This window comes from Gouania willdenowi, chromosome 22, assembly GCF_900634775.1.
Source record: "Gouania willdenowi chromosome 22, fGouWil2.1, whole genome shotgun sequence".
Lineage (NCBI taxonomy): Eukaryota > Metazoa > Chordata > Actinopteri > Blenniiformes > Gobiesocidae > Gouania > Gouania willdenowi.
The window spans coordinates 1,179,450-1,323,628 of NC_041065.1; the positions used below are offsets into that span (position 1 = coordinate 1,179,450).

At 39.6% G+C, this 144,179-nt stretch overlaps 5 protein-coding genes and 1 long non-coding RNA gene across 8 annotated transcripts; 3 read left to right on the forward strand and 3 right to left on the reverse strand.

Moving 5' to 3' along the window:
- The first annotated feature begins 427 nt into the window (after window positions 1-427).
- Window positions 428-4,072, forward strand: LOC114456671 (potassium voltage-gated channel subfamily S member 3-like). Its single transcript, XM_028438601.1, has 2 exons — window positions 428-451; window positions 2,692-4,072. Exon 2 carries the CDS (start codon window positions 2,737-2,739, stop codon window positions 4,030-4,032), a length of 1,296 nt encoding a protein of 431 aa, XP_028294402.1. The 5' UTR covers window positions 428-451; window positions 2,692-2,736; the 3' UTR covers window positions 4,033-4,072.
- A 6,703-nt stretch (window positions 4,073-10,775) lies between these two features.
- Window positions 10,776-20,374, reverse strand: LOC114456680 (uncharacterized). The gene is made up of 3 exons (XR_003672869.1): window positions 20,169-20,374; window positions 12,068-12,072; window positions 10,776-10,786 (listed from the first exon to the last, which is right to left on the reverse strand). It is a non-coding gene; the product is annotated as an uncharacterized LOC114456680 (long non-coding RNA).
- Window positions 20,375-29,686: 9,312 nt separating this feature from the next.
- gabrg1 (gamma-aminobutyric acid type A receptor subunit gamma1) lies at window positions 29,687-44,836 on the forward strand. 2 transcript variants are annotated; one of them, XM_028438598.1, is made up of 9 exons: window positions 29,687-29,835; window positions 32,337-32,497; window positions 33,149-33,216; window positions 38,894-39,114; window positions 39,279-39,361; window positions 42,011-42,148; window positions 42,213-42,365; window positions 42,528-42,733; window positions 44,094-44,836. In XM_028438598.1, the coding sequence occupies exons 1-9, from the start codon at window positions 29,789-29,791 to the stop codon at window positions 44,382-44,384; spliced, it is 1,368 nt and encodes a 455-aa protein (XP_028294399.1). In that variant the 5' UTR covers window positions 29,687-29,788; the 3' UTR covers window positions 44,385-44,836. The 2 variants fall into 2 exon arrangements, with proteins under 2 accessions (XP_028294399.1, XP_028294400.1); XM_028438599.1 differs by having other exon boundaries at window positions 44,097-44,836.
- A 4,594-nt stretch (window positions 44,837-49,430) lies between these two features.
- LOC114456251 (cytochrome c oxidase subunit 8A, mitochondrial-like) lies at window positions 49,431-51,974 on the reverse strand. Its single transcript, XM_028437896.1, is given in 2 exon segments — window positions 49,431-49,580; window positions 51,750-51,974. Coding segments are annotated over 2 exon segments (276 nt in total). The 5' UTR covers window positions 51,876-51,974.
- A 4,515-nt stretch (window positions 51,975-56,489) lies between these two features.
- On the reverse strand, window positions 56,490-87,219 carry metap1 (methionyl aminopeptidase 1). Its single transcript, XM_028438603.1, has 11 exons — window positions 87,060-87,219; window positions 80,128-80,179; window positions 79,933-80,042; window positions 79,751-79,811; window positions 71,073-71,164; window positions 70,899-70,982; window positions 67,336-67,474; window positions 63,362-63,493; window positions 59,664-59,807; window positions 59,520-59,585; window positions 56,490-56,776 (listed from the first exon to the last, which is right to left on the reverse strand). The coding sequence occupies exons 1-11, from the start codon at window positions 87,174-87,176 to the stop codon at window positions 56,610-56,612; spliced, it is 1,164 nt and encodes a 387-aa protein (XP_028294404.1). The 5' UTR covers window positions 87,177-87,219; the 3' UTR covers window positions 56,490-56,609.
- On the forward strand, window positions 87,196-104,739 carry eif4eb (eukaryotic translation initiation factor 4eb). Of its 2 annotated transcripts, none has more exons than XM_028438611.1 (7): window positions 87,196-87,365; window positions 89,001-89,104; window positions 98,719-98,814; window positions 98,932-98,995; window positions 102,951-103,064; window positions 103,906-104,045; window positions 104,120-104,739. In XM_028438611.1, the coding sequence occupies exons 1-7, from the start codon at window positions 87,237-87,239 to the stop codon at window positions 104,232-104,234; spliced, it is 762 nt and encodes a 253-aa protein (XP_028294412.1). In that variant the 5' UTR covers window positions 87,196-87,236; the 3' UTR covers window positions 104,235-104,739. The 2 variants fall into 2 exon arrangements, with proteins under 2 accessions (XP_028294412.1, XP_028294413.1); XM_028438612.1 differs by having other exon boundaries at window positions 87,222-87,332; window positions 104,120-104,590.
- The last annotated feature ends 39,440 nt before the right edge of the window (window positions 104,740-144,179 follow it).

The window sequence follows — 144,179 nt, forward strand, 5'->3', positions numbered from 1 at the left end:
ACTTAGTCAACGGGTTCCAAATACCCCGAGTGTGTGTATCTGTTATTTTGGAGTAATTTGGTCATTTAAAAATGTTTATTTTAATTTTATTTCACTTCTGGACGGTCCTGAAATGAAACCTATTCATCTTTTGACCTCAGAATGTGAGGGGGCGCTAGCGCACCATCTATATCTATTTCACTGCACAGCTCCTCACCCGAGCAAGAGTCACGTGTGCAGCCAGAGCCAATCACTGCGCACACAGCCAAGCAGACACGGACTGTAAGCACACAGAGAAGAAGGTAGTTTAGACCTAAACATAGAGCTCTCTGAATAGATCATTTGAAACCATCAGCCACTGGTGAGTCTTTTACAGACACGTTTCCCAACCTGTTCAATTCTCCATCTGGAAAACTGCAGATTCTCTGTGGTGCCGTACATGGAAGCTAAGCTCTGACCACTCGGTTCAAAGGTAAAAAATGATCTTTGTTTTTTTTAAAAAAGACAGCCGAATTGTAGATAATACTTTAATTTACTTACTCACTCATATAGTTTGGAGCTTTACGTTTTGTTTTGTGCAGTTTTGTTACTTTTCTGATTGGTGCTACAATGTCTATGGAGTTTGGTTATCAGCGTCTCAAACATTCACTGGAACACACACACACGGTATTTATTTATTTATAATAAAAATATACTAAATGAGTAAAATAAAACAAAAAAAAAAACAAAACAATATTTATACAAAAAAATACACAAATTGACTCCAGAATCACTATATAATGGCAACCAAAAACACTTACACAAAAAATGTACAAAAAGAAAAACACACAAAATGACTCCTAAAAACATACATTGCAGAAAAATGCACCAAACAACAAAAACATAAAAATGACTCAATAGACAACACTAAATATTTATACAAAAATACACAAAATGCCAACAGAATCACACTCCAATGGCAACAAAAAACTATAATTATACAAAAATACACATAATGACAAAAAACATACATTACAGAAAAATACATCAAACAAAAAAATATAAAAGTGAGTAAAAAAAGCAAAACAACAAACACATTTATCATGTTCATGTCTCGTAGAATTAAACCAGGGAAATCACACACACTATTTTACTTTGCACCCACAAATAAACCCCTTTATAACACTACAGAGTACAGAGTATGTACACCTCTTTGTACATCCAACCTTCAAACACATACTCATTTGGCCATAATTAACTCTAGTTAAGCTCCCACATGAATGCATACTTCCAACGAGCACTGTACTCGTCTATACTATAATTCAAGGATGGTCTGTGTGTGTGTGTGTGTGTGGAGTGAATATCTCCTCGACGCGGTAAGAGTTCGACCTGAAACTTAGTCGATGGCTTCCAAATACCCCTAGTGTGTGTATCTGTTATTTTGGAGTAATTTGGTGTAGTAAAACGGTCAAAACGTTAATTTTATGATTACGACTCCCTCGTACTTCTGGTTCCGTGTTCATGACGTCACAGTGTCTCAGTTTGTTTGGGTTAAAAAAAAAAAAAAAGGTTCATATTAAAAAAGTTTTTGTACCGCTTAAAGTCATTTAAGTTAATATTTCATGGTTATTTAATATTATTACCGTGAGTCCAAACTTCTTTTAAATCCCCGGTCACGGACTTCACTTCCTCCTTGGTCTCCATGACTGTGGGCGGTGCCTGTGCTGACGGTCATTAGTCGACCTTATCACAAACATTCAGGTTATTCAGACAGAGGAATGTAACATTATTGTGAGCGGATGGTCCACTGGCTCTATTTTGATTGTTGTTTGTTCTGCGCAAGGGTAAGTGTTTCTTTTCATATTCTTCTATGTGCTAAGAAAGATGCTAGCAGCTACAATGTAAACACACACACGCACACACGGCTGATGTGGATCACACAGAGCCGTTTAGAGAGAGTTTGATGTTGCAAAACATTTATTTTTCATGGTACTTCCGTGTCTCTCTTAGCAAGATACGCACGTGTGTGTGTGAAGATAACGCACGGAGGAGATGGATGTAGACACACACACACACACACACACACACACACACACCCAGTATTTATAATAATAATATACTAAATTAGTAAAATAAAACAAATAACTAGACAATATTTATACAAAAAATTACTCCAGAATTACACTACAATGGCAACAAAAAACAATAATTATACAAAAAATGCACAAAAAGACAACTGAAAGATACAAAATACACATAATGATGACTTCAAAAACATACATTACAAAAAATACAACAAAAATATGAAAATACACAAAACTAAATATTTACACAAAAAATACACAAAATGACTCCTGAATCACACTACTATGGCAACAAAAACAATAATTATACAAAAAATGCACAAAAACACAACAGAAAGATACAAAAATACACATGACTCCAAAAAACGTACATTACAGAAAAATACACCAAACCAAAAAAATATAAAAGTGAGTAAAAAAAAAACACAACAAACCCATTAATCATGCACATGTCCCATAGAATTAAACCAGGAAAATTGCACCCACATTTTGCACCCGCAATTACACCCCTTATGCTCCCACATGAATGCATACTTTCGACGGGCACTGTACTAGTCATGTAGTAAATCAAATGTGTTGTGCTTTGTGTAAACATTGTAAATCCATTTTTCTCAGTAAGTGATGCTGGGTTTTCCTTCTTCTGTTACAGAAAGCTACGTTAGCAGATACCTGATACCTGGCTGGTTTCCTCACCATGGTGTATGGTCAGATGTTTCCTCAGTCCCACGGCCGCTACATGAACGTCAACGTTGGGGGATTCAAACAGCGACTGGACCACACCGTCCTCCAACGCTTCCCTCACACACGCCTGGGTCGTCTCCTCTGCTGCAGCTCCACAGAATCCATCCTGGAGCTGTGTGATGACTTCACATCTGCTGAGACTGAGTACTACTTCGACCGCAACCCACAGTTTTTCTGCTACGTCCTCAACTTTTACCTGACGGGTAGGATGCACCTGGTGGAGGGCCTGTGCGTGGTCTCATATTTTCAGGAGATTGAGTACTGGGGAATCAAGGAAGGTCAGCTGGACTCGTGCTGCAACAACAAGTTCCTGGAGCTGCTGGAGAAGGTAGAGGAGAAGCAGTGGGATCAGAGGAGCGATGAAGACCCTCTTCAGAGTGGAGCCTCTTCCTTTGAGGACCTGTCCACTCTGGATGATGGGTCAGCACTATTCCAAGGCTCTTGGTGTGCAGATACTCGTAGGCAGGTGTGGGTTCGGCTGGAGAACCCTGGGTTCTCGGCGTCGGCCAAGGTCATGGCCATAGCTTCTCTGAGTGTGGTCTTGTTCTCCATCGTGGCCATGTGTGTCCACAGCATGCCAGAGTTCCACCAGCTGGACCAGGATGAGAAGGACGTAGAGAATCCCGCTCTAACTTTCTTTGAGTACTTCTGCATCTTCTTCTTCTCCGTAGAGTTTGTGCTTCGTCTGGCGGTGGCGCCGTCAGCGAAGAGCTTCATGTGCAGCCCCCTCAACCTCATCGACCTGTTAGCAATAGTTCCCTTTTATGTGACGGCTGTCTGTGATTGGACCAGTAAGCAGGAGAACCCTGAGCTGGAGAACGTCGGTAAGGTGGTGCAGATCCTGCGGTTGATGCGAGTGTTTCGGATCTTCAAACTGGCCCGTCACTCGGCCGGCCTCCGCTCTCTGGGAGCCACGCTGAGGCACAGCTCCAGGGACGTGGGCCAGCTGGTTCTCTTCCTGTCCGTGGGCATTTCCATGTTCTCTGCTCTCATTTTCTTTGCTGAGAACGAGTCTAAAGAGTCGGAGCTGGAAACAATTCCCATTGGCTGGTGGTGGGCGACCATCAGCATGACCACAGTCGGCTATGGAGACACGTTCCCTGTGACTGTAGCTGGGAAGCTGATAGCGACCGTGTGCATCCTGTGTGGGCTGCTCATCGTGGCTCTACCGATAACAAACATCTTCAACAAGTTCTCCAAGTTCTACCAGAGGCAAAAACTACTGGACCAAAAAAGAAACAATCAGTAGCTTTAATAACCTAGCCAGGCACGCCATTAGCATAGCTGCGTTAGCATAGCTGCGTTAGCAACACGCTCACACCATGTTTGCACCTTCTCGTGTACACCATTGATTCTCAACCTTGGGGTCAGGAGACTATTTGGAAGGGGTCACCAGATGCCTTCAAGAAGCTAAGAATGTTATGTCAACAATTTGAGCCCATTTTTTCCTTATTTTTCTCCTTTTTCTGCCACTACAGTACACCTACACCATATTTTAATGCATTTCTGCTCCATTACTCTCATTTTTGACACTTTATCACATTTCTACACATTATTTCACTTTCCAAACATGTTCAGCACTTATAAACCCTTTCCACCACTTTTCCACCTAATGTCACATATATTGACCCAATATTGTCACTTTTAACCTCTTTTCACCATATTTCATGATTATTTTTTTGCCAGTTTAACCACATTCACCATTTGTCATGCACATTATTTGCCAGTTTAAACTTATTGTTCTAACATTTTAAATTACATTATACCAACACCCCATTTCTGCCACTTTTAAGCCAATATAAACACTTTTAATCCTTTTTACCATTTTTTCTGTCTGTTTTTGTCCACTGTAATTTGCAACTTTTAACCAATTTCTATGGTTTTTATAATTTCTTTTCACCACCTTTTACTGGACTTTTATTTTTGATTAAAACAAGGATTAAAATCTTTTAGATGATATATACTATGGTCCAAATAATAGTAAACTTAGATAAAGAAAAATAAATCACAATAATTGTTATTATCAAATTGCAAAACTTGTTTAAAATCGCAAAGTACATCTAATTACTTTTTCTGTCTGTTTTTATCCACTCTAATTTGCAACTTTTAATTAATTTTTGTGATTTTTAAAATCCCATTTCACCTCCTTTTCCACCATTTTTGGTCACTTTGAACCATTTTATTAGTGATTAAAACCATGATTTCCATCTTTAAGATGACTATAATAATAATAATAAACGTTCCTGGATAACAGTGGATATTATTCAGATGAATAAATAAATGTGGTTATCACAGATTCATAGAACAATGGACCATCATTTTACTGACTTTATGGATGGACCCCAAAAATCTCTCCTTTATTCCCCCTTATAGATGGTCCTGTCTCCACATGACTGTTCTTCAATGTTCATGTATGTGTTCAACCACCTTCAGCTACAGTGGGGGTCCCTGCTCTATGGAACCTTTATTTTGGAGGGTCCCCGCTCTCTGGGACCTTTATTTTGGAGGGTCCCTGCTCTCTGGGACCTTTATTTTGGAGGTCACGGACTGTAAAGGTTGAGAACCACTTCTTTAATAAAAGCCTTTCTGAGATTTTCTAAAATGTGTCTAAAGTGTTAATATCTGATTCCTTTGGTTCACATAGAGATTTCTATTACTACTAATATTATAATTACTAGTGTAGACCATAATAAATTTCACTACATCCTAAATAAAAACCCTAAATGTTGTGTCTAATACACAAGTTTCATAAAGTAGAATAAAATCCAGTCTCAGATGTACACATAGTGTCAAATATTGATGATTCTCTTTCTAAAAAGCTTTTTAGCTCAGTAAGTACAGTAATCAAAGGCTTGTAACTGGTTTGAGGCTATGCTATGCTATGCTATGCTATGCTATGCTATGCTATGCTATGCTAGCTTGTACGCTAATGTGCTAAATGTTAAGCCAAACTCAGCTTTTCAGTGGCTGACAGACCACAGCACGACTCATAAAAGCTGCCCTTTCTAATTTAGCAGATGCTACGTGAGCCAAATGAAATATTTAACATCCACTTCAGAAACATTTCTTAAAATAGTATCTGTTAATTATTCAACACTTAGTTATTGAAAGGTGGACTTTGTTGACTTTATTGAGACATTTGTTGCTATGCAAACATAATTAAAAAATCACCCAGATTGATTGCAGAATATTCATTTTTTAAAAAAAAAAAGCTACAACATATATTGTTGTAGCTTTTCTAACGCATTTGTTGGATGTTTTTGGTATTTGATGAATTAAAGTCCCTCTGTGTTGTACTTTATAATGTTAAACAAAAGACACGGGTAACTAGTGGCCCTCAATCTAATTTTGATTGGCCCCTAAATAAATACACAAAATGACAAGAAAAACAAACTCATCCAAAACCACAGAAAATGACAAAGAACACAACATTATAACAAAATACACTAAATTACCCCAAAAACACACAAAATTATGAAATACACAATATACGCCAATATTTTTTGTGTGTGTCTTTGTTGTTTTTTGTGTTGGAGTCATGTTGTGTATTTTTAATTGTGTCGTGTATTTTGGAGTCTTTTTGTGTATTTTTTTTTTTTTTTTTTACTTTGTGCATTTTTGTTGTTTTGTGGTTATTGTTGTATTTTTACTTTTTTGTGTATTTTTGTTGTTTTGTCTTGTTTGAGTCATATTGTGTGTTTTTATTGTGTCATGTATTTTGTGTATATTTTTTTTTTTTTACTTTTTATGTTTATGCTATGCTATGCTATGCTATGCTATGCTATGCTATGCTATGCTATGCTATGCTATGCTATGCTATGCTATGCACACATGTCTTTCAGGTTTAGGGCTCCTGAATCCTGATTGGCTGTTGACACATCAAAGAACCCAACAGCCATTCCTGTGTGAGGATGTTTTCATGTCTTAATTGTTAGAATCAGACTTCATTTGCAAAAATAAAAAAATAAAAACGTAGAACAATAGTGAGAATGTTATGATAAACCTGATTATTATTCATTCTTTTGTACCTGACTTTTTTAGAAACAAAACGAGTAACGTTAAATCACTTCTGTGAAGCTTCAAAATAAAACAAGTTTTAAAACTTTTCACACATTTTTCCTGCTGATAAATCTCTTATTGATCACCACATCCTGGTGTATTTTCTTAATCCCAGCAGATTCACTCTAATGACTTCTATCAATGAAAGCCAATAAAAAACAGTACAGTTACACAAAGATTTGGGCTGCACAGTTATTCACATTTTAATCATGATCATGATTTTGCTTGTTACAATTAAATTAACCTGTTTGTCAGCAATATTAACTATAATTATTTTAAATTCTTTGGTTATTTTTTTCCAATGATTTTTATTGGTATAATTCTTATTTAATTCTTTATTTTGCACTGTAAACTGTACACATATTGTTTGTCTAAAAGTAGTGCAATAAAAACGCAGTAGTTTTTTTCCTAACATGATAAATAGTTAATAGTGATTATAATCAAAGTTACAATATTGATCATAATATTGGTGATTATTATTTTGGCCATAATCGTGCCCTAACTTTAATGTGTGTGTGTTTGTGTCAGGGTTGGGATCAATTCTAATTGTGTAATTGATAATTCATTACAATTATGATCAGTGGCGTACAAAGACATTTTGGGGGCTCAGTAAAAAACAAGGGCACTTTGTGCAGCATGTAGAACTGATGACTGCCTTATTATAGCAGTGTGAGCTTTAAAAAATAAATAATTACAGGCACATGCTGAATGTAATTGCATAATTATGTCAATATCTTAATAAAATGACTTGACCTTTGAACTGGTCCAGTTTCACACTATAGCACTGATTAATGTAGTATTTTTCCTTCTGATTCTGTAACTGTACATAGACCTGATGCTGCTATAGACTCTGTTTAATCTGTAGAGGAAGCTGGAGATTCATTCATCTCATCTTCTTTGTTGGTCGATGGCCTCCTGCTGTAGCTGTCTAGAATAGAATAAAGTCAGTTTTAGTAATAACCTATTTTAAGGTTGAATATACTGTAGCCTATTAAGGTAAATACAAGATTACTGCAAGTCTTGTAACACAGAAATAAGTTGTTTGTACAAAATAATATAATTAGCTAAAATAGCTTAATGCTTAATTTAATACAGCCAAACCACTTTGTTAAGTACAGGAAACTTTGCACAGTCTGCAGCCAAAATGTGACAAGGTCAGAGGATTCACATTGCTCTCTTAACACTACATCAGCCTGTAAATCTAATAGCTCCATTTGAAGGGCCTGTGCATTAGCCCATTTGTACACATGTATTGCCTCCTTTGAGAAAGAGACAACGTTCTTTTAAAAAATGGACTCCGTACAAAGAGCATCAGCTGATCTCCCAATGTATAGCCATCAAAACGAGCCCTAAAGTTTTCAATCAACTTTTGGATGAAGTCAGAATGAGCAGTGACATTACTGTCCTGTATCTCCTTCAGTGAAGGAAAATGTGTACAGTCCTGCTCAAGATCCATTTTCAGAATGTCCAGTTTCCTCTGAAAAGACTGATCAGCAGCCACCAAGTCACACGCAGAATTGTCTTTCCCTTGAAGCTTCAGATTGAGGTCATTTAAGTGTCCTGTGATGTCAACCAGAAAGGCCAGTGTGTCCCTGTTACGTTCCTCTTCTAAAAAGTGCAAAAACATCTGAGCCTTGTGACTCTTTTGTTGTGCAAGGAAATCTTTAGTTTCATTTCTTATCTTCCAAAAGCGTTCCAGCACTTTTCCTTTACTCAACCATCTGATATTGGAGTGCCAGAGCAGGTCATTGGCAGGAGCATCTACTTCTGCTAAGAACTCCCTGAGCAGACGATGCTGGTGAGCTGATGAAGCCCTGAGAAAGTTAACTAGTTTGGTGATGGTGTTCATAGCTTCTACATGATGCTCTGAAAATGTGGAGCAGAGAACAGACGTGTGGATAATGCAGTGATATGACAAGAGCTCTGGGTTGTCCTCTTTCACCCTTTTCTCTTCCCATCATAGACGGTGCCCAGTCAGTGGTGATGGAGACAACATCTTTTACATCGATTCTCCTCTGTGTTAGCATTTCCTTTATGGCCAAATATATGTCCTCTCCCCTGGTGTGCGTTTTCAAAGCTGTGACGCCTAAAATGTCCTCTACAAATGTTTTAGTCTCTTGATGATAGAATCGGACATACACCAGTTGATTCATCAGCAGCTAACGCAATGCACGGGGCACTTTGGATGGCGCTGTCAAGCTGGGACTGCACATCCTCTGACAGTAGCTCAGCTCTTCTAGTTGTTGTTGTGGATGATAAGGGAATCTGACAAACCTTTTGTTTTAGCTGCTGTCCTTCTTTGCCCTCAAACACCGTGTCTGCCAATGCCTCCATACACTCTTTCACCATTCCGGAGTCAGTAAAAGGCTTTTTATGTTTGCCCAAAATCCATTGTACATGAAGTGAGCACTCGTAGGCTCGTTGCTGTGCTGTAAGGGACTGCACTATCACCCGTGTTGAACGCTCATACTGTCCTTTTAGCTCACCAATTTTCCTCGTCCTCGCTGGTGATCCTGGCGGGTAATTTTTGTTGAAAGTTTTGTGTCTTGTCTCGAAATGCCGCTTGATGTTTCCACTTTTAACAACAGCAACAGACTCTGAACAAATAAGACACACGGGCCTTGTAGAACTCGATGAAGGCAAAATGAAAGCATACGCCTCAGTCCACTCATCTCGAAAGATGCGGTTTTCAGAGTCCACTTTTCTAATTTTTGACAATGCCATCATCCATTCACGTATCTCATAGTAATGTGTGTACAAGCCAAAGTTTGTGATCTCTCCGGACCCCGGCTCTTCCAAAAGACCTGACACAGACATAGCTGCCCTCGCGCACGCCTGTTCAAAAATAACTTTCGGTAAAAAAAAGTTTTTATTATTATTTCAGTACTTTTAAACAAAAATGTTTGGAGGTCCGGATAAAAAGGTCTTGGGGTCCGGACCTGGACCCCGGTCCACCAGTTGGGGACCCCTGCTGTAGACCCTTGTGTCGACAAGATAGGCCCAGGAAGATCTGATGGGGGTGGGGCCTCAATATGTTGTAGAACCTCCCTGGGGCTTCCCAAAGATGCCCCAAAGAAGTCTCTGTGACTTAGGGTACTCGAGTTAGAACCCCTCAAAAAGTGGATTTTCCTAGGTTTTGGTGAGCTCTAGTGGTCAAACACAGGCACTAACAGTAACCATTCTAACTGATCTGTATTGGCATGACGAGACCTTTCCGATGAGGTGGGTGCCATTTGTGCGAATCGGACAAAAACTGCCCGATTTGTTAACGTGGAGCCCGAGATCCAAGATCCTCTCAACGGCTGAGGACCTGATGTGGTATTTTTGGTTAATTTCGATGTGAAGAACTTAAGCAAGGAACCTGAATTTACATGTATCGTAAACCTCTTCGAGGCCTTTCCAACGGTACCTTTCATGTGTCTCAACAACCTTCCATTTGGGCGCTATGACCGTCTTTCAGTTGGAGAACCCCCAACATTTGGAGGGTTCTAGCTCCCCAGGGGAGGGCGCCAGGGTGTCGTTCTACCACAGCTGCACTTGGCTTGGCGAGACCTTTCTGTGGATCTCTCATTTGATGGGATCAGAGCAAGGATTAGCAAGTTCATCTTGGAAGGCCTAGGCCTCAGGCCTGTGACGTGGGAAACGGCCTCTGGGGGCGGGAAGGGAATTGGCGAGAGGTCCAGTTCTCTATTATGTTAAGGGGCCCGTTAAGCCGATACAGGAACCATTGCCCCCATCTCGATAGCACCTTGCGATCCTGAGTTAAAGATAAAATGGCTTTTCCAAGACAAAAGTGGTGGAGGGAAATCAAATGTAGCTCCTCCCCAACCATTGGAGGGTTCTAGCTCCAAAGTTAATGAGTGAAGTATTTGGCCCTGTTACAACCCAGGCAACACAATGAGACCCCAGAACCCAAAAGTCAAACAAATGACCCAAAACCTAATCTTGTAATGAAATCTAAATCATTTTTGTGATTACGTTTATAAAAAAAAAGAAAAGGTAATATCACATAATGAACAGTTAGTCAAATCAATATTAAATATTTGATGTGAGCAATCATCAGACAGGTAGATATTATTTAAAATATGCAATATCTCAAACACAAATATCTTGTCTGAATAATATGAACATTTTTTTCAATTGTTTGTTAATACTGTTGCTGCAAGGGTTCTATTGTTTTTGTATATTATTGTATATTTGTATTATTTTTGTGTGTATATATATATATATATATGTTCTGCCTCTGTTATTCAGATTACCTGATTTAGTGTGTGTTTGTTTCTGAGTTAATTCAGTTGGTTCTGATAAGAAACCTGTACCTTTAAATGCACGCAGAGTAGGTCACGTGACTTAGACTCAGGAAGTAATGCAGTCTGGTGAACACTGCTTAGTTTCATTCCTCGCGTGTTCTTGGCAAAACAACTCCCATATCTTGTGCTGTTCGTGGCATCGTTGGTATGTCTTCTTATTTGATGTTTAAAGTGCTCATAGCATCACATGTAGTTGTGAAATGTGTATGTTTTATGATGTTAGACGATCTCTGATTACATCTTCAGTTCATGCCATCAAGCCGTTCCTTTGTGGTCATCTGCCGCCATCTAGTGGCTGTTTTGTGTAATTTTTGCTGTGCCGTTAAATAAGGCCATTTCAGATACAAAAGGCTGACTTGTTAATAATATAAATAATAAATTACAGTGGCATGTGACAGTGAATTAGACTGTTATAGGTAATTAATATTTCATACTTGATAATGAAACCTATTTCTGTTTAGTGATATAACATTATTAGGTTCGTTTAATAAGTTTAAATTCATGCAGCTAAATTTACAAATGTCTTGTGTCTCTCAGTTTCACCCTTTCACCTGTCAATAAACCTGGGCTCAGTCGGTCAACCTGGTGTCCAGAGTCTTGATGTGCGGAAAGTGTTGAGCTTACTGCCTTCGTGTACAGTGTGCATAAGGAAGGCAGGATAATATATATTGTAGCGGGGGGCTAACTAGCCAAATGACGAGGACACAGAGTGGCTGCCGTTTAACTGGAGGTACCGGGTTTTATTACCCTCAAGAACAGGCTAATACTGGGTTGAAGGAGTGCCGGAAAAAACAACAAAAACGGATAGCTAACTCAACTAGCAACTCGTCGAGGTGTCTCTTTTTCTCTTTCCCCTTTTTTTAGTTCCTCTTACGTCTTCTTCCCCCACACTACCCTGATCCTTCCGCTCCCAACATAAGCTGGCCTATCCGGCTAACTAGGGCAACTCCTTCCCCCGCAACTTCCCATCAATCCCCCCCAAAGTCCTGCAGGGTCGCTACAACGCCCCCCCCCCCCCCCCCCCCCCCCGCCTCTAATTCCTTGTCCCAGAGGAAGAAGAAAGTCTTGGAAGTGACCCGGAGGGCGCCGTTCCCTCTGCGACCTTCTGACTCCACCATCCAACAGCAGTGTCCCAATCGTTGTGACATTGTCCTTAGGCACCAGGGCTCCATGCGGTGTCACAGCCTCTCCTGGCGGCACATCCTGACGCTGCCTCGGTGGGGCTCTACTGCGATGTGACGATCTCACCCGTGCCCTAGGGGTTGTCACTGGGAAGGCGGGTTGCTGCTTTCCCCAGTATGGTGCCATCCTATCCCTGTGCAGCACAACCGTGCGACCTCTGGGAGCCAGTTTGACTCGATACACAACTTCTCCAACTCTCTCCACCACATAACAGGGCCCAACCCAGTTGCTGTCCAGTTTGGGGCAGCGGCCTTTCACTCTCTTGGGTCCATACACCCAGGCGAGGTCCCCAGCCTGGAAGACCTGCCCCTTGGCTCGCATGTCATAGCATCTTTTCTGGCGGACCCCTGCCTGTTCAGCCTGACGTCGGGCAAATCCGTGGGCCGCCTCTAAGCGGTCCTGTAACTGCCGGGCATACTCGGGCCCAGCCATGGCATCCGGTGCATCGGGTGGTCGTCCATAGGCCAGCTCTGGTGGTGTTCTAAGCTCCCTGCCCAACATCAGCAGAGCAGGAGTACAGCCAGTGGATTCTTGGACCGCACTGCGGCAGGCCATGAGAATGAGGAGTAGCTGCAGGTCCCAGTCACTCTGATCTGGAGCGGTGGTGAGGGCTAGCTGAGCGCCCAAGGTCCGCATGAAACACTCCACCAGCCCGTCACTTTGTGGGTGCAGGGGAGTGGTCCTCGTCTTCCGGATGCCAAGCTGGTTACACATAGTGGTGAACACCTCCGATTCAAAATTCCGACCCTGATCGGAGTGGAGCACCGAGGGGGTCCCGAAGCGGCTGAACATTCCTTGGACCAAGGCTTCGGCCACGGTTGTCGCCTCCTGGTCTGGAATGGGGTACGCCTCCATCCACTTTGTAAAGTAGTTGATGGCGACCAAAACAAACCGGTTACCTCGGCTGGTACGGGGAAGGGGTCCCAACACGTCGACTGCCACCCGGTCCATAGGCGCCCCAACCCGGTGCTGCTGTAAAGGTGCACGTGACTGACCTTGGGGACCCTTACGGGCAGTACAGGAATCGCAGCGGCGGCAGTAGTCCTCAACATCCCTCCGACTCCTGCCCCAATAGAATGCTTGTCTCAGCCGTCTCAAAGTCTTTGTCACTCCAAAGTGACCCAATCCAGGAAGTCCATGATGTGCCTCCAACACTTTGTCTCGGTGGTCCTTTGGCACAACCACCTGCCAACGTGGCTCTCCGGTGGCTGGTTCAAGCCAGCATCTCTTCAGGACTCCTCCTTGCAGCTCCAACCCAGGCCACTGGGACCACAGGCCTCTGACAGTAGCTGACTGAGCCACAACATTGTCCCAGGGTGGCCAGTTGTCCGCCTCCAGCCACTCTATGACCATTTTGAGGTCAGGGTCTGCGGTCTGCAGCTCACCCCAACCCCTTACATCTTCAGGTAACAGGGCCCGGCAGATCGCATCTCCAGTCGGTCGGTTAGTTGCTTCCCGCTCGTCCACCCTGTTGCAGTGTTGACATCCTGGTGCACATGGTCGGCGGGAGAGGCTGTCCGCATTTGTATGACTCTCTCCGGCTCTGTGTTGTATGGTGAACTGAAAAGCCTGAAGTTGTTCAATCCACCTGGCAACCTGCCCTTCCGGTTCCTTAAAAGACATGAGCCACTTCAAAGCAGCGTGATCCGTGCGGATGGTGAACGGAAGGCCGCAGAGGATGTGCTTGAAGTGATTCACTGCGTCGATCACTGCTAATAGTTCTCTGCGGGTGACACAGTAGTTCTTTTCTGACTTATCCAGGGTACGGCTGTGGTAGGCAACCACCCGTTCGCCACCAGGGGTCAGTTGCGAGAGTACAGCCCCAAGACCTGTGTTGCTAGCGTCTGTATCCAGGATGAACGGCAATGCTGCGTTTGGTGCGACCAGCACTGGGTCCTTACACAAGGCTTGCTTCAGCTCTCGGAAGGCGGCATCCTGTTGGGGTCCCCACACGTAAGGTCTGTCTTTCCGCAGTAAGTCAAACATGGGGGCCCCATAGTAGAGAACCTTTCCACGAAACGCCGGTAATAGGAGGCGAGCCCTAAGAATGATCTCAGCTGGTGAATGTCCGTGGGGGTTGGCCAATCCCTGACAGCAGCTACCTTGTCTGGTTCTGTCATGATCCCCGCTCTACTGACTCTGTGACCCAAGAAGGAGATCTCCTGCCGCAGAAACCTGCACTTCCCCGGGTGAAGTTTAAGGCCGGCCCGGTTAATCCGCTCTAGTACCTCCCCCAGGGCCTCGAATGCTGAGTCAAAAGATGGTCCGTGGACAAGGAGATCATCGAGGTAGACGAGGCAGCGTTCAGGCGGCATCCCCAAAAGGACTTTTTTCATCAGCCTCTCAAATGTGGCCGGGGCATTACATAATCCGAATGGCATGGTGGTGAGCTGCCATAAGCCACGTCCCGTGGTGAAGGCGGTCTTGGGTTTGTCCTCTGGGGCCATGGCCACCTGCCAGTACCCACTCTGGAGGTCCAATGAGGAGAACCATGCTGAACCGGCCACATAATCAAGGGACTCATCTATCCGTGGCAGTGGATAGGAGTCCTTCACAGTCCTGTCATTCAGCGGTCGGTAGTCGATGCAGAACCTAGAGCCACCATCTTTCTTAGGGACCATTACGACTGGTGACACCCATGGGCTCTCCGATGGTTCGATTATGCCAGCGTCACTCATCTCTTGTATCATCTGATCAGCCGCAGCTTGCCGGGCTTTGGGTCGTCTTGTAGGTCTCTGGCGGATAGGCTGTGCATCCCCTGTTTTGATAAAGTGCTGAACCAAATGCGTTTGACCAACATCACTCAGGCCAGTGGCAAAACTGTGTCGGTAATCAAACAGGAGGTTCCATAGCCTACCTTGCTGCTCAGGGTTCAAGCTCTCCTGGTTCCTCTCCCAGATGTCTTGGACCGCTTTACTGTCTGCTGACTCTGCTTCAGGAATGGAGGCCACACGCACAGTCTCTACGGCCGCAGGGAGAGGTGTGTGAACATGTGCATCTGGTTCTGGGGTTACGAGGTGGTCATCTATCGGTGGAAGGGGGACGTCCGCAAACGGGGCCTCCCATTGTGGTGGGCTCGGGGAAGAGGGCGGGTCTTTCTCCCCACTATGGTTCTCACACAACTTTATGTCCAGTCTCAATGTGTGGTTATCGTCCAGGAATGGAACGGAAGCCCCGTCTTTGAACGTCACAGTACGTGCCCCGAGGTCTAATGTCACCCCTGCCGCACACAGAAAATCCATTCCGAGTAAGCAGTCCTCTTTTATTTTGGCGACCCAAACTGGCTGGCAGGCCGAGTAGGGCCCTATTTCGATGTGAACAGTGCTTCTTCCGAGCATGGGAGCCTTCTCTCCGGTGACTGTGATGAGTGGAATATCAGCGGTCTGAGTTCTGATACCTGTCGGCATTAGGTCAGGGTGAAGGAGTGACACAGTGGAGCCTGTATCCAGTAGCCCTTTGGTCCATTGGCCATTAACTAACAGAGCTACCCTACAGCAGTTGGTGAAAGCTGCGTTCAGATTGTGGAGAGCATGGTTGACAGGGGGGCAGAGCGCTTTCACAGCAGGTTGTGTCTCGTTTTCTGTGGGGAGCGAAGGGCGGCTCGGGTCTCCCCCTCTACACCGAGCCTCTGGAGTTTCCCTGTTCCGGTACTTGCAGGGCAGAATCAGGCACCGGGCAAACACGCCATGTGTGGCCTCTCCCATGGCATCTCCAGCAAACTTGGCTCTGTCGGTCGGCCGGAGACATCGTTTTGCGTTCTGAGCCTGCCTGGATAGTGACAGGTCCAGGAGACTGAAGGCTATGGCCACTAGGCGGCATGGAGACCTGTCTTGGTTGGTAGTCCCAGCCTTCCGTGATAATGTCCTCCACAACCAACGCTTTCTCTAGTGCTGCCTCCAAAGTCTGTGGGTCGGAGAGTCGGACTTGCTGGCGTAATGGCGGGGGTAAGAGACCACGGATGAAAGCTTCTTTAGTTAACACCAATGTCCAATAGTGCTGTGGCTAAATTTAAAGAGGCCATTCCTGCTGCCTTAAAACTCAGTGCACCATCCAATAAATAACTATGATATTAATTATAACCCCTCTCAACTGGATCTGCTTGTCGATAGCTCTGCTAGTCTACTAAAATCCACCTTGGACTCAATTGCCCCATTGAGGGAAAAAACTATTAAACGTCAGAGGAAAGCTCCGTGGTTTAGCTCTGAAACTCACACACTCAAACAAACAACCCGTAAATTAGAGAGAATGTGGCGCTCCAATAAAACAGAGGAGTCACAAATACTCTGGCAAGAAAGCCATAGTAAATACATGACAGCCTTATGACATAGTCGATCTACATACTATTCCTCACTAATTGAAGAAAATAAAAATAATCCGAGGTACCTTTTCAGCACTGTAGCCAGGCTAACACAAAGTCAGAGCTCTATTGAGCCCATGATTCCTCTAGCCCTCAGCTGTGAGGACTTTATGACATTTTTTTAACCATAAAATTCATAAGATTAGAGATAAAATTAGCCACTCCCTGCCTTCACCTGGGCCTGCTGTACCATTAAATGTAAATAGGCCTAACCTAAACTGTTTCACACATATAGGACTTCAGGAACTTAACTCTATTATTTCATCCTCCAAACCATCGACCTGCCTTTCAGATCCGATTCCAACTAAGCTGTTTAAAGAAGTTATTCCCCTAGTCTGCCCATCTTTGTTGGAGACAATAAATATATCCCTATCAATAGGCTACGTGCCACAGTCCTTTAAAGTAGCTGTAATCAAACCCCTTCTCAAAAAACCTACTCTTGATTCCAGCACTTTAGCAAACTATAGGCCTATATCTAATCTTCCTTTTATTTCAAAGATTCTTGAGAAAGTTGTGGCGGCTCAGCTCTGTGAATTTCTTCAAAACAACAGCCTGTTCGAGGACTTCCAGTCAGGTTTTAGAGCTCAACACAGCACAGAGACTGCTTTAGTTAAAGTAACTAATGATCTACTCTGGGCTTCAGATGAAGGACGACTCTCAGTGCTGGTTTTATTAGATCTTAGTGCAGCTTTTGACACTATAGATCACTATATTCTACTAGAGAGATTAGAGAAATTACTTGGAATCACAGGGACTGCCCTAAACTGGTTTAAGTCCTACCTATCTGATAGGTACCAGTTTGTACACGTGAATAATAGGTCTTTTGTGTACACTAAAGTAAGCTACGGGGTTCCTCAGGGCTCTGTGCTAGGTCCAATCCTCTTCTGTATCTATATGCTCCCCCTTGGTAATGTTATGAGAAAATACTCGGTTAACTTTCACTGCTATGCTGATGATACCCAACTGTATGTATCAATGAAGCCAGGTGAGACAAATCAGCTATCTAAACTTGAGGTCTGTCTAAAGGACATTAGGGCCTGGATGGACCAAAATTTTCTTCTTCTCAACTCAGACAAGACTGAGGTCATTGTACTGGGCCCACGACACCTTAGAGAAACCTATGCTAGCCTAACTGCCCTAGATGGCATTACTCTGGCACGAAGCACAACTGTTAGAAATCTTGGGGTTCTATTTGATCAGGATTTATCCTTCAACTCTCACATAAAACAAACTTCAAGAACTGCCTTCTTTCATCTCCGTAACATTGCTAAAATCAGATCTATCCTGTCTCAGGGCGACGCCGAAAAGCTAGTCCATGCTTTTGTTACCTCTAGACTAGATTATTGTAATTCTCTTTTAGCAGGCTGCCCGAGCAAGTCGCTTAAGACACTTCAGCTGGTTCAAAATGCTGCAGCACGTGTACTGACTAAAACTAGAAGAAGAGATCACATTACTCCTGTATTAGCCTCTCTGCATTGGCTTCCCATAAAATATAGAATAGAATTCAAGATTCTTCTTCTCACTTATAAAGCCCTAAATGGACAGGCACCAGTCTATCTCAAGGAGCTTGTAGTGCCATACAATCCCCCCAGAACACTACGCTCTCAAAATGCTGGACTACTCGTTGTTCCATTTGTCTCTAAAAGTAGTATAGGAGGAAGAGCTTTCAGTTATCAGGCCCCACTTCTCTGGAACCATCTACCAACCACGGTTCGGGGGGCAGACACCCTCTCTACCTTTAAGGTTAGGCTCAAAACATTCCTCTTTGGTAAAGCTTTTAGTTAGGAACCAGCTCATAGCTCATAATTAAGATGCAATAGGCATAGACTGCCGGGGGGGGGTCTGGCATGCTCGGTTGGAGAGAGGTTGGAGAGGGCGTTAAGAGAGAGGTCATTTAGGCTAGAGAGGGACCGGAGAGGGTCCCATTCCTCTCTCAAACACTCCCTCTATGTCTGCTTCTTCCCTTGTGTGTTTGCTCCTGTACTCCTTCTGGCTTTTGTCTTGCAGGTCCGTGGGATCCTCAGTGTGGAGTTACAGAGTCTCAGCGGCTCTGTCTCCACCCTCTTCTCTGCACACACCCAACACAGCATAACGTGGATGGCTGTTCATCATAGGAATGGGATCCACACAAGGTTCCTGCTGCTTAACAGAAGGTTTTCCTTGCCGCCATGATGAATTCATGTTGGGTGTGGGATACATATGTATGTGTATATACGTATATATGCATATGTGTGTATCCATAAAATGAAGAGTCCGTCCTTAAGACTGCTCTACTGTAAAGTGCCTTGAGATACCATTGGTTATGATTTGGCGCTATACAAATAAAAGATTGATTGATTGATTGATTGATTGAACACCAACCGCATGGTTTCATCAAAGTCAGGAAATCCCCTTTGTGCAAGGTAGCGCAGCTCCGCCGCAAACACACCTAATTTTTCTCCAGGTTCCCGTATGCGCTCGTTGAACCTCTGTCGCATAACGACCGCAGGGGTAGTGCTCCCAAAACGTCTCTGCAGGGCCATGGATATAGCTTGTGGATTTCTCAGGTCGGCAGCGGTGATGTCCACGAGTACTCTTCTTGCCTCCCCCTCTAACGCGGAGACCAATTGAACAGCCTTTTCCGCCGGGGACCAGCCGTTGGCCGTGGCTAGCAACTCAAACTGGGCACAATAGGTTTCCCAAGAGGTGAGGCCATCATAGCGTCCCATTTTTATGCTGCCGCTCCGGGAAACGGGTTCTGGGGCTGGTTTCTGAAGAGCAGCCACGGCTGTAGTGAGGGCAGTAGTAAGAGCGGGGACCAGGTCACTCTGACAGTGAACAGCAGCCATGGAGCTAACAGGGGTTACAGCCGCCGGAACATTAGCATGGTTGACTGGGGTGCTGTTGGTGTCATTATCATCAGTATGGCTCTCATTTTCGTCCAGTTTAAAAACAGAGTCTTGTGTTTCCCCCATAGTGGATGCTGCGTTACGTTTAGAGCTATTCAGGACACGTTCGAAAGCACGCTCCATTGCAATACTCATTCTGTGCAAAAAGTCATCTTCTATTTTGGCTGTAATGTGTTTTTGCAACTCTGGGATAGTGCTTTGTTGGCCCACCACTTTACCTTGAGACACAGCGGTGACTCCATTGTTACTGTGGCTGAGGCAGGACGTGCGCGCCGACAGACCGTCCACATCTGTCTCATCTGCGCGCTGTCGGTGTGTCGCCGTAAATTGAAAAGGATTTTTTTTCATCACATCGGGGACTTCAGTCAGCAATGTGGCCATCGGTGAGTTAAGCTTCGTTTCTTTCCTTTTCACCGCTTGGCTGGCATCAGCTGGTACTCCCGTAGGTGTTTCTGGCGGGGTGTATGGGTTGAAGTGGTCGGACTTTCCGATACGTTCGGCCATCTCGGTCCTGCAGTAGGCTAGTAGCTCGCTGTTGTAGCCCGCGTATGTGAGGGGAATGGAGGCTTGGCAATCCCACTTCTGACACCAGTGTAGCGTTTGCGGCCCGACACTACGGGGCTAACTAGCCGAATGACGAGGACACAGAGTGGCTGCCGTTTAACCGGAGAAACCGGGTTTTATTACCCTCAAGAACAGGCTAATACTGGGTTGGAGGAGTGCCGGAAAAAACAACAAAAACGGATAGCTAACTCAGCTAGCAACTCGTCGAGGTGTCTCTTTTTCTCTTTCCCCTTTTTTAGTTCCTCTTCCGCCTTCTTCCCCCACACTACCCTGATCCTTCCGCTCCCAACATAAACTGGCCTATCCGGCTAACTAGGGCAACTCCTTCCCCCGCAACTTCCCGTCAATCCCCCCCAAAGTCCTGCAGGGTCGCTACAATATATATAAATATATATATATATATATATATATATGACTTTGACATTTATTTAATGAATTTATCTTGGTACATAAGTGCATAGTAAAACATCTAATGTCTATTTTTAAATATGTAAGAACATAATAAATATGTTTTAATGTGTCCTGTCTGGATGTGGTGTTTTTTAATGACTCGTTTTTTATGAAAATTAAAGTAAATTCAAAGCAATACATCCTGTATACAATACATATTAACACATTTTTAACCAAATTAATGTTGGCTGTAACTATGTAAAAAAAGCAGGTAAGTTGTTTACACTAATCATTAATACGAATTTACATTAGGAAAAAAAAAACTATTTGTGGAACTACATAAACATATTCTGTATATACACATACATATGACAGTGTACAGTAGTGTTGTGGTGGTCAAGACCGGTCTTGGTCTTGAGACCAAATTTTAAAGGTCTTGGTCTCGTCTCGGACTCTGAAGGATTTTGATGGGATTTTCCGTCAAGACCAGCACTAATTCCTGCTATTTTTAAACTTTTTTATAATGTGATAATAACACGGAGAAGAACGGGATAAAACAATCCTTTATTCATTATTTAATCCACCCTGTATAATGACCACAACCTTCCTTAATGTGACTGAGTGACGTGTGTGACACTCATACGTGTGTGGCTACGGTGTCAGTTTGGACCGTGGAGCGCAAGGGAGATTTGAACTAATCACCAGTAAAAATCCCAGTAAAACTCCTGAAAACAATCACCAGTAATAAATATTATCTCCCTGGTAAAGACAGTAGCTCTAATAACTGGTAAAATGATAAACTGATGATATTACAGTCTGTGAATGCTGGATAGGGGACGCACTTACTCTGCTTCTGGGTCCTAGTGCCAGCCGAGCGGTGAAACCTGTTCCGTTTACCGTGTGTACTGAGGTCCGTGTGTGTTTAATAAGTCCGTGTGTGTTTAATAAGTCTGTGTGTGTTTAATAAGTCTGTGTGTGTTTAATAAGTCTGTGTGTGTTTAATAAGTCTGTGTGTGTTTAATAAGTCTGTGTGTGTGTTAAAGTCTACATGTTTATGTCTCTGTCCATCCACTCTTTTCATTATATTCATGTCTTTTAAGGGTTTATTACATAATATCAGCTGTAGTCCAGGCCGCCGCCATCTTGGATTATGTCGTCACCAGCGCGTCATCAACACAAGTTTCACTAACACAGAATGAGTCAAATAACTGTAAAGAGGTTTAATATTAGTCTAATATCTTTTTAAAGTGGTGTTTTTTGTGTCTTTAGACTCCAGTTACATTTATGTATATAATATGTTCCCTACAATATAAAAAGGTTCACAATATAATTATTTTTTATAGTTTCTGTTTCCACTGTATCCAGAATAATAATAATAATTCTCAACAAGAACTATTGATTGATTTGTCACATGACTGTTCCAGGGTTTGAGTTTATTTTATTTAGTTTCACATCTACCTGTAGATCTATGTTTTTTACACTGATGACAACTAGTTTGTAGTTTTATTTCAGAAAGTTTCACTTTTACAGTTACAGTTGGAAACCTTTATAATAGAATATTCTAGTTACATTACAGTTGCAACTACACCAAACTTTCCATACTACATCTACAATGTTAGAAAGAAAACTACCGTTTGTACAAAAAAACCATAAATCAACACAACATTAGTAATGATGTGAACACGTCTGTGGTGTGTGATGTTACTAATGTGTTTCAGAGAAAAGTGTTAAGGTTCATCAAAGTGTTCAGGTGGGCGGAGCCAGATAGAAACCCAGGGTTTCTTTGATAAAACCTGTCAGTGACCAGGTTTAGTTCACGGACAATGTTGCCATGGTAACATACTCAGAGAAGATCATACCTCACGTTTAGGACTGAGATACTCAGAGTTTCCCTCATTTGAGCCTGAACATACTCAGAGTTTGAACATAACCTGCTTTATGGAATAAACCTCTGGTCTTTATTATTAGTCCTATTTTGTACATTAAAGTCATATCGTATGCAATAAATAAAATACAGGAAAAATAGAAAATGATTTGAAATGTAATAAATGTGATACTTTTACTTTTATTTCATAATTACTGACCATTAACTTTAATTATTGAACTGAAAACTTCATATCAGATGTATAATAAGCTATATCTTGTCACACCAAAGGCTTCTCATCACACAAGTCTCATTATTTAGGAACTATCATAGTTATAAGAAACAAGGATACATTATGATTCTAAACTTGTATGGGTCACTTCAATGAATGCGTGTTAAATCCTTCACTGCTTTGTTTTTTTACAAATGTGTCCTAAAACCTTCTAAACGTCCTTATTAGTAGATCTATGTCTAACAAAACACATTATTATGCACCATATTTATTTAATGGCCTTTTAAAAATGGGACGACTTTACAGTTTTAGAGCCTGTGTTCCTTCATCTTTTTTTTTCTCCTTTGTCTGCACATGAAGTCAAAGGTCAACACTACAAGAAGTGCAATCTTTCCAACACAGCAATGCATGTTCTGTTATTGCAATTAAATAAATAAATGTATTTTATTGCATAATTGTGACCATTATGCAATAGAGCATCCCTAAGAAATACTTTATTAAAGGGAGGATATAAAAAGAGAGGGCAGTGTTACACCAGGGTGAGGCGGTGGTGGGGGAGGGGGAGGGGGAAGGGAGGAGAGACTCAAGGTGGCAGATGGAAAGGGGGGAATAGTTTATTATTTTGTAGTGAGAGTGAGATATGAAGTTGTAGTTGTGTATATTGTGCTTATGTGTATGTAAGCTTAGGTATAATGGTGTGGACAGTGGGAATGAGTGAGTGGTAGTACCTAAAACAGGTATTTGGGATCAACGTGTCTAGAGTTAAGCCCAGTACGAGTTTTATCCCACAGCCCAAGGCCAGTGCATCTACGACCAATGTATGTGTAAGAAACCCAAACGCTGCCCTGGAACCAAGATGCAGCCAGGCCAGCAGAGAGAGCGGAGGCCAAGGAGCCCCAGGCTACCAACTCACAGCCGAGCAACCCCCCAGACCCAAGATCCCAAGCCGAGAGGCAGGCACCGCCCCCATATACACAGCCAAGAAAGCCCCAAGGAGCCGAGGACCCAGCACACCCCGCCACCGACCCTAACCCAAGGCCCCCTGCCAATAAACACAACCCTAGCCAGAGCCTGCAGGGACCGGACCCCAGGCCAAAAGGACCTGGAATAGAAGCAGCATCGGGAGCAGCCCATCCAGGAACAACGACCACATCCCCAGCCACCTAGGGTCGTAACCTCCGGGGGGTGGTATGTTGAAGTTTGATTAAAATTAGAGGGATTGGTAGGGCAACTTGAGGTGGGAGTGCCGCCCCCATGCCAATACTTATTAGCGCAGGCGGCGGCCCTCTCTACCCCCAGCCCCACCATCCAGTCCCCCAAGGGTTGGGTATTGGTGTGTGGTACATCAAGTAACACATCATCTTTAAATCATGTGATTGATGATGTCACACGGCCCCACTGCCTGTAAACATCCCATAGTTTTCTACTGGAGTGAAATATTCAGCCTGATTCATAGATTATTTAACATCTTTTTAAAATAGCTTTTTAGAACATTTATTAGCTTTTTAGATCATTTAGTAGTGTTGCATCTGGTGGTGTCAATAGTGGTGACAAAAAAGGTGGTGTTGAAGAAATCTTCAGGACAACTGAATTGCAAATATTAAGACTTTTACTGTACAATCAGAGTCCAAACAGGGTGTCAAAACCTGCTGAGAGCTGTTTTCCAGATCATTGCAAACTCTGCAAACTCTAAAGCATTTTCCAGCAAGCTAGTGCCTATATAGACAAGGGTAAGGTCATCCTACAGGGCCATATCTCTAACCTTAGCTCATCACCATATATGGAATCACCTTGTTCTAGAAATAGATGGAGAAAAAACAACCAATCAATCATTGAAACAGGGAGCTTGATGTCTGGACCCCTCAAGTTTAAATATATCTCAATGGTATACTGACTCAAAAATGAAGGTCTCTACGAAACAGTCAACTTTTGTTCAAAAGAGTATAAACCTTTTAATAATCAAGATATTAAATACATTGATAAACAGTCGCTTTTTCAGTCACAATGACAAATTGCACTGCTTTTGGTTGCTCTAAATAACCAGAAAAAATTAAAGATGTCGATGAAAACTTCTTTTGTTTACTGAAAGAGGATAAAAACAGTTGAACAGGTGACAGTTTCAACTCTGAGGTTTGGTAGTAGACATTGAAGCAGAGAAGAAGAGCTCTCGCAGTGCGCTGACACGCTCTGGTGGCTGAAGTTAGAGAGTAAATCACGGACTGTTGAAAACACACAAACCATGAGGATTGAAGGACTTTTGGGTGGGAGTCATTTTAACATTTAAATGAATATGGTTCATAACAATGTGTATTAGACATAGAGCTACTAATAAGGACGTTTCAAAGATTTTAGGACAAACTTGTACAGTCAGTGGAAGGATTCCTTTAAACACGTACCCTGGTTAAACTTGTTTGCATATTTTTTTTATTCAATACTCTATTACTTCATTTCAGAATCAGAATCAAATTATTTACTTTCAGAGGCTCAAAAAATTTACAGATGAAACAAAGAAACACTAAACAAAGAAAAAAATAAAACAAACATACTTAGTCTGTTAATTAAATAACGATTAAATACAATTGCACACATGCTAGTAAAATATAATATAACATATATAGCTTCTAGTTTATAGCGCTGGCATGAAGATGGCTTCTACACATTGTTACTGAAGCAGAACACCTGGACACATGACATGTTTAATGGTGTGCACTGAATAAAAATGTTCATTTCATTATTGTGTTGTTTACAGTGAATAGCAATAGAATAGAATGAAATAGAAAAATGTTATTAAGATCGTATTAATTAAAATCACATTATTCTTTATATTTTGAAATGCCTTTAAAGAGTGTAATGTTGGGTGTTGTTCATGGTTTTGGAGAACCAATAATTTGAACCAATTAGAACAGGGGCGTCAAACTCATTTAGTTCAGGGGGCCAAATACTGACCAGTTTGATTTCAAGTGGGCCTCAGATTTTAGGCAAACAAACATTAATTCAGCATGAATTTAACATTTAAGCATGTAAAGCATCTACAATGTGACAGATATCAGTCCCTGCAGGATCTTCACTTTACATTTCTATTTAATTTGGGGAATTTCTTTTGAAGAATTTGATGAAAACTTCTGAATTTTGGAAAAACTAAGAAAATTTGCTATTAAAAAGGACAGCCATCATGTGATAAAAGCAACAGGAAAAGTGAGAGCCCCTGTAAATACTCTAAAGCAGGGGTTCTCATCCCAAAATAAAGGTTCCAGAGACCGGTGGTGGTGAAATGGGATTTAAAAAACCACAGAAAATGGTTAAAAGTGGCAAATTGCTCTTTCTTTCAAGACTACAGCGGAGCTTATATCTATCTGTAATGTAATCGTTCTGATACTCCTTAAAACATGTAAATAATGACTGTTAGTTTCATGTCACAGATGTTAGTTCTACCTCAGGTGTGTAGTATAAGGCTGCGTCTGAATAGTCCCTCCTATCTCCTTTCCTATTCACTTTTCCTTAACCATGTGGATGATGTCACAGGGGTTAAAGAAAGGTGTTAGGAGATTTCCTAAAGGAGTTATGAAAAGGCCATCACGTTTGTTTTGACAATCAGACGCACTTCCTCTAGGTGACGTAATAATCCGACGGCTGTGATCCGACGTCCCTTTTCAGTCTTTTGTGAGTTTCCGTGAACACTCTGATGAGCGTGTCCCTTAAATGATGTTGCCACAATTAATTGTGTGTCAGCATTATCTCGTCTCCTTTAGTAAAGGATGCATCAATGTTTCCTAGGCTAAAGGATATTATAAAGGAAGCATTGAGCCACTTTTCCTTAGCTTTTAGAGAATTGGAACGCTCTTTATCATGGCCGCAGCTTAAACACTTCCATGAGTGAAGGAACAGTGGATAGGAAAGGATATTGTCCTGAACCCTGACAACATCAACTCCTGCCATCTCCTGCCAAAGAAAAATGATAACAGAGCTGTAAAAATAACCTTCACGAATATGAAATTCAAAGGAGAACTACTGAAGCAAGGAAGAAAGCTGAAGGAAACGAAGGTTTTTATTAATGAAAGCCTGACAAAAAAAAATGCAAGCATGCAGGAGGAAAGATTTTAAAGACGTGGACAAGGAACTGCAGAATTTACATCACACCACTGGGAGAAGAGAACGGAAAACCAATCCTCATCAAAACGATGGAAGACTTGGGAAAATACGAAGGATCCACCTAAACAACAACATTACTGATGGTTAGGGATGTAACGATTCACTCAACTCCCGATACGATTCGATTCATGATACTGGGTTCACGATACGATTCTCTCACGATTTATTTTACAAAATGGGAATGTAGACAAATTTTTTTAGAAAATACTGTATTATTTTCCTTTTATATTTCATTGTCAAAAGAATCCCTTGAAAAACTATTCAAAACAATGTAATTTAACTAAAAATAAATCTTGAATGAAATAAATAAAGGAATAATACGAATGAAAATGAAGCCTATTAATTTAAATTCTGGTTCTATAATAAACAATGCAAAACTGCATAATAGTTCTTTTTCTTTTTAAAAGTGCAACTGAAAATGTATTTTGTGCCTTAACAATTGGACTTTAAAAAAAAAAAAAACCGTGATTACACTGATTTACGTCATATTTGTTTGGACACTTGCCTTCTGCTGGTTAAAAAAAGTACTGCGATTCAATTTTCAGAAAATCGATATCAACCGTGATACTTATGAATCGATTTTTAACTGCCTTATGATTAATTGTTACATCCCTACTGATGGTAATAATGGATATGGACCCAGATCTATATAAACACTGGAAACAAAACTCAGACTGTGATTATTTTACGGAGACTGAATTAAATGTGGAAACCAAGAGTAAAAAAGGTCTGTCATTTATTCATTTCAATTGCTAGGTGGTGGGGTGATTAAGGATTACATTAAATTTAAATTCAAAGTGTTTATTGTTATATGTGCAGTTAGAAACACGTTTACCTGTACAATGAAATTACTACCTTGCTTATAAACTAAGATATAATAATGTGTTTATACAAGTTAAATCTAACAGTGGAAAATACAACACTGCTAATAGAACTAACAGCTGGATTAACCTTGATGTAGAGACAAAACAAGCTGCAAACTTGTGTGTCCAAAAGAGACATTCCCGAGTGGTGACATTATGGATGAAAAGGGAAAAAAACTTCCAAACACCTTCGAAAGAGGAACTATTCTTGAACTGGAGGAATGCTAACAATGTCTGGCAGGGAACAAGGCCAACACGAACAACGATAGAGAGGACGAGGAAAAAAACAAAAAACAAAAAAGACAACACTGACTACAGATGAGAATACACAAAAAAGGACTGTTCAGAACAACTCAAGAATGTTTGACCAGAGAGACATGTAAACCCATGTAAATTTGCGATGGTGAAACGGGACGGGACCCAGATAAGCAAACTGCTTCTTTCGTCTCCTTTTTCGGCATGTACAAAAAAAAAAAAAAGTGAATGTAACCATGTCGGAAATAAACTGAATAAATAAAAAAATAAAAAAATAGATAGGAGGGAATATTCGGACGCAGCCGAAGTTTTCAGTGTCCAAACTTTTGAGACTTTAGGTTGGTTCTTCTTCTATTGTGCAATTTTTCTTCACAATGTGAAACAACACTGCTCTTTTATGTTCTAAACAATGTTTTAATTTATTTTTTCATTTGGAGGTTTAGACTTTTTCAAAATTTCTTTTGAGGCTCCTTTTTTTTTTTTTTTTTTAGAAACAATTACATTTACCACTTTATGAATACCATTCATATTTATTTTGTTGCAATGAGTGATTTTATTTAATCTATTCATGTTTAACTTGTTTTTTGTTTTAATGAAAAATGTCTTTTTGCAGTTATTACCTAGTTCATTGTGTTTCTGCTCAGTAGAAAAGTGTATTTAATGGAATCTCTTATGCAAATACATTATTATTGGCTTATTGAAAATGATCAAAATCAGGCAATATTTTCATGCATCGGATCCTTTCAGATCTTTTCAATGCGCACAACGCGTCTCTATTTTTTCAGAAATTAATGTTTTGATTGAATTACAATTTATTTTGGTTTTTATGTTGTGTATTGTGTTTTTATATGTTTTCTTTTAAATATATAAACAATTAAGAAAAAACACAAAACAGTCACATATTTAAATATATTTTTATATATTTTGGAGCCAGAAAAACAGCAGTGTCCACATTTATGTATTATTATTTTCAAAATAACAACTTCTGGTCTCACCATAATAAAAGTTTTTTTTTTTTTTTTTTGTCCTCTGGTATTTCTGTTTTTTGGTTTTAGAAATAAAAATTGAAAATCAACCGATTTTTAAATGTTTGTTTATCCCTTCTTGACCCTGATGAAGAAATATGCCTTGAATTAAAATTGTAGTTTTTCAGTTGGAAAATGAAAATGAAAATAACCAATAGTTATTTTGTTTTTCAATTTCTTTATCTGAACGAAACATTCAAAGACCAAAACATACCTGGTGTCACCGTACATCTGTACTGAGATTATAACCCTAACTCTAACATGATCCAATAAACAAATAAAACACGAGTCCGCTCACTTTGAAAACAAAAATTAACAAAAATGAATAAATCATTTTTTAGCAAAAAATGATTTTTTGCTAGTGCGCATGTGCGCACATGGGCATAAGTGCGCATATACTGTACAATCTCAGTACGATGCGAACTCAGTACATGACATTGGTCTGCATTTTAATTTTCAAATTTTCCATTTCAAATTGAATGTTAGTAATTATTTGCTGGGGCATCTTTTGAAAATTAAAACTTAAATGTAATTTCCTTTACATTTTATTTAAATTACAAAAGGAGCAACTTTAAGAAGAAAATGAAAACGCAGTTTGGATTATTTATTATTTATTTTATTTAGGAGTTAAAAATGCAGCTTTATGTTTATCCATTTTAAACTGAACTATGTTCCAGATGTTTCTAAATCAGAAACAGAATGAGTGCTGAGCACGCAGCTATTGTTGCGCAGTACCCCGCCCCCTCCCCCTCCCCCTCTCCACTATTGGCTGTATTTAGACGCATCCTGAGGAGAACAGGCTGTGGTTCCTCTGGTTCCTCTGGTTCCTCTGGTTCCCATGGTTCCAGGCTCTCTACAGTGACTGTGATGAAGGCTGACATGGATCTGTGGATGTTCTCTCTCATCGCTCTCTGGTGAGTCACTGAACACACACATAAACACACATAAACACACAACAATGAGCATGTTTGGTTCTCCTGGAGACAACATTGATCCTGATCCACCGTCATATCACGCACGCACACGCACACGCACAGCAGGAGCAGGGCTGATAAAAAGCCTCCTTTGGAACGAGAAGTGATGAATAATCATAATCAGTCATGATGTGAATGAACACGTGTTCTATAGCTAAAGGACAAGGACACCGCGTTGGTACCATGGACAGTGTCACGTGGTTTATGTCATATTATGAAAATAAAGAAAAGCCTGTAAATAAATAATGGAATATACAGTTAATAATATCATTTTATTTTTTATTTAAAATAATAATAATAACTTTTATGCATTACTGAAGGTCATTTGATACTTTAAATGTATAGATAGATAGATATATAGATGTATAGATAGATAGATAGATAGATGTATAGATAGATAGATAGATAGATGTATAGATGTATAGATAGATAGATAGATAGATAGATAGATAGATAGATAATCTTGTGCGTAGTAGTTGTGGAACTTCAATATGTTGTCAAACAAACAGATATAATGTGGGGAGGATAGAGTACGTGATGACATGGTTAAAGCCCCCACTCATCAGAATAAATAAATAAATAAATAAATAAATAAATAAATAAATAAATGCAGTGGGGTACACATTTACTAACTAGACCTGGGCAATGTAACAAGATTCAAGATAAAAAAATAAATAAATAAATAAATACTGTATTGGATCAATTAACAAACAAAATGTCACTTTCACAGACAGTTGTCATCAAACGTTCACTAAATAACACTCAACAGAATAAAACAGAACAGAACTAACAAATAAAACAAAAAAAACAGATATAAAATGAAATTATGGATACATAAAAAGTGTAAGTGCCTTTTTGTCACACATCTTTTGAGGAAATTATGTAATTGTGAAGTATACTTAGTCTATTGTCAGAGTTTTCTATAACAATATCACGTATATCAATATATTTTGACTTTAATCTGATCACTGCTTTCACTACGTCTCAGAAGAACATATAAAGCTGAGTTAGAGGATCACTGAATATGTTCTAACACAGACACACTATATTCACTCACACGTGCTGTCCCTTAGAGGAGAAAAAGCAACACATATTGATCAGCTGTTTATTAATAAATGTGTCTGTGTGGCATTTTTCATCAGCAAATTTAACCCAGAATTGTCTTTCTGCTGGTCAGACTTTAATGAGTTACAAGTTATCAAGATTTTTATTGTATGTAGCCATTTTAAGAAAAAATATCGAGATATGACTTTGGTCCGTATCGTTCAGCCCTATTATAAATGCTATAAGTCCTTCTCACCTCGTCTGGTCCTGATGTTGGTAAAGACACGTCCTGTTTGTGGACGTCAGAGTGCAGACATGGTTATTACCAGAGGCTTGTTGCCCAAACTGATGGTGTGTTTTTAGCCTCGCAACCATCGTCCATAATTCCAGAGACAGGAAGTCAACTCACCACCATCAGCTCTTCATTCCCCGTGCTGTGCATGGCCCTCAGTTACAAAACTAAGCAACAGGAGAACCACAAAACTAAAAAAACTTGTCTTGTTGCTGTTCAGCCCACGACCTCCAAAATAAAGGTCCCAGACAGTGGGGACCCTCCAAAATAAAGGTCCCAAAGAGTGGGGACCCTCCAAAATAAAGGTCCCAGAGAGCAGGGACCCCCACTGTAGCTGAAGGTGGTTGAACACAGACATGAACATTGAAGAACAGTCATGTGGAGACAGGACCATCTATAAGGGGGAATAAAGGGGAGATTTTTGGGGTCCATCCATAAAGTCAGTAAAATGATGGTTTATTGTTCTATGAATCTGTGATAACCACATTTATTTATTCATCTGAATAATATCCACTGTTATCCAGGAACGTTTATTATTATTATTATAGTCATCTTAAAGATGGAAATCATGGTTTTAATCACTAATAAAATGGTTCAAAGTGACCAAAAATGGTGGAAAATGTGGTGAAATGAGATTTTAAAAACCACAGAAATTGGTTGAAATTTGTATCTTGAAAAGTAGGAACAATTGGTTTAAACTAGCAAATAATGGGCATGAAATATGGTATATAGTCAATATTTGTGACATTAGGTGGAAAAGTGGTGGAAAGGGTTCATAAGTGCTGAAAATGTTTTGAAAGTAGAAAAAATGTGCAGAAAAGTCATTGAAATGTGATGTAGAAGTGTCAGAAATGGGAGAAATGTAGCAAAAATGTATTAAAGAAGCAAAAATATGGCAAGTAAAAGTGATAAAAATAGGTTAAAATATGGAAAGTTTGGTGTCGTTGCAGAAAAACGGTAAAAATATCCAAAAACGTTATTTTCTTTAAGGCATCTTGTGACCCCCTCCCAGTGTCTTGCGAACCCAAATGGGGTCCTGATCACTGTTGTTAACAATGTACGGTATAATAAGTTGTTTGGTTTTATTTTATTGTGTTTCCTACAGTTCAGCATTGGGGCCCAGTAAACAAGAAGAAGAGGAATATGAAGACGTTCCAATTAATAAAACCTGGGTTTTATCACCAAAGGTTTATGAGAGCGACGTGACTTTGATCCTCAATAAACTATTGCTAGGTTACGACAACAAACTACGGCCTGATATAGGAGGTGAGAGAGTGAGTGAGTGAGTGAGTGAGTGAGTTAATGAGAGCGTGTCTTTGTTTTGTATTTTTTTTACCTGGTTTGGTGCACATTTGTGTTGTTTTGTGTATTTTACTGTCCTTTTGTGCATTATTATTCTGTAATTATTTGTGTTGTTCGAGTCATTTTTGTTTTGTGGATTTTTTTCCTCATTTGGTGCCTCCGTACAAAATTATCCTTCTGTTCTCTAGTTGATGCACTTGTTAATTATTAACATATTTTAGAGCTCAGCAATGACTGGTTGCTCTTACAGTTGCACCTAATTCACCCCAACACCCCAAAATCAGGTACTTTACATCAACTGGAATCTTTAAATAGTCTCTAGAGTGAATATCTTCAGGATAGATCAGATTGCTGCCAGCTCCAATCAACAGCATCCTTGCTACCATGATTTAATTCATGTAAATATCCTCAACATTTTCCATGGAGAGTAAAGACAGGCACATGACCTTCCAGTTGTCCCAGGAATCCATCATGTACCCGGCTGCGTACGTTCCGTCCAGACATGCAGGCTCACCACGGCTTGGTCTGCTCATTAAGAAAATGTGTTAATAGCATTTAGCGACCAGCTAACTAATTCCATAATTTTGATTTAACGAACCTTCTTCTACGTTTCAGTGAAACCAACAGTGATTGAGACAGCAGTTTATATCAACAGCATTGGACCAGTGGATCCCATCAACATGGTGAGAGTACCTACCTATCCTCTCCTACTGTAGCTACAAAAGAGCCCGTAGTGGATTTACCAAGACTTAAAGAAGCTCAACACCATTCTATAACAACTTCAAACATTCACTAGATGCACTTTGATAATGCAGAACAAATTTGAATAAAAAAAATGGATTAAAAACAACCTTTAACCTCTTCAATACCAACGGACCCGCCGGTGGGGGCAGCTTCAGCTTCTGTGGCTCTCTTAGGTCTAAATATTTTAAAGAATTAATAAAATCACACATTCTATATCACTCCGTAATCTTAAGAAACTATAGAAGCTAAAACTGTAGCCAACCCACATTTAGAACTAAAGACCAGGACATTATGTGTTCAAAGAGGGAAAAGTGTCTTTTTCCACAGAGTCACAAAATAAACACAGATCTCTATAACAAGAGACTACGTGAAACTACAGGCTGAGCTGAATCCACTGATGTACAGGTCAGAAACCTTTAGCACAGTTGTGGCTTGTGGTAAAGTTGGCTTTAGCTTAAACTTTTGTATAAAAATGTTTATTTTTGGCATAATCTTTATTATTATCACCAAACTTGCTGCAGTTGATGTTCATACATTAGTTCAATTATTTCTGCTTTTGCAGCCTTCAATAATGAGAATTTACTTTATATTTGATTTAAATCTCTAGTTTTTATGAGCAAACATGATTTATTGTCACTCAGTATCATATATTTCCAAAATGTCACATTATCTGTAACCACTAAGGGTCCTACTTCAATCTGAACCATGTAGGTCATGTAGAAACAAATGTTATGTGTTATGTGTTATGTGGCTGGGGCTTAAGAGGTTCAAATAAATAAAATAATTCCAGCAAGTTCATTTTTTCTATTTTTTTTTTTTTTTTTTTTTTTTTAATAATATATTAACTCATTCAGTACCAGCCGTTTTTGAGCATTTGGACTGATTTTTAAAGACCCCCATAATATTTTCTACTATGACTATCTGAAATCTGACACCAGATTTTGAAAGATTGAAGCCTCTGCTTTCATCAGAAAAAAAAAAAAAAAACAGTTTCTGGCCTGTTTTGTTCTCCAGTAATAAAGTTTTACACAAATCACCAGTTTCAGAGCAAAAAACTGAGAATTCAGGCTTTTTCTTAAAAAAAATCTGTCAGTGACTTTAAAGCATTTTTTTTTTTTTTGCTTCATTGAAAACTATAACATCTGAACATTGATTTCCTTCTAAAAAAACACTGAGACCAGGCTTTTGATGGCAAAATGATGATTATTTTATGATCTGACTCACAGCTGAATGTTCTTCTTACTGTATTTTGTAAAGTTTTCACTGAGTGAGTTAAGGTTTCATTTATTCAGACAACTTTTTTTTTCAGGAAATTTGCTTTGATCTCCTGGCATGGGTTAGGGTTCAATCAAATTTCACCAAAAATAAATGTCAAATACATACATTTTAAAGGGACTATATGTAGAATTATTGTGAATTTTCAACTTTTCAATATATCTGAAATACCTAAAATCAAAATTTGAGTGTTAAAAATCATGTCCTTAGTGTATAAATATGGATTTAATTAAACTTTTAAGACTGTATCAAGTGCAGCACAAAGGACATGTTGATGCCATCACATTTAACAGTAACCATGGGAACAGCAACAGCTCAGATTAGCCTAAACCCTCCGATTGTCCTCAAATATTACTAAAACATTTTATTTTTGCCTCCAGAAAATGATTTACAGAAAAGTTTTTTTTTTGTCAGACACTTTTTTTGTTGAATACATAAATATATTGATAATGAAAGCTGTTCTCTAGCGCCACCATCAGGACAAACCTTTATATTAAAATGAATTCATCTTGAATAGTTTTCATCCAAATCTTCTCAAATTTACTGACAACAGTAACGAGCACGAAGTAAGAAAGTCATTTATTTATGAAGCGCTTTTCACAGATAAAATCACAAAGTGCTGTACAGAGCTGTGGGGAAATTAATACAAGTGCAACATCATGAAAAGATAAAAAATCATTTAAAATCCAGTAACTAAAAGCTTTTCTGAAAAGTAAAGTCTTCAACAGTTTTTTAAAAGTAACCACACAGTTGAGCTCCCTGAGAGACTGGTGCAGGTTATTCCAGAGTCTGGAACACCAGGTCTCCTCTGGTTTTACATTTAGTTATTGGGGTCTTTAGGAGACCCTGGTCTGAAGTGTAGGGGTACAATAAATCTGTAATATATTGAGGGGTCTGACCATGTAACGCTCATGTAATGTAATAATTAATATTTATAGTTTATTCTAAACTTCACTAGAACCAGTGCAGAGTAGAAAGAATGGTGGTGATGTAGGATGTTCTAGAAGCACCAGTTAAAAGTCTGACAGCAGCGTCTGTACGATCTGGAGTCTGTTTAGGGTCGACTTATTAAAACATTAAAATTACAATAGTTAATGTGTGATGATATAAATGTGTGTATGACCAGTTCTAGATCTGATTTTAATAATAAATGTCTGACTTTAGAGATATTTGTCAGATGATAAAAACAGTTTTTAGTCAGTAGATGACAGTGACCCTCCAAAGACATGAACTGATCAAACACAACCACAAGGTTTCTTATCAGGAGCAATGATCAGAGTTTATGATTTATTAGAATTTATCTGGAGATCATTTGATCACAACCAGTTTTTGATACAGGATATACAGTCTAAGATCTCTGATAAAAAGTGAAACGCTGAGTCATTAAAGGAACAGTACAACTGGATGTCATCAGCATAAAAATGATTAGATATATTTTTAAAACCATGGATCAACGACCAAGAGGCATCAGATACAATAAAAACTAAACAGGAACCAGAACAGAGCCCTGGGCTACTCCACATGACAGGTTGGACATATTAGACATTACATCATTAATAGTAATATTAAAAGTTATTTCATTAATATAAGAGGTAAACCATTGGAGAACAGTACCAGAAAACACATCTCAGATGTAAGTGGATCAACCAGTATACAATGATCTACTGTATCAAAGGCAGCATCAGATCAAGTCAAACTAAAACTGTGTAACGACCAGAGTCAGTGACATCATCACGTCACTAGAAACTTTCAGATTAGTTTCAGTGGATTGATCTAAAACCAGATTAATATTTATCATAAATATCATGAATGATGTTAGCTGCTTAGCAACCATTTTCTCCATGATTTTAGACATGAAGAGAAGCTTAGATATGGGTCAGTAGTTTATAGGTTCCTCTGGTTCAAGATTAGGTTTTTTTAAGAATGAGGTTTATTATCACATGTTTAAACAAGCTGGAGACAGAGCCAGAGAGAAGTGAAAGGTTTATCAGTTTTACCTCCCAAGGACCAACAACGTCAAAAACATTTAAGAGCAGTGGAGTGGGAACAATGTCTACAGAGCTCGATTCCTACTAAAACCTGAACATCCTGTAGGTTGACAGGTACAGTCCTCCTGTGTGTGTACAGGCACATGGGACGGTGAAGGGGCAACAAGATTTTCAATAGTGTTGAACAAGACCTTGGGGTTTCTCTTATTACGCAAAACAAGATGAGTGAAATAAGTACTAAAATAGTGGTTTTCCACAACCGTTCCACTTTCCGACAGCTTCTCCTAAAGCTAAAAAAAAAGCTTCATTCATCCACGGACAAGGTTTCTTATTAGAGCCTGGAGTATTTTTGGCTGGTGCTACTGTGTCCAAAATAAAATAACACAACTAGCAAATGTAGTTGGGTCAAAAGAGGCAGAAAACCCACTGATTGCTGCTTCATTAAGAATGCGTCTCTGTTTTTTCACATTAGAAGTAGTCTGTACCAGTGTGATTGACAGATTAAATATGATACAGCAATGGTCGCTTATTTGTAAGTCTTCAATACCTAGATGGTCAATCATTAAACCAAAAGAAATGACCAAATCTAAAGTATGACCTTTAGTTCCTTGCCGCCATGATGAGTTCATGTTGGGTGTGGGATACATATGTATGTGTATATACGTATATATGCATATGTGTGTATCCATAAAATGAAGAGTCCGTCCTTAAGACTGCTCTACTGTAAAGTGCCTTGAGATACCATTGGTTATGATTTGGCGCTATACAAATAAAGATTGATTGATTGATTGATTGATAGTGTGTGTTGGACCTGACACATGTTGCACAAAGTGAAAAGAGTCCATTAGAGACATCAGCTCAGCTGCCATAGGACAGGAGGAATTATCAACATGTAGATTAAAATCACCAAGGATTAATACACAGTTTAACAATAGATGACATAAACTCAGAGAATTCATCTAGGAATAAACGAGCAGGACCAGGAGGTTGGTAGATTAAAACACAGTAAAAAGAGTGTTCATTTCCAACCTTACACATCTGGAGCTCGAAGGAGTTGAACGTGTTCATGTCCAACAGTCTGAAGCTGAAAGCGTCTCTGTATACGAGCGCTAATCCTCCTCCACGTCGTGTAAGCCGTGGAGTTCCAAACACGGAGCAGTCCGTAGGGCACAGCTCATTAAGATGAATGTAGTCATCCTCCCGTTGCCATGTTTCTGTAAGGTACATCAGATCCAACCTGCAGGACATGAAATGGTCCTTCAGGAGGTGAGATTTGTTGGATAGAGATCTAGAATTCTGCAAATCGAGGAGTAGAGTCACTTTCTCGTCGGCCTGTGGAGAGCCGCGGCGCAGCGTACGTGATCCGCGCCGGGGAAGGCGTCTGTGGAGCAGCGCTTCAAGCAGCAGGTGACACAAGCCAGAAACCAGACGCACGGGAGCCACGGGCTGAATCCACCATAATCCATATGTTAACTGGCATCCAGGATCAGACCCAGGATTTGACCTGCAGAACGCCTTTATCCTCAACAGGACTCCACCACGTTTAGCCTGTTTCATGGCACGCTTCCTCCGGGGAACAGGTGAGCACAGCAGGAAGTCAGGTACTGAGGCCAAATGAGGAGGAAGTCTGGAAGTTTGATCCTCAGAGTTGAAGCCCATGTAAACGATTTAGGTCAATAAGTGGCTGACGGTCGTACGCTACTAGTGCAGTGATGTTTTGGCACAGAATACCGATCAGTGCGGCTACAAACAAAAGTTCCAGCAGAGCGGGCAGACGGCAGCTGGTACATGCTGGCGCCATCTCGTCCATTCACGTGACTCTAGCTCAGTATAAACCCTATTGATTGTGGCGATGATATGACCTTTGACCTTTCCTGCAGCGCCATCATCAGGTGAAACTTTCAGTTTTAGAGTTAAATCTTTCATCCAAATCTTTTCTAATTTGGGGTGCACATTCATGACTCTTGATGTTGGTCTTTCCATTTTTGTAAGGGATTGTTTCTGCCGGAGGGTCAACACTATAATTCTCATCAGATCATCACTTTCACTGTGAAAGAGCTGTTCCAAAACCTACGCCTGCAGCTTTACACAGCTGAAACAGCTTGGGGTCAAATTGACCCCAGAGGAACAACAATGGATACAATATATGTTCAGCACATTGAAAAAATATCATCATGATAAACTCACGCTTAAACAATTGACTAAAAGTCATGAAAAAACATGACTTTATAAATATACATTTTTGAATGAGAAACATTGAATGGAGTCAAGTTGACTTCAAGGATAATAGGAGGGTTAAGACAATGTGAATGTACTGTTTTTAACGGACAAAGACGTTCCCACTGTTTTGCAGGAATACACCATTGATATATTCTTTGCCCAGACGTGGTATGACAGTCGTCTGAAGTTCAACAGCTCAATGAAGCAGCTCATGCTCAACAGTAACATGGTAGGAAAAATTTGGATTCCTGACACGTTCTTCAGAAACTCCAGGAAATCCGACGCCCACTGGATCACGACTCCTAACCGCCTCCTCAGGCTGTGGAGCAATGGCCGAGTCATGTACACGCTCAGGTGAGCCCAGTTTTAGGAACCCCCCCCCCTTTCCAAGCATGGTTACATAGTTGTATTTGTTCTTTCTAAGAAAACCTGAAGTGCTTTTCATGTTGTCCTTCACACCACACGGTGGGTGGTCTTCATACACGTGTCCACACTTGATTTCTCTTTGTCACAAACAGGTTGACTATTAATGCGGAGTGTTACCTTAAGCTGCATAACTTTCCAATGGATGAGCACTCGTGTCCGCTGGAGTTTTCGAGCTGTAGGTGGTCAAATATATTTCCCTCATAAACCGATCGTCACATTTTAACTTCAAGCTTCAGGCACTCCCAGAAAGTGACCTTCTTTATGGGTTTGCTTGTTGGCTCCTCCCACCAGAGGCCAAAGTGCTTGAGGTTTCCATCATAAGCTCCTCCCATCACATGACACAGGAGATCACATTGTGCTTACGTATGTTCATATAGTTCTACAGTGTCTCCATTAAACTCATGCTTTGTGTCTGTTTGACGTCATGCTTTATCCAGTAAGAAAGATATACGCCTCCATCCCTTTAAGACACAAAGACATGGGACAAAACTGCAGTGTTACTAAATGTCCTCAAATGAGCAAACATTTATCATAAAAACATGAAGCTCAATGATCCTGGCTTTGACCTCCAGGAACAACAATGACTTTTCTTTCTTTCTTTGGATAGGATTTGTTTTTTTTTCTCTACCTAATGAACCATTAGAACAAAACTTCTAATGAAATACTTCTTTATTCCCAACATGATACCAATCATATATTTTATTGGTTCTGGGGAAATGAATTAAATATGCATCTTAAATGAAGACAAATTAGGATTTTATCTTTGTTGACGCTCTTATTGTTGGGCTCATAAAGCAGAGGTAGGCAACTACAACTAATACAGGAAAGAACAAAGAGTTCTTACAGTCATTTTGTGTGTTTTTTTCTCATTCTGTGTATGTTTGTTGTCGTCTTGCTCGTTGTGAAGCATTTTGTGTATTCATGTAGTCCTTTTGTGTGTTGTTCCTGTAAAATATATGTTTTTGGAGTCATATTGTGTTGCATTTTTCTGAGTAATTGTGTGTCGTTTTGTTCATTTTTGTAGTTTGTGTGTTTTTGGAGTATGTTCTATGTTTTTATCTTGTCTTTTACTGTATTTTTCTGCAGTGTTGTAATTCTTTGTATTTTTTTATGTATTCTTATTTTTCTGTTATTTTGTACATTTACTTTGGGGGCCGCTTGAAATTAGAGCGAGGGCCGTATGTGGCCCTCGGGCCGGCAGTTGCCTATGTCTGTCACAGAGTTTATAACTGCTGCTATTGTGCGTTCTTTTAGATAGCGCTGCATTAAATCATCTTGTTACTACAGTGTGATTATGGGTGGTATATGATTATATCACTGGAGTTACTGTATGTCGTCTCTTTTACTGGTGGCTGGGTTGTGGTCAATTATAATTGTAATCGTATAATTGATCATTAATTTCATTTATGGCGTAACTATAATTGTAATTGTAAATTTAAAAAAATCTGTTGCTGTCAAAATTATAATTAGATTGTAACTGAGTTTAGATAATTTACTTTGTAATTGTCATGAAACTACACCTAAGTAGTTAACAATTATTAAAATATGTTCCATATCAAGCTTTCACACATTTTACCATTTAAAATATAAATCTCGGGGTACACTGACACATAAAAGGCTAGATATTAGTTTTTAGTGTATTTTACAGCTGATTTAAGACCTGTTAGCATTAGCGATGCTAACAGAAAGCTAACACAAGAGGAAGGTTCACTTTTATTAGGCTCATTGATTGTGATTAATTGTAATTGAAATTTTAGCAATTGAGAATGTAATTGTAATTGACTTTGTGAGAATAAAAAAATATTGTAATTTAATTGTAATTGGGAAAATTGGGTAATTGAAAACGTAATTGTAACTGAAAAATGTAATTGACCTTAACCCTGACTGGTGGTATACAATCTTATTACTGATGTATTATGACTGTGATTAAGGTTTTTTTGGGGGGGGGTGGGGGGGTTTCGTAGTCTAGTAGAGGAGCTGACATGTCCACCAGATAAATAGGATGTATAGCAGATCTTTTTCTATATTCTGAGAGAGTAGGTGGAGCTTATTACTATATCATATTTATATTTATATTTTATTTTATTTTTTATTTTTTTAATGCGTACATTCATGAGTACAGACAACATAATTTATGGGTTTGTTCCAAAAGTATTTAAAATAAGTGAATGAAAAGCTAAATCTGCGGGGGGCGGGTACTGTGGGCTGAACTAAGGAAGGGAATATAGGAGGGGGAGGGGCTCTTTTGTGGAGCAGTGGGCGGTAACTCCAGGAGGTGGGGGCGTTCCTAGGAGGACTCAGGCGTATTTACACCTAAAATGTCAGAGTTTTTAAAGAATACTCAAACATACATGAATGAACCAAGGCCAGGTATGTTTTTAATGAGGGAATGACATGACAGTAACATGATATAAATATCAAGAGATTTTATTAACTCACCTGTTCACTTGAATTATGCTGCTTTGCCATTTTTCATTGCATGATGAAGGATGAAGGGGTTTCCAGCAGGAAGCCCTTCGATGGTGTTTTGTAGCTGAATGCTGATTGGCTGGTTTGCAAACGCAAATAAACCAGGGTCACAATTCGTCTGTGTATTTGGTTTTGTACTTGTAAGAGAAAAGTTATCACACGCACACAAAAGCCATTTTGTAGACACAAAATCTTAATGACCCTAATTTAATCCCATACATTTCACTCAACATGTTTTTAATGAAAATGTAATTTGCTCATTTGATCAAAATGTCATCAGAACGAGGATTCACATGAGTTGAATGTTCCTCTGACTGACAGAACAGCTGATTACATCTGAACGCTCTGTGTGTAGACGGATATCCTAGGAATGAGATCATGTATCGTTGGAACAGACGGGCGGTGGAGGTGGCCGACCAACGCTACTGGAGACTCTACCAGTTTGCCTTTGTGGGCCTGAGGAACTCCACAGACGTGGCTCACACCCAGTCAGGTGAAGGAACTGAATGTTCAACATCCAGTGCAATAAAAGCGCTAATGATTCATGGCTTCCACAGGAGAATATGTCATTCTGACCATCTTTTTTGACCTGAGTCGGAGAATGGGTTACTTTACTATCCAGACGTACATTCCCTGCAGCATGATCGTTGTCCTGTCCTGGGTTTCATTTTGGATAAACAAGGATGCTGTGCCAGCACGAACGTCTCTCGGTTGGTGATTTTCTCACTGTCCATATCTTTACCATCTAATAAGTTCATATTACCTAAGAAACATGTATATCTAATATAATATTTGGATGGTCTTATATACCAACTTTTGCTGAAGAGAAGTGTGTGTGTGTGTGTGTGTGTGTGTGTGTGTGTGTGTGGCAGGTATCACCACGGTCCTCACCATGACAACCCTGAGCACCATCTCCAGGAAATCTCTACCAAAGGTTTCCTACATCACTGCCATGGACCTGTTTGTTTCCGTCTGCTTCATCTTCACATTTGCAGCGCTCATGGAATACGGGACTCTGCATTATTTCACCAGCAACAGACAGACCAAGGAGGCTAAAGCTAACCATGGAGCACAGGTGGTAAGTATCTCCTCCTGTTCCATCACTGTTTGGATGACTTCAACCTCTTCAGCCCCAACGGACCCACCGGCGGGGGCAGCTCCAGCTTCCGTGACTTTCACATGTCTAAATGTTGTAAATGAATGAAATAACACATTCTTTACCTCTCTGTAATCCTAAGAAACTATAGAAGTTAAAACTGTAGCCAACCCACATTCAGAACTAAAGAGCACAGCACACACACCAGGACATTATGTTCAAAGGAGGAAAAGTCGACAACTCGGCAAACTCAGCATTTTTCCACTGCTATGAGTCACAAAATAAACACAAAATTCTATAAAAAAAAAATACTACGTGAAACTACAGTCTGAGCTGAATCCACTGATGTACAGGTCAGGTATGTTACGTACCAAAACAACGCCATATAATCAGAAAATACACAGTGGAAAAAGTCAGTAATGATGACAAATGGTGTCTTTTCTTTGTTGTTTCGTATCAAAAGTTGCTCCAATGTGCATAAAACTCCATGTTTTAATAAATCCAAATTGTGTAGTCAGACAGATACCATTACACACATCTGAGCACTTCTCAGTCGAGAAATCCATCCAATGAGGCGCATCGCATTCATGCATAAAATGACCGGTCCCTCCTTTACCCAGCTCTGATTGGCCAGGGCTAAAGCCCGCCCCCTTAGTGTTTGATAAATCAACAATTTCTACAGCCTATGAGCTTTACAACGTTGTGTGAATCATTCTGATTGGTCAAAGCATTGCTAAACAGAGCCATGCGTAACAGCATCAAAGAGTGGAACCAAAGATAGCATTACGCATAGCACAGCAGAAACCTGAATAAAAATAGATATGTGTTTATTTCAAGCCAATTGTTAACTTCTAGTGTCAAACATATAGACTAACAATGATTGGAATCAATTTGACTGACACATTACAGTTACACAATTGTTTCCAGATTTGTAGAAAACTTTGGTACAGTTGTAGCAAAGTGGGCTTTAACCTGAACTTTTTTGTACAAAAACGTGTATCTTTGGCCTAATATTTATTATTATCACTAAACCTGCTGCAGTTGATGTTCATACATTAATTCAATTATTTCTGCTTTTAAAGCCTTTGATAATGACAATTGGCTTCATATTTGATGTAAATGTCTAGTTTTTTGGGCGGACTACAGATTTGTGTATTTAAAACATGATTTATTGTCACTCAGTATCATATTTCCACAATTTCCCATCATCTGTAACCACTAAGGGTCCTACTTCAATCTGAACAACAATTGAACCATGTAGGTCACGCAGAAACAGAAAAATGTTGTTTGTTATGGTTCTGTGAGAGGCTTGAGATGAAAGTGAACTTTTCTCTCTCTGCAGCAGAAAGCGTCCAGTATGATGAGCATGATGAACGTACAGTCCCGCACGTCCCTCTTACAGATGAATAACATCGCTCCGTATCACGAGGACGACGACTACGCCTTTGAATGCTTGGATGGAAAAGACTGCGCCAGCTTCTTCTGCTGCTTTGACGACTGTCGTTCAGGACGGTGGCGTGAGAACAGGATGCACGTACGAGTTTCTAAGATCGACTCTTATTCACGGATCTTCTTTCCCACTGCGTTTGGCCTCTTTAACTTGGTTTATTGGATCGGGTATCTGTATTTGTAAAATAATATATCGTCTACCGTGAACAAAAATAACAATAATCGCAATATTTTCCTTTTACTGAAACAATATATATATATAAAGGAAAATAAGTTGAATTTATAACAGCTTAGCAGCTAATAGGTAACTTTGTTCATTCATCATATGACCTGGTTCTTCGTGTTCAGGAGGTACACCCAGGACAGGGCGCCAGTCCATCACAAAGCCAACACATAGAGACATACAATAGTTAGCCTAGCATACAGTACATCGTTATACTTGGAGTACTGGAACATGCACAGGGAGAACATATAAACTCCTCACAGAAACAACACCTGTGTCCATCCCTGAGGTTTTGTTGCTACATACTGTACTACACCAGTGGTTCTTAACCTGTTCAGATTTTTGGGGTCCATCCATAAAGTCAGTAAAATGATGGTCCATTGTTCTATGAATCTGTGATAACCACATTTATTTATTCATCTGAATAATATCCACTGTTATCCAGGAACGTTTATTATTATTATTATAGTCATCTTAAAGATGGAAATCATGGTTTTAATCACTAATAAAATGGTTCAAAGTGACCAAAAATGGTGGAAATGGTGGTGAAATGGGATTTTAAAAACCACAGAAATTGGTTAAAAGTTGCTCATTAAAGTGGGTAAAAACACAGAAAAAATGGTAAAAAATGGTTCAAAGTATTAATATTGGAACAATTAATAGAAACGATTACCAGGTAGTGTAAACTGGCAAATAATGGGCATGAAAGATAGTAAATGTGGTTAAATTGGCCAAAATAGGCATGAAATATGGTGAAAATAGGTTAAAAGTGACAATAATGGGTCAATATATGTGACATTAGGTGAAAAAGTGCTGAAAACGTCTTGAAAGTAGAAAAATGTGCAGAAAATGTATTAAAATGTGATGTAGAAGTGTCAGAAATGGGAGAAATGTAGCAAAAATGTATTAAAAGGAGCAAAAATATGGCAAGAAAAAGTAATGAAAATAGATTAAAATATGGTGAGTTTGGTGTCGTTGCAGAAAAAGAGTCAAAATAAGCAAAAATGGGTTCAAATTGTTCAAAAAATATTCATAGTTTCTTGAAGGAATCTGGCGACCCCAAGGTTGAGAACCACTGGTTTATAAGTATCAGAATCAATGCTGCTATTCCAAAGGTGAAGGTGTAGCTCAATATAAATCAGCTTATTTGATATTATTATTATTATTATTATTATTCAAATGCAAAAGACAAAATACATGCATTTTGTTTCAGGGTTTTTAAGGAGAAAAAAAAGCTCATATTTTCTCTGGGTTTTAATGGTTGTAAATGTGTGGGAACCTCCTCAGAGGATGGTTCTTATAATGTTCAGGATGAAGATCCACTCAGTGTCTAATGCATGCAGTGTATGATGAGTAGAAATAATAACTGCTCAGACGTTTCCCAATCATCCCATCAGAGCTTATAACGTGTTTCACAGTATAAACAACACATCATGGATCATCTGTAACGGTTCAGAAACATCAAATAACCAAACCAGGAAATGATGAGGACGTGTTTTTCTTCAGTCTGTTACAGTTACATAATGTAAATCTTCATCCTTGTTGGAATGTAGCAAGAAAAGTGACGTTATTCTATGCAAACAAACTTTAAATCCTCTTTCCTACTTGTTTGTAGAATTGTGAAAAACACTGAAGTAATTGGATTATGAAAATAATGATCCAATTATTTCTAAAGATATCAATAATTGATTTACATGACATAACATGACAGGTCTACAAATATCTAATATTCAGAATCAAGAATTCAGCTACGAGGGCATTTTGAATCAGTTCTGACATGAGTTTTTTGGATAAACCGTATTAATGTTTAAATGAATTTAATTTGTGTAATATTTGATTTTAAGTAAACAGCATGGATGACAGAAATGATCAATGTGTGAAGCACTAAATGTATGTAAAGCCATCAAGTATCAGTCAGTCATGTTTCTGTGTATTACAGTCGTCTCCATATTGTGTTGTGATCATTAATCTACACACTGTGACAAATAAAGCAGTGCCTGAAAACATCTGATTGGTTCATTTTCTCTGCATTATTATAATGCATAAGTCACTAAATGCAAGTCTTGAGTCAAGTCCAAGTCTTAACGTTACAAATCAAAGTGATCAGTCAACTGTGGGACTTTATTACTTATTTAAATACAAAAGTGTTCAACACACAGAGCTTATGGGTTACAAAAGTAAATAAATGAACCTAAATGTAATAAATACATTTATATAATTACAGAAGCACTGAAATAAAAATATAATTAATAAACATAGATTAAAGATGAATGAAATGGACAAAACTTTACAATAGCAATATCCTCTGTCCATGTGGTGTTTACTAAATAAAAATGAGGTCATTTAGTCATAACCCTAACCTGAGGCACTCATTACCTCAAAAATATGTAGCACAGTATGAACGACCTCTAGGGGGCAGTGCAGTGCTGAGAAAAATAATAGAAAATAAATAAAAACTTTTTTCCATCTTGTGCTAATTCTACATGTAGTTATTATCAAAGTGTAAACTAAATAAAAACTTTCACAGTTTCAATTTAATGTAATTAGGTCAAGATGAACAAACTAAAAGACTTAGAACATATCTATTGTTTCTTATATGATGTGTTATTAATAATAATAAAACAATTGTTGAACTGGATAATCTCCATCTATAATTATTCTGATACATCTGTGTAACTGCATAAACAATATGTCTGACCTCATCTCAACATACAGTAAAACCATCTTTAACTCTAGTTTATTGTCATCTCACCAAACAATGCTTTACATTCACAAAGTAGAATTTTTATAATTGTCAAAATATATATTGAAAAAACAACAATCTTTTTACTATCTTGTTTCTAATTTCTTTAATAATGTAAAAAAAATGTATCAGGTGGAGATATTATCCTTACATCAAATCAAAACATATTAAAACAGATCATCACTGTGAAGGTAGGGCCGATGACATCATCACTGTGGAGGTGGGACTGATGACATCATCACTGTGGAGGTAGGACTGATGACATCATCACTGTAGAGGTAGGACTGATGACATCATCACTGTAGAGGTAGGACTGATGACATCATCACTGTGGAGGTGGGACTGATGACATCATCACTGTGGAGGTAGGACTGATGACATCATCACTGTGGAGGTAGGACTGATGACATCATCACTGTAGAGGTAGGACTGATGACATCATCACTGTGGAGGTAGGACTGATGACATCATCACTGTAGAGGTAGGACTGATGACATCATCACTGTGGAGGTGGGACTGATGACATCATCACTGTAGAGGTGGGACTGATGACATCCACACTGTAGAGGTAGGACTGATGACATCATCACTGTAGAGGTAGGACTGATGACATCATCACTGTAGAGGTGGGACTGATGACATCATCACTGTAGAGGTAGGACTGATGACATCATCACTGTAGAGGTAGGACTGATGACATCATCACTGTAGAGGTGGGACTGATGACATCATCACTGTGGAGGTGGGACTGATGACATCATCACTGTAGAGGTGGGACTGATGACATCCACACTGTAGAGGTAGGACTGATGACATCATCACTGTAGAGGTAGGACTGATGACATCATCACTGTAGAGGTGGGACTGATGACATCATCACTGTAGAGGTAGGACTGATGACATCATCACTGTAAAGGTAGGACTGATGACATCATCACTGTAGAGGTGGGACTGATGACATCATCACTGTAGAGGTAGGACTGATGACATCATCACTGTAGAACACTGAGACTCAATAGAATCAGAACGTATCCTGATGTCAATCATCCATTTCTATTTGAACTGAGGATGTTGTATTAAATATGTTTGTGTCTCATCATCATCCTGTTCAACCTGTTATTAATAATCAATGACACCTTATTGACTCACATTTGTTGCTGTTTGATTTGTTTCAATAAATTGTTAGATTTAAAGAAATCTCCATTACATTCTATTTAAACTCATTAGTGTTGTAGGAACTTTTAATTCTATAAATGTATCATAATTAAAACTACAAACCTAACAATGTGTGCTACAGCAGGTTATGTTTCTATCTTTGGGCAAAACAATAACAAATGCTGACGTAAAGAGTAATTAAATGATCTGAATAATAATAAAACACATGTGTGCTTACAAGTATTCAACAAACAATAAACAAAGTCCTTCTAGAATAAATAACTTTATTTACACAATGTAAACATAGATTTACAAACCAACTCATTATCTATAAACATTAACTTAAGTGATTGTAGGTTTTCTATTAGAAAGGACCAAAGTCTGTCTCTATCTGCTCCAGAACCAACCAGTGCTGAGGTCATCATGAGCTGATGATGTCATCAGTCCCACCTCCAGTGATGTCATCAGCTCCTGAACCTCCCACTTTTCTATATTAATAAATACCTCCTACAGGCACTAGTTCATTTAAAGCAGAATGAACGTTTAGAAGATGAACAGAACATCAATGTTTCTGACATGAAATTTAAAACATTAAAATCACAGACTGAGATACAGTTTTTAGAACAGTGTAATATCACCTCTGAACTGCTGTTATTATTCATATCGTTTTTATTCTGAAAAATTATCGATGAATTGCCTCTTCGCACTTTTTTTAACCCTATTTCTATATTGTGTGTGAATGAAATGTGCTTTGCATCAAGGGGGACTGTAGTCTAATTATGTTTTATTTAATTAAAATCAGAACAAACCAGCCACTTAATTTGGATTTAAGTTTAATTCAGAATGTCCTTTTATTATTTATTCAGAATTAGGTGTTTACAGGGTTACTTAAAAAACAAAATATATATAAATATGTATTTAAAGAATATTTAATTGTTATTCTGAATTAAAACTCATGTAAACGTAGCCACTGAGACGTCAGGAAGTCGTCACATTTCCGTCACGTCATTTTTCTTTAACCATCACCATGACCTTAAAAAGACCCCAGACCAGAGTTTGGTTAAATTGTACGTTTTTATTGTATATTCAGGATGTGTGACATGTATCCATCAGCTAATCTGATCATCACCAGTGGAACATGAGGAACACTTTTTAAAGTCCATTCATTCTTTGTTCTTGTAGTCCTCTAGGTGGGCCAGGATCCATCCTGATGGTCCCAGTATAGTTACAGCAAACACTCCCAGTGCAAACACCGTCTCCTGAACACAACAACAAAACCACCTCAGTCAACATAAAAACACATGCTGGTTTCCACTACATTCATCAATAGCATTTGAATAATTCCTAAAAGCTTCTGACACAAAACAATCAATGACTTTGTTCTAAAAGCTCAACTATTAAACATTGTTTTTAACAAACAATCATTCATTAACCCTTTAAAATAAAGTAAAGTAATAAAGTGCCTCGCGGCGTGTGGGTCCGGGGCGGCTTGCAGCGCCAGTGTGGGCGCGCTGGGGGGTGCCGGCCTCTGCGCCGGGTTGCTTGGCGCTCCGGGGTGGTGCTCTTTGCTGGGGGGCGGCTCTAGCTGTTCCGGGGGTTGAGGTCGGTATCGGCCACTTGGTAGGTCTGTCCTGCTATCTGCGGGCTGGCGGGTGGGTGGGTTCTGCGCCTTTGGCTGGAGGCTGCTGCTCCGCATCGGTTGTGTGCCATTGGGATCCCTCTCTCCTGTGGTGGCGGCCACCGGTCGCTCTTGCGCCGGGGGGGGCATTGCCCCATGGCCTGCGCTGTCCGGTGGGGGGCGGGACCTGGGCAGCTGTCTTTGTGCCGTCTGGGGCTGCACGGTCTTGCTGGGTTGTGGCCTGTTCGTGGGCTGGGGGGGTGCCCCCCACGGAGATCTGGCCCGGGGGCTCGCCCTTGGGGGTTCCCTGTCTGACCGGCTGGCTTGGCCGGTCCTGGCGGGGGTCTGCCGGGGCGGGTGGTACGGGCCGCGCCCTGCCATACCTGCGGGTGCGGCCCCGGCTTGGGCGGCGCCCTGTGAGCCGGGCTCTGCAGTGTGGCTGGGCCCTTTGGTGGGGGGGGGGGCGTCTGGGGCGCATCAAGGAAAGGCGATCTGGCGCGCTCTGGGGTGCAGCTTGCAGCATCCCCTTGGTGCCCTCGGCGACTATGGGCGTGGTTGTCGTCCCTGGGGGCGCTGCTCTCGGTGCTGCTTCCGTTCCGGGTCCTTCTGGCCTGGGGTCCGGACCCTGTTGGCTCTGGGCCCACCGGCTGCCCGTTCCGCGCGGCTCTGGCCGTCTGCTGGGCAGGGGCCTTGGCTCCTCTGCTGGGGTCTCGGGCGGGGGGCTCTCTGGGCCCTTCCCTCGGGGGGTTGGGTGCTTGGGTGTGGGTGGGTGGGGGCGGCTGGATGCTGGCGGGGGGCCTTGGGGTTGGGGTCGGTGGGGGGATGCGCTGGGTGCTCGGCTGCTTGGGGCTTCCTCGGATGTGTGTGTGTGGGGGGCGGTGGCTGCCTCTCGGCCTGGGATCTTGGGGGCATCTGGGGGGTTGCTCGGCCGCGGGGGGGTTGCCTGGGGCTCCCTGGCCTCCGCTCTTTCTGCTGGCCTGGCTGCATCTGTGGGCCCAGGGCAGTTCCTGGGCTTGCAGTAGCGTTTTTTTTTTTTTTTTCACATATGCTGGTATACGAAGAACAGTCTATTCTTCCCCACCTTTTCTACTTCCTGCCTTGAGTCTCTCCTCCCTGCTCCCTTTCCCCTCCCCTTAGGTGTAACACTGCTCTCCCTTTTTATATCCTCCCCATAATAAAAGATTTCTTACCCTTCCTTAGGGAGGGCTGGTGATGGTCATAAAAAAAAAAAAAATAAATAAATAAAATAAAGTAAATAAGTAAATACATTTTTTATGTCCTTTTTTTCATAAAACCACATTTTTTTAAATGACAAAAACAAAATAAAAAATGTTTTTCTTCAAAAATAAGTTGCAAAGTAAAACATTTGATATTAGGTTTTAAAAAGACTTGAGTAGATCAATAATTATAGGAACATTGATTTTTAGGCATTATTACTTTTAGCGCTATGAACATTTATTGAAACAAGTTGGAATGAACTACAGTATTTAACAGTGAAACGTAGTGTGTGAGGAAATGTTTACTATTCAACACACACACACACACACACACACACACACACACACACACAGAGGTCATGCTAACAGGCTAAACACAAGCTAACAGGCTAAACACAATCAGGGATTAAACTCCACTTTGTTCATAAACACCTCCCGTTAATAAACACTGATCATAAATAAATAAAAGTAACAGTTATTAACTTCCTGGTTGTGAACAAACACGGTGACCTCGTAAACCAAGGACGTTACTGGGCTAGCCGTTAGCATGTATGCTAGCCTGTTTCGGGCTAAAGCACATAAGAAACACTCACCATGGCACCGATCTTCTCTTTAGGGGGGGCTGAGTAGACGTTTGCTCTCTGTGTTATGGTGTGACCGCGGAGGAGAGGAGCAGCACGGCGTGCTACGGTCCACAAGGGCCTGGGCATGGTTAGCATTAGTCGGTCAGAGCGCGTCTAGAGTCAGGGAGAGCAGTGAATGGGCGGAGCTACGATTCTCCTACGTCACATGGTAGCCAAACAGAACACAGCTGTCGCCCCCTGTCGGCTGGAGTCTGTAGAGCAACTATCGCCACCTGCAGTTTAAATACTGTCAGGTTTAAAAACATGATTAAGACAAACTCACAATATCTAAATTTAGAGTAAAAGTATTTAAATAACTATGGGGCGCCGATTGTAAAGTTAAAATGCTAAATGCTAAAATAAACATTTAGCTACTTTTGACCAGATTTACAGCAATATTTGTGATACTTTTTTTTCTCATGAAAATGTCAATGTTAAATCTAAGTCGTAATGTTACATGTTAAATATAAATGTGAATGTTAAAGCTTAATATAAGTGTTAAATATTAATTATAAATATAACATTCTAATATGAATGTGACATCTAAATCTAAATGTTAAACCTAGATATGAGTGTTAAATATTAATTCTAAATCTAAATGTTACATTTGAATATAAATGTGATATCTAAATGCTAAATCTAATTGTCACGATTTAAACTACATATTTAGCTACTTTGAAAATTTACAGGAAGTATCAAAATAACAGCTAATTTAGATAAATAGATTGAATTAATTTAGATTGAATATAAATGTGATATCTAAATGCTAAATCTAAATGTCACGATTTAAACTATATATTTAGTGACTTTGAAAATTCACAGGAAGTATCAAAATAACAGCTAATTTAGATTGCATATTTAACATTTAGATTTAACCTAGACATTTTTATGAGAAAAAAAAAACATTTTAGCGTGCACAACTTTACAACATAACTTCCCAGTTTCACCTAAAACAAAAGAAATACACTACAAAATAATGAACAATCTTTATTCATCTAGTACATTTTTAAGATTAATGTTTGGTTTTGAAAGTAATGAATGTGTTTTTTATGGGGCGCCGATTGTAAAGTTGCACATGCTAAAATAAACTTTTTGCAACAAACCGCATTTAAAAAAAAAAGTTTTTCTTTTTTGTTACTTTTGACCAGATTTACAGCAACATTTATAAAATTACTGATACTTTCCTATATGTAAAGATATTTGTTCATATATTACACTTTCACATAAATTGATAAAATGTTTAATTATCGTAGACTCCAGCACTGCCCATGAGTTGGTTTTAAGTGCAGTAGCGACCCCTGCTGACTGTAATGTGCCATGGCTAAAATAAGTGTTTATTTCACATCTTTCTTTGAGGGTTTCCCATAATTTATGAATTCTTCAATTTATAAAATAGGAAAACACTTTCTAACTGTAATATAATGTAATGTTATTACTTATATCAAGTTATGTCATTTCATCTCTCCCACTGTTTAAAACTTCATTTTTCCAGATGATTGAGTCACATTTACATTGTCCTTTCCACATCAGACTTCATATAATACCATATTTGGTTAATAACTTGATAAAGAAGACAGTTTTTTGTGCTGGTTAGATTTATTTGGAATTTCACAAACAAGGCAACAAACGTGGCATCCACAGAAAGCTCTGATGGTGTTTTCCTTTGTACCTACTCAGCTTAACTCGCTCAGTGCCTTTGACGAGATATCTTGTCATTTCAAATCCAAACGCTCAGTGCCATTGACGAAATAATTCACCATTTGCGTTTTTTCACGGGGATTACTAGAAAACACCCTGGCGGAGGTCCCTCATCAATATCTAAACTGTGGGGTGTTGTAGTGACCAACTGTGCCCAGAAGATGGCAGCAGTACACCTTTAGATGAGAGATTAGCCACTGATGCTACCCAGCAAAGCAGGAAGAAGCAGGAAAAAGTGAGATTATGGCGCTACAGAGTTATGTTATGACGTATCCAGCAGCTCACAGCTCCACATACTAACACAGAACATGTGTGGACCTGAGTGGATTATTGATAATGTTGAGATCGTGAGATAAAACCATCAACTAACTAGGCCAAACGGGTCATTGCTGCATGTCGGGAGGAGGGGTGGGGGTGAGGGGGGTACAAAAAAAACCCCCAGCCTGTGAGCCAGATAGCAAAATTAATAGGTGACATGTAGGAGGTAGCAGCGCACCTTTGGATGAGAGATCATCCATGCTCAGCAGAGCTCAGAGGGAGAGAGGAAAGGCGTTTACAAGACAGAAAATGGCGCTACGTACAGAGTTGATGTTCTCAGCAGCGCACACTTGACCAGAGCATGTGTAGAACTCATGGATAATGTGGTGATTGTGAGATAAAACCATAAAAAAACGGGGAACGCAGTGACACTCTGTAGAAGAGGAAGTTACGTGTGTGCAGACTGACGGGAGAGAAAGTTGGAGGAACGTCAAAATACAGTAAGAAATCCATTCAACTCTGACCCAGATAAATAAATAATAATTTTATCATCAAAAGCCCTGTCTCAGTGTTTTTTTTAATGTTTTATATAAGGAAACAATGTTCAGATGTTAGAGTTGTCACTAAAGCAAAAAAATAGCTTTAAAGTCACTGACAGGTTTTTTTTTAAGAAAAAGGCTTTTTTCTCAGCTTTTTGCTCTGAAACTGAAGATTTGAGTAAAACTTGCCCTATTCAACGACTGATTACAAAAGAACAAAACGAGCCAGAAACAAATGTTTTTATGATGAAAGTAGAGGCTTCAATCTTTCAGAATCTGGTGTCAGATTTCAGATAGTCATAGTAGAAAATATTCTGTGGGTCTTTAAACTCAGTCAAAATGTTCAAAAACGGCTGGCACTGAGGGGTAGAAAATCTGAAAATGGCTGGCACTGAATGAGTTAACGGCATTAAATTTACCAACTTTAAATGTTTATTTTGACTGAAACATTGGGACAAAGGATTTTGCTAAAGATGCTGTAGATTTGGGGGATTTCTGTTCACCTAAGAGGTTTGTTTACAAGAGAACATTACAGGGAAACATTTACCAATTCATTCTAAACTATTTTTTTAGGGTCGGGGGGGGGGGGGGGACACAACGACAAAGTAGTTTTTGCTCAATAAAATATTTTCTTCTTGTAATTCATTGAAACAGTCATTGAAACTTATGCTGTATAGGCATTAAAGTTCTATTGATATTTATATATATTTTTAAATACAATGATTTTGTGACTGTAGATTAAATGAATGAAACATCAGATAAATTATAAAGGGGGACACCTAATTAGACAAAATACAAAGGGGGTTCACGGAACATTATTGTTAAACTGTAAAAACAATTCACTTGTTTTATAATTAGCTGAAAGTTATTAAATAGTGGCTAGTAAAATAAGAACAAGAAGATTTTCTATACAACATGTTTCAAAGTGGTCACTTCATAATCAAACAATTGCATAATTAAAGAGAAATTCTGTGTTTTATGTTGAAACTGAAGTATTCATTAGTGTTATGAAGTTACTGCTGCCATCATTAACTTTCCCTCGAATTAATGGGAAACATGTATTTTATTAGGGTATTTCTAACTGGGATTATTCTGTGCTATGAAGCTGGATTTCTTCTGCTGTGATTTAATCAGTTTATGTTGTACTACAAAGCTCGCTAACATCTCACCGGGCTAAATCACCATGGTAACTTAGGCCTAACGACTAGCCTGGTCGGGACCATTTTATATTCTGGATTATTCCTGAGCGAGTATGAAAGCCCCGCCTCCTGCCCAATCAGTTCTCTTAGAAAACAAGCTGTCCAATCAAAGGAGGATCATTGTGGACACGTCTGTGTGGATCTGATGTGACACTGACAGGAGAGAGAATATTTATTTTATCCTTTAGGAAACATATAGATTTATATCTACATTAGTCAGATGATAAAACCTGTGAGTCAGATGCTTTCAGACCGATAAATAAATAAATAAATTCATGTATTCTGTGGTGACGCTGAGAGCCTCAGTCCTGTAGATAATATAAATATATATATTATGATGTAAACTGATCTGTATGAACGCAGCATCAGAAACCGACAAAGCAGAAGATAAAGTGAAACTGATCAATGTGTCTGTTTACTCTACGTTTATAATCTCACTAATTTAAGTTTTATTTAATTAAAGTTTTGAGTTGTTTTTGATGAGAATTATTGATTTTAATTCTTCATTTTTTTTGAAAAATTATTCCTCAATTGTGACGGAAGTTGCTCTCCAGGTTCTCTGTGATTGTGATTGGTCTGACGATGTAATCTCCTCCTCCGTCACTAGAGCGCAAATGAAGCCAGGCTGGAATCAACTCGCTTAACTTAGCGAGTTCATATCTAGATTCATAGGACAGCTTCTGTCTGACAGAGAATGTTTGGTTAGGTGAAGCTAACGGAGATAAATCCAGGATATATTTATCTAGCTTCATAGTACAGGCCTTAATAGTAATGTTGGCGAATCGTGCTACGATGCCTTTCCAGAGCTTTAGTACCACAAACACACACATCACCACAAACACACACGTCACCACAAACACACACATCATCACCCCAACAGAACGACAACACGACGGCTGAGCCGAGCTGAATAGGTACGCGTAGAAAAGCCAGCCAGAGTTGTCCACAGGCCAGATGTTTTACTGTAATGAACATAAACCAGATGTCAAACACTTCCAGAGAGGCCACAGGTGATCTCAGACACATTCTTTCCTTTATTTCAACGATGAGGAGCTCCCAGAGTGCTGCCTCTAGGCGTGGCGCCGTGTCCTGGGCGTGCGTGGTAAAGGCCAGTCCGTGGTGCGCTTCAGAACCGCCTACATCTGGTCCAGGAAGAAGGCGCGGCCGTTGTCCTCCAGACGGCGGGTCAGGATCTCACAGCCTGTCTCCGTCACCAGCAGCGTGTGTTCAAACTGAGCCGAACGTTTCCCGTCTCTGGTCACGGCCGTCCACCCGTCAGGCCACGTTTCATCCTGCCAGCCCCCTGACACACGCACAATGGTGATACACACCAGGGTCAGTCAGTTATACTATCATATCTATCTATAAAGTAGCAAAGGTCTGCGTGTATGTGTGTTTGTAGAGTGGATATCTCCCAGACACGGTGTGAGTTCCACCTGAAACTTTGTCAACGGCTTCCAAATATCAAAGTTTGTGCATCCGTTAGTTTGGAGTAATTTGGTGTTGCAAAATGTTCAAAACGTTTATTTTAAGATTACGGCACTCTCGGTAATGAGCGCGCTACTTCTGGTTCCGGTTTCATGACGTCACTATGTCTCAGTTTGTTTGGGTTTAAAAAACGGTCCATATTAAAAACGTTTTTGTACTGCTAAAAGTTATTCAAGTTAATATTTCATGGTTATTTAATATTATTCCCATGATCCCAAACTTCCTTTAAATCACGGGTCACAGACTCCATTTCCTCCTCCGTCTCCATGACTGTGTGCAGCAGCACCGTATCACTAACTATCTGCTTCGTCAGGCAGAGAATTATAAGTGTTTAGTGAGCGGATGGGTCCACAATGCGTTTGTTCTGTGTGAGGGTGCGTGCGGCAGATGCGCATGCGTGTGTGTGAGAGACTGGGCCCACGGAGGAGTCCACGGAGAGGTGAGTTAGTCGCACGCACGGCTGATGCGTGAGTGTACGTACCGAGATGTACCGTGCTGAATTAGCCATGCACAGAAAGTGCTATACTTATTTTAAAAAATGCTTAAAACACAACAGTCGACCATCGATAAAAAAATATGATTGTCATGATCATATGAATACAACCACTTATTATTGTAAAGTTACATTAGACTGTTATTTATTGCAATGCATATTATAATCATGTTTTTTGGAAAATAAATTATTCCTTTTCGAAATGCTAAATAAATAGTTCTATTTTATTTTGTACCCACAAATAAACCCCTTTCTAACCCTACAGAGTACAGAGTATGTACACCTCACACTCATTTAGCCATAACTAACTCTACACACACCCCACATGAATACATACTTACAACGGGCACTGTACTAGTCATTGATAATTACAATAATGAGCAATTATAATTGTAATGGGAAAAAATATGTTGCTGTTGTAATGGTAATTGCATTGTAATTTAGATGAAATGATTAGTGAGGACGCAGGGGGCCTCCTCACTATTCTTATCTGTTTTTTTCCTCCTACACCGTTTGTCCAATTTTTAAACTAGTGCAGTGCCCGTAGGAAGTGTGTATTCCTTCAAGAAATTAAAAATATTTTCTAAACAATTTGAGCTAATTTTTGCTTATTTTTACCTTTTCCTGCAACTACACCAAACTTTCCATATTTTAACCTATTCTCATAACTTTTTATTGCGTTATTTTTGCTCCTTTTCATGTATTTTTGCTACATTTCTCCCATTTCTGACACTTCTACATCACATTTTAATGTCTTTTCTGCACATTTTTCCATTTTTCCAGACATGTTCAGCACTTATAAACCATTTCTACCACTTTTACACCTAATGTCACATGTTGACCCATTGTCACTTTTAACCTCTTTTCACCAAATTTCATGCTTATTTTTTGCCAATTTAACCACATTCACCATTTGTCATGTTCATTATTTGACAGTTTAATCTAATTGTTTTAACATTGACACTTGGAACCATTTTTACCACTTTTTCTGTCTGTTTTTATCCACTCTAATTTACAACTTTTAACCAATTTCTGCGGTTTTTAAAATCCCATTTTACCACCTTTTCCACCATTTTTGGTCACTTTGAACCATTTTATTTGTGATTAAAACCAGGATTTCCATCTTTCTAATGGTTTATCTACAGTGACAAACATCATTTAGCCTCATTCAGAGGGACAGAGTGTAAAAGTTCTGTTTCCTCTCTCCCTTGTTATTCCACAGGTGACATCACCTGCCGAAACTCCTCCTCCTGACAATCCTCTCTCCTCCTACCATAGACATAATACATGCCTCCTAGAATGTGAGCTAAAACAGCTAAAACAAACACTGCTGTTTAATATAGAATATATATTATATTTTATTACCATATATGTAAATACAAACTACACTACTTTTTCTGCTGCTGATCGTGTCGGAAGTCACTGCTTGGAGCCACGGACCCATTGTTTACACACATCAGCTGTTAGCACTCCATGCTAATGCTACACCAGTCTATGCAGAGAGACCTGGTGTAGTGTAAGGAGGAAACGATGGTGATGTTTACGTATTTGTGGCTAACAGCGCTAACAATGGACTCTATTGTGGAATTGGACGATTTACAGCTTCTATAAGGTGACGAAGAGCGGTAAGGAGAGAGTCTGGATGTGTTTGTGTGCTGCTCTGGTTCTGCAGCAACGCGCACACACTTTTCTGAGTCTAAATCACAATAGCTGCTTAAATATCCATGTGTTTTGCTGTAATGTGCAGTTTTTTGGCTGAAAACAATAACAAGTGTGTAAATAGCAAAAGACTATCGCTAGTGATCGCTGTTGTGTGGAGTCAGAGTCTACAGACACGCCTACTCATGAATATGCATAAGTAAGCCGTGAATCAGCCCATTATGAGAATTGCTGTGTGAGGCTAAAACTCCAGAAAACAGAGTTTGTGAAAAACAAACTATAAATACCAAGTTGTTGGGATGGAGATGGGTGAACAAAGCATCAACTGGACCTTTAAATATAATTCACTGAGTGGTGCTGATGTTTTCAAACAGGGAAACACATGGTTAGTTAAAGGTTTACTCACCTTCACATATCATAGGTTCAATAGTAAACACGTGTCCAGGCTTCATGACTCCGACTGCTTTGTTTTCTGTGAAAGGGGCGGAGTTAGGAGACCGTAAACTGATTGACGTTGACCCCACCTCCCAGCAGATGAGCAGCTACTCACTGGCGTAGTGTGGCACGTTGGGCGCCGTGTGGAACAGCCTGTGGATGCCGTGGCCGCAGTAGCTCCTCACCACAGAGAAGCCGTTAGCCTGCGCGTGTTTCTGGATGATGTTCCCCAGCTCTCTGTAGCGGATCCCTGGCTTCACTGGGAGGAAGTCAACACACCACAATACACTTAACTGGGAATTTAAACCAGTGGTTCTCACACACTTTTGGCTCAAGTCCCCCCTTTGTCACTGTGGACAACATTTTGCTTTGAAAACTATTTGAAAACAACTATAGATCATAATGATAGAATGAACGAGTGACAACATTTTAATGAATAAGTGGAAAGAAACAATATTTAGTTCTGTGGTTTGTTTTTGGATCGTGACCCTATTTTGATATCAAGAAATTCTGGCGACCCCAAAGACATTTTTTAATACAATTATTTATTTATTCTTTTCATGTTTGAGCTCATATATACTGTATATTTGTTGTGCATTTTAGTTTAACTAGGTTTATATTTCAGAAAGTGAAAGTATATAAATACAGTTATTTAAGATTGTGTGCTGTTTTAATTAAAATAACAAAGAATAATTCAAAAATCCATTTTAATTTTTCAGAAATTTCAGGCGCTCCATTTGAACTCCAGGTGATCCCACATGGGGTCCTGACCCCAAGGATGAAAAACACTTTTTTAGTGGCTCTTGAATAGATTATTTCTATAGTTTATCATTTCCAATCATGTGACGCCTGGGGCGGGACTAAGACTGACACTTTATTTGTTAATTTTCCACTTTCTCTCAAGTACCTCCTGTTGTGCTATCGCGTAACCCTAGAGGTACACGTACCCCCATTTAAGAAATGCTGAAATAAACGACTGAAGCGTTCACTGGAACATTTAAAACCAAGAAGTTCAATTATAAACAAGAAGGGACAGCAGGCCAGGGGTCAATTATAATTAGGGCCCGAGCACAACGGTGCATAGAACCTATTGTAAAGCACAGTTATTATTACTACTAGTACAGTGCTTGTCAGAAGTATGCATTCATGTGGGACCTTAAGTACAGTTGTCAATTATGGCCATATGAGTATGTGTTTAAAGGTTGGATGTACAAAGAGGTGTACATACTCTGTACTCTGTTATAAAGGGGTTCATTTGTGGGTACAAAATAAAATAGTGTGTGTGATTTCCCAGGTTTAATTTTATGGGACATGAACATGATAAATGTGTTTGTTTTTTTATACTCATTTTTATATTTTTTTGTTTGATGTATTTTTCTGTAATGTGTGTTTTTGGAGTCATGTGTATTTTTGTATCTTTCTGTTGTGTTGTTGTACATTTTTTGTATAATTATTGTTTTTTGTTGCCATTGTAGTGATTCTGGATTCATTTTGTGTATTGTTGTAGTTTTGTGCATCGTCATCATTTTGTGTATTTTTTGTATAAGTATTTAGTTTTGTGTATTTTGAGCCATTTTCATATTTTGTTGTTTGGTGTATTTTTCTGTACTGTATGTTTTTTGGAATAATTTTGTGTTTTTGGAGCCTTTTTGTATATTTTTATGCATTTCTGTTGTCATTTTGTGTACTTTTTGTATAAATATTGTTTAGTTTTTAGTTATATTTTACTCATTTAGTATATTTTTTATTATAAATACTGTGTGTGAGTGTCAGCCATCTCCTCTGTGCGTTATCACGCGCGCGTCTTGCTTAGGTTGTTAAGCCTCGACCCCTCGACTAACAGAGAAAGTTTGTAATGGCATAATTTAATTGAATTCAGATAAGTGGCTTTGTAATTGTGATTGTCATGGAAATTCTATAGAATTTTTTTTAAATACAAACCTAGGGAACCATGTTACAGTTCTATGTCTCATATCAAGTTTCATATCAAGGTAACCTATCACTTCTCTTCAGGATCATTTTATCATTTTTTTTTTTTTTTTAAATAAAAAATAAAGTCTCGGGGTATAGTGACAGCAAAAAAGGCTGGCTATTAATACCAATATTGCCATTGATTAAGAATCCTAACAAGGAAATCAATAGATTAGAAACTAAAATAAAAATGTTTTTAGTGTATTTTATGCCTGAATTCAGACATGGGTCAAACTGACCCGTTATCATAAAAGATGCAAACAGAAAACTAACACAAGAGGAAGGATAAGGTTTATGGGTTTATTTAAAAACTAAACCCACTTTTTTCCTACTGAATACATACTGTATGTATGTGGGTATTAAGTAGTGCTGTTTATTAATCCTAGTCCCACTTTTAACATTTCAGTAAAAGCATTTAAATTTTGCGTATTTAGTTGTAAAATGTCACAGTTACTGCCCTCTATGGGTTGAATGCTGCTATTGGCCGAGGCAGATTAATGTGACCATCATGCGCTGTCAGTAGGGATTTTTAGGAAAAAAAACTAGAAAATACTGTATTATTTTCCTTTTATTTTTCATTGTCAAAAGAATCCATTGATAACCTATTCAAAACAAAGCAATTTAACTAAAAATAAATCTTGAATGAAATAAATAAAGGAATAATACAAATGAAGAAGCCTATTAATTTATATTCTAGTTCTACAGTAAACAACGCAAAACTGCAAAATAGTTCTTTTTCTTTTTAAAAGTGCAACTGAAAATGTATTTTGTGCCTTAACAATTGGACAAAAACAGTCATTTCACTGTATTTACGTCAGATATTTGTTTGGACCAGCAGAGGGCGCTGGTAACCCAGTGGTCTGTTGGCATGCAGATATTTTGCAGTGAAGAAGAGATGCTATGCTAGCAGACAGCACTAATAGAAAAACGTGACTTTTACAGATATGTAATATTACAGATATTTTTTTGGTGCTAAAGGTGTAAGGAATCATTTATTAACATGTTTAAGAGTAGAAGGCGGCCAGAAAGAAAGTAGTAGCAGATTTCGCCCGTGGGTACACTGCTGGACAAGAGACGGGATAAATATATAACGCCCTCTACTGCCTTACGATTAATCGTTACAAAATGACAATATAAGGAACAGTCAAAAAGTACACACGCACACACACACACGTCTAACTTTCACTAAACTTACCTAATGTCAGTAGTTAGGGTTAGTGGCAGGTGTGGCGTGAGTGTAGCTATAGTGATCAGGTGACCGTCACTATGTAGCACCGTCTACGTGACATATAAACACTTAGAAATAAATTATTAGCATGCAGGTATGTAAGTGTGTGTGTAAAAAAAACATTAGGTGTGCAGGCGTGTACACATGTGCACGTCATTAAGTGTGTGTGTGTGTTGTATCCTGTCCAATCACATCAATGATCTGACTCAGAGCGTAACACTACAGTCACTACCACTCTATGGATGGGTGTAGTGACACCGGACTAAATGGTGGTCCGTGATACACACACACACTTACATACCTGCACGCTAATAATTTCTTCTAAGTGTTTCCATGTCACGTAGACGGTGCTACATAGTGAAGGTCACCTGATCACTATAGCTTCACTCACACCACACCTGTGTCTACGCGTGACTGACATATTTATGTTTGTTAGGTGTACATCCAGGTGTGGCGTAGGTGTGCATACTCTTTAATGTGTATTTTAATTTCATTGGAAAAATGCGATAAACCGTAATCATAATTGAATTGTAATTGAACATGGATCTTTGAAAACATAATTGTAATGATAAAAACATAATTGTTGGGATGACAACAGAGGGGGCGGGGCCTACCAGAGTCGATGGCTTGCATAAGGCATTCGTAGGTCGTCTGAACCAGTTTTTTCGCTCCTTCTTCGACGTCACCGATGAAGAAAGTTTCATTCAGGTCACCATGGAAACCGTTGTGGTAGACTGTGATGTCCACTGCATGAAGATGGGAATCAGAGCCAGTCAGTGTGATGTTTCAAAACATTCTCTCTAATAAAAGCCCAGAATGTGACAAACACAGTGAAATGTTCAGTGGAGCCGCAGCAGGAGACCAGGTCCTGATCAGTGTCCAATCAGACGCTCTGAGGGGAGTATATGAAAACATTCCTCAACTACTCCTACTGACTCCATTTCAGGAAGCTGCGACGACCATTTGTCATGATCGAGAACTCTCACCACCACTTTAACCCTCAGGGAACCTTTAAAAAACAGTTACACTCTTTGAGCTTAGGCACCAAAACGGTACCCTTCATAAAACTGTCATAAGAATGTTGTTATAAATATTTGTTTCTACTTTTTTCACATTAGATCTTTTAAATAACTCAAAACCGAACCATAAATACTAAGTTTTTATTATATTTCTGTACTCTTTATGTTTTTATGCCCTTTCTGTCATAAAAACACCATTTTTTTCAATGAGAAAAACAAAATATTGCATTTTTTTCAAAAATAAGGTGCAAAGTGGAACATTTGATATGAAGTTATTACAGACTTGAGTAGGTCAATAATTGAACATTGATTTTGAGGCATTATTTTAGAGCCATGAGCATTTATTGAAAAAACCCTACACTCTTTGACCAAAGGTACCACAACGATACCCTAAACTTTTATGTCATATATAAATATTTTTTCCCACTTTTTTCACATCAGAAACAGCCAATCGTCAGCACGCCATCCAGCATTTCCCACATGATTGACTATTTACAAAACACACACCGTCTCCTTCACTTTACTCTACTGTGCCCCACCAAAGTGCCTCCTCCTGCCACAGCTCCCCCTACAGGCTCCACCCATTACTACATTCCTCTGCTCACACCTTTCCCATTCAGTCCATAATCACAGCCAGGCGCCCTAAACCCTACAAAAATGACACTAAACGCATGAAACAGCCCAATCCCATCTTTCGTCCACTCCCTCGTTTCTCACAGCCACCCTCAACGCTGAAAATACTGAAACTGGCTCTCCTTAACACCCGTTCACTTAACAATAAAGCACTCATCCTACATTCATAACTGACAATAACCTGGACTTTCTCTGCATCACTGAAACCTGGCATAAACCTCTAGACTATTTCTCACTAAACCAAGCCACTCCCCCTAGTTACACTTACATTGAACACGTCTCACTGGCCAGGGCGGTGGCGTAGCCTCAGTCCATAAAAAAGCCCTCAACATCAGCACCATATCCACAACATCCTTTCAGTCATTCGAACACATCACCTTTTAACTCCCTGGTCCTTCCCCCCTCATCATTGCAGTCATTTACCGCCCTCCTAAACCCAACCCATCTTTTTTCCCCAATTTATCTGATTTTATCACACAGTTCTCACCCATCTCACCTTCCATTCTCCTCCTCTGTGATTTCAACATCAACTGCCCCCATGCCTCTGAATTCCTTCTCTGCTCCACCGGTCTCACCATCCAGCAACTTTCCAGTACTGACCTCTGCATCTCCGATAATCTGGCTATCACCATGGACCTCCACCCCAAGGACAAGCGAACCATTTGTTTTAGAAACCTGAAATCCATCTCTCCTCATGATTTTTCCACTTCTCTTCTTAACCTTCTCTCTGCCTCCCCCCCCCTCCGCTCTCTGACGATCCCACGGACCTTGTTAATTATTACAATAATTACCTCTCCTCCTGCCTCGACCAACTTGCCTCCTCCAAAACCAAATCAGTCTCATTTACACACACCGCCCCCTGGTACACCCCGGACCTCAGAAAACCAAAAACCCACAAAGAACTTGAACGTCTCCACAAAAAAAATGGTTTAACAGTCCATCTCCTAGCCTACTCTGATCACCTTCAACTATATCAAACTGCCCACTCTAACTACTACTCCAACCTTATCCACAACAGTTCCAATAACCAAAAGACTTTCTTCTCCACCGTCAACAAACTCCTCAAACCCTGTGACATTTCCCACTTATTTAACACAGATAAAAGCAACTCCTTCCTATCATTCTTCCAATCAAAAATGAACACCCTCTACAGTTCTTTAAATATTTCTCTCACTCCCGCTGACTCCTCACCTGCCTCCGCCCCTCTTACCACTTGTTCTCTTTCCAATTTCACACCATAAAACCTCCACCTGCGTACTTGATCCTGTCCCATCCATCTTTGTTCAGCACCGTTTCCCCACCATCTCCCAGCTCATCTCAAAAATCATCAACTCCTCCCTCACCTTTCCCTCCGTCCCTTCATCACTGAAACTGGCTGCCGTAACCCCCGTCATCAAAAAACCTGGTCTCAACCCCGACATCATGATCAACTTCCGACCCATCTCCAACCTCCCCTTCCTGTCAAAAGTTCTGGAACGCATTGTTGCCTCACAAATCACATCCCATCTCAACAATAATCACCTTTTCGAACAATTTCAATCTGGATTCCACACCAAACACAGCACTGAAACAGCCCTCCTCAAAGTCACCAACGACTTCCTCCTCTCATCTGACTCCACCCTACTCTCAATTCTCGTTCTCACTGCTGCTTTCGACACCATCAACCACTCCATCCTACTTTCCCGCTTAAAATCCCTCCTCAATATCAGTGTCAATGCCCTCACCTGGTTACAGTCCTACCTCAATAATAGAAAACAATTTATCTTCATCAACAACTGTTCCTCCTCCACTGTCCCCCTGTCCCAAGGAGTCCCCCAGGGCTCTGCGCTTGGTCCTCTCCTCTTCACCATCGACCTTCTCCCCCTCGATCAAATCATTCATCGTCATGGTCTCCGTTTTCACTGTTACGCCGACGACGTCCAATTACACATCTCCACCAAGTCTATCACCTATGAAACCCACTCCACACTTTCAAACTGTCTTTCTGATATCAAAACATGGCTCCAAGTAAACTTCCTGATATTAAACAGTAACAAATAAGTCATCCTCATTGGTCCAAACCCATTCACCCAAACAGCCTCTGACTTTCACCTCACCATTGATAACTCTACAAATCATGAAAACCGCTTTTTTCCACCTCAAAAACATCTCGCCTCCGTCCTTCACTTTCCTTCCCCGCCGCTGAAACTCTAATTCATGCCTTTATCACATCCCGCCTTGACTACTGCAATAGCTCCTCTTTAGTACAACCTACACAGTCCTAAATAAACTCCAATACATCCATTTTATGCTGTAAAGTGTCTTTGAGTGTCTTGAAAAGCTCTTTAAATAAAATGTATTATTATTATTATTATTATTATTATTAAAGTTTTACACTACATTAATATATTTCATGTTTTTATGCCATTTTTGTCATAAACGCCTGATGAACCAGTTCATTTTGCCTTTAGTTATTCAACTTTTACATACGCTTTAACACACATACACACAAAATACATTTTCAACCACATTCACATCACACTTACGTGTATCCCAACACTACAAGACCATTTGTATTGGGGGGGAGGTGCTTATCCCACCTAAAAACCTGTTTTTGTTGTATTTCGAAGGTAGAGGCCTTATATTTATTAGGTATTAGTGGGAAAACCATTTTTATGTCAGGATAACAGTATATCTAAAATATGTAGTTATAATGGGAGTCAATGGGACCAAATCGGTCCTGAACTCAAAGAGTGTCAGTACATTTTATATCTCCTGTTTATGTTGTAATAAAATACTGAATAAGCAGAAAGTACACGTTTGGTACCCGAAAGTTCCCTGAATACTCAGCCTCAGCTTCAGGATGATGTAAAAGCAGCGAGACCTTCAGGATTAACCCTCAGACTGTCCTTAGTCCTTAGTCCTGAGCCCACCCTCCCACCCACCCACCGACTCACCGTTCAGGATGTCTCCCTCCTGCAGAGGCCTCCTGTCTGGGATGCCGTGGCAGATCACCTCATTGACTGATGTGCAGCAGGACTTGGGGAAGTTGTAGTAGTTGAGAGGGGAGGGGTAACAGTTCCTAGCTAAACACGCCTGCACACAAACAATGAGAGGAAGAGTTAGGGTTAGCACAATTATATCCAGCGCTTATAAATGCTGTGGCTGTTGCAGTGAAGTATATTTCTTTTCTTTGTAATATTGGTAATTTAAGTTGTAAAATACACTGCCCTTAGTTTTTGGACTGTTGTGCTACTGACCCTGTGTGGTTAAATAGTGATTATTAGCACATGTCGGTGAGTTTGCTGAAAATAAAGTAATATAAGAGAAAGTGACAAATAAAAAGACATTTAACCACCCCTAAATTGTTTAAGCAGGAGGCCCACATGGTATATGGATGTTTCATGTTGATTTGTGGTTTTTATAATATATTGTGTTGTTCTCTGCTTTAGTTTTCCACAGTGGGAAAACAAATTGTTGTGGAAGAAACAGGAGAATAAAATATACATATGCTTTTATATATATACAGTATATATATATTTCTCCTTCCCTGCTTCAGTAATTTTTTGTTGTGTTTCACCTTGTTTCCCACAGACAAGTTCACAAAACATGTTTCATTCTCACAGGCAGTGACAAACACAAATAAATTATAATACATCAACACTAGACACATTAAAAAGGCTACAATAACTGCTGACTCAAACAGCTCATGAGCTGATATTTTATGGAATATATTTGTGCATGTGGATTACTCTTAGTGTTATTGTATGTAATTAATTTATTCCCTCACTTGAAATAAAATTAAAAAATGTAAAAAAAAGTACATTAAAAGCACAAATAACTTCAATAGTGTTTTTACTGTTGATAAAATATAATTAACTCAATCAGTGCCGCCACCTCTCCTCCCGACACGCATCGATGACCCGTTTAGCCCGGTTAGTTGATGGTTTTATCTCACGATCTCAACATTATCAATAATCCACTCAGGTCCACTCATGTTCTGTGTTAATATGTGGAGCTGTGAGCTGCTGGATACGTCACAATATCACTCTGTAGCGCCATAATCTCACTCGTTCCTGCTTCTTCCTCCTTTGCTGGGTAGCATCAGTGGCTAATTATTTATTTTATTTATTTATTTATTCAGTTTATTTCCAACATGGTTACATTCACTTTTTTTTTACATTTTTTTTTTTTTTTTTGTACATGCCGAAAAAGGAGACGAGAGAAGCAGTTTGCTTATCTCGGTCCCGTCCCATTTTGTACATCAAAAATTTACATGGGTTTACATGTCTCTCTGGTCAAACATTCTTAGGTTGTTCTGAACAGTCCTTTTTTGTGTAGAATTTATTCTCATCTGTAGTCAGTGTTGTCTTGTTTATGTTGGCCTTGTTCCCTGTCAGACGTTGTTTGCATTCGTCCAGTTCAAGAAAAGTTCATCTTTTTTCGAAGTTGTTCGAAAGGTTTTTCCCTTTTCATCCATGACGTTACCACTCGGCAATGTCTCTTTTGGACACAAGTTTGCAGCTTGTTTTGTCTCTACCTCAAGGTTGTTGATAGTTCTATTGGCAGTGTTGTATTTTCCACTGTTATATTTAACCATTTCTTGTATAAACACATTACTATGTCTTAAGGTGCACTGCTGCCATCTTCAGGGCACAGTTGGTCACTACAACACCCCACAGCTTAGATATTGATGAGGGACCTCCGCCAGGGTGTTTTCTCGTAATCCCCGTGAAAAAACGCAAATGACGAGTTATCTCGTCAATGGCACTGAGTGTTTGGATTTGAAATGACGAGTCATCTCGTTAATGGCACTGAGTGAGTTAAAACGTGTGACACGTTTAGCTTTTATCCTTCCATACAAGTATTAAATCTGACCATAAACAAATCAGTGGCTCTCTGTGGTTTTATGACAGTAAGACTTGTTCTTTTTACTTGGTCTATTATTCCTTATATGGAGAGGTTAGCATTAGCTCTTCGCCCAGTCTGTGTGTCGGTGAGTTAGCTTAGCATAGTAAGCTTTAGTTGAGTTTCCAGTTCATAATCGTTGTTACAGGTTCATCTCTGTCCCTGTGTTTGTGGAACTTTGAGTGGATCTGATGGAGGAACTTAAATCGGTTCGATTGTTGGATGGTTATCTGGTTTTAACCAAGTAGCGGTCCGTGTTGTATCGCAGCACAGTAGCTTCTGGTAGCCGTGACGACCATTTCACACACACACAGACAGCGGTGTGTGCGGGGGGCGGTGGCGGTGCACAAAGTGCAGAGCTTCCGTAAACAACGTTCCGCTCCAGAGAATAATAAATTCTTGACAACAAACGGGGCAGTTTTGGTCCGTGGAACGTGGTTTTTTTGGGGAGCATTCTTGGCTAAATTGAGGGACAAATGGCTTCAATGGCTACATTGAATTGCCTTTGAAACAACTTACAGTATCACGCGACTATGTTCCGATAAATTTAGAACGTGGTTCCTACAGCTTTAGTCAAATTAAATTCAAGACTTTTTAAGACATTTTATTGTCATTTGAAATAAAAATTATGACTAACTTCACAGGAAACATAGTTGGGGGAAAAACGCCACATCAATTACATAGAGTTAGGCTACTTTTTTTCTAGTGCAGAAAATAGCCAGAAATCTATAAAACAAAAATACAAAAAAATTTCAGTAATTTCAAATTTTCCAAAGTTCTTTATACTTTAAAAAAAACAAACAAATGTTACCATTTATTTTGAAACGAGAGCGTAATAAGAATCATAAAATCAGACTTTGTTATGTGTGTTATAATTTTGGACTTTTGAAACGTTGATTAAAGACATTTTAATGACAATTTTAAGATTTTCTAAGGATTCACAGGGACCCTGTAGAAATTACTGGAAAAGGTCAAAAAGATCTCTGTGAGACTCTTGACATCCGCTCACAGAATATCCATGTCAAATATCAGCCCGATTCAACGATCATTAACGGAGGAGTAGTCATTTGAAAAATGGGCCCCCCTGGTGCCCCCATGGCACATAAGGAGGAATGGGCCCCATTCATATATTGGTGCGTGTCAATGATTCGTTATCACCAACTGTCACAATATTGGACTCACAAATAAATGAGAAAACTACTTTAATGGAAATTGCCAAAAAAAAGGGGGGTGGGCCCTTGGTCCCCTAATCAAATTGTGTGCGTAATAATTGTAATCTATGTTGAATTACCTTTGAAACAATATATCACAACTATGTTCCCATAAATTTGGAAATTACCGGAAATGGTATAATTTTGAATCAAAAATCGGGTTCCGAGCGTTCCAAATTTCAGCCCAATCATTCATAAATAACAGAGGAGTCGCGATTTTACCTAGTGTGAAGAAGGAGAAAAAGAAAGTCAGTGGCGTTTTGAGTCCGGCAGCCCGACCTAAAAAACTGAACATTACACTACCCATCACTGCTCTAAACCCTGTCTGTGCGTGTGTGTGTGTGTGTGTGAGTGTGTGAGTGTGTGAGTGTGTGAGTGTGTGTGTGTGTGTGTGTGTGTACCAGGTGCACGGCGTGGTCAATCTCTTCCGTGGTTACACCTGCTTTTACCATCAAGGCTGCGATGTCGAGAACTTCTCGTGCTAACTGGGAGAAAACACACACACACACACACATTACAACCAAACCAACCGACATCTAAAGCCTGCTGTAGGCCACGCCCACTGCTCTGCTCACCTTACACACCACCCTCATGCCTTCAATGTCCTCAGCGGAGAGGATCTTGATCTGTGACGTTCCCTTCAGGAACTGCTCAGACTCAGACATCCCTGTAGAGGAAGGCAGGGAGACACTTGGGATCAATAATCAGATGATCGATCTCATCCACCTGCTCGTCAATACTCCAACCCTCACAGCTGCTTAAATCAGCTGTTTCTCCACCAAATGTAGCGGTGAGAGAAATGAGACGTGAGCCAGTCTCATCACTTCTTTTATTATCATCAGTAGATTAAAAGGTTTTTATATGTTTGTACAAACAATAGAACAAAGTTCCTCTATTCTAGTGTTTCTCAAATGGGGGTACGTGTACCCCTAGGAGTATGCAATGGTAGGCCTGGGCCCATAATTGATAAATCACTTAACCGGAGGGTAAATAAAATAAACTACGCCGGCTACATCCAGTGGCCTGTGGAGCAGCAGAGTCTCTTACCCACGGTGTCCGCCAGAGGAGGAGACATAAGAGGTGTGATCTGAAGCAGAACAGAGGATGCTAAGTGTGGCTAACAACCAAGCTAAGCCTAAGTATTTAGTTTTTGACCTCCAAACAGACTGGATGATGAAGGACGTTCACCCTCAGCACCTCCATGTTTGTTCTATAGCAGAATAAACAGAGTAAACTAGAAACTATTTGGTTCATTCTGTTTGGTTTAAGACTGAATGAAAACAGAACAGAATGAAACAGGAGGGGGCGGGGCCACTAGCATGTTTGATTACAAAGGTTCTAACTGGATTGGAAGTGTTACCTGTTAATGAATGTACAACTATATTATATACCTCTGTGTCTCAGTGTTTATTATTTATTACAAGTGTAATTTTCTTTTATGAGAGACTTGATAAACTATTTTATCTATTGTTTTGGTTGTGTGTGGTTTTATATTTGAAGTGTTTTTTTTTCTTAACAGACAGAGTTTATTTTATTTGAATTGTTTGTTTTATTTGTTTAATATATTTAAAAGTTCTTGACATTTCAATTAAAATATACTAACGAGAAATACAAGTTGATTGAATTTGAAAGGGTGTACTTGCATTTTTATGATATGTTAATATATTAGTGGTTCATTTGGTCTAAAAAAAAAAATTCGACAATAATATCGTTCATCGGCAATAATTTGTGGGACAATATATGGTCCAGCTGTTATTGTATGTAATGATGGGACACTAGAGAGAGAGACGGTGATGACCGAAAATAATAAAACTATAGAAATAAATCTATTCAGGAGCCACTAAATCAGTGTTTTTCAACCTTGGGGTTGTGACCCCTTGTGGGGTTGCTGGAGTTTAAATGGGGTATCTTGAAATTTTGAAAAAATTAAAAAAGATTTTTGAACACACAACCTTAAACAACTGTATTTCTATACTTTTACTTTGTGAATCCAAAACGTATTTGAGCTCACACTTGATCAAAAACTGATTCTAGAAAAAAATGTCCTTGGGGTCGCAAGAAATTGAGATCAAAATGGGGTCACAATCTAAAATGCTTCTTTCTACTTATTTACATATACTTATATGCATTATTACAGAATGCTTGAAGCTACAACAACAAGTAACTGGGATAGTAATGCTGTGGATGTATTTGAATGACTTTTGCCATTTTTGCAACACAAGTATGAGGGCACGTTAACCTTGTTATCCTGCGTCGACATTGTTCTATTTTGATTCAGAGCTATGCCAATAGCGCTAGCCCAGCTAGTTCCTCTACTCGCAACTGTGCATTCGGCGCTTCTACCTTCGTCACACCCAGATATCGCCCTAAACCACAACACTGTCTTGTGAATGGTTCGAACCGCTTCGGTTCAGATTCGAAAGGCAAAGGCGGGAACAGTACAAGATGGATTTTAGTGTTTGTGAAAACCAGGAGAATCCATCTTGTAGGCAAGGTTACAGTATTTGGGTATACTAGGAACTCATGAAATGAGAAAAGTTCTGCGCCGTTTGGAGTTCGTTTTATTTTTCTGTAATTTATTTATCCCAGCCCTAATATTAGATGTTTTTCTGACTTCACTGAGAAGGAGCTCTGACTTCAGGTGGCGTTTAAAGTGCTTCTGAGTTGCTTGGAACGCGGCATAGATCACGTTGTCAGATCTTGTGATCATACGTAATTTCTTTCTTTCTTTCTTGTGCGCGTGTGTGTGTGTGTGTGTTGAGATTATCAAAGCACACACACACGGTAGGACCCAAACTGTTCTATGGCTGATTAATGTGTTTGTAACAGATTAAACATCTCTTCACATTTAGAAAATTGTGTATACAACTAGGGCCCTATAAAATCCATTTAACTGTTCTCCATTTTTTTTGTTTTCAGCATACATTTGTTTAAATTTTGTTTTCAGAGAAATATTAAATTTTTTCAGAAAATTTTAGTTTTTAACTCCTGTGAGGAAACAAAATATATACTAATAAAAAAGAAAACCATAATTAAACAAAAATGTATGTAATTTAAAACAATAAGTAAGAAGCATCTAAAGGGTAGATATATATATATTATATGTCAAAGATAATGACTACTGAATCCAAGCAGATTTATTGATTAAGTTTTGATCAATTTCATTTAAATTACCTAGTTCAAATTATTCTGATGACATCATTCCAGACCATAATGAATGAACAAAAACAAATAGACAAGGATGCATCAGTTATGGATATCTGACTCTTGCATTGCATTGTATCAAACAGAGCAACAACCAGTCTTTGTTTAATGTATTACCTTTGTAAGGCTCCTGGACAGATGTGTGGTTGCCTAGCAACAATAGAATAACCTCAGTCTTCCTTTAGGGAGCCAGAGGTGTGAGAGCATCATTTAATAGTAGTAATAAAACAGAGAGATGCAAATGTTCATGTGCAGCAAAACATTTTAATTATAAAGTTATTACCTTTTTTTAAATAAAGGGTTGACAACACAAACACAACAGTTGCTTTGAGCTCGGGAGCAGAAACATTAGCCTTCAGTGGGATCACACATCAGCACCACAGAGTGAAAGGAGCCCGTATCCATGACTACCGACATGGATCTATGTAGTCATACTGGGATATAGAGGTTGCCATAGCAACAGAATAGAACAGAGAGAACACATGTACAATGAGGTGCGATCGCTTACGTGAAATGATGAAGGTTGTGGTTGTGGGACAAGCAGAGCTACTACAGGTCCTACTGGATCTAGGGATGTGCATCGTTAACTGGTTTCGTTTGGGAACCGGTTCTTAGTCAAACGATTCTTTGGAATCGCTAACAAAAACCGTTTACGATTCCGCCATCGATTCTTCCCGGGCTGTGTAAACAAACGTATCCCACTCACAAATTTGCGATGACATCACACACACAAGCTGTTGCAGACATGAGCTGAGCTTCCACATGCGATGCACTGTGGAGAAATGTCATCCCGGCAAAAACAATCTCAAGTCTGGCTGCTTTTCAAAAAGGACGACAGCTTGGGGATCGTCACCTGTAGCTCCTACTAGAGGATCTGTGGCCAAAGGCGCTAACACAACCAATATGTCCAAACATTTGGCCACACAACACGGCACTATACTCAAGCAAAGCTGTGTCTTTGACGCACTTAGCGGTACCAGTGCTAGCACTAGCACAGCAGGTAAAATTAACCAACTGACAAACGTTGTGTGATAATGATTAAAATGATTTTAAGAAGCCTTTTCACACTCTGGAACTGCACATGTGCGACCTGCGGGGTCATAGGTCAAATAGAAAAAACATCAACAAGCTCGTTCACTCTTGACATTTCCAAACTAACAGCGTTAGTAATTTTATTTCAGAGATCTTTAATGTTTTAATAGTGTTTATATTATTAATATTACACATTCAGACTGGGGAGTTCTTAGTTTGTTGCTCCTCTATGGGATTTTTCTCAGCGATGAATAATTAAGATTTATGTTGATAAACCTGATATTTATTTTAATAAACCAGGTTGTATTCTTTTCTGTACTCATGTACTACTTGTTTTTCAGTCTTTTTGGGAATCTTTAAAATAATCGATAAAAAATCGAATCGATAAAGCATAGTAATCGCTAAATCCTTATCAATATACATCCCTAACTGGAACACACCCTGAGACGACTCACTGACAGTCGGAGACCAGGGCTGGGCAATATATAGATATTAAAGATATATTGAGCTTTGTATTTTGGCGAAAATGATATCGCCTATATCGAAATACAATATGCAAATTATTAGCATTTATGGCTCTGAAATGTCTATTAACTCCTAAACTTACAACATTGCATTTGTATAAATTGATATTAATGCCTCATAGAATAAATAAATTACAAATATGTAAATATTTATTTAGCACTGACATTCCAACAATGCACAATATTTAAAAAAATGTTTAACTTGACCCTAATTAAACATTAAATAATAATGTACAGGTCTACATGTGACTGAGCTGTTGGAAAAGAGTCAAAAAAGTGTTTTGGCCGAAAACTTACATTTTTGATGCATTACTTCCTTTTAAGAACTCCTGGACACACCCTGAAGTACAATTATTACCATTTTCTGGTATTTAGGGACCTGCTTGCAAAGCAGCTTTTACGACCAATCAAACTGGTCTGTTGAGCGTGTTGCAACACCTAATGTGGATTTATTTATGCAAAAATTTGAAAAAGTTAATGCATGTATAGGCACATTGCCCCCACCCGGTAATACACACCCTTACAGAAGCTGCATACTGGGCATGAATGGAAACAAGCTCCTCTATTTCATGTGGGAAAGTTAGGGATCCATATCCAACCTAAACCAAAACCAGCTCAGTTTAAAAACTTCTTAAGCCCCAGACACTTTTTTCCAAAAATCACATAACGTATAACGTTTTTTAAGTTTCGACATGACCTACATGGCTAATCTTGGTTCAGATTGAAGTAGGACCCTTAGTGGTTACAGATGATGGGAAATTTTGGAAATATGATACTGAGTGACAATAAATCATGTTTTAAATACACAAATCTGTAGTCCGCCCAAAAGAACTAGAGATTTACATCAAATATAAAGCCAATTATCATTATCGAAGGCTGTAAAAGCAGAAATAATTGAGCTAATGTACAGACATCAACTGCAGCAGGTTTAGTGATAATAAATATTAGGCCAAAGTTACACATGTTTTTGTACAAAAATTTCAGGCGGAAACCCACAATTGTGCCAAAGTGTGTAACTGTAATATGTCAGTCAAGCTGATTCCAATCATTGTTAGTCTTATGTTTGACTTAAAATAAACTCAGGTCCCGCGGTACGTTCCACTCGTTGATGCCGTTAACACATGGGTATTATTCAGCAATGCTTTGACCAATCAGAATGATTGACACAGCGTTGTAAAGCTCAGAGCCTGTACAAATTGGTGATAGCAATGATATCAAACACTAAGGGGGCAGGCTTTAGCCCTGGCCAATCAGAGCTGGGTTAAGGAGGGACCGGCCATTTTAGGCATGAATGCGATGCACCTCATTGGATGGATTTCTCGACTGAGAAGTGCTCAGATGTGTGTAATGGTATCTGTCTGACTACACAATTTGGATTTATTAAAACATGGAGTTTTATGCACATTCGAGCAACTTTTGATAAGAAACAACAAAGAAAAGACACCGTTTGTCATCATTACTGACTTTTTCCACTGTGTATTTTCTGATTATATGGCGTTGTTTTGGTACGTAACATACCTGACCTGTACATCAGTGGATTCAGCTCAGACTGTAGTTTCACGAGTACTTTTTTTATAGAGTTCTGTGTTTATTTTGTGACTCATAGCAGTGGAAAAATGCTGAGTTTGTCGAGTTGTCGACTTTTCCTCCTTTGAACATAATGTCCTGGTGTGTGTGCTGTGCTCTTTAGTTCTGAATGTGGGTTGGCTACAGTTTTAACTTCTATAGTTTCTTAGGATTACAGAGAGGTATAGAATGTGTGATTTCATTCATTCTTTACAACATTCAGATCTTTAAGAGTCACTGAAGCTAGAGATGCCCCCGCCGGCGGGTCTGTTGGGTTTGAACAGGATAAAGACAGCATGGAGTGAACTTTAATTTAAAGATCAGGTATAATTCTAAAGGTTTAGACAGGAAATGGTCCTCCTTCATGGGCTGGTAGTGACCAACCGTCATTGTTTCAATCTCTTATCTTTGGTGGAAGCTTCCTCCCCAGAATCACTAGCGTGTCGTCTCCGTCAGCTCTGCTGGGACATCCAGTCTCTCCTCTGCTCACTACTGTTGAGTAGCAGCAGGTCCTGAGTGTAGACACTGGCTTTGACTGCACTAATGCAATACAGAAGTTTCAATAGAAGCTCGAGAACCATTAAATGTAATACACTGAACAAAAGTCCTTGTGTTTGTGTTAGGGATGTAACGATTAATCGTAAGGCAGTTAAAAATCGATTCATAGGTACCACGATTCACATCGATGCTCTGAAAATTGAATCGCAGTACTTTTTTTAACCAGCAGAGGGCGCTATATATGAATCCTTCCAGAAGCAGACGTGACGGGCGGAATCTGCTACTATTTTCTTTCTGGCCGCCATTTACTGTTAAACATGCTCATAAATGATTCTTTACTCCTTTAGCACCGAAAGAATATCTGTAATATTACGTGAATATCTGTAAAAGTCAGGTTTTTCTAGTAACTCAGTCTGCTAGCATAGCTTCTCTTCTTCACTGGTGGAATACTGCATGCCAACCGACCACTGGGTTACCAGCGCCCTCTGCTGGTCTAAACAAATATCTGACGTAAATACAGTAAAATGACTGTTTTTTTGTTTTTTTTAAAGTCCAATTGTTAAGGCACAAAATACATTTTCAGTTGCACTTTTAAAAAGAAAAAGAACTATTATGCAGTTTTTAATTGTTTATTATAGAACCAGAATTTAAATTAATAGGTTTCTTCTTCATTTGTATTATTCCTTTATTTATTTCATTCAAGATTTATTTTTAGTTAAATTGCATCATTTTGAATAGTTTATCAAGGGATTCTTTTGACAATGAAAAATAAAAGGAAAATAGTATAGTATTTTCCCCAAAAAAATAAAGAAATATTTTTCAGTCATTTGTCAACATTCCCATTTTGTAAAATAAATCGTGAGAAAATCGTATCGTGAACCCAGTATCGTGAATCAAATCGTATCGGGAGTTGAGTGAATCGTTACATCCCTAGTTTGTGTCGGTAGTAATCATTTTATGAAAAAGGCACTAAAGATAATGCAAAGAAAAGCACTACAAAGACATTCAAATATAAGATGATTCAAAACACTTTTCAAGAATCAACAATACGAGGTCACATTTGGCAAAAAATGGCTGCTCACCAAAGCTTGTATTTCATGGTTGATGATGCTAACATGACTATAACTTCAAGTACTGATATCAGAATATGTGCTTGAGCTAAATGAGCATAAACTCTTAATATTCAAGCCTGCAGCCCCACCAGGACTGAGGTGTCACACTCCTGCTACAAAGCCAGCCCTGCTAGCACCTCCAACTTCTATTGCTAACAATAACTATGGCTAATCTAGCATCTAGCAAAGCCAAAGCAATAACAAAAAAACTCAATGAAATGCTGAATCACTCACTTTGTGTTTGGTTTGTCCCATACAGGCCGGCTGCAATATGACTTTAGCTTAATATCAGCAGGACAACAGAAGAAAAAAAACACAGAAGCTCTGCTGCGTGTGTGTGTGTGTGTGTGTGTGTGTGTGTGTGTGTGTGTGTGTGTGTGTGTGTGTGTACTCATTCATATGCACACTTACCAAAAGCCCTATTGTTTTGTGTAGTCATCATAAAGTCAGTAAATGAGCTGATGTTCCATCAGACAACTGTTGATCTTTTCTAATGAGTCATCAACAGACGGCCTCAGGAAGTTTGTGACAATGACAAAATGGACTTCGTTAAATTTGTGTGCCTGGCAACACGATTCATGCATTTTTTAAGTGCTGTGCAGCACGTAATGTTGTGGCACTTCCTGGTGGTGACTACAAAGCAATGCATTTAAGGGGTGTGCCATCTAAGGAACCTCACCACTCCATAATGATTCAGGGTGTTACGTTTCAAGTATTCAAATATTATTGCAATATTAGCGATTATCACAATTTTTTTTTGTATTACAAAAAGAAAAAACCAAACACGAAGTATCAGAGATGACGTAGAGCACATGGCACTGTGGGTGATCAGGAAGAACTGGTGATGGCCCAAACCAGGGCTTTAAAACCAGCAACAACAAAACTCGCTCATGGAACTGCACCAGAGGTTGTTTAGAGCAGATCAGAAGTTGTTCTCTGAACGCAAACCGAGCCAAACCAAGGAGATCAAATGATCAGCCGTTCTCCACCCATTCAGAACCAGTCCACCCAACCCGAGTGAAAGCACCCAAAGTTCCCAACCAGAACTAGAACTCTGAATAATGTGTTGCCATTAGACACAATAGTAGGACATGACTTTCACGTTGTGCCCAAAGCGATAAAACAAAGTGGAAGTCATGGTGGCGCGCACAAAAAATGAAAACTTACTTTTGTGACAGGGTCACGTTTCCCCTTGAGATCAAGTTGTTATTAAATACCTTTATTCATAACACACTTGTATAGAAAGTCAGGGAGAAGCAGATGAAAAAGGTCCATCTCTATATTAAAGATTAAAACCCACAAAGCAGTGGGAGTTACCTCTGGGATGGTCAGCGTAGTCAGGTCTTTGGATGTCTCCTGGGACGTGTCTCATAGGAGTCTGTGGAGAGGACGGGACACAAGCCTCAAACATAAAGTAACAATCTGTGATATAACTTTACATTTACACTTCAGTGAGTTTTGGTTCAACTTCAAAAAAACAGTGTCAATTAAAAACAAACCAATGGATAGTGAGGGCGGAGCTTCCCACTGTAGCGGTATCCGGGCCATGGGTCTGTGTTGGGGTCCGTCTCCACACAGTTCTTAGCCTCATTCTGGTTCTTGTCTTCCTCTGTAATGAACCACACAAAGCAACAGGTGTTCAGAGCAGTTCAAACTGCTCCACAGGGAAACATCGACTCAACAACGCCACCTACTCGCTTTTTTGTGCAGCAACTTGTGGGACGCCCAGCTTCCTTTGAAACATTCCTACACAGGGAAATAGAGTAAATGAGTGTGTGACAGACGCACGGAGTCACTGGATCTGCATCGCTGAACAAAGTAGTCAAACTACATTAAACTTCTCCTGATCTGTTTAGGATCAGCTGAAGCATCTCACGTGTTTTTCATTTCATATTTCTACGCTACACATTACGTTGAGTGAGATTTGACATGTGCGCCAATTCCACACAGGCCTGACATTGTTCACTGCACTAGTGATTGCATTAAAAGAATTAAAGTATTACAAATGTGTTTTGCTGAGTAGCTCTACAAAACGAGTTCTATAATATTATGACGACGCCAGTGAATATTTTTGTCCTCAAAATAAGGACGTTACAAAGCCAGCGCTTTGAGAAAGCTCATTTCTCCACTGGACTGCGCTATACATTGTTTTCTGTATGTTTTCAACATTTTTATGGTGAAAATCACTAAATTTGCATGGTCTATAAATGCACAGTGAAAAAGTGAGTGTGAGTCACACAGACTTGGCATTCCCCACTATTAGTGCATAAAAAATACCCATAACCCCCAAACTTCATGTAAAGATAAGAAAACAAAGTGGACCTTATAATACAATGTGTTGTTTTTCTTGCTATTGTATTGTTGAAATATAGGGAAAGGATTAAAGCATAATCAAAAGACAAAATTGAAATCAGAATAATAATTACAATCCGTATGCTTATTGTAAATTATATTCAATCTCGTACCATTTCAGTGCAAAAACATACAATACATGCAAAAATATATCATTGAAATTGCAGAACAAAACAAAAGTATAAGGAAATGACTGCTCCTTAATTTACAAATACAAAGTGACAAAAAATAAAGAAACATTGCATATTTAAACTTCTATTTTTAAAAATTTTTCTTCCTCTTGATGAAATTTCAAAATCTGATGATGTAGATTATGATATATTTTGCTTTAAAACATGAGAAGTGTGTGAGATAGAATTCTAACTGACAGGTATGGACGTGAGCAAGGTTTGATATTAAATGTGTCCTAATTATGGCTGTAAAAAAAAAAAACCTCCAAATCATAGTGATGGGCAAAAAATTTGATTTATCAATTTCGAGTTAAAAGAACTATACATTTATGTATATTTTCTTTTTCCCACCAGTTTTTTCGGACTTTTTGGCATTCCGTCCTTGTGGGTAGCGCGGTGTGAACTTTACACGTGTTTATCCTTTGAGTAGCTATATGTGTCACAGGCATGTTTAATGTTTTATTCACACTATGCTGAGGTGCTAAAGGAAAAGTTCATTTTTTTTTATTGTAATGTTATAGAATATGTAGTTATGTGATTTCTTAATCAGAAAAATAAGCTACTGTGAAGCACTTTTCTTAAACCTGGTTAAAGCTTAAAATAGTTTAATGACAGAGCATCATTTACTTTTGATTTTAGGATTGTTTTATGCATTTTAACTCTTGAGGACAATCACAGCAATAAAGTTGCACTTTTGACAATATAGCTGATGTCTCCACTTATTTTGAAGTGCATTGAAAAAAATAATCGAAAATCTAATTTTTCTTTTTTTCGTTTTTTTTTTTAAAGGCAAAATCGCCCAGCCCTACAAAATCGATTTTTTTAATACTAAAGAAGCATTTAATGTCGCTAACATTAGAAAAGCACGTAAACCCCCAGCCACTAGGTGTCAGTGAATGCACGTAACGATTCAATCAACTCCCGATATGATTCGATTCACGATACTGGGTTCACGATACGATTCTCACAATTTATTTTACAAAATGGGACTGTAGATAAATGATGACTGAAAAATATTCCTAGAAAAAAAACTAGAAAATACTGTATTATTTTCCTTTTATATTCCATTGTCAAAAGAATCCCTTGATAAACTATTCAAAACAATGCAATTTAACTAAAAATAAATCTTGAATGAAATAAAGGAATAATACAAATGAAGAAGAAGCCTATTAATTTAATTTCTGGTTCTATAGTAAACAATGCAAAACTGCATAATAGTTATTTTTCTTTTAAAAAGTGCAACTGAAAATGTATTTTGTGCCTTAACAATTGGACTTAAAAAAAAAAAAAAAACAGTCTGCATTGTATTTAGGTCAGATATTTGTTTGGACCAGCAGAGGGCGCTGGTAACCCAGTGGTCGGTTGGGATGCAGGTATTCTGTGCAGTGAAGAAGAGTTGCTATGCACTAGCAGACAGAGCTAATAGAAAAACGTGAATCTTACAGATATTCACGTAATATTAAAGATATTCTTTCGGTGCTAAAGGGGCAAGGAATCATTTATGAACATGCTTAAGAGTAGAAGGCGGCCAGAAAGAAAGTAGTAGTAGATTCTGCCCGCTACGTACACTGCTGGACAAGAGAAGGGATAAATATATATATAAAAAAGTTTTAAAAAAAAGTGCTGCGATTCAATTTTCAGAGCATCAATGTGAACCGTGATACTTCGATTTTTAACTGCCTTACGATTAATCGTTACATCCCTACATCAGACCATGTTAAACTACCTCACTCCTCACTGACTTTCAGTTTTATTTTCATAAAACATACTGGATGCTTCTATAGATGTAATTACTTAAAAAAAAAAAAAAAAAAAAAAAAAAAGATTTGAAGAACTTAGAATCAGAATCTGTTATAAAAGCCAAAGTTAAAACTTTTTTGAAAAATGTAATTTGACAGTTTGATAAACATAACACTTGTTTTTAATATTTGTGATTGAATAACAGTTAGTTACCATTTACTTGTTCTCACGAGTTATATATATATATAGAAAAAAATTGTATTTCATTTATTTTAATATGTACCTTTAAAGGTGACATTTGTAATTATTGATGGCGATATATTGTGATGTTTATCGTATCCGTATTAATTTGAATTAAGTTTACAGTAACATAACCAACTTATCATCTGCATTGTTTCACCCCATGAATTAAATTCAGAGGGTCCAGCTCTGATAGTGGGGTCTCCTAACCCTCTTCCCCTGGTCAGGGGTCTGTAACCTTTACTCTACAAGGAACCATTTAACCTCATCTCACCTGGATTAAAGTCCTCCTGGAGCCATAAATACCTTCTCTATGAAGACAATACAGTGGATTACATTATATACAGTTATAATTATATAGAATAACGTTTGAATTAATTTATATTGTTCATGTAAATGGAAACTTAAAAATAGTTTAGAATAAAATAAATTGACATCAATAAATAAAACAGTATCTTTCATTTTCAAATTCTTACACATCTCAGTTTACATGAACACAATGTTTATAAAGATGATTTTTTTAGTTAATGTATATGAAAGTCTACAAAAAGTAACATGAATATGATAACACATGATCATGTGATCAACACATGCTAATTACTCATTTCTTGCCACACATAAAACATACATATTTAACCTGTACATTGGTGGCTAAATGAATCTGTTCCCACACAATTAAAATCTCTATTTCCTTCCATAATAGTGTTTTTGTTGGTTTAGTAGGGCCCTATAAAATCCGCGTCAACGGAATCGCGGACGGAATCATGGAATCGACCAATAAAACAGTTTAAACGTGGAAATGGAAAAATCAGCATGAAACTTCGTTACCGTGGGGCAAAGAACGTTTTTTGGGGGGAAATGTTTCTGGGGACCGCTTATTAGGTGCACCACCTTCTCTCCTCCTGTCCTGGCTGCATTAAACTCATCTTAAACCACCACAAACACTGTCAAAAACAACGTAAAGTTCCGTCCGCGTTTCGTGTAGCGCAGCATTGCTCCGTGAGAACGTGATCAGCTGTAATTATCTTCACCTGCTCAGTGTTCGAACTGTTATGCCTGGCTAACTAAGAATAACTCAGTCCGTGTTGTCCTTTAGTTCTTTTTATTCCAGCGTTTTGTCGGTGTCTCTTAAGTAACACATTCACAGTCAGCTAGCTACCTCAAGTACAACCATTTCAGTGGGAACGTCTGGTTTACAAAACAAAAGTCCGTTGGAGCAACATTATTAGAATGTTACATTCTAACATCTCATCAGAGCTACAGCAAAATGCATGTTGAAATAATGAATCAAAAAAAAATTAACTAATAAAACACAACAATGAAAACAATCAGTTTATACTTAATTGATTTTCTTTTTAATTAAGCAATGAAAAATGTAATTATTTTTTCTATTTAGAGAGTACATGGCTCATTAGCCAGAACATTGTTTTGTTTTGTTGTTTTCCTAAAAAAAAGATGTTTTGTTTTGTTTTTTAACTTCAGTGTATATTACAGTGTTACTTTCATCCTGACTAAAGTAACAAAGTGTAACATCTAGTCAACGTCAAATTCCACATTACACAAAAGATAGGATCATTTAAATTAGGTTAATTTAAACTAAGTTGATCAGAACTTAATATAATAAACCTGATCAGATTCAGTAAACCATTGATCCCTGAGAGGAAATCATGTGACATTAATGTTGTTCTCATACATCTTTATATGACATATTAATAATTAAAAAGGAGAAGTTAGAATAATCCATGACACTACAACTTATATCTACCTTTTAATTGTATGTACTTTATTTTTGACATACATTTTTGTTTAATTATGAGTTTTTTTTATTTATTATTATTTATTTTGTTTCCTTACAGGAGTTAAAAACTAATATTTTCTTTAAAAAATGGAGTTTATAAAATTAAAGTGGGAAAAACGGAATTTGGAAAAAAAAAAAAAAAGGATTTTATAGGGCCCTAGTTTAGTTTCTTACCAGGGATTTAAAACTTAATGTTAGCCACAAGTGCAGGAAAGTTGATGGTCTGTAGATGAGTAGGAAGGTGCTGAGTCATTGCACAGCATGATTTATTTTAGGGTAATAAATTGTTATATCTTGATTTTATTTGTCATTAATCATTAATAGCCTCTGTAAAAAATAACTTTATTTAAATAGTTTTTTTTTTGTTTAAACCTATAGGGATCTATTGCAAAAGAGTCAAAGGGCGGGGCGGTGTTTAGCTCAGTGGGTAGAGCGCCCGCCCCATCTACAGAGGCTATAGCTCCTCACCTGCAGCGGGTCCAGGTTCGATTGCATTGGGACCCTTTCCTGCGTGTCATTCCCTGCTCTCTCTGACCCCCTTCCTGTCAAGCAACTGTCATATAAAGGCCACTAGAGCCAAAAAAATCCTTTAAAAAAAAAAAAAAAATATCAAAGGGCCACATTAGGCCCCAGAGCCACAGGTTGCAGACCACTGCTCTGGGAGAACCACAGCTGAACATCTGTCCTGGTATCATAGTCCATCAGTTCTGGTCCCTCCATGATGATTCTGATGAGCGTGTACGCTCTATCGCTGAGCTCAGTGAGTTTTTCCTTTTTACTGCTTACGCACTCGCACAGATGCGACCAGATGAAATTTTCACTTGCACACACTGGAAAAATAGTCGCAGTTTCGAGCCCTGTAGCATGATTATTACAGCTGTGTTTAACCAACCGCCCAAATCACGTGTGTCAAACTCAAGGCCCAGGGGCCAAATCCGGCCCTTTAGAGCAGCCTTTATGGCAGGCTTTTTTTTTTTAAGTGTCTATTTGTACAGTTGCCGTACGAACAACCCCCAGGTACGTTTACTGAAGTACGCTCACGTAGCATCTTAGGGTTAGGTTATAACCCTATATCGCAACAATTTTTAAGGTTAGGGCTAGGTTTAGTCTTAGTCAAGTGACCTAAACTGGCTAATAGGAGTGTGACGATATCTCGATACGGCGATCGATTATCAATATACTCGCCCTCAGTATCAATTGTTTTATTTATTTTATTTTATTTTTTAAACCTTTTCTGCTCTTTTACTAAAATGTGCAGGTACATATTCACAAAAATGTTGTCACTGTTTGTTGAAGAAACCAATATATTGTTTACTGGAATATTTCACTATAATGATGTCACTGGAAAGAAAGACCCTATTTTTATTAGCACTATTAGAGATAATTATTGTATTTACATTAGTATGTTGACACTTAATTATAAAAATGTTGCACTAAAATAGTGTCACTGTTCATAGGACACTTTTTCAATTTATTGTCTTTCAGATATACGTATAGAATAAAAAACATATTTTTTTTCTTGTTATGTCAGATTATCGTAGATTGATTTCTGACCAATATATCAAATCGTGAGATAATCGTTATCGTGAGCTTTGTATCGTGTATCATATTGTGAGGTTCCCACCCCTACTGGCCAATGAGGGGTTCACATACGTTTTCTCTGCCTAAGGTCTGTGGCCCACCTGAGATCAAACCGGTCCATATTTGGCCCCTGAATTCAAATGAGTTTGACGTCCCTGTCCTAGATGTAAAATAATAGAAGCGACATTAATGTGGGTCTGTTCTACAGGTTGATTACTACAGGCTTAATTAACAGTGTAGCTGAGCGAGCAGGTCCTAGAGGCCAGCAGTCCTGCAGGTTTCCACTATGAAGCAGCGCTGCACACTGTCAATAGAAAGCCGTTTTAACATTTAATAAGTAGCAGTACTTGCAAGTGTAGATATCTATAATTCAATTTTGACATGTTGTAATTCCAAGTTTACATATCCATAATGTAATTATGATTAGTTGCAATTCTAATTATTGATATCTACAATTATGTTCTCACTAGTTATACTATATAAAAATTAACACTTAGACATGTTGATCTAGTGAAAAGTAAAATCACAACTAATAAGCCCCACTGATGAAACGTTTAAACGGTTTGCCATAAACAGGCTGTCAACGGGACACATGGAAAACGTGCTGGATCATGGCCCTCCAGGACCGGGTTCGGTTTGGACAGCCCTGAGCTAGCATAACAGCAGCTAGCAGCCTCGTGATGGGCCGTTGTTCGCGGCTCCAGCCCGGGCTGGCGGGGGCCAGGGCCTGCGGGGCCCTCGGTACCTGAGAGCAGAAGTAGGAGCCCTGGATGCCGAGCTTGATGCAGGTGGGACACTGGAGCTTAGCGTCCTTGGAGCAGCCGTCCGTCTCACACTGCCTCTCAGCCTCTGTGCTCGCCATGCTTCGTCTGCAGGAGGGGCGTGGTCACTAAGCAGCCGGCCGGCAGCTGCAGCACTGCGCATGTGCAAACCAAGCGCTGACGTCACGTCGCTCAGCTCCATCCAATCAGCGCAAAGTTTCCTAACAGAGATTTGTAAGATGGCGACCGCCGAAGCGGTGAGCACTTTCCACTCATATCATGTCAAAACAGTAAGAGGGCGGCTATTAACATGTAATTAACGGATAACTATGTTGCTAAAGTTGTTGTAGAACTTTAAATACTGACTTCGGTTAACACGAGGGTGTTTTTACCCGCAGGTTTGTTCAGGGGAGTAGTCGAAAGTTTCCGCCTTGTGCGGTCGCTGTTAGGCTGACGTCGGAGCTCACCTTTCAGAGGCCACAGCCTCGGTGCTGCTGGGCTGTTAAAGCTGTTTTTAATTTAAATTATACTCTACATGCCTCTAGTCTATGTTAAAAGCAACGCTAACATGATAAGATGATGACAGTGGTTGTGCTTTGATATGGAGAAACAAGTCAAAAGTGGTCAAATTTGGTCATTTCTGGTTTAAAACTCAACATTAGTTGTTCTAATGCTGTGTTTACCGAACGATCAGAGTACCCACAATCCCCTGCGCGCTGACTCATCCGTTCCATCAGAACTCATTCCGTTTTTACACCTAAACTCAGGAAAAATGAATGAACCGTTTCAAACTTACAGACTAGTGACAAATGTAGGTTATTGTTCACCTCGGACTGTTACATATTTAATCAGTATGTGTAACCCAGTGTATCTAGAAAATAGTCAATTATATTTATAAAACAATTTAAATATCAAGTTAAACAGCACTGATCAAAGTAGAATAGGATTTTTGTTGTTTATTTTTCCTTTATCAAACCGGGTAAATCACATGATGTTTTAATTTAGTGCTGTATGACTTTATTATTTGTAATCATTTATGTTCTTCATATTTAGGCGCTTCCATTGTGCTCCTGACATTCAGAAAAAGGGAGAAGTTGAGTTGCTGAAATGCTCAGAATATGCAGAAAACCAACTGATAAAGCAAAACTGTGTTCAGACGTATCCTGCAGCAACACAACAAAAGGAACAATTAAGACAGGGTTTTTCAACCTTGGGGTCGCCTGAAATGTCTAATAATTACTGATTTATATATATATATATACATGCAGCCCATGGTCTCGTTTTCTTTGGTCCCCAAAGTACACTAACAAAAATGATTAAAAGAAACGCACACAAAAATATGAAACATGAACAGAGATATTTACAAAATGACTTGAAAAACAAAATTACAGAAAAAATACACGAAAGGACAACAAACATGCACAAAATAATTATAAAATGTGAACAGAAACACAAAAAAATACACAAAGGTTGCACAAAGCGACTAAAAACACACAAAATGCCTCAAAGAAACATCCAAAAATCAATTACTGATTTAAAATATATATATATATTTAAACTTCTTTAAACTATGAAATTGTTTAATATTAAAACACGACACACAAAAATGTATATTATACATTCACTTCCTCAAATATAAATCTTGTTTCAATAAAATACAATACAAAAACATATGAGCTACTCATGATTAAAAAAATATACATTCTAGAATTAACAAAAAAGTCTCTGGGGGTTGCCAGAAATGAGTGACATTGAAATGGGGTCACGATCCAAAAAGGCGTTGGGAACCATTGCATTAAGAACATTAATGTCATCATGACACTTTTCATGATGTGAGTTTATATTAAAGTGCTTTTATTGACATGGTTGAGCACTGTTACACGTTTAGTATTTTATTATTAACATTGTGATTGGCTGCTTTGCAGGAAAATAGCTCCAGTCCAGCCCAGCCTGAAGAAGATGGAGCTGAGGAAAGCAGGCAGGAGATCGTGAGCCCAGAGGCCTACATCAAACACCCCCTCCAGAACAGGTCAGGGTCTGTCCACCAACACTCACTGTGAAACACAGAGAGAAGGTCATACATGTTGGTGTAACGGCTGCTAACTCTTCTACAAACCTTTAATAATGGAAAACAGGACTTTAACTGTCTGTGACAGACACAATAAATGCACTTCAGTGTCTTCTTAAACAGCAGCACATTTGGGTGGTTCTCAACCTTGGGATTAGGACCGCATTTGCGTTGCAAGACACTGGGAGGGGGTCGCCAGATTCCTTCAAGAAACAGAATATTTTTTTAACAATTTGAGCCCATTTGTGATTATTTTTACCCTTTTTTTTTTTACAACTACACCAAACTTTCCGTATTTTAACTTATTTTCATCTTGTTTTATTTTTTCTACATTACTCCTATTTCTGACACTTCTACATCACATTTAAATGCCTTTTCTACACATTTTTTTCCACTTTCAAGACATTTTCAGCACTTAAAAATAGGGTTGGGCACCGAGAACCGCTTCCTAACGTCCAGTTCCGGAACCGTTACGAAGATGATCTAATTTCAATTATTCTTCTCGATTCCTGAATGCCCGCAATAGTTTGTTTCCGTGCCTTGCTTTGTTTGTTTACGTGGGGTTTGTATAAGGTGCCTTCAGAACGGGACTTTAGCGACTGCTGTGTGCGTGTGTGTGCGCGTGCGTGCGGAGCCACTGACCATAGGCTGACAAGAGGGAGAGAGAGTTGATGACTTCTTCTCCGGCCGTATCATAGACAACGCCGCTTCTACAGTTTAGATCAGGGGTCTGCAACCTGCGGCTCTGGAGCCTAATGTGACTCTTTGACTCTTTTGCAATGGCTCCCTATATATTTTAAAAAAACTATTGAAATAAATAGTTATTTTTTTACAGAAGCTATTAATGATTGATGACAAATAAAATCAAGATATAACAATCTGTTAACCTAAAATAAATTGTGTTGTACAATGACTCAGCACCTTCCTACTTCACCTCCTACAACATCTACAGACCATCAACTTTCCTGCACCTGTGACTAACCTTAAGTTTTAAATCCCTGGTAAGAAACTAAACCAACATAAACACTATTCTGGAAGAAAATAGAGATTTTTACTTTGTGGGAACAGATTCATTTAACCACCAATGTACAGGTTAAATATGTATGTTTTATTTGTGGTAAGAAATTAGCAATTAGCATGTGTTGATCACGTGATCATACATTATCAAATTCAAGTAACTTTTGGTAGTCTTTCAAATACATTAACTAAAAAAATCTTCTTTATATAACATTGTGTTCATGTAAACTGAGATGAGTAAGAATTTGAAGATGCAAGATACTGTTTTATTTATTTTATTTTATTTGAAACAGTTTTTAAGTTGCCATTTACATGATCAATATAAATTAAACATTATTCTATATAATTGTAACAGTATAGAATTTAATACGCTGTATTGTTTTCATTGAGAAGGTATTTTTTTCGACTCTAATCCAGATGAGATGAGGAGTTACTAAAGGATGAGTTCACCCAGAATGTAGGCGTATTCAAGAAGTTACCAGCTTTAATTTAGCTCCGCTAACTGAGGAAGTGTAGTACAGTCCTCTGTCATCTCTCTGTAGTGGGGGAGGGGCTACTGCCTCAGAGTTACAGACAGTGATGGCCTGGTGAGTTGTTGCTTTTAAAAATATATATATATTTACACGTGCACTCCATACAACTATTATTATATAAACAATTCACACATTTATCCGTTTATATAAAACATACAAAGTATTTACACTCATAAACAATTTACATACATACATAAAGAAAAAAATACTTGAAGTCTTTTTACTTTAATCAACAGATTTAAGGATTCAAAAATGTCCAAAGTTTCCACTGCTCTTTTGTCTTTAAAGAGTTCTTATATATTAGTCTATTTTCTTTTTAAAGCGGTGCAATGTTTGTGGCTTTAGACTTCAATTACATTTATGTATATAATATGTTCCCCACAATATAAATAGGTTCAAAATATAACTATTTTTTTATAGTTTCTGTTTCCACTGTATCCAGAATAATATTAATCTTTCTCAACTAGAACTCCTGATTAATTTGTCACATGACTGTTCCAGGGTTTGAGTTTGTTTTATTTAGTTTCACATCCTGTAGCTCTTTGTTTTTTACACTGATGACAACTTGTTTGTAGTTTTATTTCAGAAAGTTTCACTTTTACAGTTACAGACCTTTGTAACTGTATATTGACCCATTATTGTCACTTTTAACCTCTTTTCACCATATAACACGCTTGTTTTTGCCAATTTAACTACATTCATGATTTGTCATGCCCATTATTTTCCAGTTTAAACTAATTGTTCTAATATTAACTAATTTTACCACTTTTTCTGTCTGTTTTTATCCACTCTAATTTACAACTTTTAACCAATTTCTATGGTTTTTAAAATCCCATTTCACCTCCTTTTCCACCATTTTTGGTCACTTTGAACCATTTTATTAGTGATTAAAACCAGGATTTCCATCTTTAAGATGACTATAATAATAATAATAATAAACGATCCTGGATAACAGTGGATATTATTCAGATGAATAAATAAATGTGGTTATCACAGATTCATAGAACAATAAACCATCATTTTACTGACTTTATGGATGGACCCCAAAAATCTCTCCCCTTTATTCCCCCTTATAGATGGTCCTGTCTCCACATGACTGTTCTTCAATACAGTGGGGGGTCCCTGGTCTCTGGGACCTTGGTTTTGGGGGTCACGGCCTGAAAAGGTTGAGAACCACTGCTCTACAGAATCAAACAGCACAATAAAATAGCTGTTTTAAGGAGGGCTGCAATAATGACTATTTTAATGGTCGACTAGTCATTGATTATTGAAACGATTGATCGACTTATCGGATGATAAATCATACAGTTATTTGCTCTATGATCTAATCTTTTAAATTTGCCTTGGGGCAGGTGAGCTTTTTTATTGTGTCAAGGGTGAAATGCTCCCAGACTAGGGATGGGTGATATAGACTGAAAATATACCCCAATAATTACCGGTATTTATCACAGTAACGATAAAAAGTACGACAAATAAAAACAATAATTAAATAAATAAAATAATTCCCAACTTAAAGTGTAAACAGGTTCCTTACAAACACAAATGAAATTGAATACATCAACACTAGAATGTGCTTCAGTAATAACATTTACAAATTAAAAAGCTACAATAACTGCTGACTTAAAGAGCTCATTAGCTGATATTTTATGGAATATATTTGTGCATGTGGATCATTCTATTAGTGTTATTGTATTAAATGTATTTATTTCCTAATTTCTAATGAAATTATTTTCTAAAAAAAAAAAGCACATGAAAAGCAAAAATAATTACGATCGTGTTTTTACTCTTTTATTAAGTCGTTAGCTTTAGCTCTTAGCCCAGTCTTATGTTTCTGGGGGTTAGCTTAGCTTAGTTAGCTTTAGTCCAGTTTCCAGTTGATAAGTGTTGTTGCAGGTTCATCTCTGTCAACGTGTGTGTGGAACTTTGGATCTGAAGGAGGAACTTGGACTAATTCACTTTGTTGGGTGGGGGTCTGGTCTGGTAGTGGTGTGTCGCTGCACGGCAGCTTCAGGCTGTGACGAGCAGCTTCTGTGTGTGTGTGTGTGAGGGGTGGCGGCACTACGGAACTCCCGGTAACAGCGCTCCAGAGAATAATAAGTTGTTGACCAAAGACTTGGAGGCCTTTTTGTCTCACGTGGAATAAGGTTTTTAGGGCCAATAAACAATAAAATTTACATAATTAAGATAATATAGAAAATTAGTGCATTGTTTTGTCTCTGTTAAACAGGTCAAAGGTCAGTTCCTTCCAATTTCTCTGGCATTGGAGCCTGAATGTTCTGCTATACAGTTTATAACAAGAGTTGTTAGATTTTTACTATTACAATTTCATTTAGCAGATGCTTTTATCCAAACCCAAGCAGTTACAGTAGCTCAACATCCCACAGTGATGAAGCAGGTTGGATTAGAACCAGGGGGGGTTCGATTTTCGTTCAAAAAGAAGAACCACGACCATCCATATGGCAAGTCGACTTTCATTTATTTTTCCAAAAATGGTGCCGGTGCTCAATATTTACAGTGGAACACAAATAATTACATCAAGAGAAAAAAAACCACAACCTGGTCCCAGCTCTACTTCCAGCTGAGAGGCTTTCAGAAATGTTCAGGTACATTGTTCCACATGCACCTCCAGAGAAAGACTGCCCTCTATGCAGCTTCCTACACTGCTTTTAACAGGTTAGCCCCTCCCATGGGTGTGGTTTAAATTAAACCAAAAACAATAATTAAGGAATACAAACAAAAACAGAAACTGATTTTCTAATAAACAAATGCATTTTTCAAATCACATCCTAAATTAATCCCCATATAAATGCAAAAACAATTAAGACAAAATAACCCCTGATCACATGATCTCCCACCCTGCGCTACTGCCTTACATAATCCATTAGTTAACTCCGCTGCTCAGAGACATCATGTCACCGGTAAGAGTTTCCGTGTGTGTGTGTGTGTGTGTGTGTGTGTGAGAATGTGTGAATGTTTGTGCAGCAGGTGAAGCCTAGAACAGTCAAGTGTGCACCCCTGGCTGACTCTAGCAACAGTTGGGGAAGAAGGAGATTAGTTAAATGCATGATGTGAGGAGAAATACGGAGGGAGAAAGAGAATGTGTGTGACGTGTGTGTGTGTGTGTGCGTGCGCTGCTGCTCGGTTAGTGACGGCGCTGCTCCGTCACAAACTGTTACGCCATCCACCAGTCGGACTGGTGGAGGAAAGCTACATCTGTACCACAGCTGGGCACAAACGGCCCCTTTGACCTCCACTAAACGTATTTACTTTATTTAGCATGTAAGGCAAGGCAAATGTATTTGTATAGTGCATTTCATACACAAGGCAATTCAACGTCCTTTACATGATTAAAAAAGTGCAATAGAAAACAATAAACAATTTAAAAATCAATAAGATCATTAAAGTCAGCAGTAAAAACATTAAATCAACAATAACATGATGATGCTCATTCAAACTCACTACAGGAGACATGACAACTAGCAGGGAGAGCGCTAAGCGTAAAGGAGGGCGTCTGGCTGTGTGTGCATGATAAACATAAAAACTGCACCAATTATAAGGCTAGTATTTGTCACTTTCACACAGGCTATCCAATTTTCTGACCTACTGTTGTTATGCTAATGTATGTGGGGGTGAAAGGGGGTAGTGATTCACAAACTGTGTTTATGACTAGAGATGTAACGATTCACTCAACTCCCGATACGATACGATTCACGATACTGGGTTCACGATACGATTTTCTCACGATTTATTTTGCAAAATGGGAATGTTGACAAATGACTGAAAAATATTCCTTTATTTTTTTGGGGAAAATACTATACTATTTTTCATTGTCAAAAAAATCCCTTGATAAACTATGCAAAATGATGCAATTTAACTAAAAATAAATCTTGAATGAAATACATAAAGGAATAATACAAATGAAGAAGAAACCTATTAATTTAAATTCTGGTTCTATAGTAAACAATTCAAAACTGCATAATAGTTCTTTTTCTTTTTAAAAGTGCAACTGAAAATGTATTTTGTGCCTTAACAATTGGACTTTAAAAAAAAAAAAAAACAGTCATTTTACTGTATTTACGTCAGATATTTGTTTGGACCAGCAGAGGGCGCTGGTAACCCAGTGGTCGGTTGGCATGCAGTTTTCCACCAGTGAAGAAGAGATGCTATGCACTAGCAGACAGAGCTAATAGAAAAACGTGACTTTTACAGATATTCACGTAATATTACAGATATTCTTTCGGTGCTAAAGGGGTAAGGAATCATTTATGAGCATGTTTAACAGTAAATGGCGGCCAGAAAGAAAATAGTTGCAGATTCCGCCCGTCACGTCCGCTTCTGGAAGGATTAATATATAGCGCCCTCTGCTGTTTAAAAAAAGTACTGCGATTCAATTTTCAGAGCATCGATGTGAACCGTGATACCTATGAATCGATTTTTAACTGCCTTACGATTAATCGTTACATCCCTATTTATGACACATATCAAACTCAAGTTGAGAACGTAAGGCTCCACAGAACTACGCTCCTCCATCTGTAGAAATGTGTTTACAAAGTTTGGTGGGCGTGCCTATTGCCCATTCTGCCAGGGCTTTAGGTCTACGTCATGCAATGGGCGGCACTCACATGGGGAGAGGCGGATTGAAAGAAAATAAGTAATATTTCTTAATAAACTAGTATTTTTTATTTTGCAAAATGTAAAATATGAACCATATGTGGCTGTCGTTGACTTTAGAAGGTCTTAAAATAGCATGATATAGGACCTTTAAACCAGCATCACATGCTTGAAATAAAACGATTTATCTACAGTTTTAAAAGGGTGTCAGTAGTTTTGCCCGGTCCATTTTTTTTAATTTTGTGTAAAATTATGTAAGTTTTGGCTTTTTTTCTACTGTGTTTTTTTTCTTAATGTGCATAAAGGAAATAAACACGTGTGTAGCAAAAACATTTGGAATTCCAACTATTTCTCGGAGAAATGGTATAATTTGTGGAAAAATTCCAGAGTTCCTCATACTTTCGTTCATGACTGTAAGCAGGGATGTCCAGAAGCGTAGGCGGTGGGTGGAATCACCTACTACTCTCTTTCTGGCCACCTTATACACTTAAACATGTTCATAGATTATTTTTTACCCCTTTAGCCCCTAAAGAATATCTGTAATATTACGTGAATATCTGTAAAAGTCACGTTTTTCTATTAGCTCTGTCTGCTAGCGCATGGCATCTCTTCTTCACTACGCAGAATACTGTATACTGGCATCTGTTTGTCTCGAGAGACAATAGTTTATTGCGTTAGGGTGTTTGTCAGCTTGTACCAGTTGCCGTCTGTCTGCTCTGCTGGAAATTTTGTTAGTAGCTGCACTGATTGGTATTTTGTGCCAAAACATCACTGCGCTGAAAGTATACAACCGTCAGGCACTTATCAATCAAAATCGATCACATGAGGTACGTCTATAATTCAACTTTGACGACCGGACATACGGATTTCCTCCTCACTTGGCCTCCATGCCTGCTGAACCGTTGCGCTCACCTGTCCCGCGGAGGAAGCGTCCCAAAAAATGGGGTAAACGTGCTGGACTCCTGGTGAGGATAAAGTGGTACTGGAGAGCTAATCCCGGGACTGCTCCTGGATGCCGAGTATTGCATGGATTATGCTAGATTCAAGCCGTGGCTCCCGTGCATCTGGTCACCGGCTTGCATCATCAGCCGCTCGCAGTGCCGTTCGTCCACAGACGCTTTCCCCGGCACCGTGGCATGGATTACGGATGCCTTTGCCTGGTTGATCCACTTAAATCTGAGATGGGTTTTCTGGTGCTGTTCTACAGTGGTTTACTTCTTATATAAATGGAATAACTTTTAATGTTGCTTTTAACGATGTAATGTTTAATATGTCCAACCTGTCATGTGGAGTAGCCCAGGGCTCTGTTCTGGGGCCTGTTTTGTTTTTTCATTGTATTTGATGCTTCTTGGTCGGTTGATCTGTTTTTTTTAAAAATGTGTCATCATTTCTATGCAGATGATATTCAGCTGTATTTCTCTTTCAATGTCTCAGAGTTTCACTTCCTGGAATGTGTATCTTCTATCAAAAACTGGTTGACATCGAATTATTTGCAGATTAATTCTAACAAAACGGAAACTCTGATCATTGCTCCCTATAAAGAGTTCCCTCTGATCAAGAACTCTTTGGAGGGACACTGTCATCAACTGATTAAAAACTGTTTTTTATCATCTTAAAAATATTTATCCATCCAGTCTTCATTGGCTTCCAGTCAAATTCCTCCGGCCAAGGTCTCCTTACGATCCCAAAGACTAATTTTAAAACCTGGGGTGACCTGGTGGTCCTGCACCAGTCCCTCCATGAACTTGACTGTGTGGACCCTAGGGATGGGCGATATTGACTAAAAAAAATTGTCCCAATAATTTCTGGTATTTATCATAACGATAAAAATCACGATGAATAGACTATAAACAAGAAAATAAATTTAAAAAAATCACAACTTAGTGTAAACAGGTTCTTTACGAACACAAATAAATGTTAATACATCAACATCAGACACATTTAAAAAGATACAGTTACATTAGTCTAATGGGAACAGCTTTGTCTGTGAACACATGAAATATAATTAAAAAATATTGCGTTTCACAAGTTGGGACGAATTAATAGTGACATTAATATTATGCTAACATTTACAGTATTTCACACATGTGACATGTTAGTTTTTTATTCTTCCATACAAGTGTTAAATCTGACCATAAACAAGTCGGTGGTTCTCTGTGGTTTTATGACAGTAAGACGTCTTCTTTTTACTTGGTTTGTTCCTTATATGGAGTGGTTAGCATTAGCTGTTAGCCCAGTCTCTGTGTCGGTGTGTTAGCTTTGCATAGTTAGCTTTAGTTTAGTTTCCAGTTCATAATCGTTTCTACAGGTTCATCTCTGTCCCCGTGTTTGTGGAACTTTGGGTGGATCTGATGGAGGAACTTAAGTTGGTTCCTTTTGTTAGATGTTTATCTGGTAAACTGTTTAACCAAGTAGTGGTTCATGATGTATCGCATCACAGTAGCTTCAGGTAGCTGAGATGATCACCTCACACACACAGACGGTGGTGTGTGTGAGGTGGCGGTGGCGGTGCACGTCAGAGCTTCCGTAAACAACGTTCCGCTCCAGAGAATAATAAGTTGACAACAAACGGGCAGTTTTGGCCTGTGGAACATGTTTTTTTGGGGCATTCTTAGTTAAATTGAGGGACAAATGGCCTCGCTAATTTCCAACATGGGGATTTATCGTTTATATCGTGGGATAACAAATTCTTACAGGGGAGAATGTTCTTGACGATAAATCATAAACAATAAAATATTGCACATTCCTAGTGGGCCTTTAAAAAGCATCTGAAGACCACGGTTTTCAGAAAAGCTTTTAATGAATTGATTTTTAACTTTTATTATCCTCTGTGTGATGTTGCTCCTGTTGTGTTAAATTCACATTTTGTTTGGACAGCACTTTGTGATTTTTATCTGTGAAAAGCGCTATATAAATAAAATTTACTTACCTACTTACTTTACTATAATTTGGTACAATCTCAACTGGGAAGAGGTAAACTCATAATGATGCTCAATTCTTTGTCATCATTACCATGGATACCAGATTTCAACTTGTAAATGCATCATACAAACAAAAACTAGTTGAGAAAATACATCATGCTAAGAAAAGTGTTCTAAAATAGACAATTACACTAAAGCCACCATTTAACATCATTTTTGAGAAGTTCCTCCGTGAGATTCACCCAAATTTTCCCTAGGTGTTGCGTGTCATCGGTGCGTAGCTGCGGCAACGCGCCGCAAGTTTTAGCCTTCTACTTTTGTTTTTAAGCCTACTTATTTTTGTGAATATCTCTGTGTAAGTGATGATAAATGATTGTATTTATGATTCCAGGAGTCATCAGACGTCTCAGTTTATCAGAGGCTCTGTGGCGTTGCTTTAAACAAACATTACAATAAACTAATTTAATTTGATGAATTTTGTTGTTTCTAACAGCTGGTCCTTGTGGTTCTTCAAGAATGACAAGAGCAAAACATGGCAGGCCAACCTTCGACTCATCTCTAAGTTTGACACAGTGGAGGATTTCTGGGCGTAAGGAGCCTCCAACTCATACCTTCTGTATATGAATCCATCCTGACACCAAAGCCTGTCTTTTGGTTTGGAAATGGAGCAAAGTGTGTATTTCACCCGCTGTGTTCTTGATTTCAGCCTCTACAACCACATCCAGCTGTCGAGCAACCTCATGTCAGGCTGTGATTACTCCCTCTTTAAGGTAGGTGGGATTGATTATTATTATTATTTAGGGGATATTTCTGCTGGCAGCAAAGAACTGACAAACAATTTAGGTTTCCTTAAGTAGTGTTTTTATTACCTATAAATGTCACAGTTCTCTATAGAACATTAGATTCTACTCACAGGACTCCATATAATCTCCAATACATTCACATTCATTGATGAAGGAATGTCTACTGTGTTGTTTTCAGCCCTCAGAACAATTTCTCTTAACCTGTTTCCCCATCAACTTGTCAACTAGGAGTGTGACGATATCTCGATACAGCGATATATCGCGATATTTTTCTGCACGATTGATTATCTATATGCCTCCGCTAAGTATTGATTTATTTATTTTCCAAAACCTTTTCTGCTTTTTCACTAAAATGTGCAGGTACGTCTTCACCTAAATGTTGTCACTGTTTGTTGAAGGAACAATATAATGTTTACTGGAATATTTCACTATAATGATGTCACTGGTAAGAAAGACCCTATTTATTGTTTACATAAAGCACTATTGGAGATACTTATTAGTTTACATTGGTATGTTGACACTTATTTACAGAAATGTTGCATTAAAATAGTGTCACTGTTCATAGGACACTTTTTATATTTATTGTCTTTCAGATACAAAATAAAAATTTTATTTTTTCACTTAATCTTTCTTTTTTTCTTATGTCATAGATTATCGTAGATTGATTTCTGACCAATATATCGATAATCACAATATCGTCATATCGTGAGATACTCGTTATCGTGAGCTTTGTATGGCATCGTATCGTATCGTGAGATACTCAGAGGTTCCCACCCCTAGTGTCAACCCATCATTTTGTTTAAGAAGGCATTGTTGAAATACTTAGGCTTTTTATTTTGTCTTACCTGAAACTCAGGCATAAAGCTAAACTGAACTAATCCTAACCCCACGTGACCCGTTTCCTGTCAGACTTAGTAATTTTTTTAAAAAAGAGAGATCCTCCACTGTTTTTACAAATGTGGCCTAAAACATTTGAAATGTACTTATTAGTAGATCTATGCCAACAGAACACATTATTTTTTGCTCTATATTAATTTTATTTCCTTTCAAAACAGGACTACTTTACAGTTTTAGAGCCTGTGTTCCTCCATCTTGAAATCATGTGATTGATGATGTCACATGGCCCCACTGCCTGTAAACATCCCATTGTTTTCTATTGGAGTGAAACATTCAGCCTGATTTTTAGATCATTTAGTAGCTTTTTAGATCATTTAACAGCTTTTTCAGTCACAATAACAACTTTTTCTGCTTTTTGTTGCTCTAAAAAACCAGTAAAAGTTAAATATGTCGATGTAAACCTCTTTTGTTTATAGAAAGAGAACAAAAACAGTTGTGACACAAAAAATAACTGACTGCAGAGGGCGACAGTTCCAACTCTGCGGTTTGGTAGTGGACAATGAAGCAGAGAAGAAGAATCAGAATCAGAAATGTTTTTAATGGCCATGTACAGTTTTAAAGACAGTACAAGGAATTTGTCTTGGTAGTTGGTGCACAAAACAAACAACAACAAAAAAAGAATAAAAAAACAAAGAACAATCCAGCAACAATAATAATAATAATGATAAATATAAAGGATGAGGGCTAAATAAAGGACAGATAGAGAATAAAGGATGAATATAAATATATATATACAGTGCAGCAGATATTGTCATCATGGAGGTGGTGATCGGGTGGGTGGTTCAGTGGGTGACTTGGGGTGTGTTCATGTGGATGGTGGCAGAGGGAAAGAAGCTGTTTTTGTGTCTGGAGGTTCTGGTCCTGATGGACCTAAACCTCCTTCCAGAAGGGAGAGATTGAAACAGATTATGACCGGGGTGGGAGGGGTCGGCCACAATCTTTCCTGCACGCCTCAAAATCCTGGAGGGGTACAGGTCCTGGAGGGAGGGCAGATAGCAGCCGATGACCTTCTCTGCAGAGTGGATGATACGCTGCAGTCTGGCCTTGTCCTTGGCCGTAGCTGCAGCGTACCAGATGGTGATGGAGGAGCAGAGGATGGACTGGATGATGGAGCTGTAGAAGTTCACCATCATCTTTGTTGGCAGACTGAACTTCTTCAGCTGCAGCAGGAAGTACATCCTCTGCTGAGCTTTTTTGATAAGGGAGCTGATGTTCAGCTCCCACTTGAGGTCCTCAGTGATGATGGTCCCCAGGAAGCAGAAGTACTCCACAGAGCTCACTGTAGAGTCTCCCAGGGTGAGGGGGGTGAGGGGGGCTGGGTTCTTCCTGAAGTCTGCTATCATCTCCACTGTCTTTAAAGCGTTGAGCTCCAGGTTGTTCTCCAGGACACCAGCCGGTCTGTCTCCACTTGTAGTCAGACTCGTCTCCATCAGAGATGAGACGATGATGGTCGTGTCGTCTGCAAACTTCAGGAGTTTGACCGACTGGTGAGAGGAGGTGCAGCTGTTGGTGTACAGGGAGAAGAGCAGAGGAGAAAGAACACAGCCCTGAGGAGATCCAGTGCTGATGGTCCTGGAGCAGAGATGGTTTTTCCCAGCTTCACGTGCTGCTTCCTGTCAGACAGGAAGTCTGTGATCCACCTGCAGGTGGAGTCTGGCACGTTCAGCTGGGAAAGCTTGTCCTGAAGGAGAGCTGGGATTATAGTGTTGAAAGCAGAGCTGAAGTCTACAAACAGGATCCTGGCGTAGGAGCCTGGGGAGTCCAGGTGCTGGAGGATGAAGTGGAGAGCCAGGTTTACAGCATCGTCTACAGACCTGTTGGATCTATAGGCAAACTGCAGGGGGTCCAGGTGGGGGTCGGTGATGTCCTTGATGTGGGAGAGCATGAGGCGTTCAAAGGACTTCATGACCACAGATGTCAGAGCGATGGGTCTGTAGTCAATAAGTCCTGTGATCCTCAGCTTTTTAGGGACAGGAACGATGGTGGAGGCCTTAAAACAGGCTGGTACGGTGCATGTCTCCAGTGAGTTCTCCTAATGGACATTTACGCTCCCTTAAACAGTGTGCTGACACGCTTTGGTGGCTGAAGTTAGAGTAACCATGGACTGTTGAAGGACTCCCACCCAAAAGTCTTTCTATCCTCAGCATTTGTATGTCTCCAACTGTTTGTGATTACTCTCTAACTTCAGTCACCAGAGCATGTCAGTGCACTGTTTAAGAGAGTGTAAAGGAGAGCTCTTCTTCTCTGCTTCCATGTCTTCTACCAAACCACAGAGTTAGAACTGTCGCCCCCTGCGGGCACAGGTTTTTAATTATTTGTATTCTCTTTCTGTAAGCAAAAGAGGTTTACATCAACATCTTTAACTTTATCTGATTATTTAGAGCAACCAGAAGCAGCACAAGATGTTATTTTGACTGAAAAAGCTGCTAAATGGTCTAAAAAGTTTCTAAATGATAGAAAACGTTGCTATAGATCTAAAAAGCTGGCTGAATGCTTCGCTCCAATAGAAAGCAACAGACTGAAATCATGTGATTTTAAAATGAAGGAACAGGCTGGAAAGTCTCATTTTTAAAAGTTGATTAAATGAATATGGTGCAAACTAATGTTTTGCTAGACATAGATCTACTAACAATTACATTTCAAAAGTTTTAGGCCAAACTTCTAAAAACAGTGTAGGATCTGTTTTAAAACAAAAGGTATTAAGTCAGACAGGAAACAGGTCACGCAGCATTAGTTCAGCCATGAAGTCAAACTGAGTATGAGGTACGAATTTAAAGAATCTGTAAAAGGACAAAAATAACAACTTTCAGTCAAAGTACGAGCAAGGAAGCAGGAAGCAACCAGCCACTGTTATACAGGATTATTAATGAAGATCCCTCATAAAGAGTCTATGTGTCAAGTCCTTACATCTCAGCTCCAACCATGAGTGGAGTTAAACTCACCCAAACAGATCCTCTGAGTGATCACTTCTTCATTTGTTATTGATGCTGCATGTACTGACGGTGCACCCACTCCTCTGCTGCAGGACGGCATCGAACCCATGTGGGAGGACGAGAGGAACAAGCGTGGAGGACGCTGGCTGATGACTCTCACCAAGCAGCAGAGGAGATCAGACCTGGACCGCTTCTGGCTGGAGACTGTACGTTTGCAATGCATCATGGGACACAAACAAAAAGAGCTCGCACAAATAGTACATGAGACACGTGACATTTTTTTCATGAATTGTTATCACCAAGATGGACAAAACCTAATGTGTTTTTGGATAAATGTTAAGATTATTATTCCATTAAATCAGTCATTTCTGTCTCAAATTTTTGGGGAAGGGGAAACTTAATTTCTAAAATCTGTATTTTACTATTCTCATGTTCATTAATATGTACTGTCCTTTTTTCTAAATAAATACAATGTCGGGTTTGCAGCACTCTATCGATTGAATAAAAAGGATCGTAAGTTGCTTTTGAAAGTAGGTAAACAAAGGTCAAAAGGTCACAACATTTAGGTCATGCCTGAAATCAGCTGTCGTCATCATTTACAACATCATCGTACAATCTGACCAAATACACCAATTAATCAATGATGCAACAAATTGATACAGCGCTGTCCTTGTCAAAGTTTTTTTTTTGTGACATCATGAACTTTGACCCCTACTGATCTTTTTACTGGTAGGTCGTACAGCTTCAGTCCAACGACATAAAATACTCCACTTGAGATGAACTCTTCAGAAATGTAAGCATTGAACTTGTACGATAAATATTCGTAGAGATACCTGACACGACCTTGACCTTGACCTTTTGTCCCCAAAAAAAGGTCAACTGCACATCCTTGACATTGTCTCTATGAGATGACATACATATCATTAGTGCTGCATTAATAGTCTAGGAGGAGTTCTCTGATAAAGGAGATGTTTCTAGGATTAAAACCAATAATCTGTGATAACAGATTTAACAGTATGATCATTTATGAATCCTCCTCCTAACCAGCTCCTGTGCCTGGTGGGAGAGGCCTTTGATGACTTCAGTGAGGATGTTTGTGGAGCTGTGGTCAACATCCGCACCAAAGGAGATAAAATAGCCGTGTGGACCTCAGACTATGAGAACCGAGACGCTGTGACCCACATAGGGTGAGGTTCAGACCTGGCTTCACTTTCAGCCTTTACACCCATTCTTGACCACGTTGTTCTTTTCTTCCCCACAGGAGAGTTTACAAGGAGCGTCTGGGCCTTCCCATTAAGATGACCATTGGTTACCAGTCTCACGCAGACACGGCCACTAAGAGCGGCTCAACAACCAAGAACAAATTTGTAGTTTGATTAGCAGCCTACGTGCCTCCTCCTCCTCCTTGTCCTCTCTGTCGTTTACTTTGCTGCAAAGACTCTGCGGAAGGCAATCTGGAAGAAAAAGAAAAGTCACACCAACGCCAACTGTTCCATCACACTCACACACAGCACAGCACAGGATCACACAGAAATACTAAACTATCCAAACACTAACAGCCAGCGTTTCACACACCACAGCAGAAATTAGTGCTGATTGTTGTTGTTTTTGGAATGGCAGGGAATCCTCAGATGCAAAAATAATAATGTACATTTATATCCCCATTTTATGGACAGCAAACTGTGGTTGGCTGTTATTCTTGTTGACATTAAACTCTTTTAATTTATTATAATAATTTGCCTCAAAATATAGATTGTTAGACCTGCGTTTGATGCTTTATTTTTGCCTTGAACTGTTGCACGTAATCAATCTTTTTAAGATATATCATGACCCATTTTAATTTGAGTGTTTCAATAATTAAAACTTTGGTTTTGCAATTATTACATGTAGCTTTGGGGTATTTTTTTAGTGTGTGTCTCAGACCACTGGTTTTCAGCCTGTGACCCCCAAAATAAATGTCCCAGAGAGCAGGGACCCCCACTGGAGCTGAAGGTGGTTGAACACAGACATGAACATTGAAGAACAGTCATGTGGAGACAGGACCATCTATAAGGGGGAATAAAGGAGAGATTTTTGGGGTCCATCCATAAAGTCAGTAAAATGATGGTCTATTGTTCTATGAATCTGTGATAACCACATTTATTTATTCATCTGAATAATATCCACTGTTATCCAGGAACGTTTATTATTATTATTATAGTCATCTTAAAGATGGAAATCCTGGTTTTAATCACTAATAAAATGGTTCAAAGTGACCAAAAATGGTGGAAAAGGAGGTGAAATGGGATTTTAAAAACCATAGAAATTGGTTAAAAGTTGTAAATTAAAGTGGATAAAAACAGAAAAGTGGTTAAAAATGTCAATATTGGCTTAAAAGTGGCAGAAATGGGTGGAGTGGGGATTTGGGGTATCACAATTTAAAAAGTAGGAATATAATTACTTTAAGGTGGCAAATACTGAATAATGAATGTAGTTAAATTGGCAAAAAATAGTCATGAAATGTGGCAAAGAAGCTAAAAGTAACAGTAATGGTCAACATGTGTAACATTAGGTGGAAATGTCTTAAAGTGAAAAAAAAATCCATTGAAATTTGATGTAAAGTAGCAAAAATATGGCAAGAAAAAGTGATGAAAACAGGTTAATATGACACTTTAGGTGGAGTTGCAGAAAATCGGTGAAAATAATCAGAAATAGGCTCAAACTGTTTAAAAAAAAATTTAGTTTTGTGAATGCATTTGGTACCTTTACCAGTGTCTTGTGACTCCAAATACATCCAGACAATAACAAGTGAGTTACATGGATATGAAAATGTTCCTGGTCCAAAAGAAAAAAAAACTTTTCTAGAAGGAGAAGCTGAGGGTGAAGGAGTTCAGGAGGATGGCAAAGATGGATAAAATAAACTACAAAAATGTGAGCGGGGCGTGGAAAATGCATGGAATAAGTGGCGTGTGACTGTCTTATCAGCATATTATCAGAGAAACTGGACCCACTTCAAATAGCTGACGAGTCAAAACGAAGCGTAGAGGATGTATGTCTCATCCTTTTAGACACTTTTATAGTCAGTGCCTGATCCTTTCACGTGCCTGATCCTTTCACATGCCTGATCCTTTCACGTGCTTGATCCTTTCACGTGCCTGATCCTTTCACGTGCCTGATCCTTTCACGTGCCTGATCCTTTCACGTGCCTGATCCTTTCACGTGCCTGATCCTTTCACGTGCCTGATCCTTTCACATGCCTGATCCTTTCACATGCCTGATCCTTTCTGGGGTTTTTTCTGATTGGTTTTTGATTATCAATGTTGTGTTTTATGTTCAGAGACTGGACTGGTCCATCATAGACCTTGCCCTCATTAGCAGGTACTTCACAGGTCACCAAGCCATTTCCTGTTCCATCTGTGGCTCCTCCCACTCTACAAACCTGTGTCCAAACTCTGCAGCAACAGGGAATCCACTTAGGCCTTTTCTAAAACCCCAAAACCAAAGAGGCTGAGGTGACTCCACCAATGACTGCCATGCGCTATAATTGAAAAATTGCATTCATTAATTGCAAATACATTCATGCTTGCAGCTATTGTGGGGTGGGGCATTCCAAGAGGAACATGTCTACCAAGAAGAGAAAATAAATAAAGCCATCAACCCCGTCAATGTTCCTGAGCTGGGAAAGACTCTGAAAAACCATCGTAACCGCTGTTTTGTCAATTATTTGATGACAGGACTGGTCCAGGGCTTCTTTACTGGTTTTATTTACTGTAGCTGCCAAAAATGGCCATTTCAGAAATCTACCCATATTAATCTGATAAATAGGTTCACCTTTGGGTGTCGTAGTATAAACAAATGTGATCCATAATCAGAGTCTCCTTTGCTGGATCCTGCTAAATATTGACAAACTGTCTTTCGTGCTTCACCTCCGAGATGACTTCCTGTTAGTCGACTTTCCCGACTCAAAACCTGAGCCATTTATGTCTGTTCTCAAACACTGCCTCACCACTCTCAGCTATCCAAGACAAAAACAGTAAAACCACTCCAGGTCATTGAATTTCTAGGAAGAACCTTAAACAGCAACTTAATGCAAGCCTCCCCTTCCTCCTGAAAACTAAACTGCATCAGAGGAATCGTGTGAAAAGCTCAGGAGTCGGTCGAGATCACCAAGAGAGAGAGAAGCTTTCTGTGCTGGGGACATGTGTGTTATTCTCCAGTGTCGCTCCTTCAGAACCAGGTTTCTTGACCTTTCCACACACACACACACACACACACACACACACACACACACACACACACACACACACACACACACACACACACACACACACACACACACACACACACACACTGAGCCTCTGGTGTTAGAGGGTTAAACCAACAATGGTCAGTGCTTTCTTCCTTTAGGGCGTGTTCATTCACTCCTGATGCTGTTTGAGAATTTAATAAATCTACTTTGGTTTTTTTTTGTCAGACAAAAATGTTAGGAGCTGTTTTTACTTGACATATTTTTATTCTCGCTTGCAGTCTTCCTCAGAGGCATCAGCTATTGCTACATTGTCCCAGTCTATGATGTGGTATTGTTGTTTGCAGTGGTTCGATATTGTTGATTTGATGTTTTCCTGTCCTTGTGAGTTGTCCTGCTGCCTCCTTCTTGCATTGTTTTATCCGTTTATTTTTTCTTTGTCTTAAACAGTCTCTCTGTGGCTCCTATGTACAGTACGTACTGTATGTGTGTTGGCCTTTGCACCGCCTTCGGTGCTCAGGCCCTAATAAACAACATTCAGAATCAAAAATATGGCTTCAGAGCATCAGAAGGAGCCATCCACCCCTGTTTGGAGTTGGTCTAATGGGGCCACTGTGATGGAAATCTTCGAGCATACACTATATGTCTGATGAAATTAAGTGAAAATAGACCAAAGTATATTTGTGGATTTTATTCCAGAGCTTGCGCATGGAAAATGGGTACAGATGAAGAGGTCTTTTGGAGGGAAAATGGAAAATTGGCAACACACAGTAACAGCACATATAGGCTGGAAAAGACCAAATGATCAGAAAGGCTGCTATTGGCTAATCACACTGAAGAAGGGAAGGGAATACGTTTTTCCAGCTCAGGACACACTTTATTATGAGATTATCTGTGTGCTGACACTAAGAGGGAATCTCTGTGGGAACAAGACTTGTTTTGCAAACTGAGAGAGAGACATAACACTAGGGAAACGGAGGTTTGACATGAAGGAAGGAAGAAATATATCGCACGGAGGAGATTAAGGTAGATACACACACACACACACAGTATTTATAATAAAAATATACTAAAAGAGTAAAATAAAACAAAAAACTAAACAATTTTATACAAAAAGTACACAAAATGACAACAGAAATACATACAAATATACAAAAAGGCTCCAAAAACACACAAAATTACTCCAAAAAACATACATTACAGAAAAATACACCAAACAACAAAAATATGAAAATGACTCAAAATACACAAAACTAAATACTTATGCAAAAAATACACAAGATGACAACAATGCACAAAACTACACCAAAAAAGATACAACAATACACAAAATGACTCCAGAATCACTACAATGGCAACAAAAACAATAATTATACAAAAGATGTACAAAAACACAACAGAAAGATACAAAAATACACATAATGACTCCAAAACATACATGAATACAGAAAAATACATCAAACAAAAAATATAAAAATGAGTATAAAGAAACAAACACATTTATCATGTTCATGTCCCATAAAATCAAACCAGGGAAATCACACACACTATTTTACTGTACACCCACAAATAAACCCCTTTATAACAGAGTACAGAGTATGTACACCTCTATGTACATCCAACCTTTAAACACATACTCATATGGCCATAATTGACAACTGTACATAAGCTATCACATGAATGCATAATTCTGACGGGCACTGTACTAGTCTATACTATAATGACGGAATCGTCTGTGTGTGTGTGTGTGTGTGTGTGGAGTGAATATCTCCTCGACGTGGTGTGAGTTCAACCTGAAACTTAGTCGACGGCTTCCAAATACCCCGAGTGTGTGTATCTGTTATTTTGAAGTAATTTTGTGTCGTAAAACAGTCAAAATGTTAATTTTATAATTACGGCTCCCTCGTTAAGAGCGCGGTATTGAGCGCGTTACTTCCGGTTCCGGGTTCATGACGTCACTGTGTCACAGTTTGTTTGGGTTAAAAAAAAAAAAGGTTAATATTAAAAACGTTTTTGTGCCGCTTAAAGTCATTTAAGTTCATATTTTATGGTTATTTAATATTATTCCCGTTATTCCAAACTTCCTTTAAATCTCGGGTCACGGACTTCACTTCCTCCTTCATCTTCATGACTGTGGGCGGTGCCTGTGCTGACGGTCGTTAGCCGACCTTATCGCAAACATTATGATTCTTCAAACAGAGGAATGTGACGTTATTGTGAGCAGATTTGTCCACTATGATTGTTTGTTCTGTGCAACAGTGAGTGTTTCTTCTTATATTCTTCTATGTTCTAAGAAAGATGCTAGCAGCTACAATGTAAACAAACACACACACACACAGAGGGTAAAACATAACCTTAGCGCTCTGTGCTTCGCTCTTGGTGGAGGCAATAAGTGAATTATGGAAGAGGAATAGGGCCACTAAAAAAAATGTATTAATAGTATTATTAATGTTCTGAGTTTAAAATCACAATTCTGAGTTTCTGAGTACATTGATTAACAGGTAACACTTCCAATCCAGTTAGAACCTTTGTAATCAAACATGCTAGTGGCCCCGCCCCCTCCTGTTTCATTCTGTTCTGTTTTCATTCAGTCTTAAACCAAACAGAATGAACCAAATAGTTTCTAGTTTATTCTGCTATAGAACAAACATGGAGGTGCTGAGGGTGAACGTCCTTATCATCCAGTCTGTTTGGAGGTCAAAAACTAAATATTTAGACTTAGCTTGGTTGTTAGCCACACTTAGCATCCTCTATCTGAAGCTACGTAGTAGGTCCAGAGTTGCTGCATCTACTGGATTATAACTGTTTGATTTACATAAATCTAAGATTGCCTGGCGGTTGAATATTATTTGAAGAAATTATTAGAACTGATCGAGTTATCTGCTGTTTAATATCTGTTGCTAACACTAGCCTCTGCAGCTGACAGGCGCGCCATCCCACTGACATGGGGCTCGTCCGCAGTGCAAGAGGTCCCTTTGTTGATGGAAGGTCAGTCGCCGACAGAGGGCTCCACCGCTCTGCAGGTGGGCCCTCTTGTCGCATATGCCCTGCAGCCGATAGGAGGCTCTACCGCCGTGCGGATGAGCCTTCTCGGGCGGTGCAAACAGCCTCCGGCAGGGGGCCACTCTCGGGCCCTTTGGCTGCCTGCAGCCTGCCTACGGGAGAGGGTGGCACCGTACTGCGGATGACGCCTCTCACGGTGAGGAAGCCAGAGCACTTGACCTCTCTTTCCCTGAGGATACAGGCGGAGAGCCTCGCAGCTCCTCCCTGGGTGTTACGGATGATATCCAAGGAATACAGGCTGCAGTTTGCATTTGTTCCCCCGTGGTTTGCTGGCATGATACACTCATAGGCCCGAGAACATTCAGCCCGCGTGTTACAAGAGGAGAGCGCCTCTCTGCTGCACAAGGGGGCTATCTCCGTGGTCCCTCCCACTCAGTTCCGGGAGAGGTTCTATTCCAGGTATTTTCTGGTCCCCAAATGAGGGGGGACTGGGATCTATCCTATCCTGGAATTACGGGCCCTGAACAGGGGCCTCGGGAAATACACTTTCAGGATACTCACTCATTCCTCCCTTTTGCGACTGGTTCACATCTGTCAACCTCAAAGACGCGTATTTCCATGTGAGTAATATGAGTGAGATGTCTCCACACAGAATGGCTCTAGTAGTAAAATAGGCTTTGGGTCTGGAACATGTTTGGGCCTTCAGTAAACAATGTAGCATATGCCTCAGCTCCCTGTCATTTGCAGTTAGGGGACAATGAAAATAGTAAAAAAAAACAATTGTTCATATTTCCAGAGCGTGTGAGTCTAGAACCAATGCATATCTGTGACTAATCATTAGTGATGTGAACAGTCTATGTTCATAGCTCTAAGCTGATCACATTACAGGGAGCTGAGACATATGCTAAGTAGTTTATTGAACATGTTCCAGACCCAAACACACACTGACTTAGTGACTATTTAGAGGAGCTGACATGTCCACCAGATAGGATGTATAGCAGATCTATTTCTATATTCTGAGAGAGTGGGTGGAGCTTATTACTATACCATATTTACCTTTATATGTGATGGAGTTACTGACATATTGGAAGATGAACATGGAAGAAATAAAGGACACACCCCCTCACTACATTATCCATATCTCATAAAGTATTGATCAGATCAGACTAAACATTTACAGTGTGAATAATAAATAATCATGGAACAATTGGTAAAAATTCTGAAATTATTAGGAGTAAAGTGCGTGGGCCATTAGTTTAAATGACACTAATCTGATATTTGGAATGTGTGGAGAAAACAATGTAAACAAATAAATGCAGAGTCACTTTATTAAATTGGATAGCTGCTGGCTAACCTTGGTTGCAGTGAATGCAATCAATTTGACAAATTGAATTGAGCAGTTTTCTCCGTCTCCAGTCGACTCTTTTTGTTTTCCAATCAAGGACCCTCCAGTGTGACAGTGGGTCACATCAATAGGGAGAAAAGAGACGGACTCAAGGCCAGACTTCAAACGAGGAAACACTTTCTCTGAGCACGATAAGCTCAGTCTGCAGAGGACAGACATTAGATAACATTCATCCAGCTGCTCTGGATGTTTTATTTTGAAGGGCTGATCATTGAGACCAGTAGTCAGTACAGACATCGATTGGTTTCAAGACATTAGTCAACATCCTGCAGGCTTTCATCTTAAAGGTGATGATTTAGGAGCTGTGTGTGTGTGTGTGTGTGTGTGTGTGGATTCAGAGGAAAGAGGAAAAAATAAATTTAATTTGGCAGCATTGTGGGCTGGAAAAGCAATTGTGTTTGTACAGAGATGGAAAAGAAGTTTCAAAGAATCAGCAAAACCATCAAACATCCAAAAACAACTTTCTCATGTGTCAGTAAGAAAGGCAAAGCTCTCACAGTGAGATATTATTACACATTTAACATCACAGTCCAGCTACAACATAGGGTGGATGGTGGCAACAGCTGGAAACTGGCTCAATACTTTATCATATTATCACTTTACTGATCAAATCCCCCAGGGTGGGTTTGGGTTTGAGGGTAAATGGCAGAATTGGTTAACTTAGTGAAACGCTAACCACTAGCGTTGGACACAAACACCACGAATAAGATTAAAGCTGTGTGTGGTGGGTTCGATACAAAAAAAATGATATGGCTTAGTCAGACTCGTGTTTGGGTGAATTTATTGTGCAGGTTCGCCCAAAAAGTGCAAAAAAAGATGACTGCCAGCACCAGATCCAAGTGCAATTCTTTGTACAATATTTACAATATTTACAGCCTGCTTCGTCTTTTCCCAGGAGTTGGTACCTTCCATGTACTCAGCTCCCCTTTAAGCACACACACCCCTCCTGTAGTGCTGAAGGCCCCGCCCCCAACACAATGAAAAGAAAGAAAACCAACAGTCTCTCTACACACAGAAACCAAATCACAAGATACGTAATTTTTAAAAATTACAAAAAGAACTAACCACAATAATCTATTTACTAAAGACTCAAAAATTCCCCAAAAGAGAAAATAAAATAATTCTGTACTGAAACCGTAAAGTCACATGACGTCCCGTGACGTCACTCATGCGCGCCCTGCATATGACGCAATATAATGCGGAAGACGTATTCACTCAGGTTGGCTGTGTGAGTGTATGAATGAGTGGTGTATACCGGTGAAATGTTTGCAACTCGGAGAAAACTATGGATGGGAAAAGAGTTGAGCAGCGGCCAAGTGTGCACCCATAGCGGCTGCGGTGGCTGATGAAAAGAAACCCGAAGACCGTGGTAAATGGATGGAGCGGTAAAGAAAAGCTGGTCTGAGTGAGTGTGAATGTATATGTGTGTGTTAGCGTCGTGGCCCCCCCCCCCCACACTAGCTGACGAGGCTACTCCGTCACACTGTGTTTGTGAGATACATGAAAAAACCCTTTAATTTCCTTCTGAAAAAAAACTTTCATCCATGTTACCCATGTTTGTGCCCATGATACATAGTTGTAAAGGTAACACTACTGCATGGTTAGGTTCATTGAAACATTTTATTTCATACCAAATACTAGGCAGAGATGTCCAGAAGCGTAGGCGGCGAGTAGAATCCCCTACTACTCTCTTTCTGATTGCCTTCTACTCTTAAACATGTTCATAAATGATTCCTTACCCCTTTAGCACCTAAAAAATATTTGGAATATTACGTGAATATCTGCAAAAGTCAAGTTTTCTATTAGCTCTGTCTGCTAGCATAGCATCTCTTCTTCACTGCCAGAATAGCCCAACTGACCACTGTATTACCAGCGCCCTCTGCTGGTCCAAACTAATATCTGGCAGCTGCAACTGAAGGAAAACAATTATTCTCTCTAATAATATAATAAATCTTAACATTCACAACATTACTGAATTCAACTAAATTAAATAAACATTATATTTAAGAAAGACTCAACAAAAAAAGAGTCGCTGGTAAGAATAATTAACAGACCAAATTTGAAAAAAGGATATTTTGAGGGAGTTTTTAAATTCTTCTCGATGGACTTGAATATGTATTTTGTTTTTCTTCTTTTTTTTAAACATTCATGATCAATATCATCATGAATCATGAATGAAAAGTCCTGCGTCCAGGGGACTGCCCTCCCTTTGGACATTAACCACTAACTAACTAACTAACTTCTGTGTTGACTCATTAGTTGACACTTAAGCTTATTTTTATTGGTTCAAAGATTATGAAAATGCCTGACGTTTTCCTTTCCCTTCTTATTTTATGTTGTCCTTTATATTTTTAGGGTTCATAGGAACTCCCCAGTTTATGAAAGTGAAGATAAAACCTACATTTTGCAGGAAAACCTTGTTGTGCTCAGGTGTGAAAACATCTAACGCATCGTGATTATCAGTGTGTATCTGTTTATCAAAAAAGGAAAAAAAAACACATGTGAGACGAGGTGGTTGATATTTAGAAAGTATTTCTTTTACCTTATGCTTCATCATTAATATAGTTGACACTTAGCAGTTGTTATGTAGCTTTAGCTTTTCCTCATTAATTCCTCTTTACCAACCACTTTGGCCTTTTCTTGGTCCTTTTGTTAATTGCAAAGCTGGCCTTTAGTCTGCAGGCTGTTAATTAAAGCAGTGATTTATTCCTCAGGGCTCGAGCTGAGGCTGCTTGTGTCCTAACAGGTGAGGAACTGCACATAATTACCTTTACCTGGTCCACAGGTGTCAGTGAGGCCTTCATTAGATAAAAAGCAGCAGGACTGTGAACACTCTGAATGTGATGGTAATATTTAGCAGAGGAGAAATGTGCAGTTCCAGTGCAGAGAGGAAACATCCCAATGCTCAGACACTGTGAACATAATTGGCCTTTAATTATAATCTACTCGCTCTCTCTGCGTCACTCATCTATGACAAATAAGCTCCAGGGATTCAGAGACATTTCCATAGCTCATTATTTAACACTATTGTCTTCAATGATCCATAAATCAACAATATATCATGGAGACGGCCACTGATGTGCTGACGAAGACAAAACTCTAACAAAATGAGTTAAAGAAGCATTTTATTTTATTCATAAAAACATGTTTTTGATCACATGCTTGAAGCTGTCACTTATCACCATATATTTAAAAGCATGATTATCGTATTGATTCAAAAAATGTCCCAAATCAATTTTTTTAATCATGTTTTTTAACAATAAACTATTTATTTGTGTCAACATCTGCATTGTATATAAACTCCCGGTCACGAGGTGTCAGTGAACGCACCATCAGACCTTGTTAAACTACCTACTCCTCTATGACTTTTAGCTGGAAGTTGATGTTCATAAAACACACTGGACATTTTTATACATGTACTGTATGTGGTTACTATTTTTAATATAAGAGTTTAAGAACTTAACAGTAGCAGAATCTGATGTAGAAGCAAAAGTTAAACTTTATTGAAAATTGTAATTTGACTGTTTAATTAACATACCACTTGTTTTTGATATTTGTACTTGAATTACAGTTAGTTACCATTTACTTGTTCTCAGTTGAAAAAGTTAGAAAAAAAATGAAATATATAGTATTTCATACCATTTTAATCTGTGTGCCCTTCGTTCTTTGATGAATCTGTTTTAAAACCAAATCAAAATAACAAATAAACAGTGTGGTTATTTCATTTTACTGATTTAAAACTGAAACAGGAATACAGAAAAAACAAAAACCAGACCAGCAGCATTTTTCTGTTTGAAAATTAAATCTTGTTCTGTTTGTGAGAGATTTAGATATTTACAGGGAAAATAGGATGAGAACTTCATGTTTTAATCTCACCACACATAGGGGACACACAGGGGGGCGGACTTTTACTCTGCTGCGTTTGATAACAAAATGATCTTGTATCATGTTGTCCACCTCACACCGATGGTAAAGAGGCGTAATTTGTGTTTTTATGACATTTTGTTAAAGAGTTATTGATGCAGGAAGTCTGAATCTGTGAATAACTGCCAACTTTACCAAACAGCGTTACGGTCCAAATAGTATCAGGATAAACTGGATACGGTATTTATTATTAAAATATACAAAATTAGTAAAATAAAAATAAAAACCTTAACAATATTTATACAAAAAGTACACAAAACAACAACAGAAATGCACAAAAACGTAACACACAAAATGACAACAAAAACCAACAAAGTAGACTTCCGGTGGTGGCGCTGAGGCAAATGACCCCATTAAAACATCTCCCCCTCGGTCGGAGCTTTTCCCATACTAACATAAAACGATTACTGAAATTTTACAAATATTAATGATGGAGGTGAAGGTACAAGAAGAACAAGGTCGAGGCAGTCTACGAGAGCTGAGAAAAGTGAACTGCTGGGCATCGACAAGGCCCCGGCAGAGGACCAGGGAGAGTACCATGGTCACCACCACTCTTGAGGACATTAAAACACTCACACTGGAAATGAGATCGCAACTTGGTGAATTCCGGAGCAAACTCAGGGATGACCTGAAATCTGAGTTAGCCGACATGGGAGACGAAATCCAGCATAAGCTAAGTGAGGTGGTATCCGGCCTAAAAGCTACAACAGAGAGAGTGAACGAGGCCGAGGGGCGAATCGCCAACATTGAAGAGTAGACGTTGGATTTCTAAGAGACACTGAGCCAGTCATTACAAGCACAGCCGAGTCTACAAAACAAGCTTACACACCTGGAAGTACGCTCAAGGTGTAACAACATCCGTATTCGTGGCATTCCGGAAAGAACTGAAGATAACAATATTCACCATTTTATTGACAACCTCAAAAATGGAACCCCTGGCACAGTCCGACTTTGGAATACAGTGGTGCCACAGAGCTCTCTGCCCCAAACCCCCCAAGGAGGCTCAACCTAGCTCAATGGTCATATACTTTCAGGAGTTTAAAACTAAGGAACTGGTGCTACACTCCGCCTGGAAGAAAAATTAGATCATTCTCGGAAAGAGAAGGATTTATTTTGACCACGACCATCCAGCTGAGACACTTGCTAAAAGGAAGGCATACGGGCACATCAGGAGGATGCTCCGGGATAAGGGAATAAAATTCCAAACGCCGCCACTCGCCAAGCTACAAGTGTTTTTTGACTCAGGGCCAGCTATGTACAGCTCCGCAGAGGATGCAGCCACAGACCTGAAGAAGAGAGGTTTCCCGATAAGCGGAGAGGAGCCAGCTGAACCTGGCAACCCGCGGGAAACACCCTGGTGGCGAGCGGCAAACACATCCAAGCAGACCCGCAACGTCTGGATTAAGGAGAAGCTTCAAAGATTTAATGGTCCATAAATGACGTAAGGTGCCTGAGACCCACTGTGCATCATACAGGGAGTAATGGTACGACTTAATCATATGGGACATGCTGCAGTGACGTTGTGATTGTGACGTCACACGGGAGAACAGACCTTCCGTGAGGTGACGCTCTCTCTAAAAAAAAAAAAAGAAAAAAAGAAAAAGGGTGACATTCCCGCACCTATATTTCTTGACACGTTCTTAAGGAAATGTTAAATTTAATTTGCCATTGTTTACACATTAGTTAATGTTAATATGATTATTAATCTGCCTTTTTATGTCTCATTTATAACTGGATGGGATTGCCTCAACTAAAGTGAGATAAAATGACCGACTGACAAGAGAATAACATAGTTTGATCTGTTAAGTAAGACATTTTCTTCACTGAGAAGAAACAAGTCACGCTTACTGGGCTCTGGTGCTTAGCTGGACTATTCCCTCACCTACGGAGTAATTCTGTTTTATGTTTAATATTTGTTTTTGTTAGGTGTTCAGAGTGCTGTTTGAGCAAGGTTCACATTTGGTCTTCAGTTATGTTTAACTCATTGTCTTTCATATTGTTGGGGAATAAATGCAATGTCAGGAATATAAGGTGATTACACTTAATGTAAAGGGATTACACAATCCAATTAAAAGGGAAAAGTCGGATGTAATATTCTGGCAGGAAACACACCTCAATAACACTGAGAATGAAAAGTTGAAGAAGATGGGCTTCAAAAACACATTTATTCAGCTACAAAAAAGGGAATAAGAGAAGGGTGGCTATACTCATTCCTAACAGGATTAACTTTAAAATGCAGTCAGTGACAAAGAAGGTCGTTACATTCTGGTTAAAGGACTCCTGGAACAGAGAGGAGTAACCATTATTAACGTTTATGTACCGCCAGGTCAGGATAACTCCCTGATTAGAGAACTATGCAACCTGATCAGCTCCACAGCCTCAGGAGTTTTGATATGTGGAGGAGACTGGAACATGCATCTATAACCTAAACATGACCCCACAAACCCTTTAAAGAGGTTCACGTCTAATGCCAGCATCACTAAAAAAATGCTTACAGAGCTGGGTTTAATCGATGACTTCCACCCATCAGAGAGACAATATACATTTTACTCTGTGAGCCACAATGTCCGTTCAAGAATAGACTATTTTTTATGTATAATTCAGACAGACACAGACTAATAGACTGTTAAATGGGGGCCAGGGATGTTTCTGACCACTCCACTCTCTATCTGACCCTGCACTTAAACACACAAAAGAAAAATACAACTTGGAGACTAAATACTAATATACTGAATGACAAAATAGGTATGGGATTCATAAAGAATGAGCTTAAAGAGTACATGGACAACAATAATAACGGGGGAGTTTCTCCAAGTTTTCTGTTGGATGCTGCAAAAGCAGTGATCAGGGATAAACTCAGTCTTTACAGAGTAATGCTGCGTTCACACCGGATGCGTCACGAAATGTCCGTGGGCCCAGATTACATACAAAGTCAATGGATAGAATCTTTCTAGTGTGGCAGTGCGGTGCGATCCGCACGTCAAGTGCATTGGCCGTGCGAGCGCGCTCCCGATTTTACGCATACCCGCAAGAGTTGAAAATATTCAACTCCTGTGGCTGTTTCGCATGACGAAAGCCAATCAGAGTCTTTGTTGACGATGATATCAGGCCATCAACACGGACGCCGGTCTGTTCACCCATTCAACCATGAAGTAGAAGCTGTGTGTGACCACCTGGAGCTGTAGGACACAGCCTGTCAAGGTTTGGTGTTGGTGTGAACCCAAACGCAGAAAGAAATGGAGGACACAGGCAGATGTAGCTTTGCTAGAAACCAAAAAATCCCAAAACTAGAAGGGCAGCACGAAGACACCAGGGAGCAAGCAACAAACACAGCAGGACATGAGGAGGGGAGACATTGACATGAGACAATGATCCAGCAACCATACTGTGTCCAAGCACTCAGCTAAATAGTGAGGGAATGGGCCACACCTGGGTGGAAAACATGAGGTAGCTAATCATTCAGAAACTAAGCACACAGACATCACTGGGGTGGAGCCACAAGCAGGAATACGTGAAACACAGACAAGAGTTTAAACACAAGAGGTCAGACTCAAACAGAATAACTGAAAGAGGACCATAAGGGCTAAATAACACAACTAAACAGAACCTTTATAACCAGGACTAGGAAGGATTTGGCGTGTAGGAGAATCAGCGAGGAGGTGGTAGTAGCAGGTAAAAGTTCTCTCTGTAGTTGGTACTGAGCTAGCATAGCACTAGCCGCTAATCACACAGGCTTTTTTCACTGGTGGTTTATGTTTGTGAGAGGAGAAAAATGAGTGCAGCTCCTCGCTTCAGCAGGCAGTGAAACTCACCGAGTTGGATGTGTTGCTGGTGGGCGGGGCTTCGCTTCAGACTTGCGTATGATGCAAATGGGAACATTTTTTCATCCTGCGAACCCTGCGGTGCGTTTGGTACGGCAGATGCTTCCAGTGCCACAGAAGACGCATTTGGTGTGAACGCAGCATGAGAGAGAAAAATCTGAATAGAACAAATAAAAACTCTAGAAAAGGAGCACAGTGAAGGGAAGGAGCCATCCATGAGAAATAAAAATAAATAAGGTAAAAAAGGAAATACATAACATTTAAGAAGAGGATTTAGAGAAAAACGCCAAATTTGTTAAGCAGAAATTCTATGAAAATGGTTCACGAGCCCAGAAACTCATGGCATGGAGGGTAAAGAAGGAAAAAGCAGACAGGGCAATATTTAAAATTAGAACAATTACAAAAAATTACAACTAAAAAAAACCTATCACAGGCATTCCAACGCACTTTAGAAACATATTATAGAGATTTATACACAGAACCAGGCTCAACTACCAACTAGGAGATAAACAACTTCCTAGGTTTATTAGACCTACCCTCAATTGGTGATAAACAGAATGATGCCCTGATGAGACATTTCTGAGCAAGAAATATTGAAAGCTATATCCAGATTAAAGGCTAATAAAGCGCCCGGGACAGATGGTTACTCAGGATAGTGGTACAAAGCATTTAAAGGCACACTGTGTAACTTTTGGCCACTAGGGGTGCTCGACCGGTAACTTTCATGCAAGCACCCCTTGTGGTCACAAGCGCTGCAGCACTGTCGCAAAAATCAACAAACGTCAGTCGGGCCAGCCCCACTTCGTCGTTTGATTGTGTATGCAGACAGTAGTTGACCTGGAACTTCAGGATAAGGATTGGCTCTAAGGGCTGGGGTCACACCGCGGCTACAGTCTATGGGCTGGAGGAGCAGCCGCCACCATCGCCCTCCTCTCCTCACCACTGGAGTCCTGGCGCTCTGCCTTCCTCGCCGCATCGGTGGCGCTCCCCCCTACTCCCTGGCCTTGCTGCCGTTGTCGGCCCCCTTCGCCAACAGTCGTTACGGTGGCCGGGGTTGGGGCGGACGGGCGACCCCGTCGAGGGTCCCAGTCGGGGGTCCCCTCCGAAGGAGACCGACAATGGCGGCGAGGCCAGGGAGTAGGGAGGGAGCACCACCGATGCGGTGAGGCGGGCTGAGCACCGAGTCTCTAGCGGCGGGGATAAGAGTGTGGCGGTGGCTGCAGCCCATAGACTATAAGTGGCACAATTAAGACCCCTAGCATGCTGCTGTAGCCCAGCATATGTTGCAAGATGGAAGAATTTAGAACTTTCTCAATTAGGCGTTCCACTTCAATCTGTGATGGGCAGCAGGACTTTGTATAAAAACCATCTGAACAGCTTAAATCAGTGGACAAAGGTGACTCTCAAAATGTGTAAATCACCAATAGTTGAAAGACAGACACGACAGCTGAGGTGGATCAGCTCTTTAAACCATGAGACAGATGGTTTTAGGTCCTTTTGCACAATCTCATCAAAAGGAGAAATAGACAGTTTTGAAATAATCTCTTTAATAAATGGTCTGGAAAAAATGGACTTCTTTAGATACGTACAGGTCAGGGACTATTTTAATAAGGAGATTCAATCATTGGAGAAACCTGAGGTTCACCTGGATGACGTATTTGTTGACATGTACAAAGGTAAAGAAATACATAAATGAGTATCTACACTTGACTCAATAACTCAATACACAAAGAATCACTCAACCAACAAAGTGAAAATGATCTCAGAGGAGGTTTGGATAAACATCTGCTCTGTTCAGGTGACCTCCACCAGTTCAGGCCTTCGGAGGGATTTCTGTATCTAATGAGTTACCCCAAAAATCAGAGGTGTGCCCTGACTGGAGGGGTCTGTGTTGGAGGAAATGTGGGGAGCAGATGGCCGACCACTTTCACATATTTAGGGATTGACCTGCAGATTCCACCGTACTGGGATTGTACAAGCAATTAAAAGTATTTTCAGTGCGTTGATCGACTGTTGATCTATCTGGACAACATCCCAGCTGGTCTTCTTTATGAGGATCAATACCTGCTGAAGATTATATTAACAGTCACTAAAAAGGCAGTGACTCCAGTGTTTACAGTCTGAGCCTCCAACACAGACTGACTGGGAAATTATTATGGCTATATTGAGAATATGGAGAGAATGACTTTGGCATTGAACCAAACGATAGGTACATTTTATGTTAATTGGGAACAAATGGATCGTGTGTGTAACCTTGGAAAGTAATCGTTGAGCCATTTATGTACAAACTGACTTTTTTGCCTTTTTATTATTTGTTTCATGAGGACAAATGGATGTTGTTGTTGTTTTGTCTTGTTTACAAATGTTTATAAAATAAAGTTTAAAAAAGTAACTGTTAATATACACAAAATGACTCCAATAAACATACATTACAGAAATGTGCACGTGTGGCGTTACAGACACACACACACACACACACACACGCACACACACACGCACACACGCACACACACAAGGTATTTATAAAAAAAATATACGAATGAGTAAAATAAACAATATTTATTCAAAAAGTACACAAAACAACAACAGAAATGCACAAAAATATACAAAATGACTCCAAAACACATACATTACAGAAAAATACACCAAACGACAACAACAAATATGAAAATGAGTCAAAAACACAAAAATACACAAAATGACTCCAGAATCACTACAATGGCAACAAAAAAACAATAATTATTCAAAAAATGCACAAAAACACATCAGAAAGATACAAAAATACACATAATGACTCCAAAAATCATACATTATAGAAAAATATACCAAACAAAAAAATAAATAAAAATGAGTAAAAAGCAACAAACACATTTATTATGTTCATGTCCCATAAAATTAAACCAGATAAATCACACACACTATTTTACTGTACACCCACAAATAAACCCTTTATAACAGGACAGAGTATATACACCTCTATGTACAGCCAACCTTCAAACACATACTCATTTGGCCATAATTGGCATCTCTACTTAAGCTCCTCCCACTATATGAATACATTCTTCTGACGGGCACTGTACTAGTTTATATAAAACAGAATTCTGAGTGTGTGAAACACGCTGGACCCAAAGTGTTGGTTGGACTTTATTCAGATAAAATATGAATATATTTGACATTAAATGTTGTTTACTTGTTTGTTTATATCCATCATTAATTTATATATGATTCCCTTACAAGAAACAACAGGAATCTATGAAAGTTAACCTGTACTGTCCAGTATTTAGGGATTTATTTCACTCAGACTATACACATTATTATTTTACATAAAAAGTTACTGAATCGTTTGGGGTCAAATTGTTCTAAATTAACAATCAATATAATCCATGAATGGAATCAGCAACAATTAATCATGGTTAATATACAGTGTATACCAGTACCTGTACTGTATGGGCCTGATGTCTGATATATGGAGGACATTTACTGTGGAAAAAAGAAAAAACAACTTAAAGATGTTTAAAGGGGGTCTTTGTGTGGTCCATGTAGTCACATCATCACACACTGTGTCTACTGTTAAAAGTGTACAGAGGAGGAAAGGGGGGTGGGAGTGGGGGGTGGGTGACAGGGCTTAGATCTCAGCAGGCTTAATGTAAATATGAATTTCAAAGAGGCTTCTCACTTCACACAGCGGGTGCAAAAGTCATTTACATGGAATAAACAATGACTTGTAACAGATACGACCACCATCCAACATGGTGGCACCGCAGACACAACCAACGGGAGCCGACCCCCTCCCTCTCAGAGACCTTCCCCCTGTCTGTGCTGCTCTTTGAGATGTACACAGCTTCTCTCTTTATGCAGACGTGCACGTTCCCAGTGAGTGGGAGTGCTTCACTATCAACATGAGCGTATTTATTATAACGTCTCCAGGGAGAGACCCTCAGTGTGACACAACAACACGCTGAGCTGGAAGAGATCACACAAACAGTGATGGGAAGGTTACTTTAAAAATGTAATCACTTACACATTACATGCCCAAAAATGTCATTTGTAACATATTCCCTTACATTACTTCATCCGAGTACTGTAATCTGATTACTTCCACATATAATTATATTTTTAAGTGTAGGAATGCAGCTATTATTGAAAAGTATAAAGAGGAATATTTTAAATATAACTATAGGTGCTGATGGTGACATCCTCCACAGTAATAACACACACACATAATAATCATCTGTTTTAAATGTAACTCGTACAGTGCTCGTCAAATGTATGTATTCATATAGTGGGAGGAGCTTAAGTAGAGTTGTCAATTATGGCTTATTGAGTATGTGTTTGAAGGTTGGATGTACATAGAGGTGTACATACTCTGTAGTGTTATAAAGGGTTTATTTGTGGGTGTAAAATAAAACAGTGTGTGTGATTTATCTGGTTTAATTCTATGAATATGATAAATTGGTAAATAAAGTTTGCATCAATGTTTGCTGGACTAAAGCAAATGGATAATAAATGTCGTCCCCTGTCTTTAGACCCTCCTTTGGAAAGGAAAAACTCAGAAAACCCAGTGGGAATATTAATACACACACACACGTCATGTACATCCAACATACTACCATAGAGAGACACAGAAAACAGGTGGGTTTACACCAAAGACCCCTCAGCAGATTCTTCTCATATTCTGCCTGTGGCGCCAATGGAGCGTGTAACGTAACAGCCTCACATGCTTTTGTTCTGCTTTTCCTTATTTACATAAAGTGTGCATTAGATTCTAAACACGTGGAGAAAATATTGGCGTTTTAGTACAATATATTGTCCAGCCAATAACAGCTGGACCATATATTGTCCCACAAATTATTGCAGATAAACAATATTATTTTCGAATTTTTTTTAGACCAAATGAACCACTAATATATTAACATATCATAAAAATGCAAGTACACCCTTTCAAATTCAATCAACTTGTATTTCTCATTAGTATATTTTAATTTTAATCAAGAACTTTTAAATATATTAAACAAATAAAACAAACAATTCAAATAAAATAAACTCTGTCTGTTAAGAAAAAAAACACTTCAAATATAAAACCACACACAACCAAAACAATAGATAAAATAGTTTATCAAGTCTCTCATAAAAGAAAATTACACTTGTAATAAATAATAAACACTGAGACACAGAGGTATATAATATAGTTGTACATTCATTAACAGGTAACACTTCCAATCCAGTTAGAACCTTTGTAATCAAACATGCTAGTGGCCCCGCCCCCTCCTGTTTCATTCTGTTCTGTTTTCATTCAGTCTTAAACCAAACAGAATGAACCAAATAGTTTCTAGTTTACTCTGTTTATTCTGCTATAGAACAAACATGGAGGTGCTGAGGGTGAACGTCCTCATCATCCAGTCTGTTTGGAGGTCAAAAACTAAATACTTAGACTTAGCTTGGTTGTTAGCCACACTCAGCATCCTCTGTTCTGCTTCAGATCACACCTCTTATGTCTCCTCCTCTGGCGGACACCGTGGGTAAGAGACTCTGCTGCTCCACAGGCCACTGGATGTAGCCGGCGTAGCAATCTGAAGCTACGTAGTAGGTCCAGAGTTACCACATCTTTACATACATCTAAGATTACCAGGTGGTGGAATACTATTTCAGAGTAATTACACTGCAGGTTCACTGATAAATTAATAGAACTGACTGAGTTATCTGCTGTTTATTATGCGTTGCTAACACTAGCCTCTGCAGCCGACAGGTGCGCCGCCAAATACGCATGAATATGGAAATATACAGAGGCTAGCAAACTTAGCGATTTACTGTCCGGTTAATTGATTTATCAATTATCAGCCCAGGCCTAAGTAGAAGTAGCGTTGATTCCGCGGTGATTTCAAAATAAAATGAAAATAAACGTTTTGAAACGTAATCACCAAATAAGGAACATCCATCCATCCATCCATCTTCTCCCACTTAGCCGTTTCCGGGTCGCGGGGGCAGCATCCTCAGTAGGGAGGCCCAGACTTCCCTCTCCCTGGCCAATTCCTCCAGCTCTTCCGGGGGGACCCCGAGACGTTCCCAGGCCAGCCGAGAGACATAGTCTCTCCAGCGTGTCCTGGGTCTTCCCCGGGGCCTCCTTCCGGAGGGACGTGCCCTGAACGCCTCACTAGGGAGGCGTTCAGGGGGCATCCTAATTAGGTGCCCGAGCCACCTCATCTGGCTCTTCTCGATGCGGAGGAGCAGCGACTCTACTTTGAGCCCCTCCCGAATGACTGAGCTTCTCACCCTATCTCTGAGGGAGAGCCCAGCCACCCTACGGAGGAAACTCATTTCGGCCGCTTGTACCCGTGATCTTGTTCTTTCGGTCATGACCCAAAGTTCATGACCATAGGTGAGGGTTGGAACGTAGACCGACCTGTAAATCGAGAGCTTTGCTTTTTGGCTTAGCTCCCTTTTCACAATGACGGACTGGTGCAGACTCTGCATCACTGCAGACGCTGCACCAATCCGCCTGTCGATCTCTCGCTCCATCCTTCCCTCACTCGTGAACAAGACCCCGAGGTACTTGAACTCCTCCACCTGGGGCAGAACCTCATCTCCAATCCGGAGAAGGCACTCCACCTTTTTCCGGTCGAGAACCATGGACTCGGATTTGGAGGTGCTGATTCTCATTCCGGCCGCTTCACACTCGGCTGCGAACCGATCCAGTGAGAGTTGAAGGTCACGGTATGTTGGAGCCAACAGGACCACATCGTCTGCAAAAAGCAGTGATGCAATACTGAGGCCCCCGAACCGGACCCCCTCAACGCCCTGACTGCGCCTAGAAATTCTGTCCATAAAAGTTATGAACAGAATCGGTGACAAAGGGCAGCCCTGGCGGAGTCCAACCCTCACCGGAAACGATTTCGACTTACTGCCGGCAATGCGGACCAGACTCTGACTCCGGTCATACAGGGAACGAACAGCTCCTATCAGGAGGTTCGATACCCCATACTCCCGGAGGACCCCCCACAGGAATCCCCGAGGGACACGGTCAAATGCCTTTTCCAAGTCCACAAAACACATGTGGACTGGTTGGGCAAATTCCCATGACCCCTCAAGGACCCTGCTGAGGGTGTAGAGCTGGTCCACAGTTCCACGGCCAGGACGAAAACCACATTGCTCCTCCTGAATCCGAGGTTCAACTATCCGGCGGACCCTCCTCTCCAGTACCCCTGAATAGACCTTACCGGGGAGGCTGAGGAGTGTGATCCCTCTATAATTGGAACACACCCTCCGGTCCCCCTTCTTAAAAAGGGGGACCACCACCCCAGTCTGCCAATCCAGAGGCACTGCCCCCGATGTCCACGCGATGTTGCAGAGTCGTGTCAGCCATGACAGCCCCACAACATCCAGGGCCTTGAGGAACTCCGGGCGGATCTCATCCACCCCCGGAGCCCTGCCACCGAGGAGCTTTTTAACCACCTCGGCAACCTCAGCCCCAGAGATAGGAGAGCCCACTCTTGGGTCCCTGGTCCCTGCTTCCTGATTGGAAGGCGTGTCGGTGGGATTGAGGAGGTCTTCGAAGTATTCCCCCCACCGATCCACAACGTCTCGAGTTGAGGTCAGCAGCTCACCATCCGCACCATACATAGTGTTGACGGTGCACTGCTTCCCCCTCCTGAGACGCCGGATAGTGGTCCAGAATCTCTTCGAAGCCGTCCGGAAGTCGTTCTCCATGGCCTCACCAAACTCCTCCCATGTCCGGGCTTTTGCCTCGGCGACCGCCGTGGCTGCACTCCGCTTGGCCCGTCGGTACCTGTCTGCTGCCTCCGGAGTCCCACAGGCCAAAAAGGCCCGGTAGGACTCCTTCTTCAGCTTGACGGCATCCCTCACCCCCGGTGTCCACCAACGGGTTCGGGTATTGCCGCCACGACAGGCACCGACTACCTTGCGGCTACAGCACCGATCAGCCGCCTCAGCAACAGAGGCACGGAACATGGCCCACAAAATAAGGAACAGTCAAAAAATACGTTTCCTCAAAAGAGAAGTCCACAGGAGCTCAAAATGTGTGAAAGAGCCTTAAGGCTGTTTTATGCTTGACGCATAAATGGCTCCGTACAAATGGCATCATTCCCCCTCCACATTTTTCTAACTACGCAGAAGAGACGCATGGAAAGTCATGGCTGCCTTTGACCCTTTTATCACAGTGGGGGCATAACAATGTTTGTTTGATCAGAGGGTCACATGATCAACATTAATGTCAGCATTAGAATAATGAGTGATCTGAGCATTAATACAGGAAAGAACAGAGTTTTATGTGTATTTATCTCATTCTGTGTATGTTTGTTGTTGTCTTGCTTGTTTCGAGGCATTTTGTGCATTTCTGTTCTTTTGTGTATTTTTCCTGTAAAATATGTTTTTTTAGAGTCATATTGTGTATTTGTGCTGTCATTATGTGTTTTTGTTAGTGCTGTGGGTTTGCTAAGTTTTCTTTTGTCTTTTGTGTACATTTTCTGTGATTTTTCTGAGTGATTTTGTGTATTACTGTTGTTGTTTTGTTCATTTTTCTATTAGTTTTGTGTGTTTTTGGAGTATTTTCTGTGTCTCTTTTCTGTCATTTTGTACATTTACTTTGGGGGCCGCATAAAATTAAACCGCTGACTTATACTTTTATGATCACAACCCCCTTGTTTTCTGTATGTGAATATTATTTGGATAACACAACAATATATATATATATATATATATATATATATATATATATATATATATATATATATATATATTGTGTGTATAATTATTATTAATGTTGTTCCATTATTGTGTATAATTACTATTACTGGTGTTTCTTATATGCCGCTTCACTGCAGTCCTGTATTTTCTTCATATATACAGTATATATATATATACATGGGCCTGTACACAGTACACACTAGAAAAATATGTTGCAAGAAAGGAAATTGCACAATAAAAATAAAAAACACAATATATAAGTATACATTTCTACAAATACTGCAGAGAGAAAGAGAGAAAACCATGTTGGAAAAAGAGGAAAAAAACCAAATAAATTATGTTGTGTTAACAGTTGACATACAATTTTTTTCAACATGATCACCAATAGATATATATTATACCTGGAAATTGGCGCATCAGGTTTTGTTGAAGAGGAAATGCAGCATCAGCAGGAACACGTGGTACAGGGACTGTAGTTCCTGGAAGAGATAAAACTGTAAAACCAGTAAAACATGAACTAAATCAAAGTTGCTGCAGTTTACAGTGAGTTACAGTATGAGAGGAAACAATATAGCGGATGTGAATTTGTTTTTACACATTATGACATTTTGGTGATGTAGTTACTTGAAGTATAATCTGAAGAGTTTTATTTTGAAAAGTAACCTGATATTTTATTGTGGAGTACATGTTTAACTTCCTGTTTAGCTTCATTTGCTCTGTGCTGATTGATGCTCCGTCAGAAATAGAAGTCCTGTGTATATCTGGTGGAGGGTACCAGACTACCACATCTATGAAGGAGCAGACACGCAGCACAGCAGACCTGGTGGAAATGAACACATAGAATAAAACCTATCAGCTCTGGTGGTGACGTAACGCAGCGGAGACGCATCCAGTGGAAACTGGGGGTTTCACGCTCTCTCGCTCCGTGTCTGCTTGGCGGTGTGCACGCAGGTCTGGTGCTACTCCAGGTCCTCAGTGATTGGCTCTGGCCACGCACATGACTCTAGCTCGCCACTGTGATTGGCTCTGGCACACACCAGAGTGGAGCTGTGCAGAGAAATACGGTAGCGGTAGCGCCCCCACACACTGAGGTCAAAAACTGAACTGGTTTCACTTCTAAGTGAACGTGAATGTGCCGTCCACACACACACACACACACACACACACACACACACACACACACACACACACACACACACACACACACACACACACACACACACACACACACACGTAGTGCGATATGCAGCAGGTGTGTTCACAGCCCACTGTGGAGACATAGTTTTTCATGCCTGTGATTTTACATTAAATCCCAAACCAGGAGTTTTTTCCGAGGGATTGAGTCAATATCAGATATTTGATGGTTGCCTTTATTTTCTTTTTAATCGCTCCTCACAGACACTGAGTTACTTGGGAGTTTGTTCTCATTTGTCTATATTTTGATCATAACTCTGGGTAATTATGAACTCTGTTATGGTGTCAGTGGAGGAACGAGCAGACATAAAGGTTAGTTTCTCAGCGAACACACATTATTACTGTGGGCATTCAAACCTCATGAGTAGGTACTATTATTATTATTAATTATTATTATTATTATTGTTATTATTCATCTGAGCTCAAACACTTCAAATCCTCTCTGTCAATGGGTTTTTGTTGGCCAAATATTGGACTTAAAGGGGACATATCATGTTAAATCCACTTTTTTAGCCCTTAAATGCATTTTGTTGTATATTTATAGTGTTTAGAAGTACAGAAAAGTTCAAATTAGTCTCTTCAGGTGCTCCGTTGATATCTTTATATTCTGTTTTGCTCATATTTTTCAATCTGTTTAGATTTTTCTATTCTCTATTACGTTTTTTGAACTATTACATCACAGTATTTGCAGCAGAACTGCCAAATTAGTTCATCAACTCCAGGTCCAACACTTCCAGCAATCCACCATTTTTATTTCCTGCTTTTATTTTGTAGTCCAAGCTCCAGGATGCAGAAGTTACGAGAGGATAAGTCTAAATGTTGGGTTGTTGGATGTAGTAACCCACACGCTTCATTACACCGTCTCCCAGCATCAGAACCTTTTCAAAGTGTCTGGTTGAGTTTTATTTTTTATAGAAATGTACCACATCTGTGGATAAGGTCATTTTTGTGTGTGTGAAGCACTTCAATGATGACTGCTTCATCAACCTCCACCAGTATAAAGAAGGATTTACAGAAAGACTTTGTCTGATTGAGGGTTCAATTCCTTCTATCTTTGGAGACGATGAACAGAGCACTTCTGTAAGCTGTAAATAACGCTAAAAAGTGTGATGATAAGACGTCCCTGTCATTGTTTTGTTAGCATTAGCAGTTGCACCGTCTTCATATGTTAGCGCTGTGTGCTCGTTTTAGATCCTTGATGATATGGCCTACGTGATTTAATTTAAGTCTAAAGTTTTCATTAGTCATTTCATTTTGACGTTTTTGTCTTTGAAAAGACTGTATTAAAATGCATTTCGTGACGTTAGCTTGGCGCTAGCGTTAGCTCGGTGCTTGTGTTAGCTCACTTGTTAAAGTTCTGCAGGTTCATCATCTTCATTTTCATCTCACTCCACTGGGTCAGACTCTGGCTGGAACATGTAAGGCTGGATGGACAAGTCTAACGTTGTTGACATTTTGTAAATAACGTATGAATAAACATTTTCTGCACCGCTACATAATCATATCTCTTCTATCAAACTACAAAAATGGCCGAACAGGGTGGAGTTGAACCGAGTGTCACCTCTGCAACCTGGAGAGGGGGCGGGGTATGAAGTGTCTCATTTGCATTTAAAGAGACAGCACCAAAACGAGTTGCTCTTAGAAGCACATCAGAAAAGGGGTAGAAAAGGGGTGGAGCTATAATAATGAGGAATTCAGACCCAAGCATTGCAGTTCTGCTTTATATAGACCACAACTGTATGATTTATATGTAAAAAGGAAGGATTTAAAACCATGATATGTCTCCTTTAAAGGAGCATGATATTTTTTTAAATGGGAATTAGTTATTCTGAATTAAATTATTCAGAATTGAAGTGTTCTGTTTTGTGTTTACATGGAAATAGTAATTCTGAAATTAGGTTTACAAGGAAAACTACTGTGGCTGAGAAGTGAAAAACATATTTACAAATTATTGCCACAACAAATTCACAATTTTGAAAACAAATAAACATAATTATCTAAAAAAATATATAAATAGAGAAAAACACTTGTTTACAAATGTTGAAATAGATTTACAAAGTGTTTCTATATTTGTTAATTAATTTTGACCTTTTGCAAAAGTGTTACAATATTTTGTAAATGTGTTGAGGTCAGAGGTTAAAGGAAACATGGTGGATGGAGGCAGTTTGTAGAACATGTGAGTGATGCAGTGGCTACAAGTCAGAGAAACAACAATAAACTATAAAATATTAAAGGTTTCATAACAACAATAAACTATAAAATATTAAAGGTTTCAACACAACAATAAACTATAAAATATTAAAGGTTTCACCACAACAATAAACTATAAAATATTAAAGGTTTCACAACAACAATAAACTATAAAATATTAAAGGTTTCAAAACAACAATAAACTATAAAATATTAAAGGTTTCAACACAACAATAAACTATAAAATATTAAAGGTTTCACTACAACAATAAACTATAAAATATTAAACAAACATTTAAGGATTGTGTGAAATAAACAATCCAGTTTGGTTAAAAACAGTAAAGGAAGCGTTTAGAACTAAATCAGCCACAGAACACATCACAAAGAAAAGAATAAAAACGTTAACAAAGACAAAAGAAAGAATAAACAATAAATAAGTGTATAATTAAGTGAAAGACTGTTAAAAATAGGGATCAGAAACACACACATTACAGTAGTTGAAAAAAGTAGGACAGAAACTCAGAACAGCTCCAGAAAAAACATCAGTTACATTTTCTGTTGTTGACAACGAGGGTTTTAAAAGGTTAGTGGATACTTTAAATACTCAGATTACTGCTAACCTCAAATGTTGACTTAACATTTATCTAAACATAGAATAAGGTACTTTGCACTACTTTGATTTCCTTGGCTGTTTTTATCCCCCACCACAAAGTGGAAGGAGGAAATAGGTTTGAGCTCCGGCCGTCCGTGCGTCTGTCCGTCCGAGTTAAAGGGGACAGCTTTTCTCAAAAACTGTTTAAGATACGACAACCAAATTCGGTGTGTGTCTTCAGAGTATCAATGCCTTGATGAAGTTCGAAAATGAGAAGCGCGCAATTATTTTTTTCCCCCAAGGGGCCGCAAAAGAAAAAAAAAATAACGAAAGTCAATTTCTCATTTATTTGCGAGTCAAATATTACGATGGTTGATGGTATCGAACCATTGGCAGATACCAATATATAAATGGGGCCCATTACCCCTTACGTGTCACGGGGCCCCATTTTTCAAATGGCTGCTCCTCCGTTAGTTCTCGTTATATCCGAACGCAGTTTGGTATGAATATGATGAGACGCTCAGAGCTCTTTTTTTAAAATGGGGCCCGGGGGCCCACCCCTCATTTCTGGTTATTTCCAAATTTATGAGAACATAGTCGTGTGATATATTGTTTTAAAGGTAAATCAACATAGATTGAATGAGCTTTTTCTGTAATTTCCATTAAAGTCGTTTTCTCATTTATTTGTGAGTCAAATATTGCTACAGTTGGTGGTACCGAATCATTGACACACACCAATATATGAATGGAGCCCATTACTCCTTATGTGCCACTGGGGCACCAGGGGGCCCCATTTTGTAAATGACTACTCCTCCATTAATGCTCTTTGAATCGGGCTGTAATTACACATTGACATTCTAGGAGACCTTTTTAGAAAGGGTGTGGGGGGGGGGGCATGTTGATGACTGTCTTTTTTTTTTTTATTATTATTTAATTTATTGTTACTAGACTGTTTCTTTACCTGTGTTGACTTTAACTCATGCACTGCCAGCCCTTTTCAGAGCAGCCAACCCCATACTGCCAGGCGTTTAGATGATTTTCACTGATATTTTAAGACCCACAGAATATTTTGTATAATGACAATCTCTTGTTTCATCAGAAAAAATAATTTTGTTTCTCGTTTGTTTCGTTCTCCCGTAATCAGTAGTTGAATAGAGGCAAATTTCACACAAATTGTCAGTTTGTGACAAAAAGCTGAGAATTTTTGATGGTTTTCTCTCACCATCACCACACTGCTGTGAGCTGGTGTGAACTTCAGCATCAACTCTCCATCCATCTGCATCAAATCTTCTGTTCATTGTAATATTGCTTCTTGTGTTATTGCATTTGCAATTTGTTCGAAATAAAACAGTAAAATAAAAATAAAAAATTCAAATTCTTGTTATTGTTAGCATTGCTGCTAACTGTGTGCCTTCCTGTAAAACCGTGAGAATTCCCACAATATAGCAATAAATATTGTAATGCGAGGTTACTACCGTGATTATACCAGACCGTGATATATAGGTATTGTTACATAACTACTGTCAAAATGCATTCTATGAACAATAAAACACTGTTGATACAGTACATTTCCTGCACAACATCAGAATCAGAATTAGAAAAAAACTGTATTTATCCCAGAGGGATAATTAGAAATGATCCTTATGTAAATAGATCTGTTGTTGCCCCGTGCACTGATCTGATGTTGACATTAACAGTTGTTTGTTAATAAAAGTGGTGGTTACCACTAAAACAAACATAAATATGTCATTTGTATGAGGAAAAAATTAGCTGTGTTTCCTTTAGCCTTGGAAATGCGCAAAATCTAAAAACTGGTATTGACATCACGTCTCCAGAACTACTCTGGAAATTTGGCCCCAGAACAGCAAAACAAAATGCATCACAAAGTCTGTTCAAAGCAATAGGGAGAAATATTTGGTCTCATTCTAACGCAGCATCACCCATTAGCATTAAAAGACTAAATCAACTAATGCTGACTACTAGAAGGTGATAGCCTGGAGAGTCTTTGAGCTACGTCTTGGATCTGGACGTGTGATACGAACACACTGGTACCGCCTTCTGGTTTCTACCCAGTTTCCACTAGAGGAAGGTTGTGCTCATTCCTTATGGATCATGTGACTTTGTTAAGTAACAGGAGGGAAACACAGAGTAGGAGTGTCACGGTTATTGAAGCCATTATGAGTAACAGCTAACACACACCCTGTGGTTCTCTGAGGAGCCCGACCATCCTGTACACTCATTACACCTCAACACTCTAAAGTGGGACATTACCACCCCACAGACCCTTTTCTTACAGTGTCAGACAAAACTAGATTATCAGTGCTGGTTTTAATTATGAAGTGTGTGTCTATTCCCTGAGCTGACATCCAATGGCACTTTAAAGCAAACCTTGTTCTGCTTTGTCAGCGTGAGGATGCTGCATGTGTCAGTGGTATGTGATACATGTACTTCAGACATGTTTAAATAAGTAATGAATGAGCAAGAATCCCTCACTTTGAATGCACCTCTGTATAAACGGGAAGGAAACGGATTGGTTACAGAGCACCAAACTGCTGTTTTCTCCATGGAGTCAAATCAACCTCCTCTCAGTGGTGCATTTTTCTCCAGGGGGGGGGGGGCTACAACTCCAAAATAGATATACACCAATAACAGGGTTTGTGTAGCTTTGAACAAATACTTAAGGAAAATTGCAGTTACATAACTGCTTTCAAACTAACCCCATTTGTTTCCACAGAACCCATAAACAAGCAAGAACAAATGTAGTTTATACCAGTGGTTCTCAAAGTGCTTTTATGTCCAACTACTACATTTTGCTCAGAAAAAACAGCTATAGATGATAATGATTGAGTGATAAGAATCTCAATTTGTAAATAAGTGGAAAGAAACAGTATTTAGTGCCTCATGAATAGGTACAGTATATACAATAGAGTGAGTGAGTGTGTGTCAGGGTTATTATACTTCTGGAAATTTAATTTGTTTTGTTTTTCAGATTTTACCTATTTTTTGATTTTTCTTGTTTGAATTAGTTTAACAAATTATTAAATACAAACGGGGGTGACAAAGGAAGTGGTAAATGAATACCCATAATTTAAGACCTGACAAAATAATAATTTAATATCTAGTTTACAAAATATGGACATATTCAAGATTTAAAATGATCACATTTAGTTTGTTCCTTTGGTTTGTTCATGTTTCTTTGCATTTAAATTTAAACTTCCCACGACTTCACCTGTCAAAGCCACTTTATGATGGACCACTGTGATGTCAGCCCCTCCCATGGCTGGAGGAGGGCGTTGTGTAAATGTTCTGACTGCATTTAACTCTGCACAGCAGTAGAGTGTATCTGTAATGGGGGTTGGGGAGGTACTGGGGAAGTTTGAATAACAAAGAATTGACCAAAAGTTTATGGAGGGAGAGTAAAGCGACCGGGTGTGAGCACCTCTTAGTTACCAAGGAGGACAGCAACTGCGGAAGTCACAAATTTATTAAAAAGATTAAGGTAAAACAGATTAAAATGCCCACAAATTAAAATCAATGTATGCTAAAATCCATTAACGATGTGGGCTAATGAACGAATAAAATAAGAGTAAAAGTCACTGTCCACGATAAAGTGCAGCTAGGCCCAGGTCCTCCGCTCTCTCTTGTCCCAAGGCAGTAGATTCCTCTGGTCACAGGCTCAGGGTCCCCTGAAAATGCAAAACATAGGCCAGCACGGGGGTCCGAAAACTACGTCCGAGGGTGGGGTGTTGCCACGTCACTTACAGGGCAAGGCAGAGTTCCCCTCTGCCTCTGCGTGTATGTGGCTCTTAACACTCCAATCAGTCTCGATACTTCCCGCTGGCTCCAGTCCTCCACACGCTGGGACACCTACACAGAACAGCTACCGGCAGTCAAACGTCCCACAACAATATCCCCGATCTGACTTTGTCCAACAAGTGTTACTACGTTCCCATAGGGTACTCACACGGAAGGCAGAGTCCTCCTCTGCCCCTGCGTGTATATCGCCTCGCAACACTTGTGATCCCGGCGTGCTTGTGGTCCCTGATGCGTGTGCCGTCCTGTGCCCTGGGAACCTGGAAGGCAGAGTCCTCCTCTGCCCCTGGGAACCTGGGGAGGACCCACAGCTTCCCTGCTGCTCCTTCTCCTGTCTGTGTCGTTCTTCCTCCCTCTGCTCCTTCTCCTGTCTGCCCCTTTTGTTGTGCTCCAGCCACAGGTGCTGATTAACCTCAGGTGTGTTGATTAGCCTCAGGGTTTGGACATAGTCATGTGATGGGGTTGATCAAATGACAGCATGTGACTGGCAAGGTTCATAAAACAAAAGCTAAAATGCACTGCAAACTTAAAACCAATACAAAACACACTAAAAACACAGCACACAATACAAAATAAAATACCATTACACAGCAGGATCACATATCTGGGTGCATGTAAGCTACGCCCTGAGACTCTCCATAGACTCTTATTGAAGAGGAGTTACTGCGCATGTACAACTTGGACAGTAAAGATTTTTGTGCGCCAAAGCGGAAACACGTCACCAATCAGACACAAATGAACGAAACAACTTTATATATCATCATTATCTATATAACATTTATTCTGATTATCTAAATACAGATATAACTTTGTTTCATAGTAGTTTTAATTCATTATTTACTTATTCAAGCTAACGTGCTGAGTGGTGGGGCGGCGCCATAGCGCCCTCTATTACCAGCCGCCACTGCCTCCTCCATTGGTCACATGTAGACTGTTGAGGTATTGGCTACCTCACTGCAGAGCAGGCACATCTGTTTAGAACCTTTATTTAGGGATACTTGACAGTTGGTTTCAGTTTATAAGAAGTAATTCCTTACTCCTGTGAGGAACTGAGACCTAGCCATGTTAAAGCAGAACTAAATAACTTGCGCTTAGCGTTCCCCCTAAAGGTCCCTTTTGGTTATGTCACTGTCGTAAACACTCCACACCCCTCGCCGCCTGCTCCACCCCACAGCTACATGTGCACCTTTGCTCTCCCAAGATTACACTACATATAGCGTTGACCTTCCACAGCATCAGAATCAGAATCAGAATCAGAAATGTTTTATTGGCCATGTACAGCCCCAAGGACAGTACAAGGAATTTGACTTGGTGGTTGGTGCACAAAACAAACAACAAAAAGAAATAAAAACAAAACAACAAAGAACAACCCAGCAACAATAATAATAATAATAATGATAAATATAAAGGATGAGGGATAAATAAAGGATAGATAGAGAATAAAGGATAAATAGGATAAATATAAATATATATATACAGTGCAGCAGACATCAAGCTGGTGGAGGTGGTGATCGGGTGGGGGGGGGGGGGGGGGGGGGGTTCAGTGGGTGACCTGGGGTGTGTTCATGTGGATGGTGGCAGAGGGAAAGAAGCTGTTTTTGTGTCTGGAGGTTCTGGTCCTGATGGACCGAAACCTCCTTCCAGAAGGGAGAGATTGAAACAGTTTATGACCGGGGTGGGAGGGGTCGGCCACAATCTTTCCTGCACGCCTCAAAATCCTGGAGGCGTACAGGTCCTGGAGGGAGGGCAGATTGCAGCCGATGACCTTCTCTGCAGAGTGGATGATACGCTGCAGTCTGGCCTTGTCCTTGGCCGTAGCTGCAGCGTACCAAATGGTGATGGAGGAGCAGAGGATGGACTGGATGATGGAGCTGTAGAAGTTCACCATCATCTTTGTTGGCAGACTGAACTTCTTCAGCTGCCGCAGAAAGTACATCCTCTGCTGAGCTTTTTTGATAAGGGAGCTGATGTTCAGCTCCCACTTGAGGTCCTGAGTGATGATGGTCCCCAGGAAGCAGAAGTACTCCACAGAGCTCACTGTAGAGTCTCCCAGGGTGAGGGGGGTGAGGGGGGCTGGGTTCTTCCTGAAGTCTGCTATCATCTCCACTGTCTTTAAAGCATTGAGCTCCAGGTTGTTCTGGCTGCACCAGGACACCAGCCGGTCTGTCTCCCACCTGTAGTCGGACTCGTCTCCATCAGCGATGAGACCGATGATGGTCGTGTCGTCTGCAAACTTCAGGAGTTTGACCGACTGGTGAGAGGAGGTGCAGCTGTTGGTGTACAGGGAGAAGAGCAGAGGAGAAAGAACACAGCCCTGAGGAGATCCAGTGCTGATGGTCCGGGGAGCAGAGATGGTTTTTCCCAGCTTCACGTGCTGCTTCCTGTCAGACAGGAAGTCTGTGATCCACCTGCAGGTGGAGTCTGGCACGTTCAGCTGGGAAAGCTTGTCATGTGCAGACAAATTAAAAAAAAGATGTGCTGCCTACTTTTCTCAGATCTTAATTTTAAGTTTTGACTTTTTCAGAGAACAGCTGTGAAGGTTGCACTCACTTCCTGTGACCAGAATGTCATGTTCCTTGCACTCTAATCACAGACTATAAAAATAGAGACAGAAATTTCTTCCAATTGAAAATGTTGTAATGCAGGCTGTTATTTCGTAAGAATCTTTTTTTAACAGAACTCAGTGTTGCTCCCTCCAGGAAATACACGGGACCCAAGTTGCCGTCACAGATGAGTTTATTATGTTCTTCACCAATACGCTTATCTCCAACACCAAATTCACCGTCAAACTATTGCACAGAATAACGCTTAATTAATTTAAGTCACAAACAGTAAATATACGTAACAGAATGGACATAAATGTAGAACAAAAAAGCATAAACTCAAGAGGGAGAGAATCTTGCACAAAACGATGTAACGTTCCAGGTATTTCAGGTACAGCTGAGCTGACAGCAGCAAAAGAGCAGAGCGGAGCTCACAGAGGAATTTATTTACTAAACATGAACTTTTTCTTTTGAGAAATGATACGATACTTCAACAACAAACTCTATCATTTACCATCTGACTCTGGCTCTGAGGTAATCATCTACTGCTTTTTTATTTGCTGGCTCAACTGGAAAGCTAAGTAGCAAGCTAGCTAGCTACAAGTAGCAAGCTAACTAGCAGAAGAATGGCTCTTTCCACAACAGAATACAGCAGTCTTCTCCAAAAGATTACTGAACTGGAGACTACAGTGCGAGGAATACAAGTAAACATTGAGGTTAATGGACACTGTGGATATGATAATGATACGACTGTGCACTTGTGCGAGTTAGCAGATAAAGCTAACTCGCTACCAGCCCGTGCTAACAAAGCTATCAGGCCTAGGGAGGATCCTGTTCCCGTTGATAAGCCAACAGGTGCGAGTCCTCCCTGGAATACTCTGGGAGCTAAGCCTAAGAAAAAGTCAAATCCACTTCAAAGGCTAACGGGCCGAGCAAAGCGTCTTGATATCAATAATGAGACAGACTGGCCTGCACTGGCTTCGCAGACTGCAGCCTCAACATCAACTCCCTTGTCTGCCCAGGCACAAAAGTGGACATCTGCTAAAGGCAGGAGTATCACCAAGTCACAAACCCAGTTTCATGTAGAACTGGGTAATCGATTCGCCCCACTGCTGAATGACCTAGGATCTGCTCTAATGAGGTCAACACACAACCTTCTGGAACTGTGAAGACTGAAAGCAAAAACAAAAGCGACATGGTAGGCCAAAGCAACAACCTCACACACTGATAGTGGGAGACGTTTCTGTTAAAGATGCTCTGAAGATGTTTAGCAGCAACGTGAAAGTGATCTGTTTACCTAATGACACAGTATCAGACCTGGCTGACAAAATCTTGCATATCGTTGCAGATTACCCACATTTGAAAAATGTTGTGATTCATTTTGGGTTAAATGATTTAGCCAAGGAGGAGTCTGAGGTGTTAAAGCAGGATTTCACCCATCTGCTAAAAACTGTGAGCTGTTTACAGCCTAAAGTGTTCATCAGTGGCCCGATACATCCAGTCCACAAAGGAGATCTGAAATTCTCAAGGATTTACTCTTTGAATACATTTCTGTCTTCGGCTTGTGCTGCCCTTTCACTAAATTTTATAGAAAATGTTCCTATTTTTTGGGAACGTGGTCATCTTTTTAGAGCAGATGGACTGTGTCTAAACAAGGCTGGAGTAAAACTCTTCACATCCAACTTGTTTTACTTCACCAGTCACACTGCTATCAGTTCTGATAAAGACAGAGGACAACATGTACCATCGGAGAACAAAACAACAAGGAAAGAACATGGAGTCAATGAGCTTCCAGCAAGAAATAAAAATCGCCAAAATGAAGAGGTCAACCCAACCTCGACATCTCAGGACCCACCTGCTTCACCCCAAAATTCACCTACTTCCACCTCATCCAGCTTCTCTCCTACCCCTGCCTTCTTGGATTTAACTGCCCAGATGAACGAGCTGGTTCTGGCTGGCACAAGACTGACACCCCACCCTTTACCCCACCATGGTCCCATCTTATCTCCCCTAAAGAGCCAATCAGCACCACCCATCTCTCCTCAATGATACCAGGCCCAGGATCACTCTTCTCCTCAGGCCAGCTGTGTTCATCTTAGAGCGACACAGGTCTGATGTGTGCTGGGTCTAGACTGCAATAGCTCTATTTTTAGGAACAACCAGAAAAAGTCAGGGCCCTATGGAGTTAATGCAGCTTCTTTAATTCCTGTGGTGACAGGTAACACAGGTAAAATTGTTAAATTAAAGAAAAACAAAAGCTTAATAGAGATAAAATTTGACTCCTATAACATGTCATTCAAAAAGTCCACCAGTGTCTCCAGTAAAGTCTTTAAAATTAGTTTAATGAGTTTGCTGAACTGCTGTCAGTTGTATGCACTGAATACAACTTTTTAATAATAACAGGTGACTTAAATATTCATGTAGACAATAACATGGACAATACTGCCAAAGAACTGTATGCTTTATGGACACTTTTGGTCTTACACAAAATGTGACTGGTCCGACACACACTCAAGGTCACACTTTGGATCTGGTTATCTCTAAAGGTGTTGATATCTCTGCTGTTGATGTAAGAGACTTAGCTCTATCTGATCATTTCTGTGTCTTTTTTGACCTAGAGACTGTAACATCTGTTCCCCCTAGTTATGTGTGTTTAAAGAAAAGGTACATAAATGAGAACACAAGTGCACAGTTTATGGAAGCCATAGCAATGACACCAACATTGAGTGCTGAGACAGTTGATGATCTTCTGGATGAGTATAATAGAAACGTCTGTAATGTCATAGATGTGGTGGCTCCAATCAAAACTAAGAGAAAACCAAACACACAGAAAACACCTTGGAGGAGGACTGAGATAATGCAGAATTTGAAATCTGACTGTAGAAGAGCTGAGCGTAAATGGAGATCAACAAAACTCCAAATTCATCTAGAACTATACAAAAGTCTGCGAAAATTCAATGATGGCTTGTTCAAAGCAAGGCAGCTATACTTTTCTGAAATTATTGCCAAAAATGTCAACAACTTTCGCACGTTGTTTTCTGTCATTGAAAAGCTCACAACCCCCCCAGATCAGATAGCCCCTGAATTACTGTCAGCTGGAAAATGCAATGAATTTACTGTATATTTCAATGAAAAAATACAATCAATAAGGTCAAACATCAGAACAAACCAGCAAAATCACAAAAAGCTTGAACACCTTCAACCACTGAGGGATGAGTCAACTACAATGTTAGAGTTTATTACAGTGAACCCAAAAACAATAGAGGAAACTGTTCAGCAGCTGAATCCATCAACATGTTGCCTTGACACGATACCCTCAAACTTCTTTAAAGCTGTTGTAAAGTCAATTATCACTGATTTGTGTCAGATAATTAACTGCTCATTCCAATCAGGCACCGTACCAAAATCCCTGAAAGTAGCTGCTGTGAAACCTCTGTTAAAAAAGAGAACACTGGATGCCTCTATACTGGCTAAGTATAGACCAATCAGAACCTTCCATTCATGGCCAAGATCATTGAGAAGGTGGTCTTCAACCAACTGAGTCAATTCTTAACATTCAACAAAATATTTGATAAATTTCAGTCAGGTTTTGGTTCTCATCACAGCACAGAAACTGATCTGATCAAAGTGATCAATGACATAAGGTTGAACACTGATTCAGGAAAAGTATCTGTTCTCATTCTGTTGGATCTAAGTGCTGCATTTGACACTGTAGATCATACAATTTTGTTCCACAGATTGCAAACATGGGTTGAACTAAATGGAAAAGTATTGCAATGGTTTAAGTCATACTTGGAGGAGCGAAGCTATTTTGTAAGCATTGGAAACTTTGAATCTGACAGATTACCAATGTCCTGTGGGGTTCCTCAGGGATCTGTTCTTGGACCTCTTCTGTTTAGCCTTTATATGCTTCCTTTAGGACAAATTTTACACAACTGTAAGGTTGATTATCAGAGCTACGCAGATGACACACAACTATATCTATCACTGAACCCAGATGACTATGGTCCCATTGAGGTGTTGTGTGACTGTTTAGAAAAAATAAACTGCTGGATGAGTGAAAACTTCCTTCAACTAAACCATGACAAGATGGAGGTGATTGTCTTTGGTAACAAGGAAAAGAGGACTGCTGTCAGCAAGTATCTGAGTCTGGATCTTTAGAAGATAAAGACCAAGTCAAAAACCTTAGTGTTCTGATTGACTCAGATCTGACATTCAGCATCAGATCAAATCTATCACAAAAACATCTTCTACCACCTAAAGAACATCTCCAGAGTGAAAGGTTTAATGACTCAGAAAGATCAGGAGAAACTGGTCCATGCTTTTATCTCCAGCAGACTGGACTATTGTAATGGTCTTCATCAAACATCTACAGCTGGTTCAGAATGCTGCAGATCAGGTCTGAACCAGAACAAAGAGGTCAGAACACATTAGTCCAGTTTTAAAGTCTTTACACTGGCTCCCAGTCAGCCTCAGAGGAGACTTTAAAGTTCTGCTGCTGGTTATAAATGTGTGAATGGGTTTGGTCCAGAATACATCAGTGAGATGTTAGTCAGGTATGAACCCAGCAGGTCTCTGAGATCTATGGACACAGGTCAGATAGTGGAGCCCAGAGTTCACAGTAAACATGGTGATGCTGTGTTTAGTTGTTATGCTGCAAAGAAGTGGAACAAACTGCAGCAGAGCTGAAGTCAGCATCACATGTGAACATTTTTAAATCCTAGGACCTGGCGTCCACATACGTTGACCCAACATTTTCAGTTGTCTAGACCACAATATTACATTTTGCTCTACAAGAGCCTGGTGTCCACTTGGGAGGACATTATACTGCTACTTAGTGGTGAAAGAAGAGTATAACACATTACAGGTTAGCTTCAAGATGGCTGACAACACACCCGGATGTTCATTCGGCCACTCCCGATCCAAAAGTCGACCAGGTAAAAAATGAAATCAAATTTCATGGCTGGTTCTTGTTCAGATATGTATATAAGTGTTCAATGTTCGTTAGTGAAGTTAAATTTTACAAAAGTTAGTAACTGTAACGAATTACCATGCGGTTAAACATGAGGTACACGTTTGTGGACAGAACTACTTAGTTCTGATAGTTTGTTGAACATGTCCCCAAATGTGGAGAAAGGAAGTGAGTTTTGAAATTGTGATTTTGGATGATTTTGGCAGAAAAAAGGCTACTACAGTACAAGCAGATATGGCATATTTTATAAATAAATCTACATAGATTTTTACAAGAATTTTCTCATGACGGTTGTTTTTTCCAGAGCGTTATTCTGCGTCACAAGTACTGGAGTTGCTGGGGTTAATTGGTGGAGACAAGTCAGAGGTGGAAGATTTGTCAGACACCGATGATCCCGTGAGGGATGCTGATTATCAGCCCCCACGACAGGAGCCAAGCAGCAGTGAGGAGGACAGTTGTGGGTGTGAGGACCCCATTCCACAGCCCTCTCAGCCTATCAGAGGACGTAAACGTCTCCATGATGAATATCAAGGATATCGTTCGGATCGTGACAATGACCGATCACGCACTCCCAGGCGTCGCGCTCAGGAACAGCAGGATGTCTCAAGCAATGTCCCAGAAGAGACAACACCAGGACTAAGCCATCAAAAACAGTCCAAGAAAGGGCGTGGGGTGCGATGGAGGGCTTCTCCACTGACACCAAATCAAGCCCAGTTTGAGCATGAGGAGGACACTGTGGATGACAGAGAGGGCTGGACCCCACTGGACTACGTTGAACAGTATATTGATAAAGATTTGATGAAAATGATCGTTGATTGCTCTAATGCTATATCACTGGCCAGAAGTGGGGACGCACTCAACACATCAACTAATGAAATATATCATTTTTTTGGTGCTTCTATTTTGATGTCTTGTGTCCCATATCCTGCAGTCAAGATG

What these genes read in the sequence shown, in the direction of transcription:
- metap1 (XM_028438603.1), bottom strand. Translation starts at nt 87,176, where the DNA reads ATGGCGAGCACAGAGGCTGAGAGGCAGTGTGAGACGGACGGCTGCTCC. An exon ending in GCATGAGGGTGGTGTGTAAG is followed by an intron (nt 70,983 to 71,072) that starts GTGAGCAGAGCA and finishes GTTTTCTCCCAG; the next exon opens with TTAGCACGAGAAGTTCTCGA. An exon ending in CAACGTGCCACACTACGCCA is followed by an intron (nt 59,586 to 59,663) that starts GTGAGTAGCTGC and finishes CCCCTTTCACAG; the next exon opens with AAAACAAAGCAGTCGGAGTC.
- eif4eb (XM_028438611.1), top strand. Translation starts at nt 87,237, where the DNA reads ATGTGCAAACCAAGCGCTGACGTCACGTCGCTCAGCTCCATCCAATCA. An exon ending in ACTCATATCATGTCAAAACA is followed by an intron (nt 87,366 to 89,000) that starts GTAAGAGGGCGG and finishes GCTGCTTTGCAG; the next exon opens with GAAAATAGCTCCAGTCCAGC. An exon ending in GACGCTGTGACCCACATAGG is followed by an intron (nt 104,046 to 104,119) that starts GTGAGGTTCAGA and finishes TCTTCCCCACAG; the next exon opens with GAGAGTTTACAAGGAGCGTC.
- LOC114456671 (XM_028438601.1), top strand. Translation starts at nt 2,737, where the DNA reads ATGGTGTATGGTCAGATGTTTCCTCAGTCCCACGGCCGCTACATGAAC.
- gabrg1 (XM_028438598.1), top strand. Translation starts at nt 29,789, where the DNA reads ATGAAGGCTGACATGGATCTGTGGATGTTCTCTCTCATCGCTCTCTG. An exon ending in TTCTCTCTCATCGCTCTCTG is followed by an intron (nt 29,836 to 32,336) that starts GTGAGTCACTGA and finishes TGTTTCCTACAG; the next exon opens with TTCAGCATTGGGGCCCAGTA. An exon ending in GCCAGCACGAACGTCTCTCG is followed by an intron (nt 42,366 to 42,527) that starts GTTGGTGATTTT and finishes TGTGTGTGGCAG; the next exon opens with GTATCACCACGGTCCTCACC.